Source organism: Strongylocentrotus purpuratus, unplaced genomic scaffold (genome assembly GCF_000002235.5).
Source record: "Strongylocentrotus purpuratus isolate Spur 01 unplaced genomic scaffold, Spur_5.0 spur5_scaffold_9, whole genome shotgun sequence".
In the NCBI taxonomy this organism is placed as follows: Eukaryota; Metazoa; Echinodermata; class Echinoidea; order Camarodonta; family Strongylocentrotidae; genus Strongylocentrotus; species Strongylocentrotus purpuratus.
Window position 1 is genome coordinate 25,505,809 of NW_022145615.1, and position 144,179 is coordinate 25,649,987.

The window sequence follows — 144,179 nt, forward strand, 5'->3', positions numbered from 1 at the left end:
TGTAATATCATGCATGTGTAGATGTTGTTTTGAAAATGAAATATAGCATTCCCCAGTGTACTGCAAGATTACACATATATATCCGCCCTATCTCTTTTATGTCATCTTTCTTGTTCCCGTCGTCATCGAAGCCTGGATGGATGCAAGCACGATACCTTTCATCTGAATAATTGAACACTCAATCTACACAGGGGCCACACCGAGGAAACCTTTACATTATGAATGATAATGCATGTACACTGAACGGGGCACACTCTGGCTAATTGCATTACTGCTCTACGTACCCTCTCTCTCTCCCCTGCTTCCTCCCTCAATCTATATCTCTTTATTTATCTCTTATGTCTCTGTGATCATATGCAACTCTATCTCACTCTTCCTCTCCCTTTTCTCCAGCTCTACCTCTTCAACCTGTCTAATTTCCCCTAACTCTCTCCTTCTCTCTTTCTCTCTCTTTCTCTCTCTTTCTCTCTCTCTCTCTCTCTCTCTCTCTCTCTCTCTCTTTCTCTCTCTCTTTCTCTCTTAAAGCCAGATAGATAACAACCTTTCTATGTCCCCATCTTTGTATCACTCTCTTCCCTTATATTGTGTCCCTTTTCCTATAAACTCTCCATCTTCTGTTAGCTGTATATTAATATCTTGGTCAATACGTGTGTGCATAATAATAAAAAACTACTAAATATGCCTTTATTCTCTTTTTTAATTATGATGGCTGATGATTACGCCCCCTCTTTCTTCCTTCCTCCCCCTTCTTTCTCCCACCCCCCCCCCTTTTCTCGACCTCCTCCCTCCCTTTCTCCCTTACTCCTCCCTCCCTTCCTCCCTCTTCCCTCCTCCCCTCCCTTCCTCCCTCTTCCCTCCTCCCCTCCCCCTCCCTCCCTTTCACCCTTACTCCTCACTCTCCTTCCCTCGCCCCCCCCCTTCCTTCATGCACTCACCCACCCACCCACCCACCCACCCACCCTCCCTCCCTCCCTCCCTGTCTGTCTGTGTAACACACTTTCAATTTCATATTAACAGAATCACAATAGAATAGGAAAGTTAATAACCTTATTCTTAATCTCAACACTATCAGAATGTTTCCACAAATACTACTCATTATCTTTACAAATACAATGCTCAACAGACACACCCAGTTTTGCAAGGGGTAAATATAAATATATACACTCCATCTTCACAATCAACAAACCTCCTCTGGGATTCCTTCACAAGTTCAGCCTAACAAAGCTATCAATCAAAATCAATTCATAACTCGGCTTCCGGTATTCATGCCACCACAATGACTCACAATGACCAGGGAATAATTCTTCCGATCGTCCTTGATTAACAAATTTCATTTTACATACCCAGTGTTTTTATTTCCTCTCTCTCTCTCAAATTTGTATGCACGCTGTTCAAAATGTGATGGACGATCATGTCAGAAATGGGTAACAAATTGCCATTTGATACCACGAGAATGGCTCCCTTCTGACCTCTATGTTATGTATGATTCTCATCCATACCCGATCAGAGCAGTGCAGTCAAAAAGAATACCTAAATTTGTAAATGGCACACTCTATTGGAGAGAAATAGAAAAATGCATCTATGGGACTTGATGAAGGATGAATGGATGACTATCTGAGTCAATACATTTGCTTCAATGGAGAATAGTATAACCCTGAAAATGCCACAAAGTATACCAGGAATTACCTAAACAAAGATTTTAAGATCAGTGTTTTACCAGTATTTGTCTTCTCAATATTTATCTTGGTACAATCAGTTTTTGTTATATATCTTACTTTAAAATTTAAGAGCCTGATTTGAAATAAAAGAATACATTATTTTTGTCATTTAAAATAACAGGACTATAGGGCAATAAAGGCTGATTATTTTACTTCGCTGTGTAAGGTAATAACAGGACCATCAAAGATCAAAGATGAAAATACAACTTTATATCAATGGAAAGCTAAATGAACTTATAATACATATATATTTTTGAAATCCCTTTCAGCATTGCACAAAAGCAAACTAAATCTTAATTTTGAATTTTTCTCAAAATTACGGGTCAACAGGTCACAATGTCCATTCCATTTCCCTGGGTACAGTGATGACAGAACATGTGGACCGGATTGTCTCTTCTACATGTTTATAGCCGAGGTGATGAGCCATGCTTTATTAATGCAAAGTCATTGTGAATATCCCTACTCCACATAAGATGTCTTCAAGTTGATAGCTACTTTTTAGGTTGACAACTTCTGATTTGCAATGCTTTAGATTTGGAGTTTTCGGAGAGCTGTTACTCCTCTGACAGACACCAGTAATTGATATTATTGTAATCTATGGCTTAAAAGCTTTCTGTGGATATATTTCATTTTTCACCTCCAACAGGGTCTTTAAGAAGCCTATACATTTAACTCTGAACATACATATATTTGTTTTCAACAGAAATATGGCGCCATGCCGTAAATCATCATCGCTTTCATATTTACAATCGCATGTTTGCCAATACCATGGTACCATCTTGATTAATGATACAATAGCACATTCATTAATGATTAACAAAGCATACACGCACTTGTATTTGGCTTATTATAATGGGCTAGAAAACAGAACACTTTTGAAGATAATGGTTTTTAATTTTGACTCGACAAATTCATATCACCTTCTGTGTTAGATATATGTGTCTAGTATATTTTCAAGGCGGGAGACGACGTGTATCTTGCCTTTTACCCAAGGTTGGAGTGGGGTGTCTCTATCTTCTTGCAAGATACATCAGTGGGGTGTTTCACAAAGAATCGAGGTTGGACTTTATTATTATAATTATGGAGAGCCATTTGTAGCCTTAAAATAAAATAAATTCAAAAGTAAAAATTAAAGTATTTTAGACTTTAAAGATGAAGTTGAGTTCTGGTCATGCGATTGTATTGTGAAAGAAACGGTGTGGAACCGACCAGAAAAGGTTGATCATCTAGCATATTAGAATTTGTGTGTATTGCAAGGTTCTGGAATCATCAAAATGATAAGAAATATGGCCAAGTCTTGGTAAAGTTACAAACACTTGCACAGAAAGATGTATATGGGACTACACGAACACATGGCGTAAAAAGCCGGCCCCCCGATTTTTACGATGTTACATGCATATTTAGAATATGAAGGCATTTGAAGAGCCATGCTTTTCAGGGAACATGTCTTAACTGATTTTCTTCCACACTTGCATAATAAGAATGAGCAATGCTCACAAATTATTTTTCACCTCTTCCCAGAACTCAACCTTCTCTTTAAATAAATTTCACATCAAGAACATGAAATCTACCATTATGATAGAAAATATGAATGATTTAAATCAACATATTATGCCTTTTTAAATAACTTTTACAAAATATTTTCACAGATGCTAACAGCTTTCCATAATTGTTAAGTCCAACTTAGAGATGAGTTCAACTTAAGATCTTTGTGAAACAGCCCCCAGGAGTATGACCATTAGTCTCTTTCTGTTGTGTTTAATGGAAATGGCCTTGTTGCTGTCCCTGCCAGAGTAAATAAAATCATTTCTGTAAAGATCACTTAGGCTTATTGGATTGATAATGATTCCATCAAGTGCTCTCTGGTCACGATCTAGATCCAACATCTTCCAGAAGATTTTTTTTCCAGAGAATAGTTTTCTGGATGATTATATGTCATGTTTTCCAAAAGTTCATGATTCTAAAGAGATTCCTAGGTTCAAAGTTTATAACTCTCATGGTTCATTATTCAAATTTTCTAGAACGCAGGTTATTGTGTAAATCTCCCTTCATGGCGATTATCTCTAGCTCTGCACTTGCAGTACAAACAGATAAGTTCCAGTTGTTAAAAAGAAGAGACCGCATAATCAAGATATAAACAGTACAGGCACTGGAAAATAAAATTGCAATCAATTTTGTCAATTAAGACTGACAAAGAACAGTAAGTGGTTTAAATATAGAAAGAAGCTGTACACTTCAGGAGGATGAAAAGTGCAGAGACTAAAAATGAGCGTGCTACGAAGGAGAAAAGAGAAAGAGAAAAGACAAGATAAAAGCTAGTGTATTGAAAATGCAAACACACTGTAAGAGGTGTCATGGTTTATCATCAGACTGTGGATCACATGGTTTGCAGTTTGAGTCCCGCCGCAGCACTAATGTCCTTTGGCAAGACATTAATCTACATTTGCTATTCTCCACCCAGGTGATGTGAATGGGTACCTGGTTGGAAGAGATTCCTCAAATGCCAGAGCGCCTTTATTCCAGGGTAGCTTGGCTCATGCCAGGGTAATGATAGTACAGCACTTAGGAACTTAATATTAAGCACTTTATAAATGTACTTACCTAATATCATCTATAGAGGTTTTCTCTTCTTGATACCGGTAATTTAATTATTCAACAACTGTCTGCATCATTCCAGAGAAAATTTAAAGTCAAAATTATTTTCCTCTTCATCCTACTTTGTGGTACATAATTAACACATATGTTGTATTCAAAACAAAATTATTTGTTTTATTTTGTTTTATTTCCACTTTTTCATATCAATACAAATAAATATAATGAATAACATGTAAGTTTGATAAAATATGTTTCTAGTTAAAATACAAGTTTCTTACAAAGGAAAAAGCAGGAGACTACATCATGTAATGGCCGCAACCAAGATTTTTTTTTAAATAAAAAATTACTGTACAAAATTTTGTAGAAATCAGGTGAAATAATTCCAAATAATAAAATGAAAATTTAAATCGAAGTACAGTTATTGTTATATATGTTTAATACTATTTTTTTCTCATTTCTGAATATCCAAAAAAAGCATCCAAACAGAATGTTGACTCAATCATACAGGTGTGTATGATCCAAGAAGAACACCAACTGGTTGAGATCACTTTACAATATACTCACTATGAACATGACTGACAAAGGAAGCGGACAAAATATACAGTTCCTCAGGTAGACAAAGGAACATACCTTCACTGCTATTATGTAAAAATGTGTAGAACAGGTGTCACATGCATATTCACCTTTTTACATAATAGAAGTGAAGGGATGTTCCTTTGTCTACCTGAGGAACTGTATATTTTGTCCGCTTTCTTTGTCAGTCATGTTCATAGTGACTGCATGTATGCTATTCAGATAATGATGAAACAGAGATGGCTCTCTGCATGTTAAGTAGTAACCAAGACTACGTAAAAGTGATTCCTTGTTTCTTTTCCGCACACCTCCTTTTCTTTATTGCTTTATTGGACAATAAAGATGAATCTCGAGCAGAAGAAAAAACCTGGGCAAATATCACACAATCACTGTTCAGTTATAGTGCAATTTCCACTTGGTTTGAGCCTATGAATTGCATGGATTAATGAAGTTTCGTTTAGGGTAGATAAATTTGTGTTGAAATTGACTCGATAAGGTTCTATGTGTGTCCTGAAAAAAATTCAAATATCATAACCTGCTCCTCTTAATTCTGTGGGAAAAAATGCATGCGGAATTGGGATTTAATTCTACTTGGCCCAATTTACAATGCAGATTCGGCACAGCTTGGAAATAAAGCTCACATGACATGTATCTTCCTACAGTCAGTGGGATCACATGTCGCGTAAATGAAAAGGTTTTCGCTGAAAACGCCTAGCCGGCTCCGTGGCACAAAACAGTGAATCAGGAAGGGTCACCATACAGCTCGATGTTGGTCTACCGGTTATTACCTTCCAACGAACGTCAAATTGAACGCTGACATGCCTAAGTACGTTGACCTCTCCAATGATTTACCCAATATCACTGGGCGCCTTCATCTCGGGAGCGAGCTCGCACGGAGCATGTAAATGCACAATTACAAGGTAGAGTCTTGATACAGGAGCTTCAAGGGAAGGAAAATGTCACTGATATTAGAACTTCCAGTACGGAAGAAAACATCCATTGTACGGTGTGAAAAAAGCTGTAAAGGGTTTCAAATGCTAAGATGTAGACCTGTGGGGGAAATGGTCACATGACACTTGTTTTCCAGTATATTGAATTGATTGCATGAATTTAAAACAAAAAATCACATTGATAGCTTTTCATATTGCCATCAAGGCCTTTAAATATGAAAATGAGATTCAATAGTCACTATAGTATACTCTGTAAGGCTTTGAAAACTCAAAAGGAAATCTGGTGAATGACTGAGAAATACAAGAATATAGAAATTGCTAGAAGAAAATCTCACATAAACAACACTGCACATCCCATAAAGTGCTCCTCTAAACAAATTTTGTACTGCCATTTATAAGAAAGAAAATTGGGTCTTCAGCAATACAATGATATCTTCAAGCATTATTTTCAAGTAGGTTACAATTAATGGAGCTACCTTGATTAATATACATTATATCAGAAAGTGTCTCGTCTCCCAACTCTTTTTTATACTGCCATCGCTGATTTAAAAAGAAAGCAATAGAGGTCTGCAATGCAAGACAATGATGTCTTCAAGCCTTACTTTCAAGTAGGTTAAAATTTATGGAGCTACCTTGATAAATATACATTATATCAGAAAGTGTCTCCTCTCCTGACTTTTTTTATACTGCCATTGCTGATTTAAAAGAAAGCAATAGAGGTCTGCAATACAAGACAATGATATCTTCAAGCATCACTTCAAGTACATGTAGCTTACAATGGAGCTAGCTACCTTGATAAATATACAATACATCAGAAAGTGTCTCCTAGTTTTCCCAACCATAAATAATAAACATCAATCAACAGAGAGAAAGAGAGAGAGAAAGAGAGAGAAAGTCGAGACACGCTGCCGAAGTCACGAGACTTTATACATTTTTCCAACAAGTCGATGGATCTTTTTTGCCCTGACAAGCTAATGCACATCAATTTACCTTTTATGCATGCTCTTGCCATGGAAACATAACAGCTTTGTCACGATGCGATGTATGTTCAAGATGTTTCAATTCGCACGGTTCAAGTACGCCATGACATTTTGCCAGTATCAAAAGCCGTCCGTCCATGCTCCCGTGTTTCCTTCGGCTCAATATCTCACACTTTTTCATGCTCTCTCTTTCTCTCTCTCTCTCTCTCTCTCTCTCTCCTATCATCATTTTGCTCCCTCCCCCTCTCTCTCTCTCTCTGTCTATCCCTCTGTCTCTGTCTCTCTGTCTCTCTCTCTCTCTCTCTCTCTCTCTCTCTCTATATATATATATATATATATATCTATTTATCTATTTATCTATTTATCTCTTTCTCTCTCTCTCTCTCTCTCTCTCTCTCTCTCTCTCTCTCTCTCTCTCTCTCTATCTATCATCTCCCTCTTCCTCCCTCTCTCTCTCTGTCTAATGGCACCTTGCTTTCTTGAATGAAAAGTATACATGTATTTTCAATAGGCTATTTTCGTAATGTTATCAAATTTAATGCTAAAATATTGGTTAAGTGCCTGGTTATAAATTATTTCATCCACCTGTTAGAAATAATTGTATTTCAATGGTGAGAATGCTGATTGCATACAAGCCATAATGTTTGTTCTACCTGGCAACAATTAAGGTACGCAGTGCGCTTTCTGGCTATTGAAATACAATTATTGGTAAAAAGGAGTATGGAATAATTTGAAACGAGACACTAAACAAACATTTATGCATTAAATCCAATTACATTAAGAAAATGTTCTATTACATGTAAGTCTAAGAATTTTTTTTCATTCTGTTTACTTTCATACCTATTTGTATTTCATGTACAGTTCAGTCTTCACTTTGAATATATATCTCATTATTTTATTTACATGTATGTGTTGCTACGTCCATACAACAGGCCATCTGTGCCTCCACCCAATGTAATTCTTGTATTTGTACAGCTGTAGACTTTAAACAGATCCCACCACACAGAACTTGTTTCAGAACAAAATGATACTATCCATTATAAGATTTCAAGCAAACAGTTTTCTAAATCAAAAACTTAGGACAACATCAGTTTCAATTAATTCCCTTAAATATCAAAAAATGCAAACATTTTTATTTGAGAGAACGATTATGTAACGATTATAAACGATACATTATTTAGATGCTGTTTGTACAGTAGATACATTATTTGTTCAGAACTTCAAATATAATCAAATTATTTGCAATTCTCACCGATTTTGATTATTTTCTATGATAATAACATAATTTCAGAAATAAAATATATTGAATGAATCACTTGTATAGATATCAAGAGAAAGTTTTATCAATTCAAGTACAAGCATAACAGAAATATAGACAAAATAAGGGAGCAAATTCTTAAAACCGGCTATTGGTCACCTTTTTTTAGCAACTACATGTATCTTGTACTGTCTCGGAGTTGTCAGTTTTGCAATTTAAAGAATAAACTTGCTTGTTTTGGTCGGGTAAAAGCAAAGCCTTATCAATCAACTAAAAAGACAACCCTGGATAAAATAAAACCAATTAATAAAAGTAAATCAATGAATCGGTAAAGGGAAAAACAAGCTAACATGGCTCACGCGACCAATCAAAGCATGAATGTCACTTTAAGAGAAAGCAATCCTGGGGCTATTACCAGCTAATTTCAGCTCGGGATTGGCATGCACACAACACTACTACTACTAATATCTTACTCGGATGTGAAGTCACGATTCAACACCGTAACCAATCCATGGCCTATCTGTGCATCAGCTCTGTGTGTATGTATCTCTTTACACTGATCTTCAAACAAATGCAGAGAATGTGTGTATATAGCCTCCTTTTTATACCTTTGGGTTATATCCTTTTTTTACAAAGTACAGTGTACAGATTTCCTTCACTTGGCCGATGATATAGTTAACAACTGAATAATTCATACCATTACCAAGTTTCTTGAGAATGTGACATATTAAAGCTTACATCTAAAAGTATTCAACAAAGGCCCTAATTCAACCAGTCCACCTTTCATTCATGAGTAATGAAAAAACACAAAAACACATCAAATTTTCAAGAGATATGGGTGATTTAGTTGAAAACTTTAATATTAGTTTTAAACCGGAAGGGTAGTAAGTTATCTTTTAAAGTTAATGCCCTTTTGGCTGTAAGCAGATACTATTTGTCATCTACGTGAGTACAAGAACTGTGTTTCTTTTCAGACACTACCGGTATGTTATTTTCACACCTGTGCATATGTAACATAATATTTGCATAAAAGTTCTCCACTTTTGGAAGTTAACCGAGTTCATATCCCTAATAATTTTCATTCTATGTACTCCTTAATCGTTAACCTTTCAATTGTCAAATGTAGGTTTTATTTTAGGTCTCTAAACAACATGTACAAGTTATTTTGGGGAGTAATTGATCTGTTTAAAAGTTAACGTGGGGCAACCTCATTTATACCAGGGAATCCTATATAGACTGCTGCTTTTACTTCTCACTATATTCTCCCTTTTCGTTCATAATATCTCTAGCTGTAATATATCTTCCATATTCCCCCTATGCATGCCATCATATACCAGAGAATCCTATAGATAGCTACCGTTACTTCAGTATCATAACATTAAAAATAAACACTATCACTCACTCTATTCTCCCCCTTTCATTCATCATTTCTTTAGCTCTACTATATCTTCAATATTCCCCCTACGCATGCTGTCGACTATCCATCTTACTTCTAGCTGAGCCCACGCCAGTCCCACTATCTTTATATTTACGTATGGTTTGAATTTTCAATTCTACACAAATCCGTGAGGCCTGTATCTGAATCCCTCTCCATCACCCCTATTCCCCGTCAGCTAAAGTAAGTAGGCAAGTTGGCAACAGTTTAGGGGTGAAGAGACTTGAATGTTATGTTAGTTGATCATAAAAGGGAAAGAGAATGCACAGGTTCATCATACTTCTTTGATCATACTTGTAGCTGAGGCAAAGCAAGACACTCCGTATTTAAAATGCTGAGAAAGTTTCTTAAAAAGTAGATAAAATAAATAGCAGAAAGAAAGAAATTTGACCATAAAAACCAATTGTATAAACTTCAAATGTTTTCATTTTTTGTCCACTGTAGCATATTTACAAAGTGGATTATGATGAAAAACAGTTTTGTCCGTAGAGCATTTGATTTGTATAATTCAGTTGAAATACATGTAAACCCTGGGTCTAAAATCAATTTTATTAGAAGTAAAATTTAGACCTCAGACTAACTTCCTTTCTTCAAACCGATTTTGAGCAAAAGCAGTGGGTTTACATTTTGATGGAATACGGGCCCAAATGTGCAGATATTAATAATAATAATAATATATTGAAGGTGCTAAATCTACTTGAAATAAAATGCTCAAGGCTAAAGGGATAACTATGCATGGCTTCATTAATGTGGACTCGGATGCTATAAATTACTTGACATGTGCTTGGCCTTTAAAGCATCCAGGAAACTTGTTTGGCATCTGATTACATGGGTAATTTCATTCTCCCTGCTCCTGTGCAGTGATGCGAAAACAGATTTCATAATTTCACATTACCACTTACAACATGACCGTTAATCAATTTACAGGAGGGTTGGCGGGGGGAGGGGGGGGGCTGTTCCCTGATGAGCCCAGACGGATAGCCTACGCCGACGGCTTAGGCAACGTCTGCGGTAGCTAAAGCCCTACAGTCCCTTTCCACTCACGCATTCCAAAGACCCGAGATGCATTTATGCATGAGATTTAATTTTGCTGGCTCCGGCTCTTTTCTAAAATCTTCATTTGAAAAGCTCACCTCAGAAACCACATTTTAACCGACTTAAAACCCCGGTGGGCTGACGGCCGGCCACTAGGCAGATGTCTCTTTTTTGTCAGGATAAATGCCCTTTTTAGTCGGTGCTTGGGGGATTTTTATCCCTTTATATTCAAACTACTTGCCCTTCTGTTCACTGGAGTTGAGTGTAGTTGAATTTTATTAATTCATTGAGTATTCCTTTCCATTATAAATGAATACCTGTCCAAAGGCACTCACTCAAGAGCATATATAACTTTTCAGACAATAATCCGATACATGAACCTTTGCTGCATGAATGTAAAATTACAAGTTATATAATTGATAATGACCCATATATACATTACGGCCAGAAGGGTGTAATTAATCCGCAAAAAAAAATACATGAGTAAATGCCCTTCTAGCTCTCCCAAAAAATATTCGTAAACATTAGCTAGTGATTACTTGAGACAGAGAAAAGTACAGAATTGGTAAAATATATCATTTAAACAGCAAATCAACTGATAGCTATGCATGCAATAGAATTGATTCACTGCTAATCTTCGCTACCATAAGTTGCGAACGCTCCCTTTTGCCGATGCCACTCCTTTCTATCGATTCCACAGAGCCTGAATAGTTGCAAGTGTGAATAGGAGGTAACGCAATAGCAGGGAGGGTGCGTGGGACACCAATTCAAAATGTTTCTCTAATATAAATGCCTGCCTGCATGTGCAGATCGAGTACATGTAGTTATCCATCACATACCCTAAAGAATGTCAAATAAATTTTCCAATTTGTATCTGGATACCCTGCTTGTAAATTGATAAAACACAGCTAACGATGATAAAAAGGAGGTTTATCGGAACCAGCATCACGTGTCCTTGTGCCGAGACAAGATGTCTGAGTGATCGCGATCTCCATCATGTTATACCTAGTGGTATACACACTTGGCAATACTGTGCATTGTAAACGTGTAATGATCTAATGCTATGCTCTACTTGACATTTGAAAGAAATCAAATAAATATGTTATCTTATCTTGTTATGTCATCTCATGTGCCTGTATGACATATAACTTTTATCCATCAGAAAAGCTTTTGAGATGACTATTGAATAATGGTACTTTATGGTATTACTAACATTCTAGTTTATAAAAATGTCTAGAGATTTCTACATTTTTGGATAAAATACATGGAAAATATTTTCATATGTCGTACAAGACACACTGCAATGCATGAAATTGCCCTTTTGATACCGGCAAGTATTCAATAAATTTCTCATTTCTCTTCTCAACCATTTGCATCAAACTCTTGTCTTCAACTCTCTCGATTGTTTTGTATTCACTTTAGTTTCATGACACTCCTCATATTTCCACATTGTCACTTGTAGTTCATATACACCTGTACAAAGTTGATGAAACATAGAATATGTGCTGCTTGTAAGTGTCGGCTTGCATGGTGACGACGGATAGTCAACCTGTTCGAAACGTCGAGCCACTCATCCTCTCCAAGCGCTATAGTTCTCCTGAGAACTATATGCTAAGAAAGATAACAAACAGTCCTTTTCAGGACTACACTCCTCCAAGAAAGATTACCAAGTCAGAGTCCTTTTCAGGACTCCTCAAACCTCTCTCTCTCTCTCACACATGGTGCAACCGCAAACCTACTGTATAGAATATGTGATTTATGACTTTCCTTCAACTCCCCTCACAAACATTTTCACCCTTTTTTTTCTTCTTCCATGTTTTTAACATGCTTATATTTTGAAGTGACAAATTCAAAATATCATGTTTCACATACATTGTGGTATTTCCAGCGATAACATCAGAGCCAAATCGTCCTTTTTAATCCTGATATGATGCTTGGGTCAATGAACAAGAGTGAAAAAGTAAAATCCGGTTGAGGTATAGTGTACATCACGTGAGAATATAATATTTTTGCTTCCCGAGAGCTTTGGAAATCATTATCCCAGCGTAAGCTGCCGTACCCATTAGCAGTGCACATATGTATTTCAAGGAATAATCCTTCCGTCGGGTACCCATTTACTGCACCTGAGTCAAGTGCTGATGAAAGCCCTTTTTCCTACATTTTTTTAACAATCCTTTAAGAAGGTATCTCACTGAGCGGCAAATGCTTCCGAATGTAGCACTTTGGGATTTCGCCAGGGTTTGTAAAAGGTTGCAGGAAAGTACACAAACAGTTTTTCTTGTCGCAAATTTTGAACATGTTCGAAATTTCTTTGCGAATTTATTTTTCCGCAAACAGTTGCAAGAGTTTTCAAAACAGTCGTAAGCCTTTGCAAACGTTTGTAGGACGGTTTCGCTGAAGTTCTTTTTAATGTGCCAATGTTAGCGATCGCGTTACCATATGGTTCCTATATAAAATCGACCCATCAGAAAAGTTGGCGAATCCAAAATCGCAACGTTTGTTAGTAAGCGCCGCTCAGTGAGATACACCCTTTACTATGCCTGAATAAAAATCAAGTCTGTTTTATTCTGGGTCTTTACAACTTCTTCCTCCTTTGTTTCTTTGTTTTCATCTTGATCTAGATATTTCATTACATCTTGGCTCATGATACAGCCTTCAAGAAACTTTAGATAACTTATAAGATTGCAAGGGAATTTGTTCCGTCTTCCTTCAAAAAGTCCTATCAATTAGGTATTGAACATGTGAATTTTTGTTCTTCTTCCATTTTTCATTTCTTTATGATATCTTCAAAATTCTTCTAACTGTCATCCCAACACTACCCGGCCATCCACAACTTTGTTATTGTCCATATTTCACCATTATAAAGAAATAGTCACCATACAGCCATTTGTTAACTGCATTCTAATTGGGACTTTATCCTTGCTTGTTGGTGAAAATGAATTTCCACTAATGGAGGTCAGGACTGCCTTGCATCAATGCGTGGCAATTCTTGGAACTTTTCTTGTATGTCCGCCTCACATCTGGCACTATAACAGCAATTACACCAGGAAATGAAGTACAAAAGTCTAACTATGACATTGGGTTACATTTGAAATGATGCAGATCATTGATACTCAGATTTCAAAGTTGATCACTTAAATACAGACAATGATTGTGATTTATGTCAACATCCAAGCATCAAGCTTTTGCTGCTCTTTTGACTCGAATTCTATTCAATATAAGTTTCCACTTCACATATGTGATATATGATATATCCTGTTCTTCTTCTTTCTTATAATGTTTTGCAGCTAAAAAAACAGATCAAGTTTGGAGAACCACAAAAGGGGATCATTTGACACAAATAACATGTATTTTAACTCAGAATTGAATATATTCCATGAAATAAAATGAAATGAATGATGATGGTGATGATAATGATGATGATGGTGATGGTGATGGTGATGGTGATGGTGATGGTGATGGTGATGATGACAGTGAAGATGGTGTTGATGGTGATGATGATGATGATGATGATGGTGAAGTTGACAATGATGGTGATTATTGTGATGCTGGTAATGATGACAATGGTGATCATGGTGATCATGGTAATGGTGATGACGATGATGATGGTGATGATTATGATGATGATGATGGTGATGCAGGGTGATGATGATGATCATGATATGATGATGGTGAATTTGGCAATGATGGTGATTATTGTGATGCTGGTAATGATGACAATGGTGATCATGATGATGGTGATGACGATGATGATGGTGATGATTATGATGATGATGATGGTGATGCAGGGTGATGGTGATGATGATGATGATGGTGATGCATGGTGATGGTGATGATGATGATGATGGTGATGCAGGGTGATGGTGATGATGATGATGATGGTGATATATGATGATGGTGAGTTTGGCAATGATGGTGATTATTGTGATGCTTGTAATGATGACAATGGTAATGATGATGATCATAAGGGTGATGATAGTAAAGATGGTGATGATGGTGATGATAATGACAGCATCATTGCTGGAATATCTAAGAGTGTGAACACAACCCCCACTACCATTACTATTCAGAGACTGAACCGCACCAAGATAGCCCGGCCCTCTTCATGTGGAATGATCGATCGGACTAGTGATAACGCGACCTCCTCCTCGTTGAGTCTTTGGGGTTAGCCTGCTTCTTAACAGCACGGCTCAAGAGCTACCCTCTTAGGTACGGGTCGAACAGTGGCGTCGCGCTGGTGCTGCGCTCGAGGGGGTTTATCTCATCTAAATGATTACCCCATTCCTGGAGTGCATGGGCGTAGGTGTGAATTATTAGTGCTCCTAATGGCCCCAACCATTAATGCATTTCCCCCACAGGTGATGATAACGATGGCCATACTTTCTTTATTTGCATACGAGTCTCGATCATGATGCACTGCATGGCCAAATGTCATGAATGCATTGCCTGTCATTGCCAAACAGATATTTCATTTAAGTGAAGATGTACCCAAAAAAAACTTTTATAGAACTCGGCAGTCGGATGTAGGACTATTAGGGGTAACATTATATACATATACAGAAAAAAAATAATTTGATATAATGCAAAATTAAGCAAAATTTTGGAGCACAAAAACATGGAGCCATCACACCATATTAATATAAGCACTTGAAAAGCTACAATACTGAAGCATTCGTGTGGTACATTAAATCTATAATTAGGTATCTTATGAGGGGCTCCAAAAGATTGGGCTACATGTAAAATTATTTGGGCAGCATGAACACTGTGGGCAAACCTTAGCTGGATGAAATATTCCTTACAGAAATGAAATTGGAATAGTATTATGGTACAATCTATCTTTCCTTAAGAAATGTGTCTCAAAAACATAAACAGGCACAATTTCTGAGTAAATGAGTCACAGAAAAAAATTTGGATGCAGGGGTGTCACTAGACCATTTTGAAATGGTTGGACCAAATTTGCTGACAAGGTAGCTAAGAAAATATTTATAAATGGTAATCCAATTCACCAAAAAATGTGTGTATAATTTTTTTTCTTACAAGCAAAAATGAACAAGAGGGTAAATTTTCATGATCTGCTAAATTAACAGCCTATAATTTTTTTCTTTATACAGAAAATTGTTACTAAATGGTGGCACACAGTGACATGTCACCCCCCCCCCCCCCCCCCTCCCAACATGATGCCCCTGTGTGTAAGGCAAGTCCATTGAGATGGGAGAATCAAGTCATCTTTAAATTATCATTCATCCTCATTTAATTACATGTATAAGTAGGCAAGCTCGAGGGAGATCAAGATATCTTTTTCTGATACGAAAGCAAATAAAAGGGTTAGCAGCTTGTTCAGGTGCCTTTCAGGTTGAAAGCAAATGGTAAATTTCGTTTGGGTTTACTGAAGGTCAGCCTCATTGATTTTTAAGGGGCCATGGGGCAGTTAAACCCCTAAACCCAACAAATTTGATACCCCTTTTCTATTTGCATTTTCTCATTTTAGAATACAGTCTGGAGAATGTGGTGGTAGCATTCATGATACCTACCTGAAGTGTCTGCATTGTGGAACAAACATAAGCCCTAACATTCATTTATCTCTGTTCTTAATATATCAGATAAAAATATAATTAAATCAGAATCCAGCAGGATCTTACACTTGTCTTGGACTGGCAAGGGGAATTCCCGTGAGGTTGCGATTTACAAACAGAAAGATAATATTGTACTATTGTCCAGTCCTTCAGATAGATTGTCCTCGTCGTTAAGATACAAGTACTGGAAATATAAACACTACAATGATCGACAAACATCATACAAATGTAAGATAGAGATTTTCTTTAATTTGATTGGTTTAAACCTAAGCTACTCAACAATGACATAATTTGTAATCTTGACCCGATTACTGAAAGGAATATATATATATATGTATTGTTATTTAATTATTAACGACAGACACTCCGTACCTATTTCTGGTGACATCCACCCTTTATGAAAAAAAGACCCAGCAGATACAATATGAAAATCCATTGGTAATCTGAAGGAGGAAAACATACCGTAATTAACGATGTATTAACCGCACCTTTTTGCCGCCGAAAAAAATTCAAAGTCGATGTATGCCCCTTCACCAGGCGCTATGCCTGGCAATGTCTCCCAGCTCGGTAATCGGTGTGTTGACTCACCACTCGGAAACTAGAACAACACTCAAATTTGTCTGTCATCTTGGTTTGAAAGTAATCTTTCTGATAGATCTCAATATGTAGTTTATAATAATAATTCCTCCAATTTGTCTTCTATTACATGGTGTACTAAAAGGTTCTATCCTAGGTCCCCTACTGTTTTTCAATTTACATCAATGATCTTACACACACAAAAAAAAATCTCAGCAAAAAAAAAAAAATATATATATTTTTGTTTTTTTGTTTTTTTTGAAGGGCGCGAAAGAGGGGTGCGGTTAATACACGAGGGCGGTTTATACAACGTTAATTACAGTAAATGAAAATAACAAATGAGCTACAAGCACTCATGCACATTATTTTTGCCTCTTGAATGTTTCATGGGCCATATTTTCTCCTTAAATTTGTCGGCTCTGGCTTTGGAAGATACTAAATCTTCACTCTAACAATACACCGCTACAGGCACTGGCACGTACATGTAAATCCAAGAGTAGTCCATATTGTGCCAATGGCTTTGTGAGGTACATCTGAAGATCTTCTGCCGATGATGCAAACATTTTCTTCTTTTTAATTTTTTTCTGTTTTATATATACAGCAGGACTCTAGAGATCTATGCACACTATATTTTCTTACAGGTGCACAGAGGATGTACATGTAGCTCATTAGTTGTTTTCATTTACATTTTTCAGATTACCATTTCAATTGAAATTTGTTGGTCTCTACACACATGCTTTGTTAAAACTTTGCCTTTTCTATCTTTTAAAACTTTTTGGAGGGAGGTCCAAAGTTAAATTGTGGGCACAACTATACTGGACCTGTAAATGTCTATCCCTGTACAGAAACAAAAGTTGAGTAGGGAAAACATTCTAAGGGGTTTGTTTTTTTCTTGTTGAAAATTGAGAAATCAGAAGGCCCTTTGAAGGATAAAAATTGTACCTTTTGGGGGGTGGGGGGGGGGGGGGTAAACAAGAAATCAAGCGCTGTCATGATGTGGAACAGTATCAACTTTACCAATATTAATAATTAGTATCAATATTTTTAAACAATACCAGACATCAAAATATTCTACCACAAATGGATCCGTTTCATATTTCACTTTTTGAATACCTCTGACATGATAACAACAACACTTCTACAGCCTTGGGTATACTACTTACATATTTCTTGCATTGGTATATCATCAAAATTGTTCATTGATTTACCTTTTATATATATACCATGTTTTTGTGTGGGTGTGTGGTTGTGTGTGTGTCTGGGAATTAAATAAAAGTACTATACTTCTAACAAACCTGTGTTTTTTCACTTTTCAATCCACAACCATTAACTCTCTTTAGCCAAGTTTTATTGTAACTCTGTTTTTCTGACATCAGCACATCTACAGTCTTTATACCTGGCATCTATAGCACTGGGTAATAGATGTAATTCCTGCATTGCTTCGATCATTACTGAAAGTGTACATTTCGTCTCCGATCGCTTTTAATTGCACCATTTTCCATGATTAAAGAACCTGTCTTCTTGACAAACATCCTCCATTTTTTAATGAGGTTCAAACTCGATTGCGAGCAATTCGTTATACCTCAAGGCTCTTCTTGTAGATCTACCCTTCTCCATGCATGCATTTTTATGTTAATGAAGATGATTGAACAGTTGTTTATGCTATATTTGCTCTGGATTTTATCTCCTCAAAGACACAAGATTTGGGTTAGTTTGCAGGCTCAAACCCTTGTCCTTCATTTTGCATAACAGTGTCTGCACTTTGAGACTAGGCTGACAGCACACTGCAATGGCTCTGTACTTCTTTAAAGCTGTTCCACACTTAAAAATCAAGATAAGATTTTTTTAAACGCATAAAACCTGTTAAGCATGAGATGTATCTCAAATCAAATACAAAATCCTACATTTTTTATTCTTCTGTTAAGTGCATCTAAAATTCATGACAGAATTCTCTGCAATCCTGATCGCAAATCAATCACAATTCATGCATTGTTCTTGATCTTTTTTTGGAATATACAATTTGATACTATCAATCACTATCAATTCTCCTAATTTCCCACATTTTGTCATCGAAACAAGATTGAACGAATGTTAGACTACAGACAGATACATCTCACGTCACTATGCAGGGTGATCAAACCAAGCCCTAAACCTAGATGCAATTTTCTTTCTTATTTTTTTTTTTTTTTGATACCCTCACCATGAATATGACTGACAAAGAAAGCGGACAAAATATACAGTTCCTCAGGTAGACAAAGGAACATCCCTTCACTGCTATTATGTAAAAATGTGTAGAACAGGTGTCACAGGCATATTCACCTTTTTACATAATAGCAGTGAAGGGATGTTCCTTTGTCTACCTGAGGAACTGTATATTTTGTCCGCTTTCTTTGTTCGTCATATTGATAGTGCCTACACTGTAGTTATGCAGACAAAATGTAGCAGGCTGGATATTCATTTTGTAATGTTTTCTGCAATATTGAGGGTCTTATCCAAAGGGTGCATCTTGATCAAACATCAGATTCAAACATACGGTGTATGCACGACATATGCCTTCACTCCTTGCAAAATGTCAAATGTTTTTCGTGGCACAGTTACCGGATTATCCAAATCCTGAGGTTAAATGTGACTGATGACTTTATATTGCATGAACAATATTAGTTATTGCAAACATGAATTGTCACAAAGCATACTTGACCTACATGTACTCTTGTTTAAAGGTAAAGACCAGTTATGGTCATGCGATTGCATTGTGAAAGAAACGTTGTGGAATCGATCAGAAAAGGTTGATCATCTAGCATCTAGCATCTGCAAGGTTCTGGAATCATCAAAATGATAAGAAATTTGGCCCATTCTTCCTAAAGTTACAAGCACTATACACAGAAAGATGTATATGGGACTACCCTATATCTCTCACAGACCATGAGAGAAACAAATTTACCAAATATATGAATTAGAAGGCGGTTTCCTGGCAAATTTGTTATCATCATGTATTAGTCAAAACATATTCTTTCACAAGATTGGTAATGAGAGCTTCCATTTCATTTTTTGAAATTGGGGCATTTCCAATACTGGTCTTTACCTTTAATTTACATCCAATATGCATTTATGTTGCTTTCCATTTTTAAATATAATATACACTGTATATATATAAATTCATTGTAATATTGCAAGATGAGGGCCACAACTCTAAAACACAAAATAATTATATACTTGTAGATAGACTTTTAAATCAAAGTAACACAAAAACTGTTAGTCCCATTTATTGAACTAATATAGATGGTGCATGTGTACAACTCACCCAATAAAAATGATCAAACACAGACATTTTTCATGGGTTTTTCCAATAGTGTCAATGGTCGTGTTTTTTAAAGTCTTTCAAATTGTTTTTTTTTCTGCAATGTAAAAGAGCCTACTGTAGAGTAATATGAAATTAGCGAGATTACATTTCAGGCTCATCACTCTCAGTCATTAATTCCCATCTGGCTCACTAGTTTACCCCCCCCCCCCCCCCCTCCCCTCCCTCACCAAAAAATGTATTGATATCAACAAAAAAATATCCTGGCTACTTCTTGCATCGTTAGCAAATTGAAACTGCCTGGCTATCTGTATATCAATCACGCAAATGATTTGAGAGGGGACAAAAGGTAATATTATAGGGGGAAATTGCAACACTGCTAAATGATTGAAGGCCCATCAAGGTGGAAATGATCATTGCATCCACTTTTCTAAAGTGGGGCAAAAATTAGCGCTGTGTTGGGAACCACTTTAGCATATTTGTTCCATTTTATATTTCCTTCTCATTTTTTCTCTCTCTCTCTTCCCCTAAGAACTCCTCCTAGCATCATTGCATTCCCATTTTTACTCTGTCTATCTCTCTCTCTCTCTCTTTGTGGCTCTTCTTATCCTCATAATCTAATCATCTAGCTATGGAGAATCACATTCATGTTTGAACAAATGCAATGAATTCTAGATATTCTTACAGGCTTCAAGCATGTAAGATGCAAAGTCATTTTTGTATTCTCATTTATCTATCAGGATTTAATGGAATTTCATTAACTGCTCTTTCCAAATGTCAACAAAATTTGTTTTTTTATGTTTAACTTGAAAGATCTCATCTACTAAATGCTTTAGGCATATGTCCCAGTTGATCGCTTGTGGGTTAAGAAATCGTCTAAATTAATTTTAGCTTCTACGAAATAACTTCCCAGGGGCCTGGCTGCAAAATTAAAGCTAGAGAACTAATTTTTCCTTATGAATGCAAATTACATGATTGAAATCACCCACAGGAATTGGGTATTTCATAGAGAGGGTGTTTTATTTTTAGTTTAATGCCGATGAAATATGGGACTCCTATCTCCAGGCTGAAATTGATCATGACTTCAGCAATTATGACATTAATGAAATTAACTTTCCCTTGATGTAAATTGTATACCAGGGACCCCTCCAATAGCTGATGCTTGTACTGGTAATTATCATTCGATGAACGAATGATCAGACATGAAAGGAACTATAAAACACTTTGGGGGCTACGATGAAAAGTCATTACAAAACAGTCCACTGCTATTTCTATCGTTTGTTTTGTTGCCAATGGATGCAAATATAGCATTTGGGAATGAAAGAGAAAGGATAAAAATTACATTCATTTTTGCAATTACTTTTTAAAGGTACTTGTTAATGCCAATTTTCCAACTTTTTTTTTGATGATTTCACAAATTGAAACACAAAACATGGTTTTGTATGGGGCTTTCTTTTCATCCATGGTAGCTCTTTAGGTAAGAATTGGGCTAAGAAAAAAAACAGAGTCCTTGTACAGATGTATATCAAAACCCCTAAAAGCAGGGCTACCTATTATAATTCTTACACAGAAGGTCCAGATACAGATGTTTTTCAGTTGTTGTGTGCATGGGCCCCCTGTTGAAATTTGGAATTCTGGGAGGTACAAAAAAAAAATGCTTTCATAATATGGAACAAGCTGCCTTGAAGTTGAACTGTAAAAACTATTGTTCACAAACCTTCAAATGCACACAAAATTATTTTCAAGAGGAACATTGCTATGGAGTATTATAATCATCTGATATTTGACTTCCTATTTAAAAAAAAATTGAATTGAATTTAAAAACTTCAAGAGCAGATCAGATGGTCAAAACTTATTTGGAAACCTAAAATCTTTTTGTTAAAGCTTTTTATTAAGATTTTAAACATAAAGCCAATCCAATTTTACATGTAAACAAGCATTTACAATGTACGTTACGTTATGTGTGTCATTCTACAAAGCTCCTCTCTGTATATCCGCATCAATAAATCAAAACTGCTTCAATTATTTCACATTAACCTTCACAAAACTAATATGGATGCATTTTTTCACTAAAACTATGGCCATCTAAACCATTTAGCTCAATAAATATACAGTCAACGTTTACATAATTCATTATCATCAAACACAGTATATTACTCTATACAGTAGAAGCATGAAAGTGGATTATCTGTGTGTAATTGTGTGTGCAAGTGGTTGTGTGTATGTGGTGGGTTCATCTGCACACCATACAGCAGCAAACACAACAACTATATTGAATCTCTACAGCGTAAGATAGCTCCACGCTACAAGCCCCAAAGTGATGTGCGTGTGCAGAGTTATGCCAATAAGCTGGGTATCAAAGATGATTAAATAATGATGAGGACATTCTGTCCTTTTGAGCCAGGTAACCCACATGTAGCTTTGCATGGATATAAATATGAATGAGCATACGACAAGCACTTAAATATTTCTATATATTGTGGCTAAAATTAATAATATCTTTTATTCCCGTTGGTATACGCTTACCATTTAACATAATCTAGTTTACGCCGAATAAAAGAATTCATGTCCCATCTACTTCACAAAAAGGCGCTATGAACATTTTCCTTTTAATATAGACAATCCTGTAAATTATTTTATCTTACCCCCCCCCCCCCCCCCCCACCATCTCTTTCTATCTCTCTATGTAGCTCTCTGTCTCTCCCCCTTCCTAATATATATATATATATATATATATATATATATATAACCCTACATGGTACATTAAGTGGACATCATAAAAATCCTAACCCTAACCCTAACCCTAACCCTAAAACCTAACCCTAAACCTAACCCTAACCCTAACCCTAACCCTAATGTCTACTTAATGACTCATTTTTTCACTCCCAATGTCCTTCCAATGACGCCTTTAGTAAAATTACATATATAGAGAGAGATATATAACAAAATTGGGCCTTCCACAACAAATAAAACGTAAAAAACGTTAAGAGGACACCAAATTGTCCTCCTAATCACAATGTCTACTTAATGACTCATTTTTCACTCTAAATGTCCCTCTAATGACGCCTTTAGTAAAATATATATATATATATATATATATATATATATATATATACAGTATATATCTCTCTCTCTCTCTCTCTCTCTCTCTCTCTCCCTCCCTCCATCCCCTACCCCCTTCTCTTTTCTCTCTTTCTTTCCCTCTCTCTCTCTCTCTCTGTCATATACATGTATCTCTCCCTCCCTCCCTCCCTCCCTCCCTCTCTCATTCCCATCTCTCTCTCTCTCTCTCTCTCTCTCTCTCTCTCTCTCTTCAATCCTGATTTATCTCTCTCTCTATCTAAAACACCTTACTTTTTACTCTTCTTGTGTCTCTTCCCTTCTCTTTTCTGGCTCTCTTTTTTTTCTTCACTATCCATCTGACCATGGAGTAGGTTCATGATCTGACACATGGATACCAATCCGTGAATGACAACATTTTCCAAACAAACAATAATATCACATGGGTCTTAAAATAGAAGATATCTACTTCAAGAACAAACACACCATAGACATTCCTGGTTGCACGCTATCGGACAAAGATGACACAAGGCACGCAATGTAGTATGAGAATGACACCAGATGGGCAGGCATAAATAGGTTCAATTAAACAAAGACTTTGTCTTATCAGCTTCATGCAGAACAAAGGACATTGCGACTGACATACAGGTAATCCTATCTGATAGAAAATCATTTTCCAACAAAGTTCACAATTCATCTAAAAAAGCAAACATTATTACCAGGTGGAACTACAAAGTGCTAACCTGATTTACTTTCATACAAAAGTAATATGATAGATACTGGTAACATATTTTTCATCATCTCTCAAAAGAGCTAGATGCTTGCATTTTTATTTCAAGGATCGATGTCAATTAAACTGCAAATTTTCACTTCTTTTCAATTATACAATCAGACTGAATGTCGCGATACTAAAGATATCCGATAAACGTTTAACAAATCACCTGACATACATGAAACCGGATCGGCATGACGTCTTTGCGTACATGTACACTTGATAAATATTGACTTTGTTCCCTACCCTTGTAATCTATACTACATGTATGCATGCTTCCTAGGGGCTCCTGATAATTCTCTGAATTTTGAAGCACACACATGTTCTTCTTTACATGATGGGAGTAGACTATACAGACTGGTAACAAAGACTGGTAACCTAATACAACATGGATAAGATGTTGCAGCCTTTTGTAAATGCTTCTTAAAAAAGGAGTGTCGCTGCCAACAGATGTTTGAAATGAGTAAACCACAAAGACTTCAACACATTTTAGACAAAGCATGAATATTACAGTGACTAAAATAGCAAAAGGGAAGAAAGTGGATAGGCCCTACAGGCAGATGTATGTATTGCATTATAAAACTAGAAAGTTCTGGCATGAAACTGAAGTCAACTCTCATTTTTCTTAATGATTACCATTTTGCAGCAAAAAATCAGCATTGTGCTTTAATTATTTCACAGCAGAAAACTTTTTTCAAATCTGAACCAATCCCAAAGTTCTTGCCATTTTCTGCATTTCTTTGTCCAGTTTATTACATCTGGGGGGTGTTTCACAAAGATTCTAAGTCAAACTTAACTCTAAGTTGGACTTAAAAATTATCGAGAGCCATTTGTAGCCTTATAATGAAATATATTCAAAAGCAAAAATTCAAGTATTTTAGACTTTTCATAAATTCCACATCAAGAACATGAAATCTCCCATGATAAAAGAAAATATGAATGATTTGAATCAACATTTTATGCTTTTTAAAATAAATTTTACAAAACATTTTTAAAGATGCTAACGGCTTTCCATAATTGTTAAGTCCAACTTAGAGATAAATTAAACTTAGGATCTTTGTGAATCATCCCCTTGGCATATGAGAATCTTGCAATCTTGCAGATCTGTCACTATAAATCAGCCTATAGACAAATATCCACTGCATTTCTCTCGATCAGCACATTAACTTATCAAGCTTTTCTCCTACACATAAACAACCTAAAATGCAAATTCTTAAATTTCAAATGGGCCCAATATCAAGGAGATTTTCTTTTGTCTTTTTTAGACTGATTGTTAATCACCCTACATGATTTGTCCTATTGAATAGTCTTGCATTTATTTACATTATCATCAAGTTATTTTTTTTGCTTTCCACATATTTCACTTTTTGAACAGTTTCCAGGGTTACATGCTTCTCACCCTTGTGTACCCGTTTTCTTATTGCTCCCTTCATTGCAATGTACAACATGACAATAAGAGGCCTTCACAAATATGAACTAATAATTTCTCTTTAATTAAGAATGCAATCGCTGTTCAACCAAACAAGTACAATTAGTTTATTACGCTGAAATCTTTGGGCTTGCTGCCGCTTGATATATATTGTCCGTCAGCTCAGAGCCGGAAGGGTGTTTACCCATATCATACTGGCTTTCAAGCAAGCAATAATAATAATACTAACAAAAATTTATATAGCGCAGCTTTTATACAAAATATATTCAGTTGCGCTGGTTCAGAGCTCCTTTTTTACTAAATTCTACAAAATAGGATCTCTCAGTTGAACAAATATATTTTTAATTTGGATTTGAAGACATTGAGAGATGAAGTGCTTTGTATTTCTATTGGCAAGCAATAAACTCTTATAATGATACATGTAAGTCTGTCTGCTGTGCGTGTTTCTTTTTACAACACGGTAAGATTAACATACCCAACCCTGATCAATACAATATGATTATTACTGCAGTCTGGACACCCTTTTCAGAACATGCTGCTGTATCTCTCCGCCCAAGGTCATATCGGAGGAGTCGATATCAGCACACTGGAGTTAATTAATGAGAAGATTGTAATGTTAGTTTTACAGGCCACCTACTATACAACTACAAGCTAGAGTAGGCACAGATTCGATCGTGTGACTTTTTAACCTGCATTCAGCCGAGTCAAGGCTGCCTATTCTTCATCGTGCAGGCTTTTGCTCACGAAGGCGATATTCTTTTTCAACATCAAGACTCTGATTTAAGAGATATGGTGTAGCGGAGGTTCTGGGACAACCAAAACTTTGTTTTTCCAACAGTAAACTTAAAATTTTGTCACAGATGTAACTATTATTAATCAACTAACACTTGTCTTAACACCAATTCGTAGATAAAATATTTAAAAAAATCTGTCAAAATTATCTCACTGTGACTATGAACATCTGTAAAATAATGAAATTATACAAATTCAGTTCTCCAATATATCCTTCTTGTAACTATCATCAATTGTTCAACCTAGTTCAGAGACTCCAACAGTGCATTTCCATTAATTTTTTTTCAGTATCCATTTGTAGTGAAAGACTATCCCATACAAAAATGGAGAGGTTATCATTATGAAGCAAATAAGCCTATTGAGTGAACCTTAAAACTTGTAGACAGAAATGGTCTGTTTGGAGCAAGAGGGGCATTGAGCCATATTGACACAGAGTTACATATAATGTCCTTATGGCTCTGACTAGATGAAAAAATATTCTGCATCTTTCATTAATCCAGACGAGTCAATGGCATTTTTACTACTATGTTTGAATTTCAAAAGGGATTGATTTCAAATGGTAAATGGTACCTCTGAATTAAATAATGTTGCTGTCAACAATATATCATCTTGATTGAGAAAAACTTCAATTTGAAGTCTGGGGATGGGTGGGTGAGGGGGGGGGGGCACATACCCGGACACTGTGTATCATAATGATGATACTTACCACAACTGTGCATGCAACTGAAAGAATGTTTTTTATGCAAAACTTATAGAAATATCCTATAAAGGGGCATAGATACTATAGAGAAACTAGTCTTGAACAGGTCAAATGACATTTAACAGCCGGCCAATCATCATGCAGTATATGATTTTCTTACGATTCGACCTTCAGACAAGCCTGAACCCTGATTCTCTATCAATTTGTTTTAGTGCTGTAAGTCAGACGCTATGTTCGTGTTCGGTTCGGTTCGGCAGAGTTCGGCAATTTTTCACCCGAACTTGGTTCGGTTCGGGGTTCGGGGTTCGGTAATTTAATAGCAAGCAGCGTTATAGCCACGGCGGTCGGGACTGGGCAGGCCGCCCGCCCTGCCGGGCCCGACCGGCACGGAGGACTTCTGCACACTGCTTCCGACCAGCACAAATTTCACATTAAAAAACTGCTCTAAACGTAATTATTTGTGAAGAAAAATACTACTTACATTCGTATTTCCGTCTTGAATCGTGTTTTATTTTCAATTTTAAAAGAATCATGTTTTCAATTTGTCAATAAATGATATTTTTAAAAGATTTCCCGAGACGGTTGTTGACTGTCTAATGTTAGAGTCATAAAAGGTGCCATCTTGAATAGAGACTTTCAGGCTCGCCAAGAACTGTTTTTTATAAGTTTTTATTTTCAATAGGAAAAATATAAAATCCCTATTTTTCCTGAATAAATAAATACCATACTATAATATATATTTATTTCATTATTTATATTGTAAAATTTGTCCGATATGGTTACAATTAAAATATTAATTTTTTGTTCAATGGGTTTGAGCAAATTGAGCTGAACTTGTTTTGATCACGCACATGTATTCTTGTTTATGGCTTGCGATCGCGACGTAGCGTGGTCAGGATTTGGGATTTAAATGGCGCAAGTGAAGTTGCGCCCACCACTGGATAGGCATAAATCACAAGGGCGGAAAATGGGAAAAAAGTAAATATAATATGAGCAATCATAACATGAAAATTAGGTACAAAATGAAAAGTTTATTAGCTTACAAAAACGTTTACATTTTTTTTGCCGAACATCCGAACCAGGCCTTTGCGTTCGGTTCGGCTCGGTTCGTTTTGGAAGTGCCATGTTCGGCGAACTTCCGTTCGGTTCGGCGGTTCGGCTACAGCACTAATTTGTTTGTTATAAACGATGCTCAAACATGCGTTTCACTATACATTTATTTTGTCATATGGCGTTTTCTTATGCAGCATTCAGACTAGAGACAAGGTACTTACTAAAAAGCTGAATGATTCTTGTATACTAGTCAGCTATTTCTAGTAGTCTAAATGTGAGGTAAGGTCATCACACTTCTGATTATGGTAATATAGTGGAACCTGTATATATGGACCACTCAAGGGAGACAAGGAAACTGGTCTTTATTGGCAGGTGGTTTTTATGTACAGGTTCCTTACATACATGTTTTAATGAGAAAGCCACTTTCAAGGGAAACAGAAAATGTTGTCTTCATAGATTTCATAGGTGGTCTTTCTATACAGGTGGTCACTACAAATTTAGCATTAATAGTGATGGTCGTTATGTTGATATTGATGATAGACATTATGAATACCTAATCATAATGCTATTTACAATACTTCACACTTTTTTCTTTTTTGTACTTAAAGCGGGTCGACTGCACTATTTGTAGCTACTTGCACCCTCTATATAGCAAACAATGCCTATATTAAGCGGTGACCGTTGGTCCCCCATGGTCCCCTTTTTCTTATGTTAATTGAGAGCTGATTTGATAAGAATCATGAGATAAACACCTGTCAGTGACCATACAGAGAGGTCTAATTCCTCCTGGCCAGACTAGTGCAGATACATGTAGGCTTAAAAGCCGCATGTATTGACAAATACCTTGTTTGCACGATACATGTAGTACATGATACTACATGTACATGTAGGTATATAAAGACCACCTGTCTATAAAGACCATATATTCGCTGTTGAGTATTTGAAACTAGTACCAAATGAACCTGTACATAAAGACCACCTGCATACTCATTATTTTGTTTTTCCTTAAATTGCCTTTTTTATAGAATTGTACAGGTATCAATTTATTGTTCTTATATTATCACCAAATATTGGGCCTACTTTAATACTTATTGGATCATCAATATCATATTCATGATCATTATTCTTATAAATCACAAAATGTGTCATATCCATATTTCATTTCAATTTTTCTGCTTTCAGAAAAAGCACAAGTCATAATGTTGTTTTTTGTCATTCACAATAACAGTAGACTAGGCCTACATGTGAGACAAAAACAACAGTTGTTGAAGGTCAACAAAGTAAATCAGGGCTTCATCATAGGTAACCAAAATAGTCACACCAATGAATGGCCCTTATTATTATAATTTTGTATACGCCATGTACACTCACACTGTAAACTAAATTAAATTATAATACACGAGACCTTTGCCGATGTATTTATCGTGCCGAAAGATGATAAAATTACTCACCGCATACACATAGCAAAGACATGGCTACAGTCCCGTTAGTGCTCAAACCGGTGCGAGCTAGAGCCTCTATCTTAGAGTGGGTTGCGCTCGCTATCACCCGGCTATACGCTCGGTGATGATTCCGTTCATTTCTGCATCAAGTTATCCAAATTCCCCCTCATCTAACACTGATTTCTCCCACATGTAAAGGGGTTCCAATATTAGAAGAAGAGAATTTAAATATTTGTCTCAATTCGTGAATAGCTGTCCTGTTTAATCAGTCTTCCTGTAATCAAGTAACACGTTGGTTGTCGTGTGGTTCGCTATTTTCACCCGAGTCAAAATTTCGCCTGGTTTTCGCTTCACCTATACCACGGAGGCATCCATTTGCGGTGTATGTGTAGAAAATTATATAGCAGGTGGCAGAACGCGTATACGTACGTGTATTACATCGACACACACAATACGGTTTGCACGTAATACTAGTACTGTATTGTGTGTGTTGGCTGTGTGTATCACTGGCTGGGCGATCGGTCATCGTGACGTCACCTTGTAGTAGATAGCAAGCATGTCATCTTTAGCAGCGGGATGGCGCCTTGAATGTGCAACGTACGAGTCTTCACATTCTGAATGAAATTAATGCACAGAAGGTACTTCCGGTCGTCGAAGAATCATTCGGGGATGTCAATAACAGTTCTAAATACCGTCACATCACTTCCTTTTCGTCAAGGACATCATTAATGGAGACCGAATGGCTTTATCACCATCAGTCTTTTCAAATCTTTTAATCGTGAATGTCTTAAAATGCAAATACTATGTTGTATCATAAATTTGTTAAACATTCAGGTACTGTTTTATTTCCTTTCGTAGTTTTAAAAGATAATGTATATTTGACACTATCAGGCCTATATCCTATGGCTTCGCAGACTTTATAGCAAAAGGTTCGGGGATTAAAAATCCATTAAAATATTCATCATACTTAGCTTTTCAGGTACTGTTTTATTTCCTTTCGTAGTTTTAAAAGATAATGTATATTTGAGACTATAATATCAGGCCTATATCCTATGGCTTCGCAGACTTTATAGCAAAAGGTTCGGGGATTAAAAATCCATTAAAATATTCATCATACTTAGCTTTGAGATTACTAAAGTTAATGAGGTAGGATTATATCAGCATATTAATTTCATTCTCAGAATTAGAAAATGAATATTATGTTTTCTCAACATGTAGCCTACAAGTCGTGTATAATCGGAGCAATAATTTATTCCCAAAAAAACAAATTGATACATAAATAAATAAATGAAGAAAAAAAGATCGGAGGACAGTTTTCTTAGGCCTATGGTGATTTTTCATTCTTACTACAGGCTAATCCAAGAGATTGTGTTAATACTGCATGTAGTTGACTTTATCGAGCAGAAGAAGAAATAAATCATATGAGAGGAAGCAATGAAACTATATTTTACTCGACTGGTTCGCGTGTATACCGGCTTAGATGGAGAAAGCAATACATATTCCATGGCGCCTACTAATGTTTATTAAAGACCCTCGGACAGAATTCTAAATATCAATGGAGTGCCTTCAACACATAGATAAAAATCTAATAGGTATGCGGATGGGGGCGCTACATAGGATAATTCCACAGAGATATACATCACTGATAATATTCAGCATAATGATGTGAGCACTGGCAGAGGTATAGGCCCGAACTCAGTATTAGGGTATATAGCAATAACGAGATTCTTGTTTTGTCGGGCAAGCATAATATGAATATTCATTTTGATAAGCCATTATTTTTTCCCACTGTAACTTTTTAATGAATCTGTCTCTTTACAACAGATATAGACAAAGAGATGCTGTTGTTCCTTGCATCCAACCAGTACTTTATACCTGATCTATATTTTGTTTTGTTTTTTCTTTTCATTAAAACCATTGTGATCTTTCTTTGAACTGTCATACTGATTTATCAATCATATTATAAATATGTACTGCTTCCAATTTTAGTTGAAGCCATAATTAACATTTACACAAAATTACCGAGGTCTGTTTAGTGCTTCAGTATATTTCACACAATTAAAGCCAAAGGTCTGTTGCCAGTAATACGTAATTTATATCACAACTGTGCTGGTGAAATGGATAATCAAGTGTAGGACATCTTTTGTCATGTATTGGATCGTGTTTTAGTGGATTCTAGCTGGAAAGCTTTTTTCAAAGCTAAGTGATATGTTGATATATCTCAGTTAAATTGGGATTTTTCGTTATTATCTTTTGTGATAAATGAACGAAAGTCCTTTGTTTTCTTTAAATTCTTGTCAGTCAAAACGAATGAGAGTTTCTCTGAAAGCTTCGCCAAGTTACACAATGTATTATGCATGGTTTAATTATGATAATGATAGGAATAAAGTAAATCTATTGTTGCGCATATCATTAACCACTAATTGGGTTACTGCTTCGGCTCGTCTCTCGATCATTACCTCATTGCAGGCAGACATTGCTCAATGAACCGTGTAGGGATCAGTTCATTGACATCCATTGTGCCTCCATGGGCATTGACTTTATCGCATATGCCAGGGTGGATTCAGGAGTGTATGAAAAGAGGGGCGACATTTTCTCCCAGTTGTACATGTAGTTTGTTTGTTTTTTCCCCATGAACCTTATTTCGGGAATTCGTCACTCTCTGAAAAGGGCTCTGATAATAATGGCTCCCCCCTCCCATCCCATTTTAATTTTTGTTTAATTTAAAAAAAAATATGTACCACTAAAAAGGATTTGTAATTCTCTCTCTCTCTCTCTCTCTCAATAAAGGGGATGAGGGGCGGTCGTTTTGTTCCCACCTCCTGGATCAGATTATGCATGAGCCACTTGACTTTAAACTATAATGAATCAAGCTATCACCAGTCCATTGTCAAATTTCTCTGCAACAATACTCCATCATTTATAACCCAGAGTTCGGGTGATGCCCGGCCCCCCCCCCCCCCACTCAGTGTTATTTAGGGTACGCATATGCTCGTACCCTTTTTTTGAAAGCACCCCCTATCTGAGGACTGCCAACATTTCCGAACCCCCCTTTCGCGGGCTTTTCGCGTGCTTTTCCTGCCTTGGAGACCCCCCTAAATCAGGAAAAATGCTCAATGTACCCCCCTAAATTCGGAATAATTTCTCAGGAGTCCAAAGAGATGAGAGAGAAAAAAAGAAAAACACCCCCTTTTTAAAGAAATCTCCGGGTGAAAAGTCAAATACACCCCTTTTTTTACAATTCTCGGGCCGGACTTTGTCGCACGAAAAGTACCCCTTTACCGGACATTTTGGCAACATGCATGCGGTCATTCCGACCTCTGAGTGGGGGGGGGGGGGGGCCGGGGGGTGATGACGAAATCAAGTCTGACCCTTGGTAATTGATTACCAAGACCCTGCGTGGATATTGATTTGCATGTAATAGGGTATTTTAGCAGGCGATCGTGCTTTTGATTTACGCCTGGCTTTGCATAATGGGGCATTATGGAGGAAGCCAGTTTAAGCCTCGTTTAGAAGAGATAGAAAAGTAACGTCCGTGGTGCCTAATTGATTGTATGCAAACAGCAAACTTCTTGTTTGCGGATTGCGTGCATAATGAAAGTCTAAATGCAAACAGGTATTTGTGTTGACTATTGTTTAGTAGCTATCATATTTTAGAACATTGTCATTGGCAGTTGTTTCATTAGGGCTACTTACCCTTTTTTCTTCTACTTCTAGACTCCGACAGCCACTGAAAGAAGGTGTCTTAATTTAGAAAAAAAAGAATACCATTAACTTCCCCTTTAAACTAGATCCACTTGTATGTTCTTCCCAATTCTATTATTTATGCTATTCTGATCATCTTTTTTCTTGCACATCTATCTCTCTATGTATCCCCTCTCTCTTCTCTCCCTCATCACCCCTCAATTATTAATGGACAGCTTTATTGTTTAAGTTGTATCAGTTATGTGCTTTTTGTTGTTAATTACATCTCTTATTTTGCTGTGTATCGTTTTTAACCAAAACACAAAATAAAATCACTCAATGGCTCTTTTACATACCTCATTTCCCTCCACCATCTCTCTCTCTCTCTCTCTCTCTCTCTCTCTCTCTCTCTCTTATATCCCCTTTGTTCATAATTATTCTCTATATCTCCATCCCTCCCAATTCCTTCCTTTTAACCATTTTTTACAAAATAAAAGTAGAACACAAGCCTTTTGATTGAATTCATTATCAATATAATGTAGCCACATTCCAAACTTGAGTGCAGAGATGGGTTATATAAGGATGTCAATGGTACTTGATACAACTATTTTTGTATAATTTATACAGTATAGAGAATAGGAAAATCAAAGATCCTAATTACCTACACATAAAGAAACATGAAAACATGGTACATAATAATTATTTAAAGATAAGTTAATGCCATGTTATCCTATACTGAGAAAGCAACACCTTCTATAACAAACAAGATGACTATTTGACTTAACATATTATCCTTTTCTAACATTTCACTATAATTTGATGAGTGATTGAACCAAACGAGAAGACTTTTTGCAACCTTAAACAGTACTTTAGATATAAACTATAGACACCCGACAAGATATTCAATAATTAAACAATTTCTGTTCATATGGTATGTCTTTTTATACAACAAAACGTTTCAAAAATAAAGATGTTGATGTGACATATGACCTTACCTTACAGGAGATGCATACTGGTATTGTGTTCGATTTCATATCTCAAGATATTTTGAAAAGAAATTTAAAAACAAAATCATTTTCTTTTGCATGATTTTACCAATGAAGTGAAATTCTGTCAACTGCGCCATCTTCTTTGTGTCGAGACTTTATAAATGTGCCCAAAATAAACATGCATGTCATAACAATACAGAAATTACATCCTTGAATATACGCTGTTGCGCAAAAAGTTGAATAGTTTTTTTCTAATCTCTTTTCATGATTGTGACAATATGATTTATACTCTTGACAGATACAATTAATATGTTCTCAGAATTTTATTGATCAATCTCTATGAATCTTTAGATTAATCAATAAAGTTCTGAGAAGATATAAACTTTATCTGTCAAGAAGAAATCATATTTCACAATCTATTCTTGAAAAGATGTAAACAAGATTATTCCAACTTTATGGGCAATAGTGTAATAAACTAAATCATGTGGTTCTGCCACTGAGACATGCTTGTATTCAAACCATAACAGCTAAAATAAAGAGTTGAGAAATAAACATACACTGTCTCCTTGTCTGCTTCAAACCAAAATCACTTGGTTCTGCCTCTGTATTCAAACAATCACAGCTACCATAAAGATTTAAGAAATAAACACAAAATATCTCCTTGTCTGCTTTGAACCAATTTTAAACTATGAACTCCAAACCAGAAATTTCATTCTAACAGTCCCAAATTTCTGTCACTGTTATGTCTGTAGAACAAAAGTATGAAATATAATATATATTTGAGATGTACAGACAAAATTATATGCAATTAATTCAACAGGCAAACATTTATTACTGAGTTTCAACATTTTATTGAATTGAAATGATTACAGAGTTGATATAACTATGTTTTAAAAAGTAGCACATCCAAAAGACATGAGATTATTTAGGAAAACACACACTGTTTATGGACGGAATTTAATACTTAATTTAGAGGTACAATCATAGAATGTGGCAGTGGAGATGCATGTACATAAAGAGTTGAGAAATAAACATAAACTGTCTCCTTTTCTGATTCAAACCAAAATCAATTGGTTCTACCACTGAGACAAGCTTGTATTCAAACAATCACAGCTAACATAAAGAGTTGAGAAATAATCATAAAATGTCTCCTTGTCTGTTTCAAACCAATTTAAACTAAGAACCCCAAACCAGAAATTTAAGTCTTACACTCCTGAATTTCTGTCACTGTTATGTCTGTAGAACAAGGGTTCACAATAAAATTAGAGATGTACAGAAAAATTTATATATACATTTTACTAAACAGGTAAAAATTTATTACAGAGTTCCAATGTTTTATTGCATTGAAGTGATTACAGAGTTGGAGTCCAGGATAGAGTTGGATAGTTATAACAATGTTTCAAAAAGTAGCACATCCACAAGATACAAAATTATTTAGGAAGACACACAATGTTTATGGACGGAATAAATTCCTGAATTTAGAGATATAATGAAAGCACATGTAGATGGAGTTATACATCCATTATTCAAAATCACACCACTCAATGATGTAGGCGGAATGACCTGTCAACATTTGAACATATATAATCTTCATAAAACTGATTCAAGTACCTTGCATTACAATATTAGCGCAACAATTACAATCTTACAATGTCAAAATAAATGGATATTATTATGAAGTATTAATCATGACAACATATGACTGAATCATATCTAATTAGTTTGTTTTAAGTGGGGCCCATATTTATAAGCAATTTGTGTTTTTGTGGTCCTGACCAAATATTTGTATGTTTTATGTATTCTCTTTTCTAAGGTATGTTTTGCTTTTACATGTATATGGTTCAATAACTTCAATTCAATTCAATTCAAATGTACAAGTACGCATACTCTGATCGGTATTCCATTGACAGTATATAAAGTAGCACTTTTCTGTAATATAAAGAAAATGGTTAATACCTTTATACATTTTTAGCTATATTCATACAAGCTCACAGACTTGAACATTGTAAAAGTGTAATTTTCATAAGCACATCGTAAACACGTGAATAACCCACCGACTACCTGTACTGAATTCTCTCATTCGCATAGACTTCCTGTAGAAAATGGGTTTAGATATTAAACTCTCAACTTTCAAACAATGCATGTACATGTACCAGGTATATAAAGAGTTGCACACAAAATAAAATTCATATATACAAATGACAGCACACATGTATTCACAGATACCAAGGTAATTTCATCACTTAAAAGTTGCTCATGTGTTGGTATATAGAGGGCAGCACACGGATGTATGCACAGGAGCATAATACACGTTGGCTCAGTGTTATGTAGTGATCGCCAAGTTGCTTACTTCACGAACGACTATATACCCAGGCGTGAACATCTTTAACATCCACTATTTCAAGCTTTGAATGCTGATTGAATACAAACAGTGCTTTCACTATGTTATAAATATACATGTATTACGATATATCGCCTATCATCGAGAAGAGTAAACCTATGTGAATGTATGTCGATGTTGCCCTAACAAAGATGGGAGAAGTTATCTATGGTCCGATGACAGCCAGTGACTATCATTCATTTTTATGTGATGTGAACGTATTTCCAAGGAAGCATCTTGATTGAAGGAAAAAACCACAGGGCCACGGGAGCAGGGTCTGGTCTGGAACTTGACATCATATTGTGGTCTCATGGAGAACAGGTTTATGAGTGTTAGGTCTTACCTAATGATCAGAACGTTCAATAACATTTTTGTGACTGTACATGGTCCTGGAGTGACTCCTGAGAATATCTCACAGGAATAAAACTGTCTCCTAAACCAAAGAAAATCTGTCTTTTGGATGACCTCATTTTGGAATCAGACTTGGTGGGCTAGGTCATACTTACAATCTCGAGAAAGTGTACAAGAAATATTTACACGAGAGTGTAACTCCATACAGAGTTTAGTGCGTGCACGCTGTGATCATTTGCCCCCAAAAGTGGACTTCTGGTGTTTGTATTACCTAGGTTACTTCTTGTCCTTCCACTGTACCCATTCATGTACATGATATACATGACATGCAGGATTTCTAAACATGCTGTAGAGTACTTTGAAGAATCCAGCAGGATTTCATTTGATCACTCCACTGTTAATCATAATATTTTCATAATCAAGCATGATGATGATGACATAAAATCTTTTTAGATAAACTGAATCTAAATAAACATGTACGGCAATCAAACAAGTATCATCTTTCAAGAATGTGTCAGGTCAAGATTTTTTATCATTATGATCCAGAAGCTAAGTCACTACCACTAATTTCTTCATGTGAGCCATCTCTCCTCTGATCTCGTCAGCAATCAATGTCTGCTTGCCTTCCAGGACAGCTCTGAGGCTCGTCAGGCTCTCACCAAGGTCCTTTTAAATTCTCCAGTTAAAGACAGTTTCTGTGGTTTCTTCATGATTCACCAAGCTAAGTCACAACCACAAATTTCTTCATGTGAGCCATCTCTCCTCTGATCTCCTCTGCAATCAATGTCTGCTTGCCTTCCAGGACAGCTCCGAGGCTCGTCAAGCTTTCACCAAGGGCCTTTTAAATACTCTCCAGTTTAAGACAGTTTATGTGCTATTTTCATGATTTACCAAGCTAAGTCACGACCACAAGTTTCTTCATGTGAGCCATCTCTCCTCTGATCTCCTCAGCAATCAATGTCTGCTTGCCTTCCAGGACAGCTCTGAGGCTCGTCAAGCTCTCACCGAGGGACTTCATCCCCTCAGAGTTCTCCTTCCTGAACTCCTCGATCAAGGCTCGCAGTCTACGCTCCAGTCTAACCTGCTCGGCCTGGAAGGAGTCCTCAACATCTCGTCTCATGTCCTTGAGCTCAGAGGAGACATGGGACTTTGCTTCTCGTTGGTCTGCTTCCAACTTCTCCAATTGCTTTTCCAGAGCATCTATCTTCTTCTTAAAGGTATCCTCCATTTCATCCTGGAAAATACAAATGAACAGGGTTTTGTATAAGACATCCTTCAAAATGGAAGGTATAGAAGGCAACTCTGATACCTTGTTCATGCCATCAAGACTAACACCAGACCAACACCAAGCTGAAAAACTTACATTACCCTGAATGAAACAGAATTGGCTGATTTGGGTTCAGCGTGGAGTTTGGTTGGTGGTAGGACTTAGGTAGTGGGCAGTGCAAAATCTCTTCAATGTGAATAAAACACAAGTGTGATTTGTTAATCTTGGTCTTTGAGACTCTGACACATCAATGGTTTTTATCTTTGGGGTCATGATCCCTTCATGGATTGTTTCAGACTTCGCTGATGGCGTATAAATGGGTTACAAATGAGATAATGTACCATTGCATTACAGGAGATAATAACACTGTCAAAGGGTACTCACAAGGAATTTCATCATGGGTTGTGTTGACAAAAACTTATAATACTGTATTAGATCAACTGGCGATACTTTAAAGAAGAGATTACTTGAGAGCAATAGGGTACCCTTTTGTAAATATGCTATACTTCAAATAAAATAAAATGATAATGATATCTGTAACCAAAGAGTTTGTTCTCTTTCCACTTTCGAACATTTAATGGATTCTGAATAAAATTGGAACAGGGGGCGTTTCACAAAACTTGTCATCAGTGACAAATGTCAGTTTTTGTTATAAGCTAATGAAATCCTTGCTTCTGATTGGTTATCAGCAGATTTGTCACTGATCTGTTGACATTTGTCATTGAAAAGGCTTTGTGAAACACCCCCTGGTGTAATAGTTACCATCCTCTTGTCTCTCTTTGATCTTGCAGATTCCAGTGTCATTGTCATGTCCTTCTCCAACTTCTGCTGTGATGAAAACCCTTGAGAACGAATGGACTCCACTGTCTGATGGGTTTCTTTGATCAGGTTTTTGAGCTTGACATCCAAGGCACTTAGGGCTTGCTGAAATGTGTCTTCTGATGATCTTAATCTCGCACTGTAATCAGATTGGTGCTGTTCGCTGTTCTGTCCCAATCTTGAAATCTTTATTTAAAACAAAACATTCATAAACAGCAAATTTCAACACAGAAACTAGCGATACATTCGTACTGATTGAATCAACTTTGATGGAGCAATCAGCATCATTATAAACTTAATACAAAGTACTTATGAAATGTTATAGATCATAGCATACAGATATAAACAGAATATACTTATCTAGTGACGCAACTTTCATAATTTGCAAATAAAGTTGTTATTCAGTTCTTCAGTAGACAAAATTGAGTCACATTTGTTGCATCAACTTCTTTGATTTACCGTAAATGAACCCGATGGAAACACTTTTGATTCTACATGCTGCAAAACCATACTCTTTTGCAACATGAAAGTTCCATTATTTGTTCTGGACGTCTATTTTCACGGCAAAAAAAATTAATTGCAAAAATTTAAAGCTGTGTCAGCTGTGATTCAATTATTCCATGGCCTGAAACTTTGTGGATCTGGACCACATGAGATTTTCGCTAACATCTCATGCAAGCAAATTTATCTGGTTTTATAGTAAATAAGTTGTCCAAGAGTGAATGAGAACTCCAACAATAAGAGTAAGGTTGCCTGAAAAAATTCTAGCATAAATCTTCACCTTCTCAAAAGAAATAATAATATAATAATAATCTGTACTTACAAAGCGCTTAATATGAAATACAGTCTCTAAGCGATTTACAGATATTATTACCCCGGTCACACGATTCCAACCATATGGTCACCGTGAGGGCACATGGCAATTACCAACACAAAGGATTTTGTCATCCAACCAGGTCCCTGTTTTTCTCCTGGGTATGGAGAATGAATTCAAGTGAATGAATAACTAAGGATCTTCAGCTTACTCACCTTTTCTTCCAGTATATTCTCTGTCCTTGTCTGGTTCCCGATGACAGTCTGCATCTGCATCATCAGCGTACTGAGGGTTTCGTACATCTTCCTCATGTCTCCAGATAGAACTGAGATATTGGCATCGCATCTGAAAAGGGTAAAGGGAGACAAATATTTGGTCCCAAAAAAATCAAACAAGGTTGTCTGGAGAGATAGTCCGGAAGTCAAATTCTTAAAGACCCTAGACTATCCGATGAAAATACAACTTTATATCCATAGAGAGCTGAATGAAGAATAAGAAATGAATAATTCAAATTCAAAGGAATATAAAATACTTTTCCTTTCAATATTTGCATAAAAGCAAATTGAAATCTCATATTCTGCACCCTTCAAATTACAGGTCAACAGGGGTCAAATTTGCAGCAGGTAAGGCGACGATATATATATGTAGCATGTGGACCCAATTGGCTCACCAATATAGCTGATGGTTTGGAAAATCTTGCACTGACTGGAAGCATCGAGGGGAGGAGGAGTAGGGGTGAAGGAGGATTCTGTGGATGAGTAGCTTAAGGAGTGGGATCTCTGAAAGTGGAATGGATTTCGGGGAAAATGAATTACTTCATAGAATATGGGACAGAGAGTTGTGGCACTCCATGGTCGCCAACGTCTCAGGATATGGCACGTAGAGAGAGAGAGAGAGAGATAGCTGAGGCGATGAGCCGTGCTTAATTAATGTAAAGTCATTGTGAATATATATGCATACTCCACATAAGATGATGTAATCAAGTCAAACTAGCTTTTAGGTTGACAACTTTAGATTTTCGATGCTTTAGATTTCGAGTTTTCAGAGAGCTGTTACTCCTCTGACAGATACTAAAATAATATATAATTTATATTATTGCAATCTTTCGCTTATAAGCTTTACGTTGTTGTAATACATTTATTTCATATTTTGACTTCCGACAAAAAAAGTCAGAGTTGGTAGCCAGAAGGGCATCTACATGTAAGAGACTAATATAGGATATTACATTTCTGGTCTCTGCAGATAATAAAAAATAAAAAAATCCATTGGTATCTATACAAATATGTAAAAAGCCTATCATCTTGTTCCTCACTGCTTGGGTCAAGAGAAGCAGAAGTGAAGATAGGATTTGTCAAATATGATACAGGAGATCTATCATTCTGAATGTCAATTTCTTTATCAGAGGGTTCTGAGTAATCCTAATATGCCAACTAGTGTTATAGAGTCAAAACTGCTATTGAACAGCAGTTTTCATTGAAGTATTGTATAATAGAGTATCTATACAAAACTTTTATGTGCCTAAAAAAAGTAGAGGTGTCAAGGTCTAGTGGATACGTCATCGGACTGTGGATCACATGGTTCATGGTTCAATATGCCATTTTCGTAATGTAACCAAATTTAATGCATAAGTCTTTGTGAAGTGCCTCAATACAAATTATTTCATTCACCTGGTAAGAATAACAGTATTTCAATAGACATAATCCAAACTGCATACATTATTTGTTGCCAGGTTGGACAAACATTATGGCTTGACCTACCTAGCAACACTTGATATATGCAGTTTGCATTCTCACTATTGAATTACTATTATTCTTTTCAGGTGAATGAAATAATTTGTATTGAGGCACTTCACAAAAACTTGTGCATTTAATTTGGTTACATTACGAGAATGGTCTATTCCTGCCACCAAGACATTAATCTACATTTGCCACTCTCTGCCCAGGTGAAGTAAATTGGTACCCTGTACGAAGAAATTCCTTGACTGCTTTACGGCCTTATTATGGTGGCTGCCGGGGTGATGATATTATACTTTGTATCATGCGCAATAGAGTAATTAATATTCTTTTACTAGCTGAACTTTATAAATGGACCTATTATTCTTATTATCTAACTCCAAAGAGTGGTCTTAACAATAGGTTCAACCTTACCTAGCTACACGAGTCAGGAGAGTGATTTCTATATTGAAGGCTTTACCTTGCTACACGAGATCGAAGGTCATTGACAGAAGTGGCTTGCTGGACTTCAAGACTCCTCATCATGGTGTTGCTCATAACACTGGCCTGGTCACGTCCACTGAGCTGGTTCTCTAAACTCTGAAAAGCAAAATTTCAAAAATTTATATGGACTATTAAATTTAAAGTCAAACTCTCCTGTTAAAGGTAAAGACAGTATTGGAAACTCCCCAATTTCAAAAAATGAAATGGAAGCTCTTATTACCAATCATGTGAAAAAATATGTTTTGACTAATATACGATGATGAAAATTTTGCCGGGAAACCGGCTACTAATTGATATGATGATGATGATGGACAGCATTTGTATGGCGCCATATATCTGTTTCAGATAACATTCAAACGCGCGAGCTCCTCCAATAAAATTATCATTTAAATGTCTGAAGGAAGATGTGAGTTTTGAGTGAAGCTTTGAAGTGGTCCAGGTTGTCAATTTCGAGAATAGATGATGGAAGGGAATTCCACAGGCGAGGAGCAATAGAAGAAAATGCCCAAATGCCAAATTTCTGACCATAACTGGTCTTTATCTTTAAGAAATTTCATGCATTATAAACCATTATTACCCGTATCAGACATCTGAGCTGGTCATTTACAAAACCGTATTGCCTTAGTTTTCATTAGCAGTGGGAATGGAAAGGTATATTCTTTGTATTTTCCTTGGTCTCCCTGCACGTATAGACTTTGCATGCAGAGACGAGTGAAAATATAGTCTCATATTGACCGCGCCATATTTTGTCATTTTCATTGCACATCTATTAAACCTGCGCACTTTGCACACACTCTATTGTGACATAATAATCACACCAAAGGCACACTGTTTGCAGTGTATCAAAAATGTTGTCAAGCACTGCTGGTTTACAAAGTTTGTTCAGTTCTTTAAGATTGTCATGGTTGATTTATGTATTTGCTCTAGATGTCTGATTTGGATAAGAATAAAATTATTGACTGGCTTAACTTTCGTTAGATACCACATATATTGCCCTCACAAGACCCATATTGCCCTCGTCTTTGACTCGGGGCAATATGAGTCTAGTTTGGGCAATATATGTGGTATCTCCCTCAAGGCCAGTCAATATTATACAAATATTTAATTTATTTATTTAATTTATTAATCAATCTTTTATCATTACAATTTTTTTTTTTTTGGGGGGGGGGGGGGACGGTTTGATTTGTTATTCAAGGCTCCTCATGTCCCTAGTTAGGGTTTTTCATTAGTTTAGTGCATAGCACATTGAGAGAGATAGTTGTGAGACACGACTTTGTCGCAACTATCTCACTCATATGCCATGGTTTAGAGGGTATATCACCATCAGCCCCATGTCATTACCTTTAGCTGGTAAATGGTGTTTTTCTTACAAAAGAAGTTAGAGGATATATGCAACTTTATCACTTCATCCCATATTTAAAACAACAAATTATGAATAAATTAAGACAACCTGTACGTACATTCAAATAAACAGATGCTTCTTCATCTTCACGGAGAGCCAAAAGTTGAGTTATTGCATCCACTTGACACAAACTTTTGTTCATCATTTAGTCAGTAAATTTCATTAACATAGAATAACTATGCTTTGTCAGGCCAGTCTTAGCAAAGCATTTGGATTGTAAAGAAAGGATTGCAACACATTGCTTGAACTTTTATTTTCCCTATAACCATGTAGTCACGAGACATGCAGATCCCTTACAATATAAAGCTAAAAGTAAGCCAGAACCCTAGATTAAAACAATAAAATATTTAACAACCTACTTGTACGAGATATATAAATACACCATTAATTCTTTGTAATAACCCAAGGTTACCCAATTCTAAAATTTACTAACCTCAATGTCATGGCTTAGAGTTTTCACAGCCAAGGTAACAGTGTGAAGATGTTCCTGCAACAGCCCCCTCATGTGTCGATCGTTCCGCATGTCATGATACCCATCGTCCTCCACCATGTGAGCGACGATGGCGTCCTTCAACTCAGAGGCACGCTCTATCAGCATACGGGAATTCCGGGAGTTACCCCTAGATGGAGAGTCCTGTTTTAACAAATAAAGCAATTATATGTATATGATCTGCCTAGATATAGACACTTGCTTCAGGATCTGAAACCTAGTGCAGAATAGATAGTCTTGAGAGAGAAACAAAACAAAAAAATAATAATAAATAACAAACAAACAGAATGTAAAATTGCTAGCATCTCACAAATTATCAATTAAATGGGGGAGGGGGGGGGGGGGGGGAGGAGGTGTTGATAGTATTATCACTCCCTGCCTTTGATGATATTCAGGAAAAGAACCGGTACTTGAATAAGGTGAAAGAATATCTGTCATTTAAAATAAAATTGAAATGTAGTGTCCAAGACAAATAAAGATAATTCAGATTTTCAATGTCACAAATTCTATGTGCAATTGTTTACTTTATTTAGTACCAAAAAAGACAGTGAGAGGCTGTCTGTGATGATGATCACAAAAAAATCACAGTTCTGGCTTCAGCTACAGTCATCAGTCGACAAATATCTCGAACACTTTCATGATATTAAAAGAAAGTATCTAATTAATAACTGACCTGAATATTCTCATGTGACCTTGCAACATTACCCCAGTTTCCTTGAACTTGAAGAGGGGGCAACCGGCTGGCCATGATATGGGGTTCACTATTTTCAAGTCAGAAGTTAACTGTTTCCAATTTACAAAGACTGAGCTGGCAGGATTGAGTTGTTATTCATCATAATGAAATGTTTACAGCAATCCTTCTGGAGTTGAATTGTGTTTTCCTTCTACATTTCTGCCACCATCTATAATAGACCCTCTACCTGTAGAAAAAAGAAAGAATGCGTATTTAATAATAATAATATTGGATATTTATATAGCACACATATCCACCATGCATGGTGCTGAAGGCGCTCCAACTATAGTATACCCCAGCTCTGCTGACAGCATTCAAGGAATCCCTTCCAACCGGTACCCATTTAACACCTGGGTGGAGAGTGGCAAATGTAGGCACTCAGATCAGCATTACTATACTTGCTGCGATTAGAATATGACCGACGTGGCTCATGCACTACAGCTTAGCCTTGCCCTTGCACGACTACAACAAACTTGAACAAAGTCCTAAATTGTTAAGTTTAGGACTCCACATCATCACTTCATTTCATTATCATTCATTAACACGTTAATTACGTATACCGGTACGCGGTACCCAGATTGCAAACGTTGTGTATCCGCTTTACACCCGACTTAAAATATTGCAATTTGAAGAAGTTTACATGCAACACTTCATAAATCAATTTAAGACTTAATTTATGACCGTTAGGACAACTATTTTCTATTTTAGTATTTACGATGCAAGTGCTATTCGATGCAACGATTTTGTGAGCCCCGTTTCAACTTTTATTTTTGTTTAAAACAAGCGGCTAGACACACAACCCCCCCCCCCCCCCCTCGTAAGACTAAGAGTCTGCTGTCTAGATTAGTCAGAGTAAGAGGGGGCGCTATGCCACTATTGTAGTTCCGTATCCACTTTTTTAGCAGTTTAATAATTTTAATATCCATTCTTAGCAAATGAATTTTAGCCCAATTTTTTACTAATTTTAATCATAATCATATATTGCATTTTCCACCTGAATTTGGATCACATCCGACATCGGGAAACCTCCGTTTAGGGCTTCGATGTCGACGTCGTTGCTAGTACCGTCTCTATACACTATAGCTCTGCACCTCATACTGAAGCTAGTAATAGTATCAGTCCAAAATTATGCAAACTTCTTGTATGGTTTATGGTATTACGCGCATGCACGATACCATAAACCATATGAGAAGTTTGCATAATTTTGGACTGATAGCTTCAGTTTGAGTTGCAAAGCTATAGCGTAAAGACGGCACTGAGCGACGACGTCGACATCGAAGCCTTAAACGGAGGCTTCCCGATTTCATATGTCATGTGATCCAAATTCAGGTGGAAAATGCGATATAGACTAGTCTATGATTAGGTCCAACTGTTAGTCTATGATTAAAACAAATAAAAAATTGGGCTAAATTTCCTTTGCTAAGAATGGATATGAAACTGCTAAAAAAATGGATACGGAACTAGATCTACACTAGCACCTAAGAGAGGGCTAGACTCTCTAGTTAGGCTCCCCGTTTGAATAGTTAATGATGGAATTTTAATGCCTTTTGTTTTGCCGTAATTTACTCTTAGCAACCAATCAATATCGATGATAAAGAAAACTTCAAATACATCTAGGTAGGGTGTCTGATCGCGCACCCGATGTTGTGTGCTAAAATCTTTCCCATAGAGATTGCACACATCCCTATGTGGTCTACATGCATTGCGCGACCAAGCAAAATTGGTCAATGATTTTATGAAAAATTTGAAATTCAAACCTTTATAACAAATGATCCTGAAGGTGAAACTCAATAAATGTGGTGTCATATGAAAGAGCAGGTTTTTCTCCATATTCCCCATAGGGGGCCACCCCCGGAATTCTAAATATATCTTGCTCAAAACAGCGATTTAAACATCGTTTCCATGGTAACTCGGAGATTTACCAATTTCACGAACTGCCCCCCGAGGGATAAGTTGGGCCAGCTGTAAAGAATATATCCATGCACTTATTTTTTCTCTAGTCCCAAGGGATCATTTGTTACAACAGTTTGAAAATACCCTTGCTCCACGCTTTGCATATCGTGCTGTGCATTAGCTGTGCAGCTTTTGAGCAGAAATTATAACTCTGCGTGAACCACTTTTCTGTCCATTCTGACCAAAATGCTATGAATATTGCACAGTTTTTGAGGGGCTGTATCTTTTGATAGAAACATCGGTGAGTCTTGAAATTTGGAAGGTATTATTCTGATTACATTTTTTACTCCAATATCCAACAAAAATGGTGAAAAACGATCCCAAATTGAAAATTGAAAAATCGTTCAGACACCCTAATCTAGGCATATATTTAGCCATGTCTAGCTAGGCAACTAAGCACAGCCGTCTGCTCGATGAAGCCGAGCAAACAAAATGTGGCCCCGAAGATCAGGGCGGAACTGCACTGATTGATTCTGGCATCCCGTTGAACTGACGTTGTGATTGCAAGTTTTGCAGAAGCTAGAAGATGCAAATCCGGCGAACTAACAAGTCCAAGAGATTGAAGATAATCCCAAAACTTTTGTAATAATACGCCTCATGTACAAAATTAATTAATCTGCTTATGTACGACAGTAAATTTCAAACCCTTTAATACTATCGTAGTATCCTGTAGCTTTCTTTGATGTAAATATAAGGTAATTTATTTTTACGTCTTCTTACTTTTCTTGGAGAGCGGCGCCGCAGTCTGTCTCCATGTAAACGAAATGTACTGTACTTTCAAATAGGCAAAACGAAAAGGAAAATAATTTGAGAGACAAAATTAATTATGGCTTCGGTGAACTCAAACACCGACAACTAACATCAGACAAGTCTTTCGCTTACCTATGATTTCAGGGCGGTAAAAACTGGGAATTCGTAGGGGTTGGAGCAATCTGCCACACCCCCCCCCCACCCCCCCCCCCCCCCCCCCCCCCCCCCCCAAAAAAAAAAAAAAAAAAATTAATTTTTTTTTTTTTTTTTTTTTTAAATCCAGGAAATCGAGCTGAAGTCTAATGAGGAATTATCTGTATTTTCATTTTTGTAGTGAACAAAAGGCTTCCAAAAAAAACTATACCAAATACCGTCAAGCTGGCTCGAATCCCTCTCCTCAGTGGCCCGAGGAGACCAACAAAAGACTAAATAATTATGTTTAAAACTCTGCTTATAGTAGACAGATTTGTCTGTATACCCGATAACCTGAAAGCTAGACAGATAAATCCGTCTGCTTGGAGGATTAAAAACAAGAATTGTCTTTAGAGGCTCTCAATTCAAGCCAGATCGATGTACTATCTGCTCTAAGTGGAACTTCTGAATTGATTCTTTTGTCAACCCCAAAGCGTAAACAGTTTGTATTGATAAATCAAGGGTTGCCTGCCCCATTCCACATAGGCCTACATGATGATGTAAACATAAAATATGTACAATTAAAAAAAAGAGAAATCAAAATAAGGTTACAGTAAGATCGCTATCTGTGACGTTACGGGCCAGGAGCTAGGCTTGAAAGCGACCCCCCCCCCCCCACAAGAATCACGAGGGAGGTATGTGTGGGAATGATCTTTTTGTCTCCCACAACATGTCCGATTTAAAAATTTGTGTCATACACTTAATGTTCGCCTAGATCTATATATTATATGCCGATCGAAGAGGGGGGGGGGGGATATTATTCTAAAAATGGTAGCTGTAATTTTTGGCTTTATAATTTATATAAAATTAATATTACATTTTCTACATAATTTGATAAATCCCCTGTCCCTGAATATAAGCCCCCAAAAGAAATAACCATATCACTCAAAGTCATTATATGCCCACAACGAGAGATTTTAACAGAAAAACTTTGAGAGATTAGAATGCTAATGCCAAGGGTAACGACATCATTAATTTTTTATTCGCAATCATATAATCATGAATGAGTACAAGCCTAGTCTATAATGTCAGTACTTTGAATTTACCTTTTTTTCACTGGGGTATACTATGGGGTAGTGATTTGAATTGGGCGGATAGCTGGTGATGGGTACGGGTTTTTCTTGGGGGCCGGGGGGGGGGGGGGGCTGGGTACCCCCACTGGCAATCCCGGGTGATCGAGGGGTACCCCCCCCCCCCCAAAAAAAAAAAGAAGATAATTTTGATATCATTTTAATCGAATTGGAGCATTTTATTTAAAAACAGGCAGCAAACAATGCAAGGCAAGGGGGGAAAGGATTAAGCCTTAACTTAAGGCCTATAACTATATAGTCAATCGATTTTTGTTTTGTTTTCATTCAAGCATATCCAGTTAAGAAATGACGTGTAGATGATGCAAGAAGATATCCGATCTATTGAACTACCATTCCCCATGCACAAAGCGTACTCACGATCAAAATGTAGGTGGGATTCATTCCCGATGGAGCCCTCGGCCCGTTTCCATGGTTTCTAATACTCAGCCGCCATTGGTCTGAAGTTCTGAACTTATAAAAAGTCAAAATCTCAGATCGAGTAGTAAATAATATACCAAAAAATATAGGTTAATTAATGAAACTGTGCCTACACGGGACCGCTATCTCACCCCAGCCCCCCCCCCCCACCCTTCTCCTCCTCCACCTCCCATCTCTCTCCCTTTATTCTCCTTCTTGTCATTAGAGTTCGCCGAGGTGAGGGGGGTGAGGGGGTGATAGGTAGGGGGATGCCGTTCCGACCGCGCTTCGGGGAGCTGACCCTGTTTTGATTAACAATACAAACTGTCGATACAAACCATCATTTGAAATTAGAACAATTATGATTAATAATACTATCAATAATAAACAATATTCATCCGGCATCTTTTGTTTTTTCTTCCTCAAACTAAGTAATAGCAAAGTTATAGCAGCTAGCAGGTACAATTCGATCTTGTTTATAAATTATTTCCAGATTTCAAAATAGAGTCAGCGTGTACACCACATGACCATTGATATGGTGTTGTTCACAAGCAGAGTCCACTTCGTCTACAATGACCTCCGTGCCGTGCTAAAAATAGAATGCGAACAAACAGAGATTGCCGCCTTCGTCGCGTCGTCATCGCCAGTTGCCCGGATGTAATTAGGGCAGATAGAGTTGGCAATCGATGTCGACACGGGCTTCGGTTGCTCGCTCATCCATCAAGCCGCTGCACCCGGCCGATCTGGCGCGGCCGCTACGTAGCGATAGCTTTCTTCATCTACGCACGCGGTTGGGGAGCCGAGTTGGTTGATGACGAAACGCCGTTCTGATTTCGGTAAGCAAACTCTTTAATTTGATGGGAATTCATCACGTTACATGTTATGCATCTTACTCATAGTATAACTGTATGTTTAAATGTATTTTGTGTGTAATTCTTTATGTAAAATTTTAGGAATTTAACAACGAACATGATGCTTGATTTCACTGCTTCCTTATTGCCAAGTTTACATAAGCTTCACTGTGCACGATTACAATCTTGTCCCACGTACTGACATTAATGTAAGTTATGTTGGGATTGTTCATCATCCAATAACAATTTGTTCATTATCCAACAAAGGCGAAGAAGGTCGTAAATATAGACAAGGTGCCATATTTCATGTAATTGATTAGCTATTTTGAATAAAATGAAGTTATAAAAAGACAATGAGTCTTTGTTGTTTTATAATTTTTACTTTTTTATTATTTACTTGTTGAGGCGTGTATGATTCAATTAAATTAGCCTAGATCTAGACCTCTAGATCTATGAATATTTTACCTATTTCTTGATTTGATTTTGTTTGGCAATTAGTCACAATCTATTATTTTTGCCACACACTATTTTATGAATTATTTACACATAGACTAGATCTAGAGGCTTATGGCTAGAGTCTTGTACAATTAATTACATGATAGTCTATGTCATAAATTAAATGACTTTTTTTCCCCGCTATTTTTTGTCTTCTTTTTAATTTTACTCAGTTTACAGTCTTTAGTTTAATTAAGAAAAAAATATATAAATAATAATATTGGGAAGAGACGGCCTAGTTGTACGTACTCGTCTTTACGTGTATGCGCTCAAATATCACCTCTGTATCCCCACACATATCACTCCAGCAAAGCATAGAGAGTCAATGCTAATGCGTATTGACCTCTAGCACTGCATGCTTGCTGTGAGGCAGGTATAATTATACCTATTCACAAATATACACACCACACAATATCGCATAGACTGTACACAATCATGTCGATGCAGCTGTTAGCAAAGTTTGACACTAGACTTACAATTTGAATTTTTTAATTATTCTTTTTAACATCAGTAAGTTGAAACAAATGTATTTTACTGCTATTTAGGTGTCATCAATTGTCACTAAAGTACCGATTTTGAGTGAAATCAGTTGGGTTTTGTACAGTAGTGTTTGAAATGTTGAGAATCAAAAGCACAGCTTTTACCACACAGCCAGGATAGTGATGCTCCTATGTGTGACACATATATGTACTTCGCACTCGCCCCACCATTTTCAAAATGCCATCTTCTTACCAATACCAGTCTTTGAGGTTCATTTCTCAGACATTCGGTTTTAAACCTAGGTCCATAAGCATGTATTTAGCCTTTAGGGTGTTACATTAAAATATACTTATTTGGGGGGAAATGGATCAAATGGTTCAATATGGGCCCAGTGGCAGTACTCGGTAGCCAAATTTAAGCCCTGCACCTTGTATGGATTAAATTAATGCTAAAGTTAAAGGTGTAATTTAGTGCCAAGATGTCTAGCAAATGGTTACTACCTGTGAATAGCAGTAGTGTCACTTTACTTCCTTCTGTTGGCATTGCCTGAAATAATCTGTCTGAATTGGGATAGTAATTATTGTTTAGAACATTAAAGAGCCTCATCACGATAACAAGCTATTTTATAGGTAGGGTGTCCGAACGATTTTTTCTATTTTTCCTTTTGGATCAATTTTCACCATTATGGTTGGATAATTAAGAAAAAAATCAACTACCGGTACTCGGAAGAACACATTTCAAATTTCAAGACTCACTGATGTTTCTATTAAAAGATACAGCCCCCCAAAATCACAATAATTAATTCATATTAAACTATTTTATTATGTTTTTGTTTATGTGTTATAAAATTTTATTTCACTACATTTTATTAGAATATATTATTAAATGATTAAAAACTGTAAAGATAAACAATACAATGTGAAATTAATGCACAGGAGTACAGCAAACATTTATTCTCAGTTTTTTTTAGATGTAGTGTAGATTCTGATATATTTATGAATAATTTAATAAGTAATTATTTTATGTATGGTTTGCAGGAAATCACTTCATCAAAGACTGGAACTCTATACATGCTGACCTGGTAACTCCATGGCTTCTAGTACCGTGGACGAAGAAGAAACCTATTCTCCTCTGAGTAACTTGGAGGAAGAAACAAGATCTCCCCTGAGTACCATGGAGGAAGAAACAAGATCTCCCATAGAGAGAATCTGCCAGGTTCTTTCATCCAAAACCAAGAATTCCGATGATGCAGATGACCAGGGTGAAAGTCTGTCTAACCCTGTGACGTCGGCTTTACAGTTTCGTTTCAAGTGTGACAAGTGTGAACAATCTTTCTCTTCCAAAGGCGGCTGTACGAATCACAAGAAGAGGGTGCATCCAACCGACGATGACTTGACCAGGCACTGGCATACCTGCGAACAATGTGGTAAGAGCTTCTTCTACAAGAAGCAATATGACAACCACGTTACTAGCTGTACAGGAAGTGTTGATGGCGATAAAGCAGGGAGTATTTGCATTTGTCCAATGTGCCCGTTCACATGCTTTGATAAGGTTGATCTAGCCCATCATGTTGTGAGTCATGAGCAGACAGAGACGGAGGATGGTGATTTGCTAGAACCGCCCGTCTTGGAAGAAGCAGTGTATGGCAGGGACAGCAATGGACAGTATGATGCTGACATCCCAGCGGCAAGTCCAACTCTGTATGTAGATGAATCTTTGACGGACAGTGTGATGAATGAGATAGAGCCGGAGATCATGCAGTCTGAGAAGGGGACTTGGCAGTGTCCAATGTGTCCCATCCGCTGCACGGAGAAGGATGTCGTCAAAGCTCACATGCGGGACCGTCATCTCAATAAAGTCAGGAAGCACATCTGCAATATTTGCAAGCGTGCTTTTACTCACAGCTCAGGACTAAAACAGCATGTGACCCGCGTCCATAGTGTTCCTGGACCCCCTCCAGACCCTGATGGAGCAAAGTTCTTCAAGTGTGGACTGTGCGGGAAGTCTTTCTCTCTGGTACGTAGCCTCATCAGTCACTGGCCTACCCACAAGTTGCAAACATGCAGTAGTCTGGAGAACTTTCAGTGCATCCTTTGCAAGGCCTTTTTCCAACTTCCATCTCAGCTCCAGGATCACTTCATCAAGCAACATCCTCAAGAAGCTACTTCTGGTTCTCTGCCTTCAGCCCGCGTATCTGAGAAACGTCCTCATCAAGACGACCCAAGTGACTCGCAGCCTACCATAAAGCAAGAGAAACTGGACTTCTCTGCAATAGACGATGACCGAGATTCTGCCCGAGGCATGCCAGGATTCCTATCAAGTCGGCAATGTCAGGACAACAGCTTTGACTCTGATTACCATCCTACACCTAGTAATACCCGGAAGATGAAAGCCACCACATCTGCAGCAAGTCCAGCAGTCCGCAGCAGTCGTTTGGGCCAGTCGCCCCATGCCCCTAAAGAGTCAGATGGTGATGATCGCCCTGGGAGTCACATCAGCAGTATGTCTGGCTCCGACTCCTCCAAGGAACCAGTAGTCGATGGCAACTATGAGGATACTGAGCCAACCAGCTCCCAGTCGTGCGCATCTTGCATGGAAAAATCTGGTCGCCTTCTCACAAGCTGTAAGCACTGTGGCATTTTTTTCACAGATTTTGTGATGCATACACTTCACATGGGGCTTCATGGACAGGATTATCCATTCCAGTGCCACCATTGTGGTAAGAATTGTCAGGACAAGTACAATTTCTTCACACACATCTACAGGGAATCTCATATGTAGATAGAATGGGTGGTATTCTCGAAAGCGGACTAACTTTAGTCCATGGTTTAATCCACCGACTAAGTATGGAATGCCAAGTGTCTGTATGAATATATTTTTGAATAATTTAATCTGTCACTAAATTAAAATAAAATATAATAACATAATTAATAAATAGCAATATAACTATGATATAATTATGTTATGATGGTAATTCAGGGACATATTAAATTATTCAAAAATATATTCATATGGACACTTGGCATTCCATACATAGTCGGAGGATTAAACCCTGGACTAAAGTTAGTCCGTTTTCGAGAATACCACTGTCTTTGAGCACATATCTGTTTATTCAGTTTTGAAAGAATTTGTCACCTACATGTACATTATGTTTTGAAGGGTCATAGGCTGGCTCTAAAAGCAGTTGCCTTAGTAGACAGATGTTGCTTATGTATATGCACAGGTTGTAGGTTTTCCAGGTTTAGATTCTGACATCGACTGTAAACTGAAATTCTTTTTAGAATGCAACTATTAATGTGCTCATAAGTTCACAGTGACGAAATGAAAGGTGATAAGTTACAGTGGAGCTTTCTTACAATATTGGCCTTAAATCTTGATGTTACTTTTTTTCTTTCTTACATTTCATTTTTTCACTTCTATTGTAGCATGTACATTTACACTCATGTAACTTTGCATATAAATTTTGTCTTGAACCTCAAGAACAAATAGGGATTACATTGATTAACAACATGGATACATTACCTCAAAATAGTTGACACTATAGGCCCTTATAGTTTGGAATATATTTTTATACTGAAGTGATCATAAGAATCATACAGTAAAAATCAAAATGTATAACGTGTGAAAAAGCCAATGTGTAACATTTACAGAAGTAAATCATTTTCTTGAACACATGGTTGCACCCATGATGTTATGATTATCAAGCTGTGATTTGTAGCTCTTTAGCCGGGTTCTTTTCATGCAAAAGCCCATAATTAACCTTACTTAGAATTGCAACTTTTTGTGGAAAAGGGCCATACATATAAAGTTATTATAAACATAGTAAACCATGTAAAATGCTCTGTAAGTACATACTGACTCTAGACAATAAAAATAATGATTTCGAAATCAACATTTTCATGTACTTTTCAATGTGGATACTGGAAAACATTATGTATATTTTGGAATTTAAAAGATATGTAAATTTGAAAACAGTCAAGAAATTATCCCCATGTAATACTCGATCACAAACTCAAAAGAAAAAGTTGGCCTATAGAAACATTCATCTTTTTTCTTCTTTCTTCTTTAATTTATGTGACTAAAAATGTGTGGAAATAAGTTTTATTTCTGCTATTCAATGTTTATAATATGTACAAATTGGCTTATTATACCACTGTTTTAGTTACGAGTCAAGATTGTTTTAAATGTATTTCAATGTGCACTTTCAAGTCTCTCACAGTTGACAAGAGCAACATTGTATTTGTGAAAAAACACCTATTTTTCTTTATTTGAAAAAGTTAATGAATTACTGTGTATTATACAAAAAAAAGTGCTCTGTGATTAAAAAAATTGTTCAATCATTTTGTCAGTTAGATGTGCCTTTCTCTTGTAAAAATGAAAGAAGATGATATTTTCATGTGAGTATATATATGTACAGTATGGGTTGTAATGGGTACTTTGATTTTGTTATTGTGATCTACATCAGATCATGTTTGTGAAATGTGTGAAGCCTTTTTGTGGACAATCTTCAAGAAACATTAGGGATTTAATTTTTTTTTAAATTTACGTTGAGATGCCTACTCATTTAACTTATGTACATGTAGGAGGATATAGAAAGTCATAATCATTTAATACAACATAACGTCACATTAGCCAGTTCTTCGACCGAATGGCATCATATCAGATGCAGAGATTTGCAGCACTTGTTTCCATGGATTTTCAATTGTGAGATTTGAGGTTGGAATACTGACATTGAGGCAAGTGAGAGTGAATAGACGGGTTTACCAACATATTCTTAATGTCATTTGGCAAGACAATTGATCTACATTTGCCACCCCCAACCCAGGTGATGTTAATGGTTACCTGGCAAGAATTAATTCCTTGAAATGCTAGAGCGCCGTAATGGCAGCACAGTTAAAGCTGGGGTAATAATTTCCAAATTTGTTAAGGCGCCTTGAGCATCCCCTGGGCTGGATATGTGCGCATTATAAATGTTGTTATTATTGTCATTAAAATTTTATGCATACTTTTTAAACAAAGGTTGTTGTTGACAACCTGAAGGCTTGCATGAGGCTTGCCTAACACAACAACAAAATATTGTATGCAGACTGGATTCCAAGTATTGTAGTTCATTCATTTATAAACAGGTTAATGGAATATCTTGTCACTTGTAATTAATATGTTAATAAACCAGTCATATTCTTAATGTCATTTGGCAAGACAATTGATCTACATTTGCCACCCCCAACCCAGGTGATGTTAATGGTTACCTGGCAAGAATTAATTCCTTGAAATGCTAGAGCGCCGTAATGGCAGCACAGCTAAAGCTGGGGTAATAATTTCCAAATTCGTTAAGGCACCTTGAGCATCCCTTGGGCTGGATATGTGCGCATTATAAATATTGTTATTATTGTTATTAAAATTTGATGCATACTTTTTAAACAAAGGTTGTTGTTGACAATCTGAAGGCTTGCATGAGGCTTGCCTAACATAACAACAAAATAATGTATGCAGACTGGATTCCAAGTATTGTAGTTCATTCATTTATAAACAGGTTAATGGAATATCTTGTCACTTGTAATTAATATGTTAATAAACCAGTCTATCGGTAGACCACACAAATACAGAATTTGCAAATTGGAATGGCATTCTGCACAGCAAATCTGTGCCTCATGTACTGTACCTTTTTTATGCTCAACGTAACATGTTCACATGTGTATTTAAAGGTTTTGCTTTTGTTAGGTTTCATATTATCTTGTTCACGGCAGAATAATTATAATTATGTTTTGAAAAAGAGTCCAATACTTTCTATATTTGATGACATGTACACCTCAACATTTTGAAGACATTTTTTCTTTCTTTATTATTTAATAGGAATGATTCACTTTTTTCACAAACGAAAGAGAGAATAACTGTTGGTAGAAAGTGAAATTATAGTGGTTTAAGTGTAAGGGGTTTGTCCCAGGCAATGCTTACCGGTATGTATTAGGAAAATATGAGATAGAACATTAAACCTGTAACCTATTTACACTACATTTAAGTTATTCATCAGCAAATTTGGAAAGCAGTCAAACATTACGAGACACAAATTTTAAGAAGGATCTAGAAGTAAACTTCTTATTTCATTTAGAGAAAGTATCAGTTAGGACGTATGTAAGTTCAGCAGTTATTTGGTTGATATATGGACAAAGCCATCATTCATGCATTAAAAATCTCAATAAATTGTAAATCATGTTTAAAGCTAATGTTCATCTTCCTACAATGAAATTTAGAATGAATTTATTACTCACAGAAATTTGTATGATTCTAATGTTCATATAAATATGGGGCTTACAATTCATCATTAATAGTTGAGCCGATATTTCTCCTATAATGAAATTTAGAATGAATTTATTAATCACAGAAATTGTTATGATATAAATGTTCATATACATATTACATGTACTTTTAAGGTTTAACTTGCATTCATCCAGAATCTTAAATTTATAGGCACATATGTGAAAATCCATCAGATTGAGGTTGATTGCAATGGTACAAATACTGTACTAGATCTACTACCGTAATTAGATGACAAGGAATGACATCAGCTGATTTTCATACTAAAGCACAAAACGCAGTGTACAAATTGCATGTGATATTGGCACTTCACTGTCTATGTAGGCAACAACTTTGAATGGTACCAACATTCGTCAGGGATGAGGAGTGTGGTCATAATATTTTAAATACAGTAAAGCAACATAGAACCCATTACATCAGGAGCAAAACACGTTTTGGTAATAGACCGGCTTACTACCATATTCATATTTATGGTTGTTCCTTACCTGGGGACCTAGCGACAAGTTTTTTCATCAACATGTTGTTGATAAATTAACTACAAAACTTGAATCCAGTCTGCATATGTATCTTGTTGCTATGTCAGGCAAGCTTTCAGGTTGTCAAGTACAGCCTTTGTTTAAAATGTTTGCATTAAATTTGAATATGTTAGTAAACTGGTCTATTGGGTAAACATCTTCATACATGTAGTGATTTCAACATTCTTAATTTTCTCATTGAATCATGTCAGAACTGTAAAAACTATTCTCCAATCATGTTATATCTTATGCTATCACCTCAAGTAATACCACAGTCACATTGGCAAGACCGACAACAGACCAACCAAAAGAATTACATTACCACTTTGCCTTTGGCACCAAGTCTGTTTGGAGTTGGGGTCTGAGTCGGTTTCGCCGTGTGACTGGATTATAACTAGTCAATAAAAACATGAATTGCCTTCTCATGAATGCAAGTCACTTTTCAGATGGGCATTCATTTAGAGTTTAAGAAACCTAAGGTGTAGGTCTTACATGTTATCAAGTACAGTCCACATTTTGTTTGTTTCACTTTAATTCTTGCAAGATTAAAAGTTTTGTTGTAAATATGTCATTGTGTGGCATGTTCTTCTTTAGTGTTCTGGTTATTACACGAGTCCCAGTTATGCCAAGGCAAATTAAATTCTGGCTTCTCATCCAGATATTTCTTTTAAAGGAGGTAGAGGGGGGGGGGGGTTCTGTGTTATTTTATGTGCCCCCCCCCCCACCCATACACACAAATTCAAAGGGGTTAATGTCAACATTTTCCTTCTGAAAGTTTGTTTCCTCATGCAGTACAGAGGCTCTAGCAAGTTGATATTGCACTTTGTGTGGTTCCGTGTATTGATTTGAGCTTTTTTATTGTTTGATTTTATTGGAATACTTCTTTCATGTCAAAGGATATTTAAAATATATAGAGAAGGGAAGGCAGGCTGATGAATAGGGATGCAGAGGGGATTAGAGAAAGTGAGAGATGGATAGAGAAAGAAAGGGGAGGAGAGAGAGTGAGATAGATAAAGAGAAGAGAAATAAAGTGAGAGAGAGGGGAGGAGAGAAAGTGACAGATGCATAGAGAGAGAAGTAAAAAAAAAAAAAAAAAAAGTGAGAAAGGGGCGAGGAGAGAAGAGAAAAAGTGAGAGATGGGTAGAAAGAGGGAGAAATAAAGTGAGAGAGAGGGAATGAGAAAAAGTGAGAGGAAAAGGGGGGGGGGGGGGGGGTGGGAGAGACGGACTTGGATTGAACTTTACTTTGTCTATTGTATCATGGTTCAGAGAGAACTGTATTACAGTCATTCGAAGTAGTGATCGTGTAGCAAATAGGAATCCTGATGTGAGGTTGTTGAAACCAGAAAAAAAAATGCAAAATGCAAAATGACAATATTCTGCTAATAAGCTTGAATACCACCCTTTAACTAAAGTTTCAAATTTCTCCCAACACAGGCACATGTATATAACTATCCCAGGTGTTGTACATGCAAGTGGCTTACAGGATAGAATGGACATCCATTGTCATGACAAAAAGGAGAAGGACAAATTTGATGTTGCCCACTAGGACATGTACCTTGATCCCACTTTTATGAGACCAAAGCACACATCCAGCATTGAAAAGTCAATGTTAGGTCAAATCTGAAAGAAAGGTAATAAATAAATTTCAGTCACGTGTGGCCTTTATGTACGAGTCTTACACTGACTGAACTCTATTTAACAATTAAAAAAAAACTTTATGGGTCCAAAGCACACATCCAACAGTTAAAAGTCAATGTTCGTCAAATCTGAGGAAGAAAAGGTAATAAAGAAATTTCTGTCACTTTGGCCTTCATGTACGAGCCTTACACTGACTGAACTCTATTTAAAAATTATAAAAAAAACTTTTATGGGTCCAAATCACACACTCAAGTTTATTAAAAATCATCATCCCCCTACATATTTGTATCTTTTTCATATTTCAACTTCCCTCATCTCTTTCTATTATATTTCCAGATCAACCTCTTTTGCCCGTTCTTTCATCTCTCTTTGCATTTTTGCTTCTTACATACCTTTCAACCTACACCACTCTTCCTTTCTCCCATATCAATTATCCCTCTCATCTATTATTTTCCCCAGTCTCTCAAACCCTTTCATTTCCATTACCACCTAACTCTCTCGATCTATCAATACGCCATTTCTTCAGTAATATATCAATAACTACAAACATTGTGAACCAAATTCCATGGCTTTCTACAACTCATTTTTGCCTTCTTGTATGACCAGACAAGTACCATTTTGATACAGGTTGCGGCATCCAAGTGGTATACCAATACCATGCATCGATATACACGTTTATCATTTCATGTCTGTGAGTGGTCCGTCTCCCTTCACAATTTCCATGACTTTGGGAGATTATATTTTAATTTTCCATGACTTTGGGAGATTATATTTTAATTTTCCATGACTTTGGGAGATTATATTTTAATTTTCCATGACTTTGGGAGATTATATTTTAATTTTCCATGACATTCCACAAGAATTTACTCTTCCATGACTTTCTCAGTCTTTTCATGATCATTGGAACCCTCAAAATCAATATTTTCATTCTTTCCCCCTCTTTCTATATATCTCTCACTTATTCCTAAATAAACTGTAACTCTGAAATCAAATGCTTCACAGCAATAATTAAACAACATTTGCCACTTTTTTTTTCTTTAGCACAAATTGATACATTATTTATTTTGCCATAACAAAGCAGCTTTGCATCTTTCCAATCATAATTATAATGGATATGATTTCAAATCATATCAGAAATGACATTTACTGTACAATGATGGCATACTGGACACAACGACACACTCATACACCCTCCCTCTGTTAATACTGACCATCAGCATTAAGAAAATGAATATCTATCTACGAACATGATGAAACTAATGACATTGGGAGAAAGTAGAAAATTGTAAGTCGATTAAATTGGCCACATTATGAGATGAGAGTTGAGAAGAGACACTGGGGTTCAGAAGTAGAGCAGTGGTCCTGTGACCGGGATGTCCTGGGTTCAAAACCAAGTCGCATGATGCGCTAGTGCCCCTTGGAAAGGTATTGATCCTCGTGATCAAGTCCCTTGGAGAGGACCTTAAGCCGTCGGTTCCCTGGGTGCTTACTTACAAGAATACACATGCTTTCCTAAGCAGTCATGTAAAAACAAACATATTCAAAAATGAAAGTGATCTTATCCTTGATTCACCTGCATCAAGTTGTATTAGTCATTATTAACCCAATCCCTCCCAGAACCAGGTGGTTCCTGTATTAAGCCTATAGAAATTGGAGAATTCAGTAAACAATGGGGTAAACAAATATCAAGAGTGTATTGGCAAGTTCTATATGCTTGTTCTCTTTGCACTAGCTGAAAGTTCGCTCTTAACATCGGCAACCCAAACTGGTTTTACGAAATTTGTAGACAAAACACCATCCATGTATTCTCAAAGCCACGAAAGAACAGCGCAGGCTCGTTGATTTCGTGTGACTGTTTCTTCTCTCTAAATAATATAGATTGTAATCTAAACAGAATTTTGTGAATATCAAACTCATTGAAATCATCTTCATATTCCATCTAGCAGCGGTGTAAATTCTGACAATAAATAAAGATGGCAACATCTAACAAATCAAATATAAATGAATACAAATTCCACATTCACAAATTTGCTTTATGTTTCTTGCTTTTCAGCATAAGAGAATGAAGCCAATATAGGTGAAGTACACTGCATACCATTTGCTTAAGTACAATTCTTCATATTAGCGCAGAATTTATGGATACGGTTACATGCATCTATCTGCATGTTTGTGAACTAGCAGTTCAGCCAAATAGTTCTTTCCTTGTGTGAAATATATTGTACTTCTCTTCCTTGCAGTTAATAAATCTCCATTTTCTCAAGACAAACTATACATAATTCTTTAAGCTCGACTACCAATGTACAACATAAACAAAATAAAAGGTTTTCCAATGAACACATAAACCCTAACCCTCTCCCATCATCAGCCACATACACGGTAGGTCCATATTCTTTTAGGCAAAATGATGAATGATGTTGACTAAAGAGAGAAAAAGCAGCTGCAGTTGTCATGACGATGCATTCTGACCATGCAAACATATAGAAGCCCATACTATTTGTAGGGTTTTGCTATTTTTTTTTTAATACTAGACACCCATTCTCAAAATATTAAACAAGATATGCGACATACTTTGACTCATTGCTTCCCAGTGCGTTTACAAATACCACTTAAAGCAAGTAGTGCGTCATCTGTTTGGAGCAAGTAGGGCGTTCCATCTGATTCTTTCAATACATAATTCAAACCCTTCTGGCTCTCAACACATGGTAATATCATTGATATGGGCACCATGCTTCATAATTGTCATTCCTCCTATTAAATAACTCAGTTCCTGGCCATCCAGAAAGGGGATCCCCCTGGCCCCGGTTCCCTTCTCTCCACGTTGTAGTATGCCGCCGATGACGTCGCCGTCGATGTCGAAAGCGACGATGGAGGGAGCAGTCCCCTCGGGGGAGGAGGTGCCGCCATGTAGCCCCCCGCTGACGGGACCTGAAAGTGAGGCCCCGCATCGAAGCGGGTTCTGGCGCGTCCAGCCGCCTCCTCGTCTTCGTCGGAGTCTCCGCTGGTATCGTAGGAGACCAGTCCGCGTCCGCGCTTTAACCGCGGTTCATCCGGCAAAGGGATCCTACCTCCGTGAATATCTAAGCCTGCTTAATTTACCGTAGTTACGTAACAGGTGCAAGATCAAGGTGAATTGACATGACGTGAAATGTGTTTTCAAGGAATGTTCACACAACACAGATTTTGATATTAATTTTAATGCCAAAGAGTGCAATTTCAGAAGTATTTGTCAAAAAGATGGTGAGATTTTAGTTGTTGATGTTGTATGTATAGCACAAAATAATAACCAAAGATATTGTTGTTAAAGGTTTCGATACATCAACCCGTTCCCAAATTACGCAATGAGATAAAAAAATGACATATTAAAACACATCGCATTTAAGAGAATAATCCAGTATGTTTTGAATATATCGTCAACAAAAAAAACAAAAGAAGAAAATAAAGCATTAATATATTTGAGGGAGAGAAGTGAATACGATTAGTATTATTTTAACCAAATAATCAAACCATGTTGAATCCATGACGCAGAGATACACGAGGTGGGTTGGTTGTTGGTCAGCCATGTACGTAACGCCACATGAAAGAAAACAGAGAATGGGGGGAGAAAAAGAAACGAAGGAAGAAATGTGTTAATATCTATCCGGGAGACAAGAGAGAAAAGAAAGCAATGAATATAGTCATGCAAGAACATGCAAAGGCATAAAAAAATCTAAGACAAGATCAGTTCGTTAAATACAGAAGTTTTGAAAATGATATGAATGATAGTCCAATACTTGACCCATATTTATACAGAGGGGGGAAAGGGATAAAGGAAAAGATTGAACATTAGCTCAAGATAAATTTTAATAATCATACTGTAATAATAATACTAAAAATAAACATGATCATTACACTCAGTACAAATTGACATATATTTTCATTTCAATTGGTAGGAAGCTTGCGTAACTTGGGCTGAATATGTGCATGAGGACAATTATAACATCATAGATTGTCACCCCACACTTACCTTTAGAACGAAAGCTGCAAAGGAAAATATGAAATTAATAGGGAATCTTGAGTGACAACGCCACAAGTACCCAGATGAAAGCAGCGTCCAAAGACGGGATCTGTCTTGACAGAAACTCAGAGTATACTTATATTGTTGTAGAAAACAAGTATGAACATATTTGTTTTATTTTTTAAAGGAGAAGTGGAATAAATATCACATTCTGTGTGTGTATGTGTATAGAAAGACCCTGTGTATTGTTGTACTTACCTGGAGGGAGCATTAATCTCTTCCTTGCTGCTTCTTGCATGGCTTGTGGGTTAGGCGGAGGAGGCATCAACCTAAATCAAGAAGGAAAGGAAAGAGAAATTCAATTAGAATGAAAGCCAAACAAATATAAAAACATTTACCGTATTTTCCGGCGATAAGGCCGCACCGCCGCATAGGCCGCACCCCCAACTTTGACATTTCAAAGAGGGAAAAAAAAAAAAAAAAAAAAAAAGGAAAAAAAAACAAACGGACAAAAACAAAATAATCATAATTTTCTCGAAAACGCTATTTTTTTTTACAAACTGATACCAAATTCATCCATATTCTTATAATTTACCGGAAGTTTAGCTAAAAAAGTGATCGCAGGCAGATTTGGTGTCCGATATACCCCTACCACAATGTACGGTGTAATGCAAAACTGCATGAAATGGGAAAAACAAAATGGCGACTTCGGATGGATGTTCGCGGCAGCTCCGTTAGACTGTCCCTTCCTTTACCTTCGCAATGAATTGGCACGAACTTAGATCAAGATCTATTGGCAAATGTTGTGTTAGGACGTTTATTTTCGTCTTCATGTCAACAATGCAAGACAAAATTGCCGGTAAGATGTTTGGAAATGTCCTGTACCATAGTGGTATTGTTATTTTACCGTTTCTAGTCCCATAGTGCAAATTCGTGTTGGTTTTGACTTTCGTTTTTTTTTTTTTTTACTCTTCCGCACCCCGACTTTTTGATATTTTCTCTTCCAAAAATACTGCGGCCTTTACGCCGGCAAATACGGTAACAATAATAATAATAATAATAACCTTTTTCAAGTCTACTCCAACTTTTATTAAGTTAAACCGAAAATGGAAATTCTTTTTGCCCAATTGATCGTGAGCCCGGCAGCCACTGAGCAGCGCCAAATCGACGTTGCTCTATCCCCTATTGTTAAACGCCAAACAAGGTAGCAGCAACTCCCGTCTTTTAACGTCTTTTGGTATGACGCGGCCGGGGTTCGAACCCACGACCTCGCAGTTGTGAGGCGGGTGCTCTACTGACTGAGTTAACACACTAGGCACTACAAAACCACCAAATGGTCATATATTGGGATTTTCATTTCAAGCTTGATGAAGGTGCATTTTGTCAGTAAGGTCAAATTTTATAATAACTAGTTTATAATAGTTTCTGAAAGACTATATTTTCTTCTACATTATTTCAAAATCTAGAAGCGTAAAAAAATCTATAAAAGTGATGTTTTGAGCAGCTTTGGTAGACATATGTTTCTCTGATTTTGATTTTTGTTGTTGCAATTTTCCCAGCCCCATCCCTAGTGATATGCATGTGCCCCTCCCCCTTCTCACCTTCTATCTTCGGGCGGTCGTCCTGGCATCCTGAGCAACGATCCATGACCTGCAGCCATGGCTCCGGCAATACCCAAGGGACTGTGACCGGGGGGTGAGACACCTAGATTAGTCATTGGGGGTGGATGGTGCTAAACAAACAGGGAAAAGAAAGCTGTGTTAATATCAGCATGTCAGCCAACGAAGCCTGCAAGATAAAAGCAAGTTATCGAAAATATTGTTCTCTCATATGGCTAAGTATTACAGCAAGCTCCATTCTTTGAAGTGTGATATCAAAATAATAATCATGCAGAATATAGTATCACCGGGGCTATTACTCATTCTAAATCTCCTTCCAAAACTGGTATATTGTTACTGTGCACTTGCTATACCCTCTCTTGGTCTAAAAACTCCTTTCCTGGAAAAATAAAGAATATCTAAACAGTATGGAATGGATAAAATGTTCATGTCTATCTTTTTTGCAAATCTCAGATATAGAAAGTTTCCTAAGATAACAACGATTAGTTTACAAAAAAATTTCATTCATTTCCATAAACAAATGGCAGTTTTAGCTTCCTCAGTTGGATGTTCGCCATCTAAGAAATCCAGATATTCGCATTTGATACACAAAAATGTACATATGACCAGGAGATAAACAACGAAAATCTGCATAACATAACAGTTGTAATGTTCATTTCCAAAGGTTTTCCAGGAATCCTAATTTCAACATTACCTACACTATATGACAGGAAACAAATGAGAAGGAATATGGGAGCTCAATATATGCCAGAAATAATCAATCATCTTCCCTCCATCACGCCTGCATTTTCTAGGAAATATCAGAAATAAACTACTATGATGAGCAGCATCTTTCATTGCTCTCCTCTCCTCCTCAATGAGTAGATCACATGTCTCCTGATTGCCTAGCAGAAACATAAAAATGGTCTTGGATTTTCCAACCAGCAAACGACATGCCAGTGCTGCTGTGCCTCCTTTAAAAGCTCAGTTTGTTGGAAAAACAGGTAAAAATAGAAAACTAATCCTTCGGAACTCAAGAAAAAGGTATAGTAAAATGAATATTTGGCATCTGTTTGCGGAAAGAATCACCATCACCAAGACTTGGAGACCGGCTTGGATAGCCATCAGAACCAACCTATGCAGAGATGGGAGAATTATAGTTCCACTGCTACCAGTCAAAAATAAATTCAGAAAGTACCTCCATGTTGGTGTTTCTTTTGATGAAAAAGTATCTGGCAGCATTCAAACCTTCCAGACAGCTATGTTACCTCACTTGAAAGGAAGTCTGTATATTTAGCTCGGGGTCAAAGGTCAACAAAGGTTGAGCAGTCAATGGAAATCCTCTTGCGTAAGGTGTAACCTGAAACACTATGGCACGCAAACCTGGCCACTATATAGTCGGCTTGGTATAAACATGCAAGAAAGTGAAGGCATTAGTGATACAGTCTGCAGATGGATAATGCTGATCCCACAAACTACATGTACTCCTCAGGTCTCTCAGCTGGCAATGGTATTCGTCTGGTGAAAGTTGTACCCTGTAACTCTATGGAAGGCACACCTAGTCACTAAATCAGTTAAAATGCAAGAAATGGGATGGGTTAGGAAGATAATGGATGGCAGTCTTAGAAACGATACCTCAGGTCTCTCGGCCGGCAGGTCTTCCCTGAATCTCCTCTTAACAGGCTGCTGTGGCTGGGGTGGTTGCGGTTGTTGTTGCTGGAGTTGCTGCTGTTGTTGCTGTGGAGGTGGTCCTAGAGGTTGCTGGAGCACCTGCTGTGGCTGGCCCATCGCTAGGCCACCACCGGCAGGCTGTTGCTGGACTGGTAGCTGGATCTGAGCTTGGGCTTGGGCCAGCTGTGCCTGGGCATGGGCCTGGACTTGGGCGTGAGCAGCCTGGACAGCTGCTTGGGCGTGCGCTTGGGCCAGGCTCTGCTGACCCTGGGCGTGAGCTTGGACCAGGTTCTGCTGACCTTGTGACACAGCAACCTGCAGATGTGGTATGAGAAACGACAAGGGAGAAAGTTTAGTAGTTATCCTGTACGAGAGAAGGTGATCATGTATTTGATGAAAATTGTAAACTTTCTGGACTTTTATCTACATACAGGTCTAATTTTACTAAACATAATCATGTCCAAATAGGAATAATGATTTAAAGATGGTGGCAAAATGCAAAATCAGTTATACATCTACACAAAATATTTTAAGTGAGCTGAGACAGTAAAGAGAGATGAAACGAAGTAAAACTTGAGGAAAGCAGATATACGTGCATGAGAATAATAAGATCCGAAGCCACAATCCAGAAGTTAACAGGTGAGTAAGAAATACTGTAAAGAACAACATAGTGACAGAGAGGTACTTCGAGGAGACAGTACAAGTAGATAGACAAACATGAAGAGTAAATGAGGCAGCAAGATCCAAAGACAGAGAGAGAGAGGGATAGAGAGAGACAGAGAGAGAGAGAGAGACAGAGAGAGAGAGATTTAACATGTGAAAGTGAACCAACAAATGTGTGAAAGTGAACCACTTTTGTACGCGTCCCTATTGGTTCACTTTGACAAGCGCCGATTCTGCCGATGTTTCACTTTCACAAGTGTGAAAGTGAACCAAATATGATGTGGAGCGCCATCGTAGTATTACGCACGCCAAACATTATTATTTGTATTCTTTAATTTCTTCATTCTATTTGATTATTTCAACTCGGAAGTGTCTCAAATAATTTTCAAAAATCAAAGTAATATTTTAGATTTAACTCCCTCTCGTGTTTTATGATTTTGAATCATTTAAAGTAAAAAATGATGTACTTGATCTCTTGATCAATTTGAAGCTACGAATTTATCGAAAACTACGCTGTCAACGATCAACTTGGGCAGAGTCGACGGTCCTGAAAAGGTAGCATAAATTTCCTTTTTTAAAATCATTCTGATTATTTAGGTAATCTTATTTTGCTTCCGTATTGAGAAAAGTATATATGTAATGAGTTTTAAATGCTGATGAATTAAGCAATTCAAACTGGAGCCATAAGACAAACCAAGAAAAGTTTTCATTTTCAGCATCCAGCGCTAGCGGGGAGTGCGCCTACGTAAAGCCGAAGCCTAAGGGGACATCGCAGCGTCGATGACTGTCGCGTCACCGCCGCGGCCTCGGTGCAGTGTGTGAAATAATCATGATGAATGTTAGACTTGGACCTAATTAAGAGGGAGGGTATAACGTAAGGATACATGATAAGAGGTCATACACTACCTAACTTCCACTTCCACTGTACAATATAAAGTATAGAGTCTAGGTCTAGTTAAAAAAAACAGATCTAAAAGTAGGCGTTACGCCGTTAGCAACTAACTAGATAATACTAGATTAGCTAACACTACAGTAACACACTAACACTACAGTTGCACACTTTGCTTTCAGCAGCCATTAAATTTATATTAATTCAGAATGTTAGTGTTGTAGATCTAGATCTATGTGCATTTCATCTAAACTCTTTTACCAGGGGCGGTATTCTCAACATTGTAAGTTTTGTGTTATCTTTTGTTGTATCTTCCAGAGATAACACGGCTGAATATTAATAAGTAATATTATTGTAAGTTGGTATTCTAAAAATCATTTTATCCCTGTGTTATCTCTTGAAGGACCGCCTCTATCTTATCTTTGACATGCACATTTTTATGGACCCTACCAATCAAGATCTATTTTATTTAGTCTAAGCATGATATTGATAAGTAGACTAGGTCAACCAATAGGAGAACCTTATGTCATACTAAAGATCTTGGGCGTAATTAGTTAATTGAGCGCTTATTATGCACGTCATTATATTCGCTGTGACACTTGGATCATGAAGACAAGTCACACTTTCACTTATAGTGGTTAAGAGACATCACACATAAATCGTCATATCCTAGCCAAACTTAAAATTGGTTGTTTGGTTATTTTACCTGACTGCTAAGAAAGCATAAATGCTTGTAAGTAAGCAACCCGACGGCTGATGGCTTTACCTGGTAGTGAGGATTAATGCCTTACCAAAGCGCATCGACTTGGTTTCGAACCACTGATCTACCGACTGAGCTATTGCGCTTCCTCATGTAATTTCTTAGAAAGTTCTCCGATCATCTGTGATGTCTCCGGTCAACACAAAATTTTCTTCCAACTCGTCTATTAGTAATAGTATTGGCATTTTATCACTACGAAAGATACAACCCCCCCCCCCTACCTATTGTAAATATTGTTGTAAATACTATGCAAGATAAGATAAGATAAAAGATACAACAATTTTCAGAATACCAATTATTTTGTCATATTATCTATCGTACGCATATGCAAATGAGGATTAAAGCCACACTGTCCTACTTGTAGCTACTTGCTCCCTCTATAGAGAAAACAATGCCTAATCAGTTACCATTGATCCCCATGATTCTCTTTTAATTATGTTAATTAAGAGCTGAGTTGATGAGATAACCATAACCACCTGTCCAGTGACCGTGCAGGGTGGTGTAATCCCTCCTATAAACTAGTACAGATAAGCTTTAAGTGGGATTGTATTAATAATACACATGATTACAACCGCACAAAAGTTTGAGCGCAGGCGTGGCCAAATAAATGAGAGCAGAGTAAAGATACAACAAAAGTTACAACAATTTTCAGAATACCAACTTTATCTTATCTTCAAAGATAAAACAATATTACAGATAACACAGGGTTCAGAATATGGCCCCTGGTTTTGAATAATAATAATAATAATAATAATCTTTTAAAGTTCACTCCAAATTTTATTAAGTTAAACCGAAAATGGAAATTCTTTTTGCCCAATTGATCGTGAGCCCGGCAGCCACTGAGCAGCGCCAGATCGACGTTGCTCTATCCCTTATTGTTGAACGCCAAACAAGGTAGCAGCAACTCCCGTCTTTTAACGTCTTTTGGTATGATGCGGCCGGGGTTCGAACCCACGACCTCCTGGTTGTGAGGCGGACGCTCTACTGACTGAGCCAACGCATTTATTATCATCTACTTTGATCTTTGATCTTTAAATACGAGATATACATGTAGAATTGTAGATATACTTTTGTTTTCATTCAGAGTAGATGCTCTATATAGATTTCACATATACTGTTTTGATCTGAAGTAGATATTGATACACTGTATAGTTATAATATTTTGTAGTTATATATACATAGTTTACAGTACATTTTTTTATAGTAGATAAGAATGTATTGAATTGATCTGTAGTATATATTGACTTACTGTTCTATGGATGTAGATATAATGCTTTGATCTGTAGTAGATGTAGATACACTATTTTGATATATTTAATTCTGTTTTTATTTTTCAGATAGAAGGTAGCACAGCTATTGAAGTTCTGTTTGGGGATGATGGAGATGGTGGTAACTGGTAAGAACAGTGTTGTTGATTTTATTTACTTTTTTTCAATTTAATTGTTTTTGTGTGTATAATTGATTGTCTAAACCACACATATTTATTAATTCAATATTGAAATTTTAAAGATATTTTTTGACACAGGGCTGTATTTCATTAGAATTTATTTGTTAAAATACTTGATATAAATTCATTAATAGCAAATTACAGTCATAATTACTCATTCAATATTAGAATATTATAAGAGTAAGGAATCAATAATTATAAAATGGAAAAGAAAAATGATTAGAGACTGGATGGAGGAGATATGATAAGTGAACAAAATGTGAGGTAGAACCAGTGAAGCATGAACAACTGAGGCTCATTCAAATATGATGCAGTAAACTGCAGCAAAACAACTCCGCACTTTTTAAATGTGTATCAATGGCAACTGCGTGTAACAAAGGTCCTACGCTTATTTACTGAGATCTGTGTTATAAGATAAAGAAAGTTTAAGCAGATTACGGTTCATGTCATTAAACAAAATTGGCAGTATACTGCGGCATAAGTGGACAAGGCTTAAGAAGGGATACCGGTAATCACCATTATAAGAATAATAAGAAAGTAGGTAGGAATAAATTAATAATAAAAATAATATTACGCTTTTATATAGTGCTTAATACATCAACAATGTATGTACAGTATGCATCACCAATGTGCTTTACAGATATATTATTACCCCGGTCATCAGATTCAGGCTTGCCCGCACACAATGTATGCTCATTCTCTACTCCCTTGGGAGCTTCCAGCCAGGTGTCATTTCACAGATGCTCACAATGCTGAGCAAACTACTTTCGCATCCTACCGGGTACCCATTTAACACCTGAGTGGAGAGTGGCAATTGTAAATTAATGTCTCGAATTGGAATTCAAGTATAGGTTTATACCACGTAGAGGTGCCGTGGTCGAGTGATATGTCACGGGACTGTGGATCACAAGGTCCGCGGTTCGAGTCCCGCCGCGGCACTAATGTCCTTTGGCAAGACATTAATCTACATTTGCCACACTCAACCCAGGTGAGGTAAATGGGTACCTGATAGGATTATTCCTTGAAATGCACTGCCCTGATAACCGCTTTAAGCTAAAGCTAGGGTTCAGTAATAATTTCCTAACTCTTTGGAAGCGCATAGGGATGTTATATAATGTGATATGCCATATACAAGAATATGTATGCAGTAAATTTCAGTATCTTTATTTTAATCATCGTAGAGAATTTTGTCTTCAGCTGTCAGAGATAGTATTAAAGTACAGACTTTTAAAGCACCATGTCATAATGATTTCATTTGTTATAGCTCTTGTAAATGAACAAGTTTAAAGGGCATTCCTACCTTTGAAATAAGTTCATTAATTTGTATTACAGCAGAAAAAAAAAGGGAATAAGAATGGCGATAGAGTGAAATATATTGGGCCAGTACCGTTATAAGAAAGTTATGAATGTTTGAGATATGAGATCACTAAGTCTATGAGAATTTCACATTGGCAGTTTGGTGAAAGGATTATGACATAAACTCTCTCATTTGTTCTGTACAAAAAAGTCATCATTTTTTGTTTTTCTTGTAAGTGCCTTCTCCCTTCGGGCAAGATTCAAAATATATTATAGATAGCAGTGTTATAGTTCCTCTAAAGAGAATTGACCCTCCTGAGTCATAAATTTCATTATTTATATTTGATTTTTAGTAATTTTGTGTGTTGGAACAAATGGAAAAGTTGTCCGCCCCTACATCATAGAGACATTACAGATCCAGCCAAATATGGAAAGCCTAGACCTATAGTGAGTATAACTTTCAAAAATGCATAACTTTCTCATGTTTTGTCCGATTTCATTCAAACTTCACCAGCCTACTTCTCTAATTGTTCTGCTCTCCTCTAGAGTAGTTTGCTGTCGAGATTGGATTTCCCTTTAACTGCAACTAGGCATAGCCAGGAGACACTAGGGGACCATGCCTAGTATCCCTAATGCTAACCAAATTTTGGCCCCAGTTATTTATTTTAAATTTATTTTAAATACATGTATTGATATTTGAATAAGTTGACATAATTGTGTTGATTTGTACAATTTCTAGTGATTACACTTTATTGTGGATATGTTCACTTTCCATGCTATTATCAATTATCTAAAGGTTCTGCCTCCAGCACGATGTTATATGTATTCTCGATTGCCTTTCTTTAAACTATTTAGATAAAATCTTTGATCATGCTATTTTACATTTTCTTATCAAATTCTGTGTTTTTGCTAAGTCTACAGATGTATATTAGACTGTAACATATTTAGATTTATTATTTCTCCTTTTTCTTGTAATTTTCTTTTCTTTATAGTATAGCAGCAGATGAGACATTCATTGTCATTGCACCAGAAGACAAAGAGCCAGAAAAGAAAAAGAAAAGGTTATTAAGAATGAATATGAATATTGTACTAGAACCTTTTACTGATAATAATAATACCCATAGTAATGATAATTTATCTTGTATAGTGCATGATATGATAATAATTAAAGAGAAAATACTTCAAAATAGGTTACAGATTGAGGTTCCTTATATCTGATTAGCATTTGGAATAAATAAAATGTGTATTAAGAGCAGACTGAGATTTGTCTATTGTAGTAATAGAGAGTAATAGAGAGAGATTATTCTGTAAAACTGGGGCAGCATGAGCAATGAATGTTCACCATACATGTATGTTTTTGTCAGAATAGGAAGAACAATAAAGATTTGTTTTGTTTACATGATTGAAGATCTCCTATTGGTCTGTATGCAGTGAGTAACTCATTTGAATAAGAAAAAGCTTGGTGTTGATAATGCAACTTATTCATAGATAATATGAGTAATATGAATTTGTATCTTCAATTATTTTTTTTAAACAACATGATTATTATTAATATATTTTCTTTCTAAATTGTCTTACTTTAAATCTCTTTGCAACACAGTACTTGTGCCTGACCATTAAAGCCCAACCAGAAGTGAGTTAGAAGTGAACAGAGCAGGCCATACGAGGAAACGCCCTTTACATATTTCTCCAGTTACCTGACACAAACTGCCTGGAAGAGTTCACTGGGTTTTCATTGAAATTGGCACTTAACACTCATACATGTATCTGCTTTTTATTTACATCTGGGAAAGGATCTTTACTGCTACCATCTGTAAGAGGAAACTACTTTTTTAACCACGATCCATTGGAGTTGGTTGCTAGGCCAAGCCAAGAGCCAAACACAAGATAGACACTATATTGGTCTGGTTGGGGTAGAAACAAAGTGATACTAACCACTGTCAAAATATGCCAATTATAATCAAGGATCACATGGCCACAAACCTACTTTAGAGGTCTTAGAGTTGATGAGCTTGCATACTGCAGTGTAGATTGATAAAGGATGCTTGACAAGCATGAAGAGATGTCACCGTGCAAGGTATATTTGGAACATGTGTTCTGTTTGTGCTACACCTCTACAATTATTTAAAGAAATGCCTATTGCCAGGTGAATGATTCTTCTTGCCAAACTGAACAAGCTCCATCTCAACTCCTTCCAGACTTTGCTTTCCTCGTTAAAGGGATAATGAAGAGCATACCCCTCAAACATTGCTCTTTTGATCCCAATGATGCTCATTGATTTCCTGCTCATGGCTGTTGAGTTGACTCACTATATGTAGAACAAAATTGGACTTCAAGTCCAATTTAAAGGGCAAAACAACCGTTGTAAAAAAATCATTTGTATGTAAGCAGAAATTAAGAGAAACAGAATGGCAAACGTTTGAAATAAATCAGAATGATGAAAAATGTATGAATGTTTGAAAGATGAGATCACTAAAGCCATGTGAATCTCAAACTGAAAATTTTGACATAGTAGCAATATTGAGGTGCAAGCCTTCAGCTAAATCCTCATTGTTTTGATATAAATAATTGGTATTGGTATTGTGCAATTCTTGGGGCTAAAGGATGATATCCAGGGAAAACACAGGTGAACTTGTTCGTGAACATGCCAGGACAAGCCAACTCGTATATTTATTCATATTTTATATACACACTGTACATGTATTCATTTGTTAGTGTACCTTGAGATCAATTTCTAAATTTTCTGGTTATGTTTTTTTATTTGAGATAAACTGTATTTGAATTTCCCATTTTGTAATAATTAAGGTTGACTAATGGATGATGGACTTCAGCTTAGCAATACACATGTAAATAAATCTATACAAATTTATTTCAATAGTATATACCGGTAGACCATTTCTTACAAGATGATCTCTACTTAAATACATGTACATGTAGCTAATTTAGAGCACTGATCAAAATGTATGTAAAATATAAGAGGAAGCTTGGAACATTGGTAACTATGTTTTTATATGAGACATATTATTTTATGAGGTTAAAGATAATCATAGTATACAAAGACTAATACGACCAGGTTAATTAACTTGTTATATGTACATTCAAGTTTGTTAAGATGAGCTTTCATTGTGGTCTACATGTTTTATCATATACTGTACATTGCTGCTTCTGACCATTCACAGATTTAAAGTTGAGTCGGAATACTTTATTGACCCCAACTTCCCATGATGTACCTTACTCAGTAAATTTAGATTATATTGCTAAATTTCTTGGGAAAGGTAAACATGTTCTTATGATTTGTACATGTGTATATGCCAACTTTTCTTTAAAACATTTCAAGATAAGTATACAAATACATGTACGGTATTCATATTTGTTAGCAGATGTTCCTGCATTTATTGATAAATCAAATACAAAACATTCAAATAACAATAATAGTATATAATATAATTGATTTACATAAAGAGTGACAACTGGAATACACACATAAAAATGCATATGATTGAAAACTTGAAAGTATATATAGAGGTAAGTAAAAGAATCAAGATAAACGCAGAGGCCAACTATCATAAGCATGAATGCTTGAGTCCATGGCAGCCGGGAAAGGTGGGGGTGGGGGGGGGGGGGGTACATGGCGCTGTTATAGGAATATGTAGGAGAACAGAGAGTCATGTATGAAAGTGCATTTAACTTTAACAGTGTAAAGTGTCATTTACTTCATTATATTATCTTGTTCAATATCTTTGTTTTTTTCAGGAGTATGTGGGCTAAACTGCCTAAAAAAAGATGAAGAAACAAATAACTTGGACCCCCCCCCCCGCCAAAAAAAGAGACTTTTGTATAGTTATTTGTGTATTTAATAACAGTGTAATTATTTATTAGGTTCAAATACTATGCAATAACTTTGTGTGTATATGTATATATATATCTATAACATACAGTGTATTTGTGTATTTATTTCCAAGAGAGTCACAACAAGTTTTGTGCATTTGTCAAATTTCTTTCATTGCATTATGAATAATTATTCTGGGTAATTAATGCATGTAATAAAGCTCAAAGCCATGATCCAACTGAGGCACGTAGCTTGTTATTGTTCAAATCTCACCTGCCCAGGACAAAAAATTAAAATACATGTACTACTACTACACTGTGTGCAACACACCCCCTTCGTGGAGAAAGGAAAGTAGAAGAGAGAACACCTTTAACAAATATGGGAGATAAAGAAATAATTAAATAAAGAGGAAAATGATGAGGAAGATGAATGAGAATTGCATGAGATTAAAATGAGTACATAGATCAAAATATAGAGAAAAAGAGTGGCATATGGATTTAATATTTGTTGGTGTTTGTTAGGGGATGAGATGATGTGCTGTGAGTGCTGCTTTTGCAAGTAGTGTCGAGTGACGAAAACATTGGCTCTTTAAGTTACTTACTTTCATATTAAAGTAGATACAATGAATGGCAGTCTATTTTCATTCAATGTTATCTTAATAACTTAAATTAATAACATTTTACCTCAAAGGGTAAAGTTGACATTACACTTTCCAGCTAACAAATTTTGTATTGCCGAAGATTTTGATCCCTCCTTTTCTCAAAAGTTTGAGCTAAATGGCTTATTTTTAGTATTTGATACCATGAGTAGTTCAGCTGGGCATGTGCCCAACAAATTTATTCTTGAGTCAGATGTAACAAAGAATTACCAACTCGTGGACAAAGGGGCAAACAGATTCAGATCTAGATTCACCTTCAAAATAAATTTATTTACCATTAAAAAAAAATAGCAAAAACATAAATAACATGACAAAAATATATTTTTGATAACAAAGATGTTTCAGGAAAATCTCAGGAAATAATGGTTGAACTGTACTAACTTCATAATATAATCAATATATGATTCACAAGTTATGACCTTCATGATAATTGATAAATATTTTTGTAGAAAATAGTAGGATATGTATAAAAGAAAAAGAAGCTATGCTTGTTTATTACATGCATAAAAACTAACGTTAGGTAACGTATGAGTGGGTCATTGAAAATGAACCAGGGCCACAATCACCACATCTTCCCTACATATCAAAGCATGCAATGTTACTATCATCATATATTATAATCAAACAATTATAATGTTAATATGTTATTTTACCATTATTTTCTTTCACATACAAATACAGTACAAAAACATTGATAATATGTACATGTCATGTACATATATTTGTTTTAACGTATCCCTAAAGAGACTGATTGATTGATTGAAATGGTATGTACATGTATTAAATAATAAACACACATGGCCGCTAGGCAGCTGGATTAAGTTGGATATACATGCACCATGCAATGCAATACAAGTTGGGGAAAACAGCAAAATGCAATCGGTTATTACATATTCATAATTTACAAGCATATCATAACAAATGTATAGCAAAATAAACATATGGACTATTGCACCAAAGAGAGTAGAGAGAAAAGGAGAGAAAGAGATAAAAAAAAAAAAAGAGATATATACTTGGACAGAAAGAAAAGTTAAGGCAAAAAGGGAGAAAATATAGATAAAAGAAGAGAAAGAGAGTGATTACTATATAGACAGCTAGAGATAAAAAGAAAAAGTGAGAAAGCAAAAGAAAGAGAGAGAAGACAGAGAAAGAGAGTAATTGGTAGAAATATAGAGGGAGAGTGAAACAAAAAAGAAATATCCATACATTATATCAAAATGTAGAACAAAGTCATTCTCCAGTTGTAGTCCAAGAGAGGATAGTAAACAGTAAACAAATATACTCATTATGGCCCGAATTCACAAAGGAGGTATCTAAACCCATAACAATGTTTTGTAAATGTTACACAAGGTCAGTATGTGTGACATAGGTACCAACACTTTTGACAAGCACTATATATGGCTGGTCTTTGACCAGATATTACAAAGAGGGAAATAGAGAACAAACAAAAATTATTTGATGTAAAATCTTTTCTCTGATTATTGTGAGATATAAACCTCATCATTCTTTGAAATATATAATACAAATGCGCTTTCTTCATTTTTAACCTACAACAACAGTGTACCATGCAATTGTTTATACTCTAAAGATATATGTGTCTTAATTGAGCATGAAACAATTTGTATTTAAAAAAAAAGATTTAATATCATGATTGAAATTTATTGGCAACATTTTCTGTTAATAACAATAATAATTATAACAATAATTATAATAACAACAATAACAATTACACTACTACTACTAACAATAATACATGTACATGTAATTGGAATTTAATTATATAGGGCATTTCCACAAGATATAAGGCACTACAAAGTACCAAATGTACTTTACCAATTTGAGTAAACATATTTACATTTATTTGGGTGATGCTCTATTATCTGCTGATTATAAGGTGATTTGGTAGGCAACAAGATCAGCATGTTTTTTAGCTTGTGCTTATGAAATCCAATCCATCTCAACACAAATGATGGATCAAAATTAGACTTTTGATGGCTATTCAATTATATGCTCATCAAAAACAATATCTTGAGAGTACAAATAATCATTTCCTACACAGCTACATGTTATATTCTGAAGACCATAGAAAATGTACCTGTATCCTATGCCATTGGAACATTATGTGATAAGAAATTCTAAAATTCTAATTTGTAATTTCAAAATATTGTTAAAAAAGTGCAAACGTGTATCCAAACTATACAATTATACCCATTTAAGAATTCATTGAGTAACAACAATCCAGCCATTACTAGTTTTCCTAAGTACCACTTACAAATATTGTGTTGTGACAAATATATCCAACTAGTCAAACAGCTAAAGACACCCTGGGTTACCGATGAATTTGTTAGTTTGTCTCATGAGAGAGATAAGCTTAGCAAAAAGGCTGATAAATCAAACCATCCACAAGCTTGGAGACATTTTAAAACCTGCCAAAATCATGAAAACAGCCTGAAAACTACCTAAAAGAAGGCATATTGTCATCGGCAAATCTTATCTAAGAAGAGTAACCCTTCTGAATTGTGGAAAGTTCTCAAGATTCTTACCCCTAACTCAACACATGGTGAATTAACCCACTAGCTTAAACCTACGTACCCTACATGCTTGTTCTGAGACTGAGCCGCTCATATTTGCCAATGCTTTCAATCAGTTCTTTGCATAAATTAAGAGTTAGACTGCTTCCAAATATCCTCTACAGAATATCCACCTTTCTTTTGAAAATCAAGCTGACATTGCTCAAAATGGCTTTTCTTTGGTTGATGTGACATAATATTTTGTGCTTAAAGAATGACAATCTGTAAAAACTTATGAGGCAACAGGCTTTATTAGAGAAAACCTCACCCCAAGAAATAACTTTGACTTAGAGATTTATTAGATTTTCTTGATAACGTGACGTACTATGTGAAGTCGTTTATCAAGTAAATGTATTCAAATTTATGGATGCTTCTTTCCCAGACGTGTGTGGTGATGAAGCATTTCATTTTACCTGCTATTATCCTTTGTACTACAATTGCCAGAATGCAAATTGCATAAATAAGTTGGTGCTCTTCTGGGGTCAAGGTTTTTCATGTCATGCTAAAAGCCTAAAAGGCATCACATCATGCCAAGAATATCTTCATTTATATATCTCTTGTAAATTTTCATAAGGAACAATTTACATCAAATGGCAGGAATACATCTCATTTTTCAAAATACCTTCACTTATTCTTTGGGGTGAGGTTTCCTTTAATTATAGGTTATTAAAATTGGCTGCACCTATCAACAAAAAAACAATCACCAAACTTTTTAATCTATCTCTCTAATTAGGAGTAATTCCTGAAGAATGGAAGCAGGCCAGGATTACCCCCATTCACAAATGTGGGAACACAGACAATGGAATACAATTATACAGTATACAGATGTGAATATCATCTGATAACGATTCTACCAACAATCATGAAGGTGTTTAGAAAAGACTGTGCACACCTAGTTTACATGACTATTTGTTGGATTCGGACTTGCTTACTCTTACCAATTCATGTTTCCGGAAGGGTTATTCCACTAATACTGCATTGGCATATGTTAGTGACTTCTTATACAGTAATATGGATAGTGGTAAAATAACGGATTTGATTTGATTCCGTGAACTACCGGAAGTTACTATACGCATACTAAAAAGATTTTAGAGATAAAATCATGCTCAGAATACCACCCAAGAAGTTTTCAAATACTGGTCAACTGCGATAACTTGGAACAAGGGAAGCACACATCTGTGATTGCAGATAAGTTTGGCCTGTAAAGCTGAGCACTAAGTTTAACACCACTTGATAAGACGAAGAGTGACGGCTTGAAGACAGAACTACCAGATGACAGGCCTTATGCTGTTTGGTAAGAACGGCTCTGTGTACTCTGTACTCTGTGTACAAAATGGACATTTTGCAGGATCTGTAAAGAAACCATAATGAAACTCACATTGTCATAAACAAATTGTGTTATTTCAATAAAATCCAAACTAGTACGGATGACTTGCCTTATGAAATTGGTATGTATAAAGACTACAAGTTCACATTATTGATATCATTATCTTACACCTTTTTTGTATTCACTGCTGAAAAGAAGCGGACGCTACCTACTTGATCCGCACCTAAAAAGTTCACATTATTGATATCATTATCTTGCACCTTTTTTGTATTCACTGCTGAAAAGAAGCGGACGCTACCTACTTGATCCGCACCTAAAAAGTTCACATTATTGATATCATTATCTTGCACCTTTTTTGTATTCACTGCTGAAAAGAAGCGGACGCTACCTACTTGATCCGCACCTAAAAACATGCAACCTTTCAGAGTAGCTATAGAGTGTAGCACCTCCCATGCGCATTTGTTCCCATGGTTGTGCACATTGTTGTACATGAAATGCCTAATAATCCTATGCTGTCTGATTTTTTTCCGCTACCTTGTCATGTAACATACAGCCAACCCATTCACAGAAACAGTGCTGGTTAACAGTTTGGGTACACCCTAGATTTTGAAATGTGTTTTAAATTCAGTGTTTGTGTCCCACATACATAATTAGCTTGCTTGGGCTCTAAAAAAGATTGAAACCAGTTTCCATTTTTACCGGTATGTTTCTACATTGCACTAAAACACGATTCAGGTATGTTGAATTAAAAAAGTCCCTTCCATAGACCCTCCCCCCCCCCCCCCAGCCTCAAACAAAAGTCTTTCCTGGGAGGATGATTGTCTGAGGTGAATGTCCGGGGGGGGGGGGGGGGTATTTGTCCTGGGGGTAATTGTCCCAATTGGTAAGTGTTAAAAGGGTAATTGTCCTGAGGGGAGTAGTACCGGGGGGGGGGGGGGGGCGGTTGAACTTCTTTCATGAATATTATACTGTTCTTAAAGCTAATCTTGAGCTCTGGTATGGGAATTGTATTTTGAGAGAAAATTGTCAAGATCTAGTCTGGATTGTTTATCCTGCAGTAGATGTACATGTAGATGGTGTTTCCTACAAATTTTGGGCAGAGTCAGGCGATGTTTTTTTTCAAGAAGAGAATGTGCGATCACTGCCACTGAGGTGATTGGGAGCTTCCCCCAGGCGGTACGTACCCTATTTGAACAACTTTAGATGACCTTTGTCAAAGGATGATCCCTACCAATTTTGGTTTAAATCTGACCTTGCATTTTAGAAGAACTAAAATATGTAAATCAGATGGCATTTAAAAAGGAAAAACATTAATGGGCAGTGCCCTTACCAAGCCCCCTCCCCTGGAGGAGTCAGTAGCCCTTCATAAAAATGTTATATCTCCCTACCTGAGGAATGCTTCCAATCAAGTTAAGTCAAAATTGCCTAATTATGGCCATAGGGGTATTTGGGAGACGCTGCACCCACCCCCCCCCCCCAACCCTAGATTTTGAAATGTGTTTTAAATTCAGTGTTTGTGTCCCACATACATAATTAGCTTGCTTGGGCTCTAAAAAAGATTGAAACCAGTTTCAATTTTTACCGGTATGTTTCTACATTGCACTAAAACACGATTTAGGTATGTTGAATTAAAAAAGTCCCTTCCATAGACCCTCCCCCCCCCCCCAGCCTCAAACAAAAGTCTTTCCTGGGAGGATGATTGTCTGAGGTGAATGTCCGGGGGGGGGGGGGGGGGTATTTGTCCTGGGGGTAATTGTCCCAATTTGAACAACTCAAGATCTCCCTTTCTAGCACGTGATGCCTAAAATTTTGGTAAGAAACCAGCCATGGATTTTTAAAGATGAAGAAGAAAATGTAAAAAGTTTACATCACACAATTTGCGATTAAATAGCTCACTTGGGCAATTGAGCTTGGAAACTTGATGGGCCTAGGTTAAAGCTAGTAACAAGAAAATTTTTAATTTACAACAAAAATAAATGGTACAGTTGCAAAAGTAGGGAAAAATACACATTTAAGATATTTCAGCAACAACAAATTTAACACACATCTATGGAAGTGATTTAAATCACTGATTTTGACAAAATAAATGAATCAAGGTGATCTAAATCATCCCTACCCTTGATGAAACTAGGCTTTAAAATGACAAACAAAACCTTCTACCCAACAGCACCTTGGCAAAATTGCCAAATTTGCTTGGGCAAATGATGCTTTATGTATTAGTATCCAAAATACCTCACAGTAATATTAATTTTTTACATGTATTTCGGCATTGTGACAAACTAATGCCTCAGTCACACCTCTGCGTATGTTGCTGCGTATTGCTGCGCTCTGCGGCGTATATCAATACGCAGCCGTGCCCAGCAATACGCAGCAAATTTGAAGGTAGCAGTCACACTATTGCGTATCTAGCTCGTAGGTAGCTCATATGCCGCTCGTACAAAGACTGCCTACGGTTGCCTATGGCCACGCTATAGCTCATAGCAGTACGATTCAATACGCAGTTTGCTCGCCATGTTGCGTATGTAGCTCGTTTGCTGCTTTTTTGCTGCTCGTTAGCCGCTTGCACCAGTTGGTCTTGTTGCGTGTCCGCTTGCTTTAGCTCGTCTGTTGTTCGTACTGATGCGTGTCGGCTCGTGCTACAGCGTACCAGCTCGTTTGGGCTGCGGCATATGTAAAAATACTAGTCCTTTTGAGGGACTGGGCATAAACATCTATCTTCTGACGATTCTACATCTACAAGAAAAATAAATCTGATGACAATAATGGCCCTGCAGCAGAGCTCTGCTTTGGTTCAGCTGGAAGAAGAGAGGCGAATGAAGATTATGAGCAAGGGAAGCTGCTGAATGAGCTGCATCAACAAAGTATCCCTCGGAGTTGTTGGGTGCGGTCCTGGATCTACTGGAGGAAGGACCAGGGACAATTCGACCAACTGATGAGGGAACTGGAAGACGAGGACCAAGAGGCATTCACGGACGTGTTGAGGCTAACCCCTGAAATGTTTAAAGAGTTAGAGCAGAGACTACATGAAAGACTGGAGAAGTGGGACACCTTCTTCAGGAAAGCCCTCTTACCCGCACTGAAGCTGGCCAGGGTGACAGCTACAAGACACTAATGTATAGCTTTAGGGTAGCCCATAATACCATTTCACTCATGGTACGTGAGATATGCACTGCCATCATTGAGGAATACGGTGATAAGCTGGTGATGTGACCTACCAGCCCACAGGAATGAAAAGCAGTCACACAGGGCTTCGAAGGCTGCTGGAATTCTCCCCAAACCTTGGTGCTTTGGACGGCAAGCATGTTGCAATCAAGTGCCCTGAGGATAGTGGGTCAATATTTTACAACTACCAGTGTTTCTACTCTATTGTACTCATGGCCCTGGTCGACGCCAAGTACAGATTTGTGTGGATAGATGTCGGAAACGAAACCTCTGATGCACAGCTCTTCAACTCGTGTGAACTAAAACAACGTCTTAAATCTGAAACCCTTGGAGTGCCTCTGCCAGAGCCTCTGTCCAACGATGATGAAGACATCCCCTACTTCTTTGTGGCAGACGAGACCTTCGCCATGACAACATGGCCAATGAAGCCGTACGCAAGGAGGGCTATGGCTAAACAAGAGAGAATTTACAACTACCGGCTGTCCCAGGCAAGGAGATTGGTGGAGAATGCTTTCGGCATTCCTACCAACCGATTTCAGTGCCTGCTGAGTACTGACCACTCTCCGACAAACCCCTTCAACCGTCAGGACCATGGTATAGGCAAGCTCCTTCTCTTGGTCACTTGAGAAGTTGACTAGGTCTTTCCGCGGCTTCTTCGCCATGTTCGTCTCGTGTTCACCCAGCGATGGTGACTCCGGAGCCGGCGGGGCGATGGGACCTAGGCAGCTTGACTGGCTTCGTCCTCGTCGTCACCCCCCCCCCCCCCCCTTTTCGCTTTGGCTTTCGGCATCTTTTCAGTGTTCAGTAGTTGTATATTTTTCAACTGTTGACTGCAGTATGATTCCACCCCGCCTTATATTGCCGATACGCAGCGCATAGGCAACTAATCGCAGTGATAGCGAGCTAAAGCGTGCGGCAACCAGCAACTGCGAGCTAAAGCAAACGCTGTACGAGGTAGACTCGCAGCGTAGCGAGTGGCAATCGCAAGGTTTTTTGGCTGCTGTGAGCGATGTGCGAGCAACAGCGCAACAATACGCGCAATCATGCATATAGACACGAGTTAAAGCGAGGTAATTCGTGCAGGAAACGCAGCTACACATGCTCCGAAAAAAGAGGTGCGTATGATTGCGTTTACCTGCGCTAAGCTACACGCTGTCGCTCGCATTCACTGGTTGCCACTCGTATCCGCTCGTATGCGATTTGACCTTGCGTTTGCTTGCGATAGTTTAGAAAATTTTAAAACTAGCGAGCGACCAACGCAGGCACATGCGCTAGTTTGCGTATTGAGTACGTAGTGAGCATGTTTTATTGCGCGTTATTGGGTATGACTGCCTTTGTCTGCGTTCGGGTAATACCCAGCAATACGCAAGCCAAATACGCAAAGGTGTGACTGAGGCATTAGACATTGTAAGACATAAGTTGTGTCATGTTTTTCTAGACATTATTCTACACCATACTGTAGAGCAGGGTAGAGCAAGGAGAAAATATCTGCCTACCGGTAATTCCAATTGGACACATATTTTCTGGCTGATTTCAATACCCCAAAAGCGATGGACAGTTGTAACTCCTCCAAGTATTATAATTTCTATGAGATATTTTGGAAAGCTACATGTATGTACATTATTGTTTATGGAAGTAAAGGATGATTTACAGTTAATCTGGAACAATAAAAAAATGTGCTAAAGTATCATTCAAACATACCACTTTGTCTACAATCAAAATAAATTGGAAGACATATTTACTTAGGTTCAGTTGGAGAGAGAAAAAACATTATTTTCAAAAAGGCCCAAAGTTCTTACATGCTCCGAGTCATCCATCTTCTATCCACTCAGAACTGATCTCTTGAAAATGGGTACATGGCATGGTCGATTCCTTGAAGAAGATCTCTAACGTTGAGGCACTGTGATTTAAAATACAGACAAATTGCTCATTATAAGACAGTCAAAAATAATGTCATTATGCTGATACGGTACATGACCGACAATATGTTACCATATTATTTGTATGGCATGGCTGCAGATAGACCTTAAATCAGTTTATTTGTTCTAGGAAATTGCCTTTTGTCAAAATCCAAATACAGTACCTAAAATCATGTGTTGGCTGACATTAATATATCAAAATAAACAGACAAACAAAAACAAAACATACAAACACTTACAAGAGTACATCCCATCAAGTTTATATCTATTTGTAAATCCATTACTTGTAAATAATACCAGTAAAAAAGAATTTAAATGGACAATGGATACTCAATTCAATACAATTCAGTTCACCAACGTAAGTGTATAATAGAGAGGGGTAAAGGCTAGATGATAATATGAAGTTAATATCCCCTACATGTAGTCTTAATAAACAATAATACAATAATACAATAATACTCGGGGGGGGGGGGGGGGGGGTTACAGCCCCCAGCTGCGTTTGCCAATGGCAGAGCGGTCTCTGTTATCACAGATGAAAGCGTGAAAAGATGTTGTATTTCAGTATCAATAACATGGATTAGGCCCGCCATGTGTATTGTATCGACAGAGAAAATACTAATCAACATTAAAAAAGACTCTCCGTTATGTAACCCTATTCTTGCCTTCCTTTATGAATAACTTGTATGGATGGCCTGGTGGTCTCCATCATTGGCGTAGATCCTTACTTGATACCTATTTTTGAGGGGGGATGAATGAATAGATCCCCCCCCCCTCCCCCCTGAACAACATTAAGTAATGATCTACGACACTGGTCTCCATTATCAGAAAGGGAAAGGGGCACATATTGTTAAAAGGAAATTATCATAGGTGAAAAGGGGCACTGATGAGAATAAAAAAAGGGGCACTTATACTGAAGGATAAAGAGCAATATTTTAGAAAAGAAAAAGGGCATGTGTCAAAATAAGAGGGGAAGTTATTAGAGGTGAAAAAGGACACTCATTAGTGATGAAAAGAGCACTTATCAGGAGGGGAAGGGGCATTTGTAAAAGTAAAACCAGTATCTCTCAGATTTGAATAGGGGCAATTATAAGAGGTGAAGGGGGCACTTATCTGAAGTGAAAAGGAGTAACTTCTCGTACCTGAAAAGGGATACTTACTAGAGATTAAAAAGGGCACTTTAAATGCGAATGGGAAATGGACACATGTCAAATTAAAAGGGGCACTTATCAGAGGTGAAAGGAACACTTTTTGGGTACTCTGAAAAGTGAGGGGAGGGGGCATGGGTATATTGTCTGCAAGATTCAGACTAATATTCGCAAAATATGAATTAAACGCTTCTGCTTTTACTATCATTGAGCAGAACATTCCGTTTTTTTTTGCACTATCCACCAAACAGAAGGAATAGCATGTGTAATTCAGTACAATATCATCATAATCTTGAATTAACCAAAACTATTTAAGATATGCTTTACTATACACATTCCATAGATCCTGGTGGGCATGGGCTGCAGCACCTTCTCTTTGGAATACTTTACCATTTAATTTGAGAATCATAACTTCCTTAGAGACCTTTAAATCAAAGCTGAAATCTTATCTTTTTTAACGATACCTGTATTTGGCACTATGACACTCATCCAAACTCTCTCATTCTTTATATTTTTTTTGTGGGCCTCGGAATAGAATTGTCTAGATAGACGGCACGATATAAATGCCTATTATTAATTTTAATGGAGATGATATCAGTCGATCTTTCTTCAATTTAAATTTACAAAATTTCCATCAAAGGTACGCATCAGATTGCACTATTTGAAGTGAAAAATTGCAAAAGCTCCATACTGTGTCAAACTCAAGGCTCAAAATACACGGGGGTAGCGGGCGCTTGGCCCCTGTGAGCTTCATAATCGCCTCCGTCAGATTGCTCACAGGGACGATTGCAAATCTGGTGATTCCAAAAGACCAGCAAATAATAAACCTCGACCAGTAAATCAACCGAAAGCTATATTTAGTAAAAGGAAACCAGTTGGCGAGGAGGCGACTGCATGGGCTTGGACCAGAAATTTCGTACAGAGGTAGGAGATCTGACCATTAGAGCATACAGTAACTTGTAAAGTTGTAAGAGGGAAATAATACAGAAAATGATGAAATAGCAAAGAATTTAGGAGTATCATGGGTACCACCAATTCAATGGAAATTTGTATTTAAAAAAAAAGCCCCCGTCAGTACTAAAAGAGCCCCCGTGAGAAGGCTCACGGGGGCTCTTTTTTTGGAAGAGCCCCCGTGGAAAAAAAATTAATTTGAGCCCTGGTCAGACTGAAATCAGAGTTTTGTTTTCTCTTTATTTAATACAGAGCCTGTATTCAGCAATCCCCCTCCCCCATTCCAACTGAAATTAAAGATTTGTTTTCTCTTTCTTTTATACAGAACATGTATTAGGCGAGCCCCACCCCCCCCCCCCCCCCCCCTCCCCTTCAACCTGTGGTTACGCCAGTCACATTTCCCTACTCTTACTCGACTATGATATGTCTGACTTAAATTATAGTTTTGTTTTCTCTTTATTTAATAAAGAGCCTATTTTAAGCGAGCCCTCCCCCTCCCAATTCCCCCCGTGGCTACGCCAATCAAATTTTCCTACTCTTTCTTGAATATTAGAGTTCCGACTAAATTGAAGGTTTGTTTTCTCTTTATTTAAAACAGAGCTTGTATTGGTGGGTGAACCCCTCCCCCATTCCTCATTTAATACAGAGCCTGAATTAGGTCTCACCTAATACAGGCTCAGTACTAAAAGAGCCCCCATGAGAAGGCTCACAGGGGCTCTTTTAGTACTGAGGGGGGCTCATATTTTGTACAAATTTCCATTGAATTGGTACCCATGATACTCCTCAATTCTTTGCTATTTCATCATTATCACTTATTTAAGTCAGCATTTTCCCTCTTACAAACTTACAAGTTACATATCTCTTACTGACTGTCATCCCGTCATGACAATCCCTCCATTTCAGCACATTAGTTCTGCACATTATTTCCTCCTCATTATTCGGAGCAAACTTATTCACATTCTTTCTTCACTTTAACCCTATTTAGCCCGGGCTATTTTGAAACTGCATAGCCCAGGGAGGGGGGGGGGCTTCTAAGGCCCCCCCCCCCCTATGATCTCGGCCGTGAAACGAAAATTTGCATACATGTCAAGTGAAGTGTATAGAATACTATGGTAATTTCAATTTTTTTGAAAAATTCACTCATTTGCATATTTATGGTAATTTATGCAAATAAGGTCATCAAATTCACATTTTTGCCCATGAAACAGACATTATTCATATTTAAGCATTCTTTCTCACTACATATATTTGTTAGACCATTTGGAATGATAAAGAGTAGGGAAATGCGATTAGCGTAGCCACGGGGTGAAGAGGGAGGGGGGGGGGGGAGCTCACCTATGAAGGTAATGTATAAAATAAAGAGAAAACAAAGTAATTTCAGTCTGACTTTTTATGGTCGAGAAAGAGTTGGGAAATGTGATTAGCGTAGCCATGGGGAATGGGTGGGGGGGGGGGGGGGAGCTCGCCTATGAAGGTCATGTATTAAATAAAGAGAAAACAAAGTAATTTCAGTCTGACTTTTTATGGTCGAGAAAGAGTTGGGAAATGTGATTGGCGTAGCCATGGGGAATGGGTGGGGGGGGGGGAGGGCTCGCTTAATTCAGGCTCTGTATTAAATAAAGAGAAAACAATCTATAAGTTTAGTCGGACGTATCATATTTGAGAAAGAGTAGGGAAATGTGATTGGCGTAGCCACGGGGTGAAGGGGGAGGGGGGGGGGGAGCTCACCTATGAAGGTAATGTATAAAATAAAGAGAAAACAAAGTAATTTCAGTCTGACTTTTATGGTCGAGAAAGAGTTGGGAAATGTGATTGGCGTAGCCATGGGGAATGGGTGGGGGGGGGAGGGCTCGCTTAATACAGGCTCTGTATTAAATTGGGAATGGGGGGGGAAGGGCTCGCTTAATTCAGGCTCTGTATTAAATGGGGAATGGGGGGGGGGGGGGAAGGGCTCGCTTAATTCAGGCTCTGTATTAAATGGGGAATGGGGGGGGAGGGCTCGCTTAATTCAGGCTCTGTATTAAATGGGGAATGGGGGGGGGGGGAAGGGCTCGCTTAATTCAGGCTCTGTATTAAATAAAGAAAATACAAATCTTTTATTTTAGTTGGAACTCTCATATTCGAGTAGGAGAGAGGAAAAGGTGATTGGCGTAGCCAAGGAGTAAAGGGAGGGGAGGGCTCACTTAATACAGACTCTGCATTAAATAAAGAGAAAACAAAACTATAAGTTTAGTCGGACGTATCATATTTGAGAAAGAGTAGGGAAATGCGATTGGCGTAGCCACGGGGTGAAGGGGGAGGGGGGGGGGGGAGAGCTCGCCTATGAAGGTCATGTATAAAATAAAGAGAAAACAAAGTAATTTCAGTCTGACTTTTTATGGTCGAGAAAGAGTTGGGAAATGTGATTGGCGTAGCTATAACTATAAGTTTAGTCGGACGTATCATATTTGAGAAAGAGTAGGGAAATGTGATTGGCGTAGCCACGGGGTGAAGGGGGAGGGGGGGGAGCTCGCCTATGAAGGTCATGTATAAAATAAAGAGAAAACAAAGTAATTTCAGTCTGACTTTTTATGGTCGAGAAAGAGTTGGGAAATGTGATTGGCGTAGCCATGGGGAATGGGTGGGGGGGGGGGGGGGGGGGGGAGGGCTCGCTTAATTTAGGCTCTGTATTAAATGGGGAATGGGGGGGGGGAAGGGCTCGCTTAATTCAGGCTCTGTATTAAATGGGGAATGGGGGGGGGGAGGGCTCGCTTAATTCAGGCTCTGTATTAAATGGGGAATGGGGGGGGGGGGAGGGCTCGCTTAATTCAGGCTCTGTATTAAATGGGAATGGGGGGGGGGAGGGCTCGCTTAATTCAGGCTCTGTATTAAATGGGGAATGGGGGGGGGGAAGGGCTCGCTTAATTCAGGCTCTGTATTAAATAAAGAAAATACAAATCTTTTATTTTAGTTGGAACTCTCATATTCGAGTAGGAGAGAGGAAAAGGTGATTGGCGTAGCCAAGGAGTAAAGGGAGCGGAGGGCTCACTTAATACAGACTCTGCATTAAATAAAGAGAAAACAAAACTATAAGTTTAGTCGGACGTATCATATTTGAGAAAGAGTAGGGAAATGCGATTGGCGTAGCCACGGGGTGAAGGGGGAGGGGGGGGGGAGAGCTCGCCTATGAAGGTCATGTATAAAATAAAGAGAAAACAAAGTAATTTCAGTCTGACTTTTTATGGTCGAGAAAGAGTTGGGAAATGTGATTAGCGTAGCCATGGGGAATGGGTGGGGGGGGGAGCTCGCCTATGAAGGTCATGTATTAAATAAAGAGAAAACAAAGTAATTTCAGTCTGACTTTTTATGGTCGAGAAAGAGTTGGGAAATGTGATTGGCGTAGCCATGGGGAATGGGGAATGGGGGGGGGGGAGGGCTCGCTTAATTCAGGCTCTGTATTAAATGGGAATGGGGGGGGAGGGCTCGCTTAATTCAGGCTCTGTATTAAATAAAGAAAATACAAATCTTTTATTTTAGTTGGAACTCTCATATTCGAGTAGGAGAGAGGAAAAGGGAGCGGAGGGCTCACTTAATACAGACTCTGCATTAAATAAAGAGAAAACAAAACTATAAGTTTAGTCGGACGTATCATATTTGAGAAAGAGTAGGAAAATGCGATTGGCGTAGCCACGGGGTAAAGGGGGAGGGGGGGGGGGAGCTCGTCTATGAAGGTCATGTATAAAATAAAGAGAAAACAAAGTAATTTCAGTCTGACTTTTTATGGTCGAGAAAGAGTTGGGAAATGTGATTGGCGTAGCCATGGGGAATGGGTGGGGGGGGGGGAGGGCTCGCTTAATTCAGGCTCTGTATTAAATGGGGAATGGGGGGGGGGACGGGCTCGCTTAATTCAGGCTCTGTATTAAATGGGGAATGGGGGGGGGGAGGGCTCGCTTAATTCAGGCTCTGTATTAAATAAAGAGAAAACAATCTATAAGTTTAGTCGGACGTATCATATTTGAGAAAGAGTAGGGAAATGTGATTGGCGTAGCCACGGGGTGAAGGGGGAGGGGGGGGGGGAGCTCACCTATGAAGGTAATGTATAAAATAAAGAGAAAACAAAGTAATTTCAGTCTGACTTTTATGGTCGAGAAAGAGTTGGGAAATGTGATTGGCGTAGCCATGGGGAATGGGTGGGGGGGGGGGGAGGGCTCGCTTAATACAGGCTCTGTATTAAATTGGGAATGGGGGGGGGAAGGGCTCGCTTAATTCAGGCTCTGTATTAAATGGGGAATGGGGGGGGGGAAGGGCTCGCTTAATTCAGGCTCTGTATTAAATGGGGAATGGGGGGGGGAGGGCTCGCTTAATTCAGGCTCTGTATTAAATGGGGAATGGGGGGGCGGGGGAAGGGCTCGCTTAATTCAGGCTCTGTATTAAATAAAGAAAATACAAATCTTTTATTTTAGTTGGAACTCTCATATTCGAGTAGGAGAGAGGAAAAGGTGATTGGCGTAGCCAAGGAGTAAAGGGAGCGGAGGGCTCACTTAATACAGACTCTGCATTAAATAAAGAGAAAACAAAACTATAAGTTTAGTCGGACGTATCATATTTGAGAAAGAGTAGGGAAATGCGATTGGCGTAGCCACGGGGTGAAGGGGGAGGGGGGGGGGGAGAGCTCGCCTATGAAGGTCATGTATAAAATAAAGAGAAAACAAAGTAATTTCAGTCTGACTTTTTATGGTCGAGAAAGAGTTGGGAAATGTGATTGGCGTAGCTATAACTATAAGTTTAGTCGGACGTATCATTTTGAGAAAGAGTAGGGAAATGTGATTGGCGTAGCCACGGGGTGAAGGGGGAGGGGGGGGAGCTCGCCTATGAAGGTCATGTATAAAATAAAGAGAAAACAAAGTAATTTCAGTCTGACTTTTTATGGTCGAGAAAGAGTTGGGAAATGTGATTGGCGTAGCCATGGGGAATGGGGGGTGGGGGGGGGGGGGGGGGGGGAGGGCTCGCTTAATTTAGGCTCTGTATTAAATGGGGAATGGGGGGGGGGAAGGGCTCGCTTAATTCAGGCTCTGTATTAAATGGGGAATGGGTGGGGGGGAGGGCTCGCTTAATTCAGGCTCTGTATTAAATGGCGAATGGGGGGGGGGGGGGAGGGCTCGCTTAATTCAGGCTCTGTATTAAATGGGAAATGGGGGGGGGAGGGCTCGCTTAATTCAGGCTCTGTATTAAATGGGGAATAGGGGGGGGGGGGAGGGCTAGCTTAATTCAGGCTCTGTATTAAATAAAGAAAATACAAATCTTTTATTTTAGTTGGAATTCTCATATTCGAGTAGGAGAGAGGAAAAGGTGATTGGCGTAGCCAAGGGGTAAAGGGAGCGGAGGGCTCACTTAATACAGACTCTGCATTAAATAAAGAGAAAACAAACTATAAGTTTAGTCGGACGTATCATATTTGAGAAAGAGTAGGGAAATGCAATTGGCGTAGCCACGGGTGAAGGGGGAGGGGGGGGGGGGAGCTTACCTATGAAGGTAATGTATAAAATAAAGAGAAAACAAAGTAATTTCAGTCCGACTTTTTATGGTCGAGAAAGAGTTGGGAAATGTGATTAGCGTAGCCATGGGGAATGGTGGGGGGGGGGGGGAGGGCTCGCTTAATTCAGGCTCTGTATTAAATAGGGCATGGGGGAGGGGGGTTCCCCCTTATACAGGCTTTCTATTAAATAAAGAGAAGACAAAACTTCAATTTCAGTCAGAACTAAAATAGTCGATAAAGAGTAAGAAAATGTGATTGGCGTAGCCAGGTGGTAAGGGGAGGGGGGCTCACCTAATACAGGCTCTATATTAAATAAAGAGAATACAAATAAAAGAGGCCTGTATTATATAAAAGGAAAATAAATATCTTTAAATTAGTTGGAACTCTCATAGTCGAGAAAGAGTAAATAAATGTGATTTGCATAGCCAGGGGATAAAGGGGGGGGGGTGGCTCACCTAAAAGAGGCCTGTATTATATAAAAGGAAAAAAATATCATTAAATTAGTCGAAACTCTCATAGTCGAGAAAGAGTAAGTAAATTTGATTGGCGTAGCCAAGCGGGAATGGGGAGGGGGGAGGGCTCACTTAATACAGACTCTATATTAAATAAAGAGAATACAAATCTTTAATTTTAGTTGGAACTTGGAACTCTCATAGTCGAGAAAGAGTAAATAAAGGCAATTTGCATAGCCAAGGGGTAAAGGGGGGGGGGGCTCACCTAATAGAGTCCCTGTATTGTACAAATATCTTTAAATTAGTCTGAACTCTCATAGGCAAGAAAGAGTAAGTAACTGTGATTGGCGTTGCCAGGGGGAAAAGTGGGGTTAGGGGGGTTAGGGGTTAGGGGGGTTAGGGGGGGGGGGGGCTCGCTCAACACAGACTCTGTATAAAATATAGAGAAAACAAATATTTAATTTCAGTCAGAACTATAACAGTCAATAAAGAGTAAGTAAATGTGATTGGCGCAGTCAAGCGGGAATGGGGAGAGGGAGGGCTCACTTAATACAGGCGCTATATTAAATAAAGAGAATACAAATGTTTAATTTAGTCGAGAAAGAGTAAATAAATGTGATTTGCATAGCCAGGGGGTAGGGGGGGGGGATTGGCTCACCTAAAAGAGGCCCTGTATTATATAAAAGGAAAATAAATATCTTTAAATTAGTTGGAACTCTCGTAGTCGAGAAAGAGTAAGTAAATGTAATTGGCGTAGCTAAGCAGGGAATGGGGGGGGGGGGTGGCTCGCTCAATACAGACTCTGTATAAAATATAGAGAAAACCAATATTTAATTTCAGTCAGAACTATAATAATCGTTAAAGAGTAAGTAAATGTGTTTGGCATAACCATTAGGTGGCTCACCTAATAGAGTCCCTGTATTGTACGAATATCTTTAAATTAGTCTGAACTCTCATAGGCAAGAAAGAGTAAGTAACTGTGATTGGCGTAGCCAGGGGGGAAAGGGGGGTTAGGGTGGGGGGGGGAGGGCTCGCTCAATACAGACTCTGTATAAAATATAGAGAAAACAAATATTTAATTTCAGTCAGAACTATAATAGTCGATAAAGAGTAAGTTAATGTGTTTGGCATAACCAAAGGTTGAAGGGGGGGGGGGGGGGGCTCGCCTTATACAGGCTCTGTATAAAATAAAGAGAAAATAAGGTAATTTCAGTTAGACGTATCATAGTCGAGAAAGAGTAGGGAAATATAAAGGGCATAGCCACGGGGTAAAGGAAGGGGGGATCTGGAGCTCACCTAATACAGGTTATATATAAAATAAAGAGAAACAAATCTTGAATTTCGGTTGGAACTATTAATAGACTAGATAGAGTACGCAAATATGATTAGCGTAGCCACGGGTGGGGGGGGAGGGGAGGCTCGCCTTATAAAATGCAGCCTCTGTATTAAATAAAGGGGAAAAAGTAATTTCAGTCTGACTTTTTATAGTCGAGAAAGAGTTATGAAATATGATTGGGGTAGCCACATAGAATGTGGGGGGGGGGGGGGTGGCTCGCTCAATACAGACTCTGTATAAAATATAGAGAAAACCAATATTTAATTTCAGTCAGAACTATAATAATCGTTAAAGAGTAAGTAAATGTGTTTGGCATAACCATTAGGTGGCTCACCTAATAGAGTCCCTGTATTGTACGAATATCTTTAAATTAGTCTGAACTCTCATAGGCAAGAAAGAGTAAGTAACTGTGATTGGCGTAGCCAGGGGGGAAAGGGGGGTTAGGGTGGGGGGGGGGGGGGGGCTCGCTCAATACAGACTCTGTATAAAATATAGAGAAAACAAATATTTAATTTCAGTCAGAACTATAATAGTCGATAAAGAGTAAGTTAATGTGTTGGCATAACCAAAGGTTGAAGGGGGGGGGGGGGCTCGCCTTATACAGGCTCTGTATAAAATAAAGAGAAAATAAGGTAATTTCAGTTAGACGTATCATAGTCGAGAAAGAGTAGGGAAATATAAAGGGCATAGCCACGGGGTAAAGGAAGGGGGGATCTGGAGCTCACCTAATACAGGTTATATATAAAATAAAGAGAAACAAATCTTGAATTTGGTTGGAACTATTAATAGACTAGATAGAGTACGCAAATATGATTAGCGTAGCCACGGGTGGGGGGGAGGGGAGGCTCGCCTTATAAAATGCAGCCTCTGTATTAAATAAAGGGGAAAAAGTAATTTCAGTCTGACTTTTTATAGTCGAGAAAGAGTTATGAAATATGATTGGGGTAGCCACATAGAATGTGGGGGGGGGGGGGGGGAGGGCTCGCTTATTACGGGCTCTGCATTAAATGAAGAGAAATCTTAGGTTACCCAACGCTAATTCTGAAGAATTCTGTTTCTTAAGTAAGGACAAATATTAAAAATAATGTGTTTCTCGTCAGGAAAAAGAGGAAGCTGGGCATTACTATTGACTATTTTGCGATTTTGTTTTTCTTCTCCAAAGATAGCTGCCGCACCAAATATAGCTTGCCAAGTCTATTTTATTCACATATATTGTGCTATGTGAGTATACTGATGCCATGTATGACAAAACAAATGATTTGTATCACCTTAAAATAGAAGCTATTTGAACAAAATTTATATCATAGCCATAGGGTCTAACCATTTTTTTTTTTTTTTTTTTGGGGGGGGGGGGGGGTATATTTCAACTAAATAGTAAATAGTAAAAAAAAAGAGGCAGCGGCCAAAAAGGAGGTGGGCAGGGACGAGAAACACTTTATTTTTGTTACTTGGTCTAACGCTAAACCTAATCTAAACCCTAACTCTAACCCTAACCCTAACTCTAACCCTAACCCTAACTCTAACCCTAACCCTAACCCTAACCCTAACTCTAACCCTAACCCTAACCTAACCCTAACCCTAATTATCCCTAACCCTAACCCTAGGTCTATGACGTTTATGTACATAAATCCTAAAGTTAAGCCGAGTAATTGACTAAATTACTGTTTGAAATCAACTGTTCTCAGCCTGAATGTCCGGATAAACAACCTGTTTATCAAACAAACGGCCGAGGGTAAAGAATTATGAGCTCGCGTACTCTCTTCGGAACAGCAGCTTCCCCCTGCCAGAGTTCTGGGGAGCTTGCTGATTAGATCTACGTAATATTCACAACACAAACATCACAGAAAAGACGGAGATCTTATCCGTCATTTACAAATTGCTTACCAAAATTGTTGATCAGGGCTTGAAGTCGAATGCGATGAATAAACAAAATGATGGCCACCGTCTTCCTACGTGTCTTTCATGATTTTGTGAGAGATTAGACACACTGTTCACTCCGACTGGGATCAGAATCGTGACAAATGTACTCGCTTTAGAGCCCCATATGTTTTACACGTAGAAGTCACTTTCGAACAAAAGAGGGCGTATTTTTAACAACATTAGAAATAACCCTTTTTCCAAACAGATTTTTAACTCATAAAAGTGGAAAAATATAGTTCTAAAATCCTATAAAAGCAAAATCTAACGTCTGTTTGATATTTCAGAGTAGCATTTGAGCAAAAATAAAACAAATGTATGGTCAAACTAGGTGTATGAATTGACCCGAAAGCTGGTTCACAATGACAATCTCCCATTCATTCATACACATTCTCTAGAGATGCCTTAAATTTCACCATGAAATATTTAAGTTTCCAATGCTAAATTTCCTTTTATTCCAACAAAAAACGAAAAATAGTTGTTAAATAATCAATTTAATAGCATTCATCTATAATCTTCATCGAAAAATTTGAAATTATGAAGGAAACTAAAACCTAAATTTTGTTCCACAATGACAAATTTTATAGATGGGCTATTCGTCCAAAACAAAATATTTAATATGTAAAAAATTAATTAAAAATATTTTCTTGCATAATTTCAGGGAAAAAATGATTTTTTATTTTATTTAGGCTCTATTCTTTGTGTGGAGCACCATCAATTCTTACTGCACTACTTTTATTACAATTACAGATAAGTTTTAGTTTTGGAGAGAAAAACGTTTTTTTATATAGATGTACATACTTAACTAGTATATTGTTCATCTTGTCTTTTTTGCAATTTTTCGAAAACTGAAAAACGAATTGAAAAATCAATTAAATGATCAAAAAGGAATAGAAAAGCTCTTTATATCTCTTTTGGAGAATATGGAATTCGTCAAGAAATGAAAAACCTATGTGGCTTTACATAAAATTTGGTTCACTTTCACATGTTAAAGAGAGAGAGAGACAGAGAGAGAGAGATAGAGAGAGAGAGAGAGAGAGAGAGAAAGCATTGGGGGGGGGGGGGAGGGGGAGGAGGGAAGCAAATATAGAAAGGAAAAATAAAGAGAAGACTGAAGTGAAGTCAGATCGAGGAAAAAATGAAAAAGTGACAAGAAAAATTAACAGCGGATAGAGAGGTGGAGAAGATATGCTGTAAAGATAAAATAACCCCTCTTAAATGACCTTGACGTTACTCACATGGGTCACGTAAAGCTGTGCCTGAGAGGCTGCGGGAACACCCACTGGGGGTAGCGGCGGGGGAAGGCGTTGAGGAGGGGGCACAGGAGCAGGGGCAGGAACAGGCTGAGGGGCCCGGACTTGCAGTGCTAATCCTGGTTGCCCTGGCAATCCAAGCTGCCACGAGAGCAAGGAAATAAATATACTTTAATATGTCTACTTCAAAGCATTTAATGTATTACTTGTACAAACAAAATCTTCAGTCCTTCAGGAGAGCTACAGAAATCTACTGATATACTACATCCTAGCTAGAGACAGAATCTATAAGATGTCTACAGTGTGGAGAGGATTAAGATTTTATTCTGACTACCCTAGAAGACTTTAATGCACTGATAATAGTCTGGTTGTTGCCATTCTTTTCACTATTTAGAACCGAAATCAATAATACGATCTTTTTTTTACATTTCCGTATCTAATAGTATTGCCATATCTTTGAAATATGGGTCGCAGGAGGATCGTACAGTGTGCGGTATGTTTTCTAGAGACCATTTACCTGTGGTTGTGCAGAAAGATGAGGATAGACAATTCCTTGCTGAATGCTGACCGCTGCACTGACCACCGGCCTCTGAGCAGCACCAAGGATTGCTATACCACACATAAACAAAACAATGAAAGAATGAAAAACAAGATGAATGCGACTGCATCTCTAATATGCGTCCGCTTTTATGTATGTTCATTGATCAATGATTCTGTGACCTTTAACATCTGACATCATGAACCCAAACTCTTTACATTTGATCTGTCATGCTCATACATACTTGAGCCCTGTTAAGTTATCACTATGATAGATAACTAATATGTAGCACACTGACATATCAGGGCCACATTGTATAAAACTTACCATTGGTGGTAACTTTGCCATCAAGGGCAACTACCATGGTAATAGGGCTCAACAGCCAATCAAAATCAAGGTTTCCATGGTATTTACCATTGATGGCAAAGTTACCATCAATGGTAAGTTTTGTCCAACGGGGCCCAGGTATCTATTTACACCTGAGTAGAGAGTGGCAACAGTGAATTATTTTTTTGCCAAAGGACGTTAGTGCCAGACTGGGATCCCAACCCTCAACACTTGGATTAAAGGCATTGTTTAACAATGTTAAATCTGAGATGCATGGCCCTACGTGTTATCAGTGTCTGTGATATGGTGTAATATTGAAGCCCTAAACAAATTGTGCTTCAAAATGATCATGAAGTGCCTCAAAAAAATCAAAATCTTTGAGTGACCGGTTTACCATACTCATTTTCCCCAATAGACTGTAGTGTAATAAAAACCGCTAGGAAAACGGTTTTTGAAATTTTGATTTCCAATCATAAATATCTTGATAATCAGACAGGCGATCGGCTTGTAAAAGTCATGGGGTTCCTGACTAACCTAAAGGTTTATAATTATCATTGCAGCATGAGATAAATCCAGCATTTTGTTTCAGAATCTGAGACAAAGATACCCAATCCCTTTAAGAGTCAAGTGAAAGAACCACTGTACCACGACACCTCCACCAAAGCGATGGATTGTCATGTGCATACCTTGTGCTTGTTGTTGAGCAGCCAAGGTTTGACTCATGACTGTACTAGCAGCAGCAGGAACAGTGGGTTGAGCTTGTGAATACAGCCCTAAAGCTGCGGGATGATGCATCTGCTGCTGCTGATGCTGAGGAGGAGGCTGCTGCTGCTGTGGAATGGCCTGCTGGGCCAAGGGCTGCTGGGGTGGACGAGGCGGTGCAGCAATCATGTGGGCAGCAGCTTCAATAACAAAAGAGCCATTTAGAGTTAGGAGGATGGAAGGAAGGTCGGGGCAAGATTAAAGAACATTTTATACACATGTGTAATGAAAGATTAGAAACAAACACATTTCAGGATTTAGGCCAAGCTTCAATAACAAGAGAACCATTTAGAGTTAGGATGATGGAAGGAAGGTCGGGACACGATTAAAAAACGTTTTATAAGCATGTGTAATGAAAGATTAGAAACAAACATATTTCAGGATTTAGGCCAAGCTTCAATAACAAGAGAACCATTTAGAGTTAGGAGGATGGAAGGAAGGTTGGGGAACGATTAAAAACATTTTATACGCATGCGTAAGGAAAGATTAAAAACGAACATATTTCAGGATTTAGGCCAAGCTTCAATAACAAAAGAGCCATTTAGAGTTAGGAGGATGGATGGAAGGTCAGGGCACGATTAAAAAACAACGTTTTATAAGCATGTGTAATGAAAGATTAAAAACAAAAATATTTCAGGATTTAGGCCAAGCTTCAATAACAAGAGAACCATTTAGAGTTAGGAGGATAGAAGGAAGGTCGGGAACGATTAAAAAACAATGTTTTATAAGCATGTGTAATGAAAGATTAAAAAAGAACATATTTCAGGATTTAGGCCAAGCTTCAATAACAAGAGAACCATTTAGAGTTAGGAGGATGGATAGAAGGTCGGGGATTAAAGAACATTTTATACACATGTGTAATGAAAGATTAGAAACAAACATATTTCAGGATTTAGGCAAAGCTTCAATAACAAGAGAACCATTTAGAGTTAGGATGATGGAAGGAAGGTCGGGGAACAATTTAAAAACAACATTTTGTACACATGTGTAATGGAAGATTAAAAATCAACATACTTCAGGCTTTACGCCAAGCCTTTGAAACTGATCTTGAGCTCTGGTATGGGAATCTTATTTTGAAAGAAACTTGCTATGATTTATTCTAGATTGTTCATCCTGCAGTAGATTGGCTGTTTAAACTAGTGAAATAAAAACAAATGCACAAAAACTTACTGGGCATTATCTTCGATAAAAGCCACAACTCCCATTTGCACATAGTGGCTTGTGTTGAGAACATGGTGTCGGACCTACTCACCCAGATTTCCTTATCTTTCTATGCTCATTACTCAGCCCCCTATACATTTTCTATCAAAATTGTTTGGCACATGTAATCTTGAACATTCAGACACTGAATTAGTTACATATGATATGTACATCATCAATGATAAGAATTTGATAAAACACAAAATCTAAACCTATGAGTAGGTTTTACAAGAGCTCCAGGACTTATATGCGTTTGTCAACTAATTACTTTGCTAAACACTGGAAGAAATCAAGGAAACAGCTCTTTGACAGTTATTTGCATCTCATAGATGAATACATAATAATAATAATGACATGTCTGTCAGACTTGACACTCCTGGCGCAATATACAGTGTATGTATTTGCCTGTAATCGTGACATTTAATGTCAATGTACATGACCTTTAACCCCATCCCCAAACAGAAAATAAATACGGGTAGATAAATAGAGTGTTTGTGATAATGTAGACTCCATGACCAGTCTTTTGCATGGAGACTGTTCTTATCACAATGCAAGATGCATTAATCTTGGAGGGCAGTATCGGTCGATTAGCTGGGTTTCACGTCTAATCAACCTTCTTAACCCTCCAGTCCTAGCCTATACATACTCACAAAATCATGTGGTTACAAATACTGTACAAAGTTGATCGGACATAAAAGTAAATCAAAAATCTCCACACTTAAAACTAACCAAAACATTATGAGCAAAAATGAGTTATAAAACATCAAAATAATGAAAACAGTGATCCTAAATTAGTAATGTCACTTAAATATAGAATGAATTTGGGCTATCTTTCTTGTTTGTACACAATCTACAAAGAAATAACCCAAAAGGTCAGTCCTGAATATTCAAATCAAGGTTAGCTCTTAATACATTGAATGATTCAATGGTTTGTGGAATAAAGTGTGAAGTGTTTTGTAACTGCAAAGGAAGAATCTATGTCAAACAGATTAGGGTTTTTACCCTACTGGACTAGATAATTGGATTAAAAACATGACCGTAGAATTGTCAGCTATTACATCAATACCACTCATCAACCCCACATGTCCTTTCCTAAATGCCATCACATTAAAATGTGATTATCTTACCCATGGCTGGTGCCGATCGTTGGAAGATTTGGCTTTGATGTGTCATGTACTCTGCTTGAATCTGCATGTGGTTAAATAGTATGAAATAGTATGGTCAATCACAATTTTATTTTTTTCACTTAGAGGAGTAACAGGACTATAATAACATTCATGATTCTTCCATTTTGCATTAAGTGTTATAAAATATACATCTATTCTTCAAAAAACTGATTCATAACTCTGTATTAAAGGGATCGTTTAACAATGTTAAATCTGAGATACATGGCCCTAAGTGTTATTAGTGTCTGTGATATGGTGTAATATTGAAGCCCTAAAAAAAAAAGCGCTTCAAAATGATCAAGAAGTGCCTCAAAAAAGTAAAAATCTTTGAGTGACCGGTTTTCAAAATTTGTAATTCCAATCATAAATATCTTGATAATCAGACAGGCGATCGGCTTGTAAAAGTCATGGGGCTCTTGACTGACCTAAAGGTTTATAATTATCATTGCATCATGAGCTAAATCCAGAATTTTGTTTCAGAATCTGAGACAAAGTTACCGGATCCCTTTAAGACTTTTGAAGGATTTTCATCTTTTGGTTTCTCACTTTAATAAAGCTACAAATAATTATCATGAAGTTATTTTCCAATTTTTCAAGGAGCAACAATATGTCATTCTGAATCCTGGATTCTAAATTTGAGAAGAATGCAAACTTCTACAGGAATCCATGTAGGTCTGTTTAACTTTAGACAGGTATTATTTTGAGAAGTCTTTTACAGGAACATACATGTGGAGAATGTAACAAAAATGCAAAACAAGTACATGTACGCTTAAATACATCCCCGGCATAGCACCTGAAGGGCTCTCCGAACGCTGCTGAGATGTGTGAGATCACAGTATGGACACGATTTGCACAAGCAGACGATGTCCCATGACATCTCACACATTTTCAGTGCCTGTGTTTTCATCTTCTCTTGAGTTCTTGCTCTTACTTCACTACCGTCAGGCTAAATGTATAATCTATTGCCTCACTCTAAACCCCGCACATGTTATTATTTTGATGACAAATGCAGCGATACAAAAATAAAGGAATCTGTCGCTTTTAAACAAAATAAGACGCCATTCAATATTCAGCTGCACACACCGCGGTATGTTCGGCGTTTCAAGAGGGAACAAATACCGTCCTTAATATCATTCCGGGGGGTTTTCAATACGAAAGTCTGGTTTCTTTGATTGTTAATTAACCCCTATCCTGTGTATTTACAAGCAAAAGATTTAAGTTATCGAAATCGGGTCATATCCCCTTTTGAATGGTTTGACATGCCATCACATTTATATACACTAAACTCATTATAATTTGACAAATAGAAGCTTTGCAATTATGTTCATTCTTTATGGGATGTCGTCTGCTTGAGCAGTATTGGTCCATATAGTGACGTCGTTAAAACATCGTTATTTGTCCGGCGAATCTCTCATATATCCCAGCTGCTATGCAGGGGGTTTTATTTATATTTTTATAAATCACCCGATATGTAGATGACCTAAAACTTGTACGATGGCCATCTGTAAGCTTACCAGTTTCTAGTCATACATTAGTTGACATATTTGTGATTTTCTTTGACTTTCACCTTTAAAGGTGAATGAAACCCTTCATTGTAATCTACATGTACGTCATTATGTAGAGGACATTTAAACTCACATTTTCATACAACAATCAGGTTCGTAGGATATGTATATTTCAAATGACTGATATTATACTTTTCCATTGCACAATTATTACTTTTGACTTTCATTCTCCTTTAACAGTATTGTATACATGCATACCTACAACAGTGACTAGATTTTCACAAAGTTTGATGGAAAAAATGTTCTAAACATTCTAGTTCATGTTAATAATTCATGTCCCAAACTTTGAGATAAATAAAGCATAAATTTGCAAAACTGAAACTACCATGTATTGTTGCATCTCCATTACATCTAGGGTTCAGTGACACAAAGGCATAACTCCATATTTTATTTGATATCAAAATGTTCAGAAAAATGTGGGCTTTCCAGGAAACACAAAGACTGAACTCCTGGCCCAAGTGCTCAGTGACACATAAAACACTTTTTCTCAAAATGGTCAAAATGGAGTTACGTCTTTGTGTCACTGACCCCTCGACATCATATACAACTTGAGGAGACGGTTGACGTACGGTTACAACCAGGTTTTCGCAGAGTTTTTTGGCCGCCTGTAGACCGTCTACTTTGGGATGAGTGACGTAGATGTAGAGGTTCTCAAAGGCTTCCCGCCCAGATGTGGGCTCCATGAAACCAGAGCCCCGCCCTCGCAGGTAGATGTTGGCACCGGTTTCTGCTCGGATGTGATGTAGGAAGGAACCCTGCGAGAAAAAAAAACAGGACCCTGTTTCATAAAACTTGATATCAATAACAAGTTACAAGCTACTGTTATAAGCTACTGAAATCATGGCATCTGATTGGCTATCAGCCGATTTGTCACTGATTTGTCATTTGTCATTGAAAAAAAGGTTTTGTGAAACAGGCCCCAGGAACGAGCCGATTGGAAAATGATCCAAGTTTGGTTAGAATCTGCTTAGTGGTTCTTGATTTATCGTGTTAACAAGAAGCAGGATGGAGGGACGTACGGACGGACGGACGGATGAACAACCCTACGTCACATTCGGTAGCGGACGCATAATAAAAATGAGAGACGAAGAAAAGAGTGTGAAAAGTGCAACAACGAGTCACCTTAACGATTTGGGAAGTATAAATAGAACAAAGAAAAGAAACAAGATAATTGAATAATAGTTAGATTTAACGGAAGGGAAGGAGTGTTTGAGAAAGAAAGAAAATGTTTACTTACCGCTGGACCTAGGATCTTATCTTTGATACTAAATGACGGGTCTGCATGTTCCATTCCCACAAATACTTTATCTTGTAAGTAATGCTGTCATGAAAGAAAAGAAAATGTATACAAAAACCCTTATTCTTCTATGCACACACAAAGACTAGTTTCACTCCACCAGGAGTGTAGAACCGTATTACAAGATATATAGATGCAGATATTATTTTTTCTGTTATCAAGCATTAAATTTTCTTTAAAAATTCAGGGTGTGTTTTTTGAATTATTAGAAAGATTAATAATGAACAATCATTGATTTCACATGCATGTCATAACTTTTGCTGTGCAGGGCCCTCAGGGATAGCAGTTTGCTAAAGAGACAACCCTGCTTAAATGAAACTGTAAATAAATAAATTAACAATAACATCTACTTCTCAATGGTTCTTCTGGGATCTTTTTTTAACCCTTTAAACACTTCATCATTCTTCAAGCATGCAAACTCTCTTAATCTGCTGAAGCAAATGTTTATGCTAAACTTTTTTGCTCACCCCTGAAGACTGTGCTGTTTGGATGGCCAGTTGGATCGCAGGGGGTGGAACCATGGGGTGGGGTACCGGTCCACGTAACCCGCCCGCTCCTCCAGCGACACCGGGCCCCCTGACGTCCCCTCCTCCTAAAGCTGGTCCCCTCATCTGTGCCCCTAGTCCTGGGGCAGGGGGGTGGCTGAAGATGGGTACCCCTTGGGGTCTGGTGTTGACGGCCCCTGCTGGGCCAGTGGTGGCTGCACTGAACCTAGAGCGGGTCCTGTTAACCGTAGGGGCCCCGCCCTGCTTGCCTTGCATACCGCCCTCTATTAATGCCTTGATGTGCTCCACAGCCCCTGGGTGGTATTAAAGTTATTAGTGTTGATGAATACAATAATGTACAGTCAAACCTGCTTTAGTGACCACCTGTCTACAAAGACCACCTTTCTACAACAAGCACACTTTATGTCTCCCTTGAAAATGGTTTCTCTTTGAAACATGTACTAAAGGAACCTGTCTACAAAGACCACCTGTCTACAAAGACCACCTGTTTCTACAAAGACCACTTTTGTGTTTCCCTTGGGCAGTCGCAGTAGACAGGTTCGACTGTGCATTGTATTGCATATGCTCGAGCACCAATGGTTTTACATTCAATTTCTAACATCAATCAAATTCACTGGACTGAACAATATACCATAACCGAAACCTTACTTAAACCCTTCACAACTCAATCCCTAAATTATTTTTGACAAAGTAAAAGCAAGGTATCGAATGTCAGATCACTGAATGAAGACCTGAATATTAAATAAACTTCATGCTCAATCTTGTCCGGGATATCTTTAGTGCTCTTTAGTAGCACCCACCAATTATGACCAGATTTCAAAGTCCTCATTTTTGTCTTTTTTTTTTCTTCTCTCCTATCCTGTTGTCACTCTCCCACTTTTCATCTCAGGGAATTGCCTACATCCTTACTAATATGAAAGAAAGTTTGTTGACGAGGTAGACATTTTTTAAAACTTTGACACCTGTGCACTTTACCTGCTTATAAATTGATAACCCATTGGATAAGATTTGATTTTGGCATAACACTCATCATCCATATATACTCCAAACCGAGTTGTTTTGGGCACTGTATTCGATGGCTAAATACTTCTTTTCTTTACGGATAGCAAATGACAAAGAGGAACAACAGTCTCTCAACAAATACATCAGTACCATAGGGAATACTCACTGTCTACACTCTCCCTAGTTGGTCCTTGTACACATAGATATAATGGCCTCTCTCTGAAAAGATAACAAAAATACATTTCAAAAATTAAGTTATAAATTCACAAAACAGCCTTCTCTAGATGGATTCCATTTTCTTTTGCAGTTGAAATTCTTTCTCTTAAAAATAATAAGGATTTATACTTTCTTTTTTTTTGTGCAAAATGCTTTCAAATGATAATGCTGTAGTCCCAGCAATCTGGTTTTGTGTGTGTTTCCATATAATACAGATTTTCTTATCTTTTTTTTCTTCAAGGGAGAAACTAAGCAACATCACTAAGGTTCACTCCAGTGCTAAATAAGTTACAGCCATGATCTAACAGCTAAAGGAAATCACAAAATATCTTCCACAACGGAAACTAACCCCATATTGTTTGTTGCTCTGTCTGCATATGACATGTACCTCCCTCTCGTTGATACAGCTGCTCCTGTAAGTCTGCTGATCTGTGGAGATAAGAGAGAAATTTCATTATGATGGAATGCAGGTAATTTACAATTCATACAAATGAACTTATTGCAAGGGGGGTCTTTGTTGCATGTAACAGATATTTCATCCCAAACTTGCCATTTATTTACATGTGAAATGTTTTGTATTGTGTTGTGGCAGTTACTTCTGACATGGTCATGCATAAACAGGTACAGACACAAACACAAAGGGACTCCACATTTCACCAGTATTGTTGCATAGGGAAGATGGAAGAAGATAACATATCTTGATAACAGATCAATGGAAGGGATGCAGAGAATGTTATCAAAGTAAATCTCTTCTCTATTGTACATGCATAATTCATTCGGTTGTCAAAGGCATCAGCCTGATAATGGTGGGATGTTGCATCGTCTGTCTAAAGTGGACATTAACAGATTCACATCAAACATCACTAAAGGCTTGTTCAGATATTGCAACAAAGCTGTGGCATTTTTTTAAAAATGTGTAAATGAATGGCAATTGTGCGCAACAAAGGACTGGCATGTATTCACTGAGCTCTGTGTTGTACGATAGAGGAAGGTGAAGAATAGTATTCTTTACGTCATCATCAAACCAGCACTGGGGTTTTGCCGTGACATATCTGAACCAGCCTGAAGAGGAGAACTGTCTCATGCAATTATACAATATTTAATTAACAATAAAATACTCAATGTGAATCATTCCCATCGAATCCACATTCCGTCATCAAGAGACTATGTTTACATTTTTTGAAGTATAATTCACCCTTACAGCTAGAAAAAATTAGGTCCACTTTATCATTCATTTCTTTTCCTGCTACTCCAATAATTCTTATTTTTTAACGCAAAATATAAAATGTTGTCAGCAAAGTCCCTTGCTCATGGTCTGTGTCCAATAAGTATCAGTGAATGATTGGCAATACGATACCTCCTCTTGTGTAGATCCTTTGGTGAGCATGTTGCGACATTGTATGGGTACTTCGTTGATTTCAACTTCTGCAACCAGAGTTTCGTTCTTGCCTTTCTCCTCCTTCACAGGCTGAATGAAAGAGATGGAGAAATGGAGTTGATAGTAGCAAAAATTTCAAATGCTTTCTGATTTTTACCATGTTATTAATGTGACATAATTCAACTTTATTCTCATGGTACTCTTATTTTTTAAAGTGAAAAGAAATTGATTGAATGTAGTGATTTATAGTCCTAAATCTATCTGGGAATACTTGATATAAAAACACAAGTTCAAGCATAATGATTGTTTTGTCAATTTACCTATAAAAGTCGGGCCAAAGCACAAAGACAAATGTGCCCATAGTTTTTTTCCATACTTCTTTTCACAGTTATATTCTACATGGTGTTTTTTTTTTATACAACGGTAGTCCACTGTACTTTGGGTAAATTTTTGTCAAAGCCCACAAATAACTAATACCTTTCATGGACATGTAGACGTAGTTGTTGTTTATCATGCAGTAAACTGGATATCAAGGCCAGCAAAACATAAACCACACTATCAAACCACTATAGTGCATGAGTGTTGATATAACCAGCCTGATTTTATGATCCTCCATTGCCTATTACTCAGCTTTTACATACCTACAATTGGCTTGTTACTAGAGAGCGTATTTCAATTTGAAAAATGTTTTTACAGAAGTGATTATTTAAAGCTGATTTTTTAATATACATGTAGTATTTCGAAATGGAACTACTAGGATTCAAATTTAAATAATTTTTAGCGATTGGTGTACTATAAATGTAGGATTCATTTGATTCGGTGAGATATTATTGTTTACTCCAGTGCATCGTTTCACGAAACCAACATGAGTACAAGTTCACCAACATCCCATCGACATGCTTTTTAATTTCAATACAGGCGTCTCAATAGAATGTCGGCGAACTTATACTTATAACGGTTTCGTGAAACACTGCCCAGATAACCTTGAACAGGTGGTTAGAATGACAATCATGTACATACCAGCTTGACTTGTTTCTGTTGTTTAGTATCTGGTTCTAATGGTACAATGCCTGGAGGTAGCTTGAGTTTGCCCTTGGAGATCAGCATGGCATTGATTCTAGCTGCTGCAGCCGAAGCTGCCTCAAGACTGCTCACCTGCCCGTCCAACATCTGCGCCGCTGCTGCTGCTGCCGCTGCCGTAGGGTACGGAGAGGGGGCAGGAGGGGCGGGGCCAGGGGCAGGGGCCATACCCATAGACAAGGGCGTGTCCCATTTGGAGCGGCGGGGTCGACCGTGGCTATCGGGATGATATCTAGAATTTATTTGGATGAATTTACAGTTCAAATTATGCATAACATACACATTTTAGCATTAGACCAGTTCGTAGTTAGCACATGGTTCAGATGACCCTAAATATCCACACATCTTTTAAACATAGATACATCCCACTTTGTGCCTTTTGGAATAATCACAGCTAAAGTCATGGAGGTGATTCTTTGCTTGCCCCACCCTCTTGAAAGGATTACTTCCACCTGTGTTCAATAAAATGTATTACATGTGCATGCATGAATAATGATTACATAACTTTCGTGAGCATGTATCCAGTATTAGTCCAGTGGGTTTTAACATTTTGTAACAGTGACCTTTATTTGCGCATGCGCAGATTGTATCTACGAACTGGTCTATTGCTGTCACCTATATATATAATTTCCCTTTTTTCAGAGGGGATAGAAAGTAGAAAATGAAGAATTGCTTAAAAAGCAGCTTTTATGTTTGCTATTCTTCCAAAGATATTAGTTACACATTTGTAAACAAAACATCTGCACTATTCTACATACTTGTAGTATATCTTCTTAATTTAATACATGTAACATAAGAAGGACATCATGGTTAATTGACAGGGAAAGTACATGTACATGTACATGACACATGTGGTGCTCGGGTGCCTTCAAGCATGGGGACTTCAGAAAGAGAGGTTCCAAGGAGTCGGCAAAGGTATCAACGAGGATAATGGAGAAACATTTTATTGCATACATTAAAGCCCCACTGTCCTACTTGTAGCTACTCGCTCCCTCTATATAGAAAACTTCCCCAATCGGTGCCTGTTGGTCCCCCATGATCCTCTTTTTCTTATGTTAGTTGAGAGCTGAGTAAATGAGATAGCCACCTGTTAGTGACCTCGCTGTATGGTCTAATCCCTTCTGGCCAAGTAGTATTGACGGTCTTTAAACCTGTAAAATGCTTTGGCCCTTCCATATCATTTCTCCTGAGATACTGTAAGATTAGTTTACCTGTTTGATCCAACCCTTAACCCTCTGTATGCCACACAAATAATCTTACCGTACCACATTCTTACACCATACAAGTAACTGATCATATGATGAATAGTTGAACTTGAACTTACTCATTCATCCTGGAAGAGGTCACACAAACCGGTTGAAAGAGGTCACACAAACCGGTTGGAAGAGGTCACACAAACCGGTTGAAACAATAATACTCTCCGTTGTGGTAAATAGTGAAGTTAACTGATGATGATATGATGTAGACCTAGAAGAGTAACCATCATGACGTCAAACTAGATACTTTGAAAGACATCATCAGCATTAAAATCTGAAAAAGGAAACAAAATACAAATCAAGAAACATTTCTCAAAGGAGCTATTAAGGTTTTTATTAGTAGATAGATCTTCATGTAAGAAATTTGATATTGATATCGCTCAGCCCTACTTCACACGCACATGCAATTGCCTCTGTGAAGAGCCATGTAAACAAAACTCAAGGCAACCTAAAAATTATTGATGAAATACTTACTTTTGAATGCGATGCTCCAAAATCATACTATTACCGTAAATAACCATAATAATTGAGTTCTGTAATTTCCAGCTGATTCACTGCTCAAAATCGTGTAGAAAACCTGAAGAAACCGCCGCTGATTTTCCTTGGTGCTATGTGTGCCACTCACCATGAAGAAATTTGCGCATTGAGCGCTATACAGTGAGTTTAAGCGCTCTCATTGGCCGATCCGCTCGAGTGGCTTAGAATTTAAGTGAGAGAGGGCCTGTTCCTAATAGTTTTTTTTTTTGTTTTTTTGCACATATCGCACGACAACCAAATGCCCTAAGATGTTGATACCTACTTTGATAGAAAAATAAGGTTTTACAAAATGGAAAAATACTAGAAGAGAAAAGGTAAGAAAGAGTAAAGACGGATTGAGGACGGTAAACCCCAAACAAGAGACTCTGGAGATCTACCCCAGAATCCTCTCACCGGCACCAGAGTTGCCTAGGCCAATGATGGCCGAGAAGATTGCGCAATGTACCGCGCCGGTCTGGCAGGAAGGTGCCAATTGCGGTGAGGGGTTTTCATGGACCAGTAGATCTGAGATTATATTATCAACAAAAAAAAAGAAAAGAGTATGAATTTACAAATAGCACCAAAAAATAGAAGAAAAAAAAAATAAAGTGAAAGGCGAAAATATTCTAAAAAAGAATGAAACGCCGATAATACCAAACAACAAACAACAAACAACGTTAACCTAAGGGCAATTTAAGTCAATGGCAATATCAATACGTAATATTACTTCACACCACATAGATTTTGACATGTCATGCTTTAAACAGGTGACGCACTTCACACATTACTGACGCACACATGAAATTGCACACACATTAAATGGAAAAATCAACGAACATTTCAGAATAAATTTCCATTTTTTTACCTTAAATATGCAAAAATGAGAATTGTTCAAACTTTAAAAATAGTTACGTAAGACTAAAACTTAAGTGAAATACTTTACCTTTTAAGAATGCTAAAAAAATTGTAACAAATAGAGGGCTTGACTGAAATATTATAATTTTGGTATTAAAAAAAACGGAAAATCGCAAGCTTGCTCCTCGCACAAATATCTAGCATTGAGTTAATGGAATTGGAAGACAGCGATAGCCAATAAGAAGGGCCCTTGTCGGCGCCAATTTAGTAAAATGAGGCTGTGATTTGCCGAGATCGGAAGGACGATCTATGCATGCGCTAAATGTAAGCCAAAGTTATACGTGAGCTCACCAGAGACAGAGTAAAAAAAACTGTCATGTAAATTTACATTTTTTGTCAAAAAGTCTTTTAAAATCAAGCTTTAAACATGTTAAATACATCCTAATTAGTTAGTAAATTTTGTCATCCCATGTAGTGGAATTATTTGATATCTTATCAGTTTCACGAAAGTTAGGACGAAATGAGAAATGAAAGGCACGCGTTCGTTCTAGAGAAATAGAATTAGAGCTCAACTCTTCCACCACCATGTCCACGGACCACACTCGGCACTGCGAAGTCGCCCAGCTCCTTCGGGTCAACGTGGCTTCCCCGTTGGTTTGGGGCTGGCCTCGTCCCTAGCTTTGCTCGTTCTTTTGTGCTCGACACGGATTGTAACACTGTTAATATAAAGTCACGTTTGCAATGAAATTCACACATTTTTCACATTTTCTTTTCAAAAATATAGTGAAGTATATACTTACAATTTAGGGAGGTCAAGTATTAGATGTTCTTGAATATTTTAGAGTATTTAAACGACATAACTTGATCTTTGTTTCGCATCGTTGGTTGATCGTGGTCACAGTTGAGTTGCTCATTTCTTTTTACTGAATGTGAGCATGCACCCCCTCAACGGCCTGACCTCAATTATTACCCGATGATTAAAAAAATTGATAACAAATATTATTTTGTTACAAATTCAAGTTTTTTGACGCATAGGTTCCACTGATAGGTTCGACTCTTGTATTAAATACATTACCATTAGTAGACAGTTGTGTCATAGACAGGGAGATGGGAGAGGGGGTAGATATAAATTATTGCGGGGGGGGGGGCAACAACAACAACAACAACAACAAAATGAGAAGAATACAAATATCTACAAAAACAATCAATAAGTTTTTGAAATACCTTTTATTCAGTTTAATCATCCAAATTAAATACTTAAGATGCCCCTAGCATGTGAAAAGAAACTATACAGAAATGTTGACGAGATCTCCTTGATCTTTACATGCTATGTATAATTTGTGGATTCCAAAGGGGCCCTCGGCCCCTCCATTCGGGGGGGGGGGGGGGGGGGTGTCGTATCAGATTATTAAATTAGGATCAATCAACAACAAAAAATCATGAGCATCGCCCTATATACATCCAGCAAAATAATGCACTTTTGAATCTAGTCACTGCCAGAGACGGCATGGGTAATAACCGGCAAATGTCTGTGAACATGAACAAAGATTTGCCCCTTAATGTCTACGAAAGATCTTTGATTACTTTGTAGGCGATGGAAACAAAATGTAACATGGGCCTATTATTATAGTTTTTCTCTATCTCTCTGTCTCTCTCCGTCTGTCTCTCTTTATCTGCCACCCTCTCTCTTTCTCTTCTCTCAGTAGTCATCAAAAGAATTTGAATAGCGCCCATTGTGTCTGCGCACGTACTGCATGCAGTAATTTTTTCTTTATGCTTTTGTATAATAAGATTTTTGTTTAAAAAAATGAAGAGCATGTAATGGACAATAAATTATTGTCCATTACATGCTCTTCATTTTTTAAAACAAAAGTCTTCATTAGTAATCAAATTACATGCATGCTACTGTATTGAAATTACTTTCATCCATTTCCGTTGCTTTGCTTGTGACGTGATCATGAAAGCGATATCAAAATTGTTTTAAAATGTAAGAACATGTAAAAGATTCACTACATGCAAATTTGAAAAAAATATAATCAACGTTCAGTAATAGAAATATTAATGTACATTTTCAAAAACAATTAGGAGAATTATAATATATGAGAGTGCATGGGAGAGTCTATAAATAAGTAATTTTAGAGCATCTATTTCCATCCCGTCCCATGTGGCTTCCCATTATGTATTTCCTTAAAATAGGTCTTACAAAATTCAAATTGCCACTATAATAAGCCAGACAAGAAATAATTATATACCAACAGAGCCCACAGAGATACTTTATAACTCTAATAACTCTCAGTCAATTTGATTTGAGGGTTGTTGTTTTTTAAAGCAAAAAATAATATTTCTGTCACCTCAAAGTGTCTAACGTATACAGAACTGTCTCATTTAATTATAAGTATCTATTGGATGAATATTGTTTTTTAACTTATTATTTATTTATGACCTAATACTGCCGGTCCAGCTCCTTTCATATGCCTAATCCATCATTTTTAATCCATTGATTGCTTTGTTTAAACTAAGAGTGAGATATGAGGTGTGAAATACGTGTTTCGATACTGGTATAGTGAATAACAATAATTGTCGCGTAACCTGAGGGTGAAAGTAAAAAAGCATGATTATTTTTTTAGTTGGTGCTGCTAATTAATTTTTTTACGGCGCTTGTCAATTTGGAATTTTGTCATTTCAATTTGGAACTTTTGTTTTGAGGCCTACATTACATAAGATTATGCATTTTTGTCAAATTATCACAACGATTTGATCAACGGACGGAGGGAAGAAATTAGAATGTTGCCCTCTTGCGACAATTCTTAGCTAAGAATAAGCCAATTCGTGCGCATGGGTAGATATTGTACAAAAATTATAGAACCCACCGAGACGAATTGGCGGATTCGCACTCAACAAAGTTATGTAATCATTATTAATTTATGCACGGACAGTACCTTCTATGGAACACAGGTGAAAGTACTTTTCTTAAGAGGACAAACAAAATGTTTTGGTGAAGCACATCCATGACTTGGTCAGTGATTATTCTAAAATGCACAGACTCTGACCAAGGAGCTAACAGACGGAGCTCTTTTTCGTTTCCTTTATGCGCCCCCTCTACATCGAAACGTAAACGATTGTTACACATCAAAGTGAGTCTCATTTTGAAATTGAGGATGAATCAATGTTTTCCTCTCCTTCTCTTTCCTCTTCTTTTGTTTTCTATTCTATTTTGATATTTTCTTTTAATATTTGTTTCCCCCATCTATTCTCTTTTCTTCTCTATTAATTTTCTCTTCTCTATTCTTCTCCTCACTTCTCTTTTCTCCTGATCTTTACTCTTCTTTTCTTTCCCTTTTCTTTCCTTCCTTTCGATACGGGTGTGGGCAGGGAATGAGGGGCGCTACATCCCAGAACTGCATTGCTTGAACCCAACTGTTGTGATAATCCCTACCCCCCCCCTCCCCCCCCCAAAAAAAAGAAGTTTCATTTTGCCTTGGTTGTCCCTCAGAGGAACATTATTCCTTTAACACGGGATAAAGACCTTCGAAAAATCATGTTATGGCAATTTCAATTTCCATTACCTTTTGAAATGTGCGAACATATACGTGATCCGAAAACGGTTTATATGGGATATACAGCAGGTATTAGAATTAACATATATTTTTAAAATCGAATTGCTGTAATTTCATCATTAATATCAATGAAAAAAATTAATAAGTCTGACATCTTTTCGAAATAGCCCACAGTATTTAGATAAGAACTTTGTAAATATTTACACTATTTTTTAAATAATATGTTTGATCAATGATCGAGAGACACAGTTATATACTAATAAGATTCATCAGTGAATATCGGAATAAAAGCATTAAAGAGTGGAATCCATAATAACACAAAGTAATGAATAACTTTAAAATGGAATATAGAGGGCAGTGGCATATCCAGAAATTAATTAACAAAGGGGCGGAATCACATCTAGAAGGGAAAATAAAATGAATATTAAATTTCGTTTCGAAGGGGCTTCAAACGGGGAGGGGGGGGGGGGGCTTACGCTGGCTAAAGTCTATGCTGGATATGCCACTAAATGAAGAAGAAAACACAAACTTGCACTGGCTTTTTTGAAGAATTAACTATGCAGCAAAGTTTTTTTTTTAAGAAATATACATTTACAAATCGTTGTGAAACCAAAAACAAAGGGGGATGTGTCAAGGTGTTTTTGTTGTTACACTTGGTATTTGTGGGCAAACCGAGCCTATTCCTGATCAATCTGGCAATGCATTAAACAATTCAAATTCTATGCAAAGTTTAGGCTAACTCTTCCCCACTTCGATCTGGCTATATTACCCTATATTGTGATACTTCTAGAATTTGATAAATCTCACTATTATTCTGTTCTTAATCAAACAAATTCAGAAATATTTAGTTTAGGAAGTAAATATGAAGAGCCGAGAGCACGTCTATATTTGCTTAAATGTAGCAAAGAAAGGTACTAATTAAGTATGGTTTTATGGTGGCTCAAGAAAAAAGAAGTCGGTCAATACAAAGGCATTGAAGCTGTCGTTGTTTTTTTCTCGATGTAATTTTTTTTTTTTTTTTTGGGGGGGGGGGGGGTGGGGGGTGCGAATTGTATAACTTCATCGCCATCAGCAAATAATTTCGCCAGAACTCCACTATCAGTCGTTGGAATGTCCTTTCAACACAAATCTTATTGATATAGATTCACCTTATAAGGACTAACGGAAGAGATGATAAACTATTTAGTCATTTAAAGGTAATACAAAGTTTTGTGAGATTTTGAAAATTGGGTGGATAGTGAATCTTTACAATTTTGATATATTTGGATGCCCCTGTGGATGTATTATAAGCACTAAAAAAAATAGCCCCTAAAACACTTCTGTTTTCGTGAAAAATTGAATATAAAAATTTACCGGTGCTCCCGGTAAATTTTGATAAATTTCAAATAGCGCCTATGGCCGTACAATGGTAGCTGCGACCATGAAAATCTCAGAATATGTAGTTGGGATATATAATTTCCAAACGGGAATAGCTAATCGGTCGATTTTAGTCAAGAAACATTTTTTCATAGTTAAATTAATATCTTGACCTTGAGAGGGAGCTATACAACATAAAGAGTTTATTATTTATAATTTCATAACTTTAGACTCGATTTCAACCGCGACAACGATCAATGTATATTGTAGGAACGTATATGCTTCCAATATGTTAATTTGAACCAAATTCATGACCCCATACCAAAACTTTGTAATACCTTTAATGTTCCTCCTCCTTCCAAACTTTTTGGACTGATCTATAGATACAAATTGAAAAAGGATGTTTGTTGGTAAAATGAGATACCATCTAAGATAAAAACTCATGTATGTTTTCCTTGATATTACACTTTTTAGACAGATGATAAATACCGGCGATGTTTCTGGAAAAAGACACAACTTTCAAAGGTTTTATGTGGGATGTATGTGCGTGGGGGGGGGGGGGGGGGGGGATCAAGAAAATTCACTGAAACGGTTATGGATCAAAATTCAGCTTGAAAGGTAGCTAACCAAGCACAAGCAATAGACCCATTTACAAACAAATTCAAATGTATATGGATGTTTCTTTCCCCCTTTACCAATAATTTGTGAACAGGATCCGCGACTAACCATTTCATCAGTCCAGTATAAAACCATACCCGGCGAAACTCCGCTTCAATGAAAGACCTATATTCTTTTCACACTTGTTATGCTTAACCCCGTACTTTGCCTATAGCCCCATACTCTTATTTCCACGGAGTCAAATTTCACTCTGAATGGCGTCAGCTGGGAGTCAACTCTATTCCTAGTTAAAGTGACACGGAAAAGGAGTCATCTTGACTCTGAATTGAGTCAATTCTCAGCTGATGCCACACAATCCGAGTCAAATTGATTCGGAATCCGTGTCACTTTAACTAGGAATAGAGTTGACTCCCAGCTGACGCCATTTAGAGTTGAACCTTCTTGGGGACGAATTGTGAAGCTTCATCGCCATCGGCAAACAATAAAATTTAGCCAGAGCTTCACTTTCAATCGTCCTACCGTCGACGAAGTCATATAAGAGCTAGAGAAGGCGATGTAGACAGAATGATGCCGCATTTGTTTTCGACAAGAAATTATAAAACAGGTTATAGGTGTATCATTACAACGAATGTTTCAAGCCCCCTCCCCTCGAAATAGAATTAATTGTGTAGAAGCCTATACGACAGGTTTATTCCACCTCCCTTCAAGTGTGAGGGGGGGGGGGGGATACTGTCCTATTGTGTTTAAATGTCTGGATCCGTCATTATTTTAAAAATATTACAGAGGTAAAAAATGTCCGAGGTAAGAGAATTTGGCCCTGTAGATTTTCAGGAGGACGCACATGTATCTTATAACTTCACTCTAAGAGAAATAGATGTTAACTCACTATTTAAAAGGGGCGATGAGTGACCACTTTTTCAAAATGTAAGATTAATATTTTAAAATCATGCGAGATTCAACCATTATTAGAACCAGTATGTTAAAAGTGTTTATCTACCATTTTGAAAACACTGGTCACTCCCCGGCCCATTTAAATGGCAATTTAACATTTTAGTTTTTAGAATGTTGCTCTTCAACAGTAAATTTGAATCATTTAGTTTTATCACATCTGCCCCCCCCCCCCCAATTCAACGGGGTCTATTCGCTATTCATAAGGACCGCTATTCATAAGGTCAGCTATTCATAAGGACCGCTATTCATAACGTGGAAATTCCCGTACTTCCTGGTCCGCTATTCATAATGGTAAAAGAGGGTCACTATTCATAAAGAAATAAGGTTCGTTGACCGCTATTCATAATATGAAATCAGGGTCGCTATTCATAATACGAAACGAGGATCATTACTTATAAGCGTCGCTATTCATAACACGGGAAGAGGGTCACTATTCATAATAGGAGAAGAGGGTCGCTATTCATAATAGGAGAAGAGGGTCGCTATTCATGATACGAAATGAGGTTCGCTATTCATAATAGGAGAAGAGGGTCGTTATTCATAATAGGAGAAGAGGGTCGCTATTCATAATAGGAGAAGAGGGTCGCTATTCATAATACGAAATGAAGGTCGATATTCATAATACGAAATGAGGGTCGCTATTCATAATAGGAGAAGAGGGTCGCTATTCTTAAAAGGAGAAGAGGGTCGCTATTCATAATACGACATGAGGTTCGCTATTCATAATAGGAGAAGAGGGTCGCTATTCATAAAAGGAGAAGAGGGTCGCTATTTATGATAGGAAAAGAGGGTCGCTATTCATAATACGAAATGAGGGTCGCTATTCCTAATAGAAGAGGGTCGCTATTCATAATACGAAATGAGGGTGTCTATTCATAAAAGGAGAAGAGGGTCGCTATTCATAATAGGAGAAGAGGGTCGCTATTCATAATAAGAGAAGAGAGTCGCTATTCATAATAGGAGAAGAGGGTCGCTATTCAGAATACGAAATGAGGTTCGCTATTCATAATAGGAGAAGAGGGTCGCTATTCATAAAAGGAGAAGAGGGTCGCTATTCATAATAGGAGAAGAGGGTCGCTATTCATAATACGAAATGAGGGTGTCTATTCATAATAGGAGAAGAGGGTCGCTGTTCATGATAGGAGAAGAGGGTCGCTATTCATAATACGAAATTAGGGTCGTTATTCATAACAGGAGTATAGGGTTGCCATAATACGAAATGAAGGTCGATATTCATAAAAAGAAATGAGGGTCGCTATTCATAATAGGAGTAGAGGGTTCCTATTCATAATACGAAATGAGGGTTGCTATTCATAATAAGAAATGTGGGTCGCTATTCATAATACGAAATGAGAGTCGCTATTCATAATAGGAGTAGAGGGTTGCTATTCATAATATGAAATGAAGGTCGATATTCATAATACGAAATGAGGGTCGCTATTCATGGAAGAAGTAGAGGGTCGCTATTCATATACGAAGTGAGGTCGCTATTCATAATACGAAGTTAAGGTCGCTATTCATAATAGGAGTAGATGGTCGCTATTCATGATACGAAATGAGGTTCGCTATTCATCATAGGAGGAAAGGGTCGCTATTCATAATACCGAAAAAGTCAAAGTGACATAAGCAATAATCTAAATGTTAATAAGAAAGCGACATACTGGATAGAGGACACCCCATGGCTACAGCGTAGGCCGTGGCTGGGGCGTAGGCCGGGGGTGGGGTAGGCCACATGGTCCAAAACATTTGAAGAAAATATTTATTGAAAATTCACATTTCTGAAGAAAAAAAGGCGTGCCCCAATAATGAACGTATCCCATCATTCCGGTCACCAGCCCCCCCCCCCCAAGTAAGCCCGACCACGCTGCGCCATTCTGCCCACCCTCCCGGCAGTATTCTCTTGGTACATGTACATATTAGCGACAATTCTCGTCCAAGTAGTTCATAGATGGCGTAGCCTGTGTGTGTTTAAGGGTTGGGGGGGGGGCGGTGGGGTTGTATCAGTGTTGCCTTCGAGCGGCAGAGAGAGGGTTGTAGGGACTTAAGTTATATACCATATTCAAGCTTTTTGTAAATATAAAATGTCACACGACATATTTTCCATATAAGTAAGGAAGTTGGATATTCATAATCATAATCAGATAATCAGATTTTTTTTTTTTTTTTTACCGTAAGACATTATGCGAACGGTTGCATTCTCCGTATTATGTATTTTTGAAAATTATTTTACTTTTTAGCTTTGATAATTATAGACATCCCCATAATCTAGCTAATATATTTCCCCGGTACAGCGGTGAAAACAAGAAGGAAAACACACATAATCCTATCGTCATTGGTCCCGCTCGTAGGAAATCTTGCCCCACCACCCTGCCCCCCCCCCGACTAAGCTTATCGTGGCTACGCCACTGGCACATTAATTTTCTTTATTTTCCTTTCTTTCCTCTCCTTCCTCGTTTTCTTTTTTTTCTCTTTCTCGGTTTCTCCCTTTTTTCTCTTTCCTTTCTTTCCTACTTTTCCTTTTCTTGCTTTCTCTCTTTTCCTTTCCCTTTCCTTTCCCCTACCCCTTTTCTCATTTCCCCCGACAGCAGCGCAATTTTACCGACAATATCCCGACAGTTCGGGGGGGGGGGGGAGTGTCGCACCCCACACCCTCCCCCCTTTAGCGACGCCCCTGCCTATACCGGTCATTTTTCGTGCCGTTTACCGTCCTTTCATCCAGGCGCGGATCCAGGGGGCGAGGTGAATTTCGTTACGCCCCCTCGCCCAATAACACAAAACTATGATATGACACTCGGCCCACGCTCCCGGCTGTGATTTATCCATGGTTGTTGCAATAATTGTTGTTCTTTTTAATTTCTACTAACAATATTGTGTGCTATCACAATCATGATTGTTTTATTTTCCCTTTAACCCTAATAAGGCCGGGGGGGGGGGCATTATGGCTCGGGAACGCATACGGATGGCGCCCCGTCGCTCGCTGACTTTTTTCTTTCGAGTCTTGCGCAACTTTTAAAAGAATTCTTTTGAAAATCGGACCTGCGGTTACAAGGTCACGTGACCTTTTGTCTTTGCATGTCAGCCCGAAAATCGCTCATTTTCGTGATTTGTGTACAAAACATATGGAAAAGTCATTTTTCCTAAAAACAGATCAAACATGGGTTATTGGGTCTTGTTTAAAGTTTAGGTGGTTGTTTTTTAAGTCAAAATAGTTGAATTGTAGTAAGAAATGAAATAAAACAACAAAAACAATGAAATACATAAGTTAAAAAAACAATGAAATACATAAGAAATAACAAAAACAAGGGATAACATAAGGAATAAGCTGGCTCTTCCAAATTTTTTTGTCCTTATTATTCAAAATGGTCTAATGAATATATGTAGTGAAAAAGAATGCTTATATATGAATAATATATGATTCATGGGTAAAAATGTGATTTTTATGACTTTATTTGCATTAATTACCATAAATATGCAAATGAGTGAATTTTTCAAAAAATTGAAATTATCATATTATTCTATACACTTCACTTGACATGCGTGCAAATTTTCGCGGCGATCGGCCGCTTTGCGCCCGAGATCTTAAGGGGGGCCATTTCGTACCATGAATAGCGACCATCTACTCATATTATGAATAGCGACCCTCATTTCGTATTATGAATAGCGACCCTCTTCTCCTATTATGAATAGCGACCCTCATTTCGTATTATGAATAGCGACCCTCGTTTTCTATTATGAATAGCGACCCTCTACTCCTATTATGAATAGCGACCCTCTTCTCCTATTATGAATAGCGGCCCTCTTCGTCGATTATGAATAATGACCCTTATGAGAATGACCCTTATGAATAGCGACCCTCATTTCGCATTATGAATAGCGACCCTCATTTCGTATTATGAATAGCGACCCTCATTTCTTATTATGAATAGCGACCCTCTTTCTGTGTTATGAATACCGACCCTTTTGTAATATTATGAATAGGGGCCCTCATGAATAACGACCCCGATTTCGTATTATGAATAGCGGTCCATATGAACAATGACCCTTATGAATAATGACCCTTTTCTCCAATTATGAAAAGCGGACCTTATGAATAGCGGTCCTTATGAATAGTCGACCTTATGAATAGCGAACCTTATGAATAGCGGTGCTTACGAATAGCGATATTGACCCAATTCAACACTAATCTTATTGATGTAGGCCTAGATTAACATGTACCTTGTAAATATAAAGCCTTTAGGAAGAGATGATACACAATAATTAAATCCTTTAATGTCCTTCCTTCTTTTGACCTTGTTATTCACATTGCAATGTTTTTTAGCCTTGTGGACTGATCTTTACAACGAAACAGAAAAGGATGTTTTTGAGATGGAATGGAATCGAAGGTAAAAACACATTCATGTATGTTTTCCTGATGCTACCCTTTTCAGACAGATACCGTCGATGTGGCGATGTGTGAACAGAAAAACACACAACTTGGAAAGGTGTTTGCCGGGTGTGTGTGTCTGTATTTTTGATGAATTATTTAAAAGTATATCTACACTTTTTATTGATGAATACTTTCCAACTATTTTCCATCAAAAGCAAAATCGAAATTAAAATGAAATAAAGATGAAAAGGGTTGCGCTTTTTTTCATGAGCAAGGACGTTAGCAAAGACACATAAAAAATGAAACAAACAAAAAATCTGTTCATGAACATCATACATGGATCAGTTCAAACACGACAGGATTAAAGGAAGAGTACTTAACTGAAAACAAATATCTACGAATGTATAAAATCACATGTGGAGATGGTATAATCGGTTAACCGAAGGCATTTCATCACGGTACAGAGCGGGGCGGGGCTCGATCTGTACATTCAATTTAAGGTGTTTTCTAGATTATTTTTTTTTCTCTATTATGTATCTTGTAACAGATGCAGTTCACATTCTTTGTTTTCTTACGTATTGATGTTAATTATTTCAAAAACATGGAAGAGTCAAAGGCAGAACACCGAGAATCAATGATTAACCTTTAATAAAATAATATAATGGCGTATCCAGACATTTATACACAAAGGGACGAACCCCCCCCCCCTCCCCATCCCGGAAACTTGAAGACAGGCGGAATAAACCTGTCGGATAGACTGCTACACAGTTAATTCTGTTTCGAGGGAGGGGGTAGGGGCCCTTCACATTCGTTGTGTAAGAGGTAAACATTTCAGAAGTAAGAGAATTTGGCCTAATGCATTTCAGGAGGAAATATCTAACATGTCCAAACTTTCTGGAATGAAAAATGAATGTTAAAGGTAAAGACCGCAGGGGCGGCGATCCCGGGGGGGGGGGGGGGCGGGGGGACACGTCCCCCCTTAAAATTTGAATAAATGCAAAAAAAATGTATAGCAAATACTGACCAAGACTGCAACACATTTTTAGGCTCTGGAGGGCCAAAGAGTGCAGCGTTTAGACAAATAAAAAATGCGAAAATCTTCTCACTCGGTAGCTACGCTCCCTCGCATAATATCCTTCAAAATGTATAAGTAAATGCCGAGAAAAGTGAAGTGTGAAAAAAGGGGGTAATCACTTCCGTCACCTTCATCCCTCTTATTCACTATATGCATGTCATTTGCATTTTTCTCTAAGCTTTCGGGGGCTCTACCCCCTGGACCCCACCAAGGGCCCTAAGGTGGCCCTGGTTGCTCATCTGACCGTAATTAAATGCCTATAATGCCTGAGCTTCGGGGGCTCTGCCCCTGAACCCCACCAAAGGCCCTAAGGCGGCCTCTGGATGCTCATCTGGTCGTTATTTAAGGCTCAAACCCATCAGCTTCTGGGGGCTCCGCTCCTGGACCCCACTCCATTTAGAGACTTGCATGTCAAAAAAAGGTATCAAGATATGCTCATCTGACCGTAATTAAATGCATAAAACCCCTGAACTTCCGGGGGCTCCGCCCCATGGATGCTCATCTGACCTTTATTTAAAGCCTAAAACCGTTGAGCTTCCGGGGGCTTAGCCCCATGGATCCTCATCTGACCTTAATTAAATGCCTAAAACCCCTGAGTTTCATGGAACTTTTATCATTATATCGGCCTACTCGTACCTTAAGTTCAAGTTCAAAATCATTATTCATTGTTCCTCCCACCTCAACAAAAACATACGGTGAACGTTCTTTAACGCACGCCTCCTCAGTTTTTATGGAATTCACTTCCAGATTCCATGAGAAATCACAATAATTTAAACAAGTTTAAGGTTTCTCTTAAAACGTATTTATTCAATGTTAAAAGTGTACACTCATGAACTCAGCATCCAACACTACATGTACTTCTTTGCTTCTAAGTGGATTTTCTAATTTGTATGACTTTTTCTTGTAATTCTTTCCTTTCTATTTGAAGCGCATGGGGACATGCTATCCTGTAATGTGTTATGCGCTATAAAAGAACTGAGTATTATTATTATTATTATTAATATATGTACCTTTAATATAAATATAAAGCCTTTAGAAAGAGATGATACACAATAATTAAATCATTTAATGTCCTTCTTTCTTTTAAACTTGTTATTCACATTGCCATGTTTTTTTAGCCTTGTGGACTGATCTTTACAACGAAACAGAAAAGGATGTTTTTGAGATGGAATGGAATCGAAGATAAAAACACATTCATGTATGTTTTCCTGATGCTACCCTTTTCAGACAGATACCGGCGATGTGGCGATGTGTGAACAGAAAAACACACAACTTGGAAAGGTGTTTGCCGGGTGTGTGTGTCTGTATTTTTGATGAATTATTTAAAAGTATATCTACACTTTTTATTGATGAATACTTTCCAACTATTTTCCATCAAAAGCAAAATCGAAATTAAAATGAAATAAAGATGAAAAGGCTTGCGCTTTTTTCATGAGCAAGGACGTTAGCAAAGACGCATAAAAAATGAAACAAACAAAAAATCTGCTCATGAACATCATACATGGATCAGTTCAAACACGACAGGATTAAAGGAAGAGTACTTAACTGAAAACAAATATCGGCTACGAATGTATAAAGTCACATGTGGAGATGGTATAATCGGTTAACCGAAAAGCAGTTCATCACGGTACAGAACGGGGTGGGGCTCGATCTGTACATTCATTTTGAGGTGTTTTCTAGATTTTTTTTTTTCTCTATTATTTATTTTGTAACAGATGCAGTTCACATTCTTTGTTTTCTTACGTATTGATGTTAATTATTTCAAAAACATGGAAGAGTCAAAGGCAGAACACCGAGAATCAATGATTAACCTTTAATAAAATAATATAATGACGTATCCAGACATTTAAACACAAAGGGACGACCCCCCCCCTCCTCATCCCGGAAACTTGAAGACAGGCGGAATAAACCTGTCGGATAGACTGCTACACAGTTAATTCTGTTTCGAGGGAGGGGGTAGGGGCCCTTCACATTTGTTGTGTAAGAGGTAAACATTTCAGAAGTAAGAGAATTTGGCCTAATGCATTTCAGGAGGAAATATCTAACATGTCCAAACTTTCTGGAATGAAAAATGAATGTTAAAGGTAAAGACCGCAGGGGCGGTGATCCCGGGATGGGGGAACGGGGGACACGTCCCCCCTTAAAATTTGAATAAATGCAAAAAAAATGTATAGCAAATACTGACCAAGACTGCAACACACTTTTAGGCTCTGGAGGGCCCAAGAGTGCAGCGTTTAGACAAATAAAAATGCAAAAATCTTCTCACTCGGTAGCTACGCTCCCTCGCATAATATCCTTCAAAATGTACAAGTAGATACCAAGAAAAGTGAGGTGTGAAAAAAGTATATTGCTTGTTTTTATACAATAGTTTTACTAAGGAATGTAATTTTTTAACGCAAAAAAAACCTCAAAATGACCTGTGAGGGGGTAGTCACTTCCGTCACCTTCATCCCTCTCATTCACTATCATGCTCCCTCGCACTTGCGTAATGATGGGGAGGGGGGGGGGGGGGAGCTTAGGGAGATACCCCCTCCAAAAATTAAAATTTAAACGTGTTTTATTTCTAATTCGATACCAGTGATTTACAAATGTTGCTGAAATGGCATTTTTCTCTAAGCTTCCGGGGCTCTACCCCTGGACCCCACCAAGGGTCCTAAGGAGGCCCTGGTGGCTCACCTGGCCGTAATTAAATGCCTGAAATGCCTGAGCTTCGGGGGCTCTGCCCCTGGACCCAACCAAGGGCCCTAAGGCGGCCCCCTAGATGCTCATCTGATCGTTATTTAAGGCTCAAACCCATGAGATTCTGGGGGCTCCGCCCCTGGACCCCACTCCAATTAGTGACCTGCATGTTAGTGCATGTCACAAAAAGGTATCAAAATATGCTCATCTGACCTTAATTGAATGCCTAAAACCCCTGAGCTTCCGGGGACTTGGCCCCCTGGATGCTCATCTGACCTTAAATAAATGCCTAAAACCTCTGAGTTTCATGGGGCTCCGCCCCTTGACCCCGCCGGGGCTTTGCCCCTGGACCCCACGCCAATCTACGCTCCACTTGATTCGCTCGCTTTGCTCTACCTGATCCTAAATACTTTAGCCCCCCCCCCCTCCCCACTTTGAAAAACGTTGCCAGGGCCTGCGTAACATGAATTGTAAGAGTGGTGGTGATGCGGATTTTTTTTCTGCCCCCCAAACGTTTTTGCACATTACGCCACTGCTCCCTCGTCCCTCGCATTTCACCCCCCCCCCCCCCCCAGGTCAGGAAAAGAAATCGCGGCCCTTGAAAGACCGGTAGTGGTAAAACTGCGGTTCAAGGATTTTTTTTGGTGCAAAATATCCATTCAATATTGTTAAATATTGCCTTCAGAGGTTTAGATGGTAATACTTCAACTTAAATACGCAAATTATGCCCTAATGTTCAATGTCGAAGTGCGGTCGCGATATCTATCCATGCATGATCGATATGATAATTTACCAAATATATCAATTAGTAGGGGGTTTCCCGGCAAAATTTGTATCATCACGTATGAGTTAAAACATATTCTTTCACATGATTGGTAATAAGAGCTTCCATTTCATTTTTTGAGGGGGGGGGGCGTTTCCAAAGCTGGTCTAACTAAAGTTAATCTAGCATTTTGAAAAAAATGGATACTCAGCCCATTTAAATGTCAATTTAACATTTAGTTTTTAGAGTGAGTGTTGCTTTTCAACAGTTAATTTAACTCCTTTAGTTGTATCACATCTGCTCCCCCACCCCTCCCATGCGGGCCTCTCACGTCCACCCTTCCGGTGGATGCGTTCCTCCTGCGGTCGTCGCAATATCCTTTTAACACAAATCTTATTGATATAGATATATATTTACATTATAAGGCCCTACGGAAGAGATGACAAACAATAATTAAATGATTTCATGTCCTTCCTTCATTTAAACTTGTTATTCATCCAACATGGCCATGTTTTTTAGCCTTGTGGACTGATCTATAGAAACAAACAGAAAAGGTCGTTTGTTCATTAGATGAGATAAAAAAAAAAAATAATAAAAACTCATGGATGATGACGGATGATAAAAAAACCGGCGATGTGTGTGCCGGAAAAAGACACAACTTGTAAAGGTGCGTGTGTGTGTGTGTGTGTGTATGTGTGTGTGGGGGGGGGGTGGGGTGGGGGGGGGGGGGGGAGAGAAAATCAAGAAAATGCACACAAACTGTTATGGATCAAAATTTGAAAAGGTAGCTAACAAAGCACATGCAATAGACCGGTTTACTTAAATATTCAAATATAAAAATGTTTATTTCCCCCTTTACCAAGAGTGAGGACACTAAAAGGGATCCGCGACTAAAACCATTGCATCAGTCCAGTATAAACCCTTAGCTGATGGAAAGCTTAAAATTAAAGGCCCATAGACAAACCTCTTGATAAATTTTAAGGAATTAAATATAATTATGTTTCTTTTTTGATTATTTAAGATAATGATATACGAATTTTCTGTTTGGAGGTCCCTTTCATGACTATTTTTTTTTCTCTCAATAAACTTGAATTGATTGTGATTCCGATATTAACCGAAATACAAACCGTCACATTATTGATCTTTCTAAAAATGAGGTCTGCGACATCATGTTAGTTAAATTTCTGTAAGATTTAAAATAAAGTATTATCAATCTGCTTTTAAATAGTATTTTTTTTTTTTTTTTTTTTTTGGGGGGGGGGGGCCAACTGGATGTGTATATATCTGTATATATCTTGTTATCCATTTAAATATAACAAATATTTGTGTGTCCTAAGCAACATCACTGGAAATGTATTTAAAATGTGAGTGTTGTTAATTAATCATGTTGTTGTGAGTTGTTGGCGAGTGCTTATATTGCTTCTGTGACTGGAAGTTCAAGTGTTTTGAGGTGAGGAGGCGCGATAGCTCAGTCGGTAGAGCAGTGGTCTCGTTATCCGGTGACCCGGGTTCGAAACCATGTCGATGCGCTAATGCCCTTTGGTAAGGCATTCATCATCACTACAAGGTCCCTCGGAGAGGACCTTAAGCCGTCGGTCTTCTGGTTGCTTACTAACAAGCATTTATTGCTTTCTTAGCTGTCAGGTAAAATAACCACCACTATCACATTTATGGGTGTGTTGTGTTTTATTTCATACGAGAATGCTAGACGAGATTCTGTGATAATTATTTACATTTCCGGTGATTTTTTTTTGTTCTGTTTTGTTGTTGCTATGTTTCAAATCATTGGATAATCTCATGTTGGGATTCTAGGTAAATGTAGGAATTAACATCCATGTCTCTAGTCGCTGTTTATTTTATAAAATGTCATATTATTTAATATCCATGTAACATATTCTATTTTTTGCTTATTTATTGTTATTGTGTCTGTTACCGTGTATTATACAGTACCAATGTAAAAAGCAGTTTTGGCTGATATTCTCATCCCGTATTAATATTTGTTAATAAATGAATGAATAAAAAAATAAATAATGAATTCTGATTGTCAAAAGATTATTTCAAAAACTTATATTTATTAACTATGCGAAAAATAATGAAAAGTTTTCTAAAATATTTCCCTTAACTTATATTGCCCCACATGGCCACATCTCTCTTTAATACTACCTGACTTTCCCTCTTTTCTGTTTCAGATATAATTTCTTCAATTTTATTTCTGCCTTCGATACTAAAAGATACTACATGTATGCCTACTTTATAAATAGCATAAGAATCAGTGTCTTTCAAGAAATAATCAAACCGAAGTGAAGTGAACTGAAGTCTGCCTGTACTTTAAAAGATACACATAGGAAAGTAAAAGAAACAAATTGAGAGGAAAAAATGATGTAGCAGACGACGACTCGATGGTATGTGTGATGGACACCTGCCACTCACGATCATACCGATTGGCGGAAAGAATAACACTCATCTTCAGTAAATGGTGATCTGTTTTGTCTCACTAACCGTGAGTACTCTCTTGATTCTTGTCACAAGTGCATGTAGGTTTGCATGAGTGCCCCCTTCCAACCTCTCTTCACCTCCCCTCCTCCAAACCTCCATCCACCACCACTGACATACCTCTCCGATTGTCTGCCCGCCCGCGATCGGAAACCATTGGAAAGTGCAAACGCGGGCTTTTGAATTCTAAATTAGCGCGCATTGAGTCCGTAAACGAGCTAACAATGGTCATTACGCAAATAAATGTATTGATGAAGAGATGGAGTGGCCGCGGACAATGGGCCCAGACGCAGACGGGTTTTGTGGCAAATCTTCCTTATAGCTTTCTAAACAATCTCAATCTGGGGAAGTTTTAGAGCTTATTATGCTTATGTCAACCTAGTCATCGAGTTTTCCTTTCTACGAGTTGGCTGGTTGATTGTGTCCGGTGGGGATTAGCCGTGGGGGAGGTACTCTTGATGGGTTAGGCCGGCGCCTGATGCACTTTTGATGTGCACAGTTAGGACCCCCTTCAAGTAAACGTCCATTTACGAACTGGAAGTCAAGGGGTTAAAACGACAAATTGTCCATATATAGAGCAAGAGAGGCGTTAACCCATAACCTATAGACGAAATGAGAGTTTTAGAACTGAGCATTTTGTATGTATTGCCTCCATCCCATACTTTCCCGCCTTTTCTTTTACCTTTTCCTCCATCTCCTTCTACCTATCATTTCTTTGCTCATCGTCGCTACTATAGATTCCTTTTTCTTCTCTTGTCCGAAAGTTAAAGAAAAACTAAATCCTTTAAATTGTGTTAATGACGTTCTATGGGTACGCAATGGTGATGAGCTAAGGTCCAAGTACGGGCAAAGACTATAGGGCCACTAATCATTTCACTGGAACAAAATCATACGACGACGATCCTCCCACAATGTTAGCTGTCATTTTGTTTAATCTCCCAGATACACGTATTTCTATAATTTTCAATTAAAATAAAAACAACACTCAGAAAAACAAAGTATGAAGGAAGAGAAAGGTTTAAAGGCATCTTATCGAATTTCGCGAAGAAAATCTTTAGATTTTTTTCATCAATGTTCTCTGTCTCCATTCTGTCAGCATGATATAATGGCTCATCAATAACTGTTCTCGACCTATTGTCCTGGAAATTGACGGGCTGTTGGTGGTCCAGTTTTAAACCACATTAAAGAAAAGAAGCAAGATGGGTAATCCTATCTTGAGTGGCATTTTATGACACATGCATGATGGTTATAATTGGCTAATGAGAGGGGTTAATTAAGCCCCATTGATAAGGAATAGGGGCAGATTACCACCCCATCCATGCTGCTGACTATAGATTCTGACCCTGTTCATTCATTTATTAAATCATTGAATCGATTTCTCGATTTCTCGATTTCTCTGTTTCCAATATGTATTCCTAAATTGTTGTAAATGTTTATGATTGATTTTTAATGTTTTGTTGGTAACATAAATAAATTGAAATTGAAAATTTACTAATTAGGCTAACTGGATTCCTTAGAAGTATGAGCAGCCCTACAGTATCATGCATTTTTACATTTCAAATACTTTTTTTTAAAATAATGCCCAACAGAGTTTCGGAAAATAATACATTTGATCCATGGAAATCGTTTTTTTTTTACATTATGTTTTAAAAAAAAACTTCATTATCTAAAGATATTGTCAAAAGATAACAAAGTGTGCGTGCCTTCAATCCGTCAAAAATGCGCCCTTACCGATATGGGTCCAGAAAATGATATTCATGTTTCGAGTTCACTGTCATAAAAACTGAAAGTTGAGTTATATTATATCGTCAGGAATTGTTTGTTTTGTTTTGCTGTATTAGAAATGTGATTGAACAGTATTTAGCAGAGAGTAATGTAATAACAATACTACTACTTCTACTACTACTACTACTACTACTACTAAACATATTAATACAAATAACTATAATATTAATGATAGTATTGATAATAATAATACTAATAACAATAATAATAATAACAATATATTGTTCTTCTAGAAAGCGCGTTTAAGGACTAGGCCCTCTCAGTGCGCTTTACAATAATATAATATGAGTTTTAATTAAAATAATGGTAAATAATTATTTACCATAATATAATAATTGAAAACACTTTCATCGAACAGATTCAAGGAGGGGTTTTCAAAAACCCGAAGAGATTTGCATTTATGAATTGTATAAGACGATAAATTATTAATCATTACATGTTCGATAAAACGATAATTACTTTAGTTGCAGTAAATAATTTTCAATTGGTCTAAAAAAGTACGCAAAAAGTATAGCCCAAGTTTAAAACGGGGTATTAAAAAAATGCGGAAATATGTAGCAAAACTGGAATTTGTAGGTGTTTGATTTAATGTAACATTATTCCACAGCATTGGTGTATATCATTTTATGTACTCGTATATTATTATTTGTATTTGCATGTTTACATAATAAATCTGTTATAGTATTGAAATAAATTGAATTTAATTCCATCATCATCTCTTTCCTTTCCTGCTCCTTTCATTAACCATCTTTTTCTTAATCCTTATAACGCCATAAAGTGGCCTCTTTTCACGAAAAAATATTTTAACAGCCCTTTCTTTTGTTATCTTATTTGTATGCTTCGTACATGTTTATTGTATGATATAATTGTACATGATTTTCTGTTTAATTACTTTTGTCAACATTTTATTCATTGTATTTGTTATTGTTCGAATTTTTGTACTTTGAATTTGAATTTGTATCTTTTTGAACGCAGAAATAAATCAATCAAACAAACAAACAAATACACAGCCTTTTCAGTAAGGCTAACACATAATTATTATGCTCGAATTTACACATCGGAGGTTTGTGTGCGTCATAATATTTTTGACGCGTTTTAGATTAAGGTTTGTCTGAACCTTGGTCTAAAACTCGTTTAAACGCGTCATATGACGCACAAGTTTGTCGACAAACCTCCTTTGTGAATTCGGGCCATTATGTTTAATACCGAAAGTATTCAATGATGAATATTCCCTTACCTTGGAAACATACATAGAACTTCTAATTGGAATGTTATTTCTAGAATGGCTTCTATTCCAAAGTTTGCGCACATGCTACGTCTATGTCGAATTTATGTCTTCTCTAGTATCCGTCAGTTGTTTACGTCTTCATCTACAAACAAGGATACAAACTGTCAATTTCAGCACAACAACTTGATAAGGAAAGGGGTAATGAATAAATGATTAAAAATAGAATATTTGTAAAGTGATGTTCTATTTTTGCAACCGAATCCTGAAAAATGTAATTATAGATTGTTGGTAGACACGTCTAGACACGTGGTAAAGTGATGTGGAGGTTGACCTTGAGAGGAGGAGGCTGAGAAATAGAGAGATGGGGGAGGAGAAAAGAGAGGAAGGGGGAGAGGGTGGGGAGGAGGGAGAGAGAGAGAGAGGGGGGAAGAGGGGGGGGGGGGCAGAAAGATAAAATGAGAGTGCGATACAGATAGATAGATAGATAAAGAATATCATAGAGAGAAAGATAGAGAGAGAAAGATAGAAAGAGAGAGAGAGAGAGTGTGTGTGTGTGTGTGTGTGTGAGAGAGAGAGAGAGAGAGAGAGAGAAGGGGAGATTAGAGATAGAGAGGGGGGCGAGAGAGAGAGAGAGAGAGAGAGAGAGTGAGAGAGAGAGAGAGAGAGAGCTGGATATGGGGAGAGAGACGGAGGTAGGTACTAAGCATGTTAAGTCCTCTGCAATCGCTTTTACCTGTTTGCCCAACGAATACTCTCAACTTCTTCCTCAAACAGAAGAAGATGTCACTCCTTACTGTCGCTTTAAACTGTTTTTTAAATACCTGTTGTCAAACATTCCAGGTCCTTATCTAGATTTTCCTGTTTTGAGGAAGCAAACGCTATACATACTCTAAACTCTTCAGCTATACACATCAGTGATGGTCTTGAGAATGAGGGGGTAAATAAACAAAATTAAAGAGGGATAACTCTCAGGATGAAAACTTCAAGACAACAAGTCAAACTTCAATTGAAAACATTTTCTCAAGTTTTTCTCAATAGCTTCGCCAAACTTTACTTTTTCCGGAATGATTATGGAAACTTCGTTATAAGCTAACACTTATGCCACCTGACAGTTGTCACTCAAAGCTTCCTTTCCTACTTTGTCATTGTGCTCCGTTTTTGTTTTTGTTTACCACAAAAGTTGCAGCATGTTTAACGAGACTTTTTAAAATCCAAACGTCCTTTGATACATTGTTGCAGCTGTTTAATGACAATGATAATAGTTACAAAAATAATAATGATACAAACAATAATAATAACAACAATAATATTAATAATAATAATAACAAATATAATAATAATAATTATTATAATAACAAATATTAACAATGACAAAAGTAATAATAATAATAATAAAAATATTGATAATAATAATAAGAATAGTTACGTTTGTATTGTACTTAAACTACCTTTTTAGAGAGAGAAAGATAAGATAATATAAATGTGAAATAAAAGAAGGAATTAAAATTGGGAAGAAATTAAGAGAGGAAGACAAGAAATGAGAAGAGAATGGGGGAGGCATTAGAGTATCCATCACACCTAGGCTTCAGGAGGGGCAAAACATCTCGGGTATATGACCTATAAAGTTCAATTTAAAACAAAAAACTAATTTGGGGGAAAAAAAACTAGTCTTTAGATAATAATGTCTATTATATGGTGCCTGCGATTCTGTATGCAATCTTACAATATAATACTTCCCAATTATCATTATATGAAGAGTGTATACTACTGGCGACATTTTTCGGAGGGGGGCAGATTTCCCATTTGCCTCTTCTTCAAAACAATTCAAAAAAGAAGGGGGAGAGCCCGAGACAGGAGGGGGTGAAAGATTCAGATAGAAAGAGGGACAGAGAGACAGACAGAGACAAATGGGTGTCAACAAGTAAGAAAGAGAGAGCGGAAGAGACACCCAGAAACAGAGACAGATAGGCAGACAGATAGACATGTCAGACAAAATGGTGTAAAAAAAAATACAAATTTAAATGCAGTGTCTTAAAATCTGAACGAAAATTGTTTAAGATGGACCGTTGGTTCTTTTTTTATTCATTTTGTTCATTTACTTTTAATTGAAATTAAGAACATCTTTGCACCAAATTATGTTGAAACTGGGGGATTTCAAATATCAAATTAAAATAAATATCCTTCCTCCCTTTTCTTCCTTTTATCCCCCTCTCATCTCCGCACATTTTTTTTTAAATACTACATTTTTAATCGCTTTACATTATATTTACTATACCCACGCCATTGGATTTAATAGCTAAACAGGACATGCCAATGCAACCACATCAACGTCCGCATCCTACGGGGTACCCATTCATTTCTTGTTACTGTTTTTGTTTTATTGTTCTTTTGCTGAAATTAGGGTTTTGCGTTGTACTTGGTGTTTTATTTTTTTAAATGTATTTTGACATATAATATTTTGTATTTGGAAATATTTTAACGATCCGGCAACACATTGCCGTGATGAGAGTATAAATAAAACCGTTGTATTGAATCAGATATTAAAAATTAAAGTCTAAATACACATATTATTTATGGAGTTGTACCTTCATCTTTAATTGATAGCAATTTGTTTCAAAATATGGATTTTTTTTTTTCTTCTTCTTCTCCCTCTTCAGAAATTATTGATCAAGAACTTCCACAAACTCAGTAACAGTAGGGCAATTTAAGACTCAAGTTTTCTTTTTGTACCCCCAACAATAACCTTCGAGAAGAATGCAATGAAAAGGAAAGATAAAGCTGTAACCAAATGAGCAAAGCTTAGAAAGTCAAGAGGGGTTAATTTGCCCCCCCCCCCCTCCCCCACTTCTCAACGATCTGCAAGAACAGTTTTGTAAAACGCTCGCAGGTTGGTGTGCAGTATCATCTGCATGATGAACGATCGACTCGAGACGGACCGGCACCAGCACCGACGGGGTGCCCCAACGATTTTCATGCTGGGATAAATATACACAACGGGAGTGTGGGTACTTGAAGTCGTCAGCACGGGAGGGGGCTGACTCAAGATGGACTTAGACAGAAAAGGGCACTTCGTTCCAACAAAAACAGGAGAACAGCCTAACCTCCCAAGTCTTTGCCCAATCCACTCGTACAAATTAAGGCCTTTTCAGTGATTGGCATAATGCGATGATTCCGGATTGAGATTTTGTCTGTGAGGCTTTTGTTTCTCCTCCCATGCAATCCGCCGCGCAATGAATCCCTCCTAAAATGGTTCTCAGATTCTTTGTCTGCCCCTTTTTTCCGCCTCGATCAATCGCCCTCTAATTAAGAAGCACTTCAATTGATTTATGAAACCTCACATTACTTTTGGCGAAATTCAAAACATTTATAGAAGCCGTACAGTTTTCAACAGAAAAGCAAACGTTTTCGGTTGAGGTGCTAATTAAAATTGCTTGTTATTTTGTAACAATGGCCAATAAAAGTCATGGGTATCTACTTCTTTTTTGTAGGACGAGAATATCGAGCAAGCCGGATTGAAAAATGCGGATGATATTAATAATAAAAATAATAATAATAGTAACAATCATTTTGTTTGAAGCCTCATCAGTATCAATACTGTTTTTCCTGAGTGCCCTGCAATTATTATTACACCAGTAATTGCCAGGTACCCATTTACACCTGGGTGGAGAGTGGCAAATGTGGATTAATGTCTTGCCAAAGGACATTAGTGCCTGGCTGGCATTGAACCCTCGACTCTGGGATTGAGAGTCAAGTGAACGAGACGCCTATACATACAGGGGCGTCTCCAAAGGAGGGGGTGGGGGTGCGACACCCCCACCTGTCAGGATATTGTCGGTAAAATTGCGCTGCCGTCGGGAAAAAAGAGAAAAGGGGGAGGGGGAAAAAGAGAGGGAAAGGAAAGAATAGAAAAAAGAAAAGAAAAAGAAAAGAAAGAAAGGAAAAGAAAGGGAAGAAAGGAAAAGAAAGAAAAGAAAAGAGAAGAAAGAAAGAAAAAAAAAGAAAAAGAGGGAGGAGAGGAAAGAAAGGAAAAGAAAGAAAAGAAAGAAAAGGAAAAAAAGAAGAAAAAAGAAAAAAGGGAAACAAAAGAAACGGGGGATGAAAGAAAGGAGAGAGGGGAGGTAAGAGCCTGAGAGAGGAGGAGTGAGAGTAAAAGAGAGAGGGGGGGGGGGTTGTTGGGTGGAGTCGTCTCGTCGAGGAAGCAAGAAAGACACGGGTAAATATGTTGCTGTGTCGGGTCAGCTGTGTTGGTATTTTTGCTCGATCCTCGTGTACTATATCAATGCAGAAGTTTGAAGTCAGTGACATGTATATTGTCGGTCGGCCGACAAGTTTTTTTTCCTACGAACTGTGACTTTTTGTTCGCTGTGACGACTTCGAGATTGACTATAACTACAATACTTGTATTTTCTCGAAGTTTCACTTTCCTATAATATCAGCTAAAGAAATCCGAGGTTTAAAAATTTCGGGGAAACTAAATTCAAACAAGGATTAAGAGTCAACAACGGTACGACGAATAGTCTTCTTTTTCTCATAATTTAATGAAACGTTAAAGCTTCCGCGCATCGCGCAAGAGGTGGAAACTGAATTCAGACAAAGAGGGCTTATCAAGAGTCGAAAACGGTGCAACGAATCGTCTTCGTTCTCTAATAATTTAAGGAAACGTTAATGCTTCCGCGCTTCGCGCAAGAGAGGGAAACTGAATTCAGATGAATAGGGCTTAAAAAGAGTCGAAAACGGTGCAACGAATCGTCTTCTTTCTGTAATAATTAAATCAAAGGTCTAAGCTTTTCGCGCTCCGCGCTGGAAGGGGGAAACTGAATTCAGGCAAGGATTAAGAGTAGAAAACGGTAAAACGAATCGTCTGCTTTCTCTTATAATTTAAGGAATCGGCAAAGCTTCCGCGCTTCGCGCTAAAGGAGGAAACTGAATTCAGACAAGGATTAAGACTCGAGCACGGTTCAACGAATCGTCTACTTTCTCTAATAATCTAATGAAACGTCAAAACTTCCGCGCTTCGCGCCGGAGGGGGAAAAACTGAATTCAGATAACGATTAAGAGTCGAGAAAAGTAGGCCTACACCGAATCGTCTGCTTTTTCTCATGATTTAATGAAACGTCAAAGCTTCCGCGCTTCGCACGGGAGGGGGGAGAAACTGAATTCAGACAAGGATTAAGAGTCGAGCACGGTTTAAAGAATCGTCTACTTTCTCTAATAATTTAATGAAAAGTCAAAACTTCCGCGCTTCGCGCGGGAGGGGAAAAAAACTGAATTCAGATAAGGATTAAGAGTCGAGAACAGTAGGCCTACACCTATTTGTCTGCTTTTTCTCATAATTTAATGAAACGTCAAAGCTTTCGCGCTTCGCGTGGGAGGGAGGGGGAAACTTCATTCAGACAAGGATTAACAGTCGAGAACGGTACAATAAATCGTCTTCTTTTCCTAATAATTTAAGGAAACGTCTAAGCTTCCGCGCTTCGCGCGGGAGGCCTTACACCGACACCCCCTAGCGCGCTCTTTAAGTGATTCGCTTGCTCACTACCGCCCCTTCCTTAAATAAGATCCTAGCTCCGCGCCTGCATTAAAATATATAGCTATGATGTTGACTAAGTTGACGAAATAATTCGTATATTTATGTCGTCGAGGAAAATGACCATTTGCGCATACGCAAGTACTATAGATAGTCCATAGGAAAAAACAATTTAGCCTTCGGCCCCGGGTTTATAGGGTTAAATTTGTAAATATTTGGACATTTAATTTTGTCGGTAATTGGTGGCTATTTTTATCGGTAATCGTTGGCCTCTTCACCCCCCACTGAAAAAGGTCTAGCGACGCCCCTGTATACATATACCAAGATACTTGAAAAGCTCTTACTAAAAATCTCTTATTGTATAATAAAGTTTAGTTTAGTCATCAGGGAAAAATGAAATCAAATGCCATCGTACCAAGTATGACTTTGGATAGGTTATGACAAATTTGTGATAATCAAAATAAAATGCGTGTGCATATGTAAATGATCTTCGGAACAATATAAATGGACTAAATGAGTAATGCAAAAGTACGTTTCTATGATTATTTTTGTCTACCTAGTTTCCTTTTCTGTGTTTTTCCCCTCTCTCTCTCTCTCTCTCACTGCGATTGTTTGTTTGACCGTTTCTTTTTTAATAGGATTTACTAATTGAAGCTTGTTTTTACAGAACTACTTTGACTTTTTACTATAATTATCTGCTAAGTAGAATATTTTGGCTGACGATTATGTAATTAATTGACGCTCTTCTTATTTACTCAAAGCCACTTGGAAAACTATTTAGATATTGGTGATTAATTTCTGTATTGGCTATGATTTCTATGCTGATTGAATATTGCACCTGTTTCCGATTGTTTTGTAAATTGAGTATTTTCAACTCTTCAATGACAGGCTGGTCGTGTATCTATGCATGTGCGTGTTTGTTTGTTTGTTTGTCTGTTTGTTTGCTTGATACAGAAATATCAAAATAACATAAAATGAAAACGCACAACCATTTTCGATATTTTTGGTTGTTAGAAGAGCATGACAATGATTTAAATATCATTGATGGTAATTTCGAGTTGATCATTTCTTTTGCATGTTTCTTAAAGACTAAAAATTGAAACGATGTAAACGAGGCGTCCTTTGCTTGGAATTCCAAGGCAGGAAGATACATGTATGGCCAACGTATGTAAATGTAATGAAATGGGACTCAAATCTTTATCAACTAATAATTAAAAAAGTAGTAATAAGTGGAAAGCGTATAGAGAAATCCAATTGATTTGGAATCAAAATAATGACGGGACAGCGGAACTGAGAAATAATGATTCAGAATTCCATCACGTTATCGCAAAATGAGATTTACAATTTACAAACAGGGGTGGGGATAGGGGGCGGGGTGTATATTCAAAGAGGACAAATTAAAGAGGAGGCTGTTGATCCGATTCCAATCATTATCATGGTTACATTGACGAGATATCCAAAAGAGCTATGGTGATGAGTCAAACATTCAGAACATTCTTGAAGATGCGATCCGCAATATACTATTGTCAAATAATCATGAAATAGGTCATTTGCAACATTTTTTAAAAGACGGAGAAAATATGAAAATTAGGGAGGATAGAATGGATTTTAAATAACCGGACAATTCCTGGGCCCAAATTAATCCCCGGCACTTCCAATAATCAAGCCTCGCTTGTTTCCTATCCTATTAACCATTATCAATCGGATTTAAATTAAGATTAGAGACATCGGTTAATCAACCCTGTCAATTATGATTTCACTCCGCAGTAAAGAATACCACAAATTATAAGCCTCCTAAATTGGGATGCTACTGCTAGCACCAATCACTAATTGACTTTAAACTCTCTTCAATTGCCATGCCCATGGTTGAGTTTGTGTGGGGTTAATGAACTTCGGATCCGGTCCCCTCCCTTTCGTTTCCATCCCTCTCCTAATTTTCCAGTCATCCTTCTTTCCTTCTCTGCACGATCCCACTTTTTTAAAAATTTTCAATCGACTTGTCAATGCATAAAACGCCCTCACAATGTTTTCATTAAGGTAATCAATCGAACAAAGAGAGATAATGATGATACGTCATTAGCGCTCTCTACGTTTTTGAATGGTAGCTAAGTGGGCTATTGACGGGGGGTGTCGGGCTACCACACTGTCCTGGCGACACCATCAACTTGACTCAGTCCAAAGCCTATTATATAAACCAACACTTTACTTTATCCCCCTCCTCGTCTATTCTCCCAGTCATCGAACCAGCTCGAAAGTGCTTCCACCTTCTCTTATTATCATCCAAAGAAGACCAAATCAGCCTCAGACAAGTCGCGCAAAAGGACCAAGCCTGCCACTCAGGGTATGGACTATTGATAACGGTCCATTCAGATCTACTAATCTACTATTGTCGGACGCACAATAGTAGTCTATTTGCTGAATAGGTGCCCGTCCCCCACATTCGGAGCTGCGCCGTTTGATTGGCACATGCCCGCAAGTTTGACAACTTTTCTTTTTCAAGTATCCTTTTCTGCTAGCTGAACATACGGTATATTGGGAGTAGGAAGTGAATTGGATGGTACAAGAAGAGCTACTGGTAATGTTTTGTTTCATTTCAGGGTTCGCTAGTCCTGCCGACAACAACTACCAAGTTTAGGATTGACTTTGAATTTCGCTATTGAACATTTATTCTCACTTGCTTTCAAGGCGTTTATGTTCATCGGCAACTCGCTTTCAGTTCGTTTAACTTGAGATCTTGAGATAAAATAACATGTTCTCTTCGCCTTGATTCGATTATAGTTCCTAAACACTGGACTTGTCCCGTTCATTTTTAATTCAATTTTCATTACTTCGTTGGAGTTACCCCCAGAATGACGGCGGTCGTTGTTCCTCCTACCCAATCTCGAGTCCCAGTGGGTTTATCGGTGAGAGTCCCGCAGACCATCTTACCCACCACTCCGTACCATGGTCCAAGTAACTACTCCATTGACTTTCTTCTCGGACGAAAAGCCCCTGATCTTGAGAAATCCAATCGGGAAGAGATAGCCAGAGACCGCTCACCGGTCCGCCTGGGAAACCGTGGTGAACATGTTGATCAGGATGATGTTACTGTTAGCTGCAGAAGAGATCACCATGGGCTTGATGTCTACGACTTTGAATCGAAGGGTAAGTTATTTTTTCTTCTTTCTTTCCTTAAGTTAAAAAAAAAATGGTCTAACAAATATCCTTGGATAATTAAAGGGAGGATATGATTTAGCAAAGAACATACGGCAAATCAGCTTTTACAAAACCTGATGATCTTTCGAAAAGTCCGGATTGCATTGTTACCATGAGATTACCATTTTTTGTTGTAAATAGGAGTACAGAAAGCTGATCACCTTTATTGCGTTATCCTTGTGTATACTCTGTGTAATTACTGTGAAACAGTTTGTGCGTACAAATATTTCTCGCGACTAATTATTGTATCCAAAGTCAATATGAAATAATGAATATAATCGTCAATAATAGATATAATTAAAATGTGTCTTCATTTAACACTCAATAACATTAAATTCTATGTTTCGTCCGAGTTGTATAGTTGATGAAAAAAATATCGCCAAATGTTTATCACCTTCTTGCTGAAGGTGCGACAAACATGACAACATTCATACTAGTAAAAAAAGTAGATATGTCAATTCAGTTTCATCACTATGAGACGAAATTTACAAATTCATTTGTTTGTGGTATTAGGACAAACGGACTGATTACCATTAATTATCTACAACATCTTATATAGCAAAATTTAGATACACAAGCTCTTATATATAAATGCGGTAGATCAGTTTAATTTCACTTAAACATAATAAACAGATTTTATTTACTTAATTTTCTATGAATACAATACTATTTTTTGTTTAAATCCTCTATTACAAAAAAAATCAATGGTTTATTTGAATACATTTCGCAAAGTAAATTCGTTTATCCTGTTTATTAAAGGGGAAATTTACATTGCTTCAAAGTAAGCATAAGCACATTATACTCTCATTGAAATTGAAATACTGACATTCTTTTTGTGATAACTAAGCGGTACAAAACTATTCTCCAGTGTAATTTTGAAGTTGTTTATCAATATAGTTATCAGAAAATATATCACCATTAAAATTGAAATACTGACATTCTTTTTGTGATAGCTAAGCGGTGCAAAACTATTCTCCAGTGTAATTTTAAAGTTGTTTATCAATATAGTTATCAGAAAATATATCACCATTAAAATTGAAATACTGACATTCTTTCTGTGATAGCTAAGCGATGCAAAACTATTCTCCAGTGTAATTTTAAAGTTGTTTATCAATATATTATATCAGAAAATATATCACCATTAAAATTGAAATACTGACATTCTTTTTGTGATAGCTAAGCGGTGCAAAACTATTCTCCAGTGTAATTTTGAAGTTGTTTATCAATATAGTTATCAGAAAATATATCACCATTAAAATTGAAATACTGACATTCTTTTTGTGATAGCTAAGCGATGCAAAACTATTCTCCAGTGTAATTTTAAAGTTGTTTATCCATATAGTATATCAGGAAATATATCACCATTTACCCGCACGCTATAAACGAGCATACGGTCCTCTCAAGTCTCTTACCGATTTGAGCTAATGCGTAAGTGTAGTTAGATTGATTTTATGTGTGATAAACTGCCCTGATACTCGACTGCTTCAACAAATTAATAAATTCATCATGATTTCAACTCAGCCACACTGCATACCAAGGTGGTTATTATTGACATCCTAAGTACTGTGTTTGTGAACGAATCTGCGCTTTGTAATGTGTGCCGTTTTTGCTTGATTTTTCAACTCGTCATGCTTATATACTTGTTTATATTATAGGAAACAGATATTATCTTCAAATATAACAACTACATAAACATCAACATTAACAATTGTACCATAATAATATCGATAGGAAATAGATAGTTGCTACTTGCTAGACAGTTACAGGAGTATTTGTTGACTATTGCACTTCTCATTTAAGTTATTTTATGATAAAAATTGATATCGTAGATAAAAAAAGTGACTTTTTAATCAAATAAGACGTAATCAAATAGAAATAGAAACTAGACAATGACAAACAAAAGCATGATCACATCATAAAAGAGATGAATTGGAAGCAGGTGTAAAGTTTCTTCGTTCTATTTCAAATGAAAACTAAAGAAATTTCTCCTTCCACTTTTTCTTTTCTTTCCTTACCTCGCGGTTTGATCTCCTTTCACGTTTCTTAAATTTGGTACTGTTTTACCCTGTCGCCTCTTACTGAATATTCATTAGACTTTATAACACTACTATTCACTGGAGCCTGATCTTGAACAGGCTTTGCTTTTTATGTAGACTCGTCACACTAAAAAAAAAAAAAAATCATATTGCCTGTTGTATCTACACTTCTCTCGAAACACCTTGCTATGTACCATACATTATAATTGATCCAAGTTATCTACCCGTTTTGTTTGGTCACTATGCAGTTTATGAATCTGAGATGGTCAATGAAAATGTGGAACAAAATAATAATCTTCAAATTCAAAATCACTTCATTTGTCTACAGGTGATCGAGATATGGATGATAAGACATCAGTAAAATCAGCATCATCAGCATCCAGACGACCGCGCTGCATCCCACCACCCCTGACAATGTCCTCACCTACACCACGCATCCTACCATCATCAAACATCCCTCACATCAACCCAGCACTCATCTCACCCACATCATCTACGCATTCATCATCAACGTCATCCCTCGACTCCGAATTCGCCACCGCGGTCGACGTCGACCGAACGATGATGTTAGCCGATGAGGTCAACGCAGCGGATGAGGGTTTCGGTGACGGTTCCTGCCGGAAGCTCCGGCGATCTAGGACCACCTTCACCACATTCCAGCTGCATCAGTTGGAGAGAGCCTTCGACATGACCCAGTATCCAGACGTTTTCATGAGAGAGGAACTGGCCCTTCGATTGGACCTCAGCGAATCACGAGTCCAGGTAAAAATTGTAAAATATATATTTTAATAAATATGGTACATTGATTGTAAAACTTTAAATATAAAGAACGAAACAGATATATCACACTAATTAAATATAATGATCATATACAAGAGCATCATGAAAGAAACAAGAAGAAAAACAAAGCAGAAGAAAATATGTACCCTCCTTCCCACATCATGGAAATAAATACAAATAAATCCTTCAATATGTGAGTGAAAATAAAAGGCAAAGATGCCAAATTAGATTTCAAACTTCTACCTCCTAAAACGAAATTTTAATTCAACTTTATAAAAGTGTATGTGATAATTACATTGCCACAAAGAAAAGGGTGTAGTCGGTAAGTTATTAAATAAGTTATAATGAGGGTTGTTTATAAGCAAGATGTGGGTAAAATGAGATGATCGCAAAGGCTTTCGAAATATCAATTCAAGGGCAATTTCAATCCTTTTTAAATTATATTCCATATAAATCATATAGGCCTATAAAGGATCACCCAATTATGCTTTATTTCTGAAAGTCGCATATTCTAATAGTCGGACGAGGCAACACAAATTACATTAAATTAAGTTTTCGAAAGTCTTTGCGCTCGGTTTAAAAACAGACCAAATTGTAAAACGCTTGCAACCCCCTGTATTTTGATAGATTGTGAAGGCAACCTGCGATACATCCAACGCCGTTTATACCCCAATCATACCGCCAAACCAAAC

At 37.5% G+C, this 144,179-nt stretch overlaps 4 protein-coding genes and 2 long non-coding RNA genes across 7 annotated transcripts in view; 3 read left to right on the forward strand and 3 right to left on the reverse strand.

Annotated features, from left to right (window-relative positions):
* Window positions 1–37,525: 37,525 nt before the first annotated feature.
* Window positions 37,526–47,104, reverse strand: LOC582125 (protein FAM81A). 2 transcript variants are annotated; one of them, XM_030976802.1, is made up of 7 exons: window positions 47,058–47,104; window positions 44,325–44,571; window positions 43,595–43,795; window positions 41,737–41,855; window positions 39,759–39,888; window positions 38,673–38,915; window positions 37,526–37,877 (listed from the first exon to the last, which is right to left on the reverse strand). In XM_030976802.1, the coding sequence occupies exons 2-7, from the start codon at window positions 44,397–44,399 to the stop codon at window positions 37,539–37,541; spliced, it is 1,107 nt and encodes a 368-aa protein (XP_030832662.1). In that variant the 5' UTR covers window positions 44,400–44,571; window positions 47,058–47,104; the 3' UTR covers window positions 37,526–37,538. The 2 variants fall into 2 exon arrangements, with proteins under 2 accessions (XP_030832662.1, XP_030832663.1); XM_030976803.1 differs by lacking the exon at window positions 47,058–47,104 and adding an exon at window positions 46,983–46,998.
* A 2,159-nt stretch (window positions 47,105–49,263) lies between these two features.
* Window positions 49,264–53,474, forward strand: LOC105444630 (zinc finger protein Pegasus). Its single transcript, XM_011679122.2, has 2 exons — window positions 49,264–49,602; window positions 51,630–53,474. Exon 2 carries the CDS (start codon window positions 51,682–51,684, stop codon window positions 53,371–53,373), a length of 1,692 nt encoding a protein of 563 aa, XP_011677424.1. The 5' UTR covers window positions 49,264–49,602; window positions 51,630–51,681; the 3' UTR covers window positions 53,374–53,474.
* A 6,614-nt stretch (window positions 53,475–60,088) lies between these two features.
* Window positions 60,089–109,941, reverse strand: LOC762869 (KH homology domain-containing protein 4). The gene is made up of 17 exons (XM_030976926.1): window positions 109,860–109,941; window positions 109,776–109,813; window positions 108,392–108,683; window positions 107,351–107,461; window positions 106,343–106,422; window positions 105,944–105,996; window positions 104,737–105,068; window positions 104,210–104,293; window positions 103,542–103,727; window positions 101,369–101,429; window positions 98,966–99,181; window positions 97,932–98,023; window positions 97,400–97,555; window positions 66,290–66,640; window positions 64,658–64,788; window positions 63,315–63,385; window positions 60,089–62,145 (listed from the first exon to the last, which is right to left on the reverse strand). Exons 2-17 carry the CDS (start codon window positions 109,781–109,783, stop codon window positions 61,823–61,825), a joined length of 2,547 nt encoding a protein of 848 aa, XP_030832786.1. The 5' UTR covers window positions 109,784–109,813; window positions 109,860–109,941; the 3' UTR covers window positions 60,089–61,822.
* LOC115920643 lies at window positions 67,109–74,730 on the forward strand. Its single transcript, XR_004062447.1, has 5 exons — window positions 67,109–67,543; window positions 69,975–70,033; window positions 71,734–71,827; window positions 72,373–72,441; window positions 72,981–74,730. It is a non-coding gene; the product is annotated as an uncharacterized LOC115920643 (long non-coding RNA).
* Window positions 79,065–96,751, reverse strand: LOC115920644. The gene is made up of 3 exons (XR_004062448.1): window positions 96,129–96,751; window positions 84,726–84,826; window positions 79,065–79,788 (listed from the first exon to the last, which is right to left on the reverse strand). It is a non-coding gene; the product is annotated as an uncharacterized LOC115920644 (long non-coding RNA).
* Window positions 109,942–140,079: 30,138 nt separating the features above from the next.
* The window catches only part of LOC575572 (retinal homeobox protein Rx1), an 8,006-nt gene continuing 3,906 nt past the window's right edge, over window positions 140,080–144,179 (forward strand). The window contains exons 1-2 of the mRNA XM_775964.5: window positions 140,080–140,620; window positions 143,036–143,469. Coding sequence (XP_781057.3) covers window positions 140,326–140,620; window positions 143,036–143,469 — 729 coding nt within the window. The 5' untranslated portion in view covers window positions 140,080–140,325. The remainder of the gene's footprint in view (window positions 140,621–143,035; window positions 143,470–144,179) is intronic.

What these genes read in the sequence shown, in the direction of transcription:
- LOC762869 (XM_030976926.1), bottom strand. An exon ending in AACTAGGGAGAGTGTAGACA is followed by an intron (nt 105,069 to 105,943) that starts GTGAGTATTCCC and finishes AATACCACCCAG; the next exon opens with GGGCTGTGGAGCACATCAAG. An exon ending in GCGAAAACCTGGTTGTAACC is followed by an intron (nt 101,430 to 103,541) that starts GTACGTCAACCG and finishes AACCACATGCAG; the next exon opens with ATTCAAGCAGAGTACATGAC.
- LOC105444630 (XM_011679122.2), top strand. Translation starts at nt 51,682, where the DNA reads ATGGCTTCTAGTACCGTGGACGAAGAAGAAACCTATTCTCCTCTGAGT.
- LOC582125 (XM_030976802.1), bottom strand. Translation starts at nt 44,399, where the DNA reads ATGGCCAGCCGGTTGCCCCCTCTTCAAGTTCAAGGAAACTGGGGTAAT. An exon ending in GGTCACATGAGAATATTCAG is followed by an intron (nt 43,796 to 44,324) that starts GTCAGTTATTAA and finishes TTGTTAAAACAG; the next exon opens with GACTCTCCATCTAGGGGTAA. An exon ending in CAAAGAGAGACAAGAGGATG is followed by an intron (nt 37,878 to 38,672) that starts GTAACTATTACA and finishes TGTATTTTCCAG; the next exon opens with GATGAAATGGAGGATACCTT.